This window comes from Zootoca vivipara, chromosome 12, assembly GCF_965207765.1.
Source record: "Zootoca vivipara chromosome 12, rZooViv2.hap1.1, whole genome shotgun sequence".
Taxonomy (NCBI): domain Eukaryota; kingdom Metazoa; phylum Chordata; class Lepidosauria; order Squamata; family Lacertidae; genus Zootoca; species Zootoca vivipara.
This window is the reverse complement of record NC_142595.1, coordinates 42031343-42172832: the sequence shown is the minus strand read 5'-3', so window position 1 is coordinate 42172832 and position 141490 is coordinate 42031343. Positions and strand designations below refer to the sequence as shown.

Here is a 141490-nt window from a genome sequence, read left to right as displayed (position 1 = left end):
CCAATTTTGTAAAAAGAGCCACAGTTTATAAAGTGCTGAACATTGACATATGGACCATTTTTAAACTGAAATATTTATACCTGCAATCCATAGGTCTTAACTAGCCTGTCAAAGCCATTACCTTGACAAAGGAACCAGTTCAGCAAACTTCCCTTTATTTATTCTCCCCTCACTGATGCAGGAGCCCAGAATTGTAATGTGAACCAGGGTTTCATCCAAACTGATCCTCCAAATTCATAACAATATATTCAGTATTATCAAAATCTGTTTAGTATTCACTTCTTCGAGTTGTCAGTTAACATATTTACTTTCAGTGTAATTGCAACCAATATAGAGGCTGTGCATGAAGCTTATAACCATAATTCATAGGTTGTGCCATCTATAATCCAATTTCAGTGAGAGCCAGTGTGGTGGAGTGGTTAAGAACGGTAGACTCGTAATCTGGTGAAACAGGTTCGCATCTCCGCTCCTCCACATGCAGCTGCCGGGTGACCTTGGGGTAGACACACTTCTTTGAAGTCTCTCAGCCTCACTCACCTCACAGAGTGTTTGTTGTGGGGGAGGAAGGGAAAGGAGAATGTTAGCCGCTTTGAGACTCCTTCGGGTAGTGATGAAGCGGGATATCAAATCCAAACTCTTCTTCACAAAGGCTGAATAATCAACAAGGAAATTATCTTTGTACGTTATGTTAAAGTGTTCACATTTTTAAAAAAGGCTAATCTTAACATCCTACCTGGTTAAACCAATTGTGCCATTTTATGGCTCCCTCATTGATGGTCAACGCTTGCTGTGGAGGAGCCAGGGAATCCACCCCTCCAACTTTCACTTTCTGAAAGGATTGGTTGGCGGAAACAATCCAATTGGTAATATCGAATCCAGCTAGTATCTCCCCATTCTGGTCCAAGGAAATCTTGTCCCCAGCGCTGTTGTTAAATGAGATACCCCTCAGAAAATGATGAAGCTAGATTGAAAAGGAAAGAGAAAGTATAGAAAAGGCTTCAATTTAGCAAGAGACAATCATGATGTTCACTTTCATGTCAGTTTTTCTAATATCCACCTTGGAGAAAAGCAGTTTTCTTTTCATTGTTATATATATATATATATATATATATATATATATATATATATATATATAATTTAAGTCAAGCCTTTCTCATTTGGAAGTTCATTTTAAATTAAATTAAGATCTACTACAGCAAATTCACACACAGCCATATGAAGCTTTATTAACAGAAAGTGGGTGCTCTGTTCATTTTGTCATAAAATGACAAAAATATAAAAATGTATAGACTCTATATCTATGCTATGTGATATATTATTCCTTTGATACTCCAACTTCAGAGATAAATGGGGAATCAGCCCCATGCTCATCTAAGAGGTTGGAATGAATAGTTGAAGGAACGGGTTGAAGAAGGAATGATGATAAAGGCAAAGTCTAGAAGTTGCCTATATCATGCGTGGACATAGCTGCCAAGTTATCCCCTTTTTTACAGGGATTTTCCCTTATGCTGAATAGGCTTCCTCGCGAGAAAAGCGAAAACTTGGCAGCTATGTGCGTGGATAGAATTCATTTTCTTTTGCTCCCTTCCAGTATTTCTAGTTTAAGTTCCAACATTTTAAAAGAAGTAATTTAAAACATTTAAAATTAAAAAAAACTAGAAGTAAAATGAAAGATTAAATAATGTCAACACCCATGTGACTGGGCAGGTTTGCCTGAACAAATACAGGTGCCTAAATGTATACAGTGAAGGTGTTTGTCTGATGTCAATAGGCAGGGAATTCTAGTAGGCTGTATTTGAACTAAGAAAAACATGTGGAGAAGTTCCTATTTGTCACTATGTGCATTTCAAGAGATATATAGCAACTATCACATGACCAAAGGGCATTGAATTGAGGAAGTGGTTTGGGGGCACTTGGGGAAGAATTCAGGAGCACCTGCCGTGGTTGCTTAGGAAAAAAGACAGTTAACCTAACAGAAAGATAGAGAAGGCAAACAGAACATGTTTTGAACCTCTTTCAGGAAGGGTGTTCAGCCCAGTACCTGCCACAGTGGTTGTTTGTGGAACTTCATTCCTCCATTGATCATTACTGGTCTGTGTTTGACATGGGATGTAGCCATGGCATGTAAAGCATGGGCCACAGCATAAACAGCATTGTAGATGTTGTAGCTGTGGCTGGTCATTCTCATTTCAAAGAAAGGACCAGGAAGACTCTCCAGCTCCTCTTGCCCAGTGCAAATATCCCCCTTTACGCTGCCAACAACTTGATTTGGAAATACACAGCCAAATGCCTGTTGCCAGAAGTCCAAAATAAAGCCATCACCTTTTGGGCTGGAAGGGTTTTTGCTCTGGACAAATTGACGAAATCCTGGTGGATCATTTGAGTGAGTTGTGAATGAGAGAACCCCATGGAGTATTTCTGTATCCCAAGTCCGTTGATAGACAAAAGAACTGAGCTCCACCTGAGCTGTCATAAGCCACACTTTACCTTTTGGCATATTTGAACTTTGTTCCAGTTCTGATTGGTAAGGAAACCATCTAAAATATGCCAAAGAATTTGATTCTCCATAAAACAAAATCACATTGGCTTTGCTATTATGTATTTTTTCATATATTTTTACCCCCATTTGAAACAAACTGAAAATTTCAGTAATATAAGTAGGTTTGTGACTTCTTTCTATGAAAGCAAAACAGATGCCACTCTGGGAAAAAAGGGGAACCACCGTTTGCACAAATCTTTCTGCATTCTCATCAGAGAAGGTAAGGATCCCAATCCATATCCACCTGAAATGCAGAAGCAAAGACAGGATCCCCTTATACTGGCGGGTTTCTTTGGGCGCCATCTGGTAGAAGAAAAGGCCTGGGGTTTTATCATTCATCACTGAAGCAGGGCCATATATGAGCTAAACATAGTTTTGGTAGGAGGAGAAAGAGACAGAAGCAACAATAACTTTTATAGATATTATATTTTTGTATTACAAGCATCAGTGGGGCAATTTCCAATTGGGCCTTTCAATCCTCGCCAGTTGGGCTGCCCATGCTATTTTTGCTAAGCCAAGTGACAGTCACCTGCCAATCAACTGTTATCATATATCAGGTAATGACTAGGCCAAAAGAGACACCCACAACAATAACTTACGTGCTATCTAGGGTTTATTTCTTAGTTTGGATCTGCCATTAGCATGGCCCACATGATTATTTGAAATGTCCACATTTATTAATCCAAATATATCTAGATGTGTTAAATTCCCACAAGATGACAAAGAGATACGTATCTCACCTGTGGAAACTTATAGATATCCAATATTGTTGCCACATGAAGGGAAGTTAGGGGGTCCAGTCCCCCAATGATGGCTATCAAGTTTTTCTTGATGTCACAGATGTAGTTGGGGACAAATGTTTCCAGAGTGGATATGAGCAACATTGTGGCATGAGAGGTCCATTTGGCATGGAAATAACTGTCATAGATGCAGAAGCCTAAAGTGACATTGGGTAAGAGCTGAGGGTTTTCGTTGATCTCCTTCACTGCAAATTGCAAGGCCAGGATATGCTGGTAGTTCTTAGGTACCACACTAAAAATAGAGTTTTGTTTTCTATCAGGAGGGCATGTAACACTTGGTAAATTTTCCCACTGCTCAGTTCTACATCATCCTCATTAGTATTATTTATTACTGCAATTATTGAAGGTTTTTGTTTTTCCAGGGAGAGGGAGCTCTTGAACATGTATCACTACAATTCATCCTCAGTCTTGCCTACAATGGTAGAAAAGGAATGTAGGGGAAAACTCTACGGGAGGGGATCCCAGATTTTAAAATATCCATGATGTACATTTTTAATGCTGGCTTTATCATCTCTGTAGAAGTCCTGCCCTTATTTCACTCTCTTGGGGCCCTGAAGCAAAAGTGATGCAATTATTTCTACAACAAAATTACATGTCTTCATAGGATACCTGAATGTTTAACTCAGTGTGGAAAGTGGAAACAATTTTTTAAACTAGTGGAGATCCTCCTGACCACATTTCTCCCACATCACATCTCCTTCGACCCAAACAGTAGTTCTGCCTCTAGGACAAGGGTGCAGAACTGTGGCCCTCCAGGTGTTGCTGTCCAACAATGTCCATTATTATTAATGCAACTGATGGAGTCAAACAACCACCGCACGGCCACAGTTTATCCACCCCTCCTCTAAAATTCATTTCTGCAGTGTCCAAAGTGGGAATCAAAATGTAGAAGTGAAATTATACAGGTCTTACTTTAGCTCTTCAAGCAATGTTGGTGGGGGTTTTTCACTGAAGGCTATTGAACTGGAGACGATGATGCTGTGAGAGGCTATGCCACCAAGGATGAGGTCTCCTTCCTGATGATACTGATGAAGTGGAGTGTGTGGATCATGGATGTGGCATTTAACAATGGGAGGTTTGCATATTGCATTAGGAAATAGAATCAGCAGCAAGACCAATAATTCCACCATCTTTGGTACATTTTCCGCTATACACTAATATCCTCCTTGTACTTTTACAGCCTTCGAGACTGAAGTAGTCTGGCCTGATTGACCCTTTACTCTGCTCATATGTCTGAAATCCAGACAGTGAAAACAGATGAAAAAAATAGTGATGACAGGTTTCTGATTCCTAAGTCTAGCTGTGATTGCTGGAGGTAAAGACTTCTCCAACCTCCAACATTCAGATGTTTTGCACCACTAGTCACAGCATTCACAACAGGCTGCAGGTGTTGGGGTTGTGATCCAGAACAGTCAAAGGGCACCAGACTTTGAAAGGCTCTGTTTTAATACCTTTCACAGACTTTCTCATTAGCTTGGATAGTGTACTGTGCAAATCCATGAGGTGGTTTGGTAAATGGGAACATTAATTATAGTTATTTGGATAATTAAAGGGAAGATAGTCACTTGTGTGTTTTTCTGAACAGAAGTTTTCATTTCCTCTTAGCTGCATATGGTTTTGGTTTACAGTAATAAACAAAATGGGGGAAAATACTGAAAATAGAAGCCTTTGGTCTCAAGAGAGGGAGGAAATTGAAGCTCCTCATTTAGACAATGTGACAGTGTCATGGATGGGCGCAAATGTCTAGCCTATACAATATAGAAAAGAGAAACTAGTGCATTCTTCAATACTTCCTTCTAATTAAACGATCCCCATTGTTCAGTTCAGGTCTCAACAAAATAATGTAGTCCAGATGTACCAATATGGAAGGGAGGGAGAGGATACTCAGTTAATAACAAGAAGAATTCGGGGTATGCCCAGGAAGTGTTGGGAGATGCATCATAGCTGTGAAGTTTTCCCTTTTCTCGTGAGGAAGCCTATTCAGCATAAGGGAAATTCCCTTAAAAAGGGGGAAAACTTGACAGCTATGAGATGCATGCACACATAATTTAGCCTTGAACCTCTATAAAGATGTATGAGAGATGTATGAGAGATGTATGTTTGATGTATGCATGTATGAGAGATGGCTCTGTTTTGTGAGTAAACACATGGTGCCCTTAAAATGTGCCTAAACAGTTCTAAACTCAGAAATTCACAACACAGACAATTTCAAAAGCAACCTTTTATTACAGTAGGGTGGTGGGTAATGAGGTTTCAGCCACTATGTTATAATCAATGCAATGTAATGCTTTCATGGGTGTATTTTAATTCTAATATTCTAATTCATTCACACTCCATAATCTCAAGAGATAAGAGTTCATTCAAAGTAGTGAAACATAACCCTATGGTTTGAACCACTCACGGGGAAACCCCATGGGATCACTAGAAGTGGGCCTTTCTTCCTACCCATTGCCACCGCGGATCCAGCCAAATGTCCCTTCCCCCAACTTAAAATGATGTCTTGGGTTTTCCTTGGTTTGAGAGTGATGGCAAAACATTTTTACCCAGATCATCTGTCAAATTTACAGTTTTGAAGAAAGCAAGTGGGAAAAAAGATAGAGCAGGTCCTTCATAAACCTTATAGTACTCAGTGTGTTATCTTTTGTGACTGTTTTTATGTGCAGTTTTTAAAAGATTTCCTGAAACTTGTCCTTAAAAAAAATCTCCACTAGAATGGGGCAGGATATACATTAACAAAGCCACATGCAGAAAAATAAGATGGGATTAGACATGGTAAAGCTGTGGGAAATAGCATCAGGGTAGAATAGTACAGTGCCGAGGCCGAAGAACAACAAACGCAGACTTCACAGTGAGCAGAGGAAAAGGTACAGTAGATCTGGTATTGCTGAATATGGTGGACTCAGTACGTTGAAAGAGTGGAGATTTGCAGGTAAAAATATGCTTAGTTGGCATCTGCACAGCCAACCTGATCTCTGTGTGAAATCTGTGGCCCTGGATTGGGCTGGCGAAGGGAACAACTGCCCTGTCTTGTGTCTATGCTCAGAGCAATTTGGGGGCAAGGCTAATATTTAATTGGTGTTTTAAGAATTCTGATTAACGTTGGAAGCAGGCAGGGAAAGGAGACCCACCACCTCCTTCCCACTTTCCAACTAACAGCAGAGGAGTGTTAGATCCTGTGAGGTGGTTGCCCAAAGAGGATTCTGGGTGCTTCTTTTCAGGGATGCATACAAATCTCTGAACTAAATATTATAGCCAATGATACAGACTTCTGATTTCTTCGGCATTTTCTTCTTGGCTATCCCCCCCCTTTAAACATCTTTATTTAAAGTTCAAAAAGTTCATAATTATATGTGCACTAAACATGGTGAGACATAAAGAAAAGAGAGAAAAAGAAAAAGAGAAAAGAGAAAAATTTGTTCTTATGTTTTAGGTTATATAAGTCTTCAATCCAATCATAGATTACAGAGCCACACTTTTATTTTTCCAATTCATCAGTATCAGTCTTTTTGCTGTGGTAAGGGCATGGAGAGTCCACTCGTATTATTCCATGTACTTGGTATATAATTCAAGAAGATATTTTGCTCTGTAAATGTAAATGTATACAGTTCTGTTGATAGTTTCAGTTACTTTCTGCCAAAAATCTTTCAATATATGATTATCCCTATTGCATCTCCAACAGTTAGATACCTTAGATAGCCCTTTTTAAAACAACCATAATGGGATCCAGTATATTCTAAATATTATTTCTTGTTGTATGAGCCTCAATTTAAGCAGTAAAAACAGTTTCCCACTGTGTGGTCGAAATTGAGATCTCTAATTCCAATCCTCCCTCAATACCTGTATATCAAATTGGTTTGCTAGTAACAAAGATTTATATATGTCAATGGCTGCTTTTTTGTTGTGTAAGAATCAACCAACTGCTTCAATATCTCTGGGGTCTCTGAGGCTGTAAAAGCTGCTTCTTGGTAGATGGTGGGTTGCAAGTGTTTTATCTGGAGATATTTCCTTTGAACATTTGTAGGCAATCTGTATTTGTCTCTTAAGATTGAATATGTAGAAAATTCTTCCTCTTCCTTTATCAGCTGGTCTAATGTTAATATACCCAAATTCAGCTACCTCTTCCATATGAAAAATAAGTCATGTCAGACTAATCTGATCTCATTTTTTGACAGAATTACAAGCCTGGTAGATGAAGGGAACGCTGTGGATGTAGCCTATCTTGATTTCAGCAAGGCCTTTGACAAGGTGCCCCATGATATTCTTGTAAAGAAGCTGGTAAAATGTGAGCTAGACAATGCTACCATTCAGTGGATTTGTAGCTGGATTACTGACCGAACCCAAAGGGTGCTCATCAATGGCTCCTCCTCATCCTGGAGAGTAGTGACTAGTGGGGTGCCACAGGGTTCTGTCTTGGGCCCAGTCTTGTTCAACATCTTTATCAATGACTTGGATGATGGGCTTGAGGGAATCCTGAGCAAGTTTGCAGATGACACCAAGTTGGGAGTGGTGGCTAACACCCCAGAGGACAGGATCACACTTCAGAATGACCTTAACAGATTAGACAACTGGGCCAAAGCAAACAAGATGAATTTTAACAAGGAGAAATGTAAAGTACTACACTTGGGCAAAAAAAATGAAAGGCACAAATACAGGATGGGAGACACCTGGCTTGAGAGCAGTACATGTGAAAAGGATCTAGGAGTTTTGGTTGACCACAAACTTGACATGAGTCAGCAGTGTGATGCAGCAGCTAAAAAAGCCAATGCAATTCTGGGCTGCATCAATAGGAGTATAGCATCTAGATCAAGGGAAGTAATAGTACCACTGTATTCTGCTCTGGTCAGACCTCACCTGGAGTATTGTGTCCAGTTCTGGGCACCACAGTTCAAGAAGGATACTGATGAGCTGGAACGTGTCCAGAAGAGGGCAACCAAAATGGTCAAAGGCCTGGAAACGATGCCTTATGAGGAACGGCTTAGGGAGCTGGGTATGTTTAGCCTGGAGAAGAGAAGGTTAAGGGGTGATATGATAACCATGTTCAAATATATAAAAGGATGTCATATAAAGGAGGGAGAAAGGTTGTTTTCTGCTGCTCCAGAGAAGCGGACACGGAGCAACGGATTCAAACTACAAGAAAGAAAATTCCACCTAAACATTAGGAAGAACTTCCTGACAGTAAGAGCTGTTCAGCAGTGGAATTTGCTGCCAAGGAGTGTGGTGGAGTCTCCTTCTTTGGAGGTCTTTAAGCAGAGGCTTGACAGCCATCTGTCAGGAATGCTTTGATGGTGTTTCCTGCTTGGCAGGGGGTTGGACTGGATGGCCCTTGTGGTCTCTTCCAACTCTATGATTCTATGATTCTATGATTCTATGACCATTTCTTTCCTGATTTTTAAAGACGAGTTTCCCCACAAAGTCATTTTGTTGTGGGAGAAAGGGTAAAATTTATATTTTGGGGACATGTGGTGCCATTTTGTTAGAACTGATGTTATTGTTTCAATAACATATTGAGTATTAATATCCTGCCCATTTTTCTAGAGGTGCTAGAAAGGAATATTCCAAAGCAGCCCAATTTGGACAGTTGTTTTCACTTATGGGTCTCCAGAATTGTGAACCTAACAGTAAATATGCTTGGTGACACATTTCTAAGACTCGGATCCTAAATCCTCCTCATTTTATCTGCATTTGCATTTTTTTGCATAGATATTCTTGGAACAAAGGCATTTTCTAAACAAAGATTAGATTTTGAGAAAGCATTTGCTCGATATGTGAATTGGAATTCCTCTTGAGATATAAACTAGTCCATGTATTAAGTTCAGTTTAAGAAATTTTTCTTCTTATTAAGTGTTCCCTATTGTTCAGCTCAGGTCTCAGCAAAATAATGTAACATTTTGGGGAAAAGATGCAACCCAACAACCCAGCACTGGAGGCTAAGATAGAGAAGATCTCCACAGCCACCATGTATTTCCCCTTTGAGCTCATGTAGGCAGGAACAAAGGATAACCAAACACTGCAAAAGACCAACATGCTGAAAGTGATGAACTTGGCTTCGTTGAAACTGTCCGGTAATTTCCGGGCAAGGAAAGCCACAGTGAAACTGACCAAAGCTAGTAAACCCATGTAGCCCAAGACACAGTAAAAGAAGGTCACCATCCCCTCATTGCACTCCAGTACAATTTCTTCAGCCACCGACTTCATGTCAGCATTAGGCAATGGAGGAGAGATCACCAGCCACACAGTGCAGATGACTGCTTGGATAAGGGAGCAGGAGAAGACAATAAAGTTTGCCAGTCCTTTCCCCACCCACTTCCTCATTCTGGATCCTGGTTTTGTGGCTATGAAAGCCAGAAGCACAGTGATGGTTTTTGCCAGAACACAAGAAACAGCCACTGAGAAGATGATGCCAAAAGCAGTTTGTCGGAGGAGACACGTCAACTTGTCAGGATATCCGATGAACAGTAATGCAGAGAGGAAGCAAAGCAAGAGGGAGATGAGCAGAGCGTAGGTGATGTCCCGGTTGTTGGCTTTCACAATGGGAGTGTCCCTGTGCTTCACAAATATTTCTAGTACCAGTGCTGTAATGAAAGCAAAGGAAATAGCAGAACAGGCTAAGCTGAGGCCTAAAGGTTCTTCAAAGGACAAGAAAGTTGCACGCTTCGGAATACATATAGTCTTATGTTTGTTTGGATACTTTTCATCTTCACATTCATAGCAGTCATTCATGTCTGAGAAAGAAAAACATGGTTCTTAATCCCAAAAATATGACCAATATGTGACTGCTTGTAAATACATAATTAAAATGAATGATTTAAAAAGTTTACAAGGAGTTTTAAAAAATAAAGACTAAAATGATGGAACCAAGTCCTTCTCACCTATCCGATGTAGAATACTGATTGAGGCAAAAGGCAAGAGGGAGGACCACAAAGAAACAGAAGTCACCAGAAATAGAAGTCACTGAAACAGAAGTCACCAGATCCCCACATATAGTGAGATGGTGGGGAGGGGCACCACTCAAAAAGGTGGTGGGAAACTGGACTGTTTATGGCCGCATTTGGTCTTGCAGGAAGATTTTACGACTGTTTATGTCTGCAAATTGGTTCCACAGAAAAAGCATTGGGTGATATGGCTAAAGATAGCTTTATCATGTATAATGAGATAAGAATCTAATGTCTTTATTTAGACCAGGTTTCTCCATTGTTTTAAATTTGGTGATAAATTGCAGTTCAGGAATTTCTCTTTCCAGTCTATTTCTGAAATTCTTTTGTAATAAGACAGCTACTTTATGTAGGGATCTGGTGACTTCTCTTTCAGTGTATCTGAAGAAGTGTGCATGCACACAAAAGCTCATACCAATGACAAACTTAGTTGGTCTCTAAGGTGCTACTGGAAGGAATATTTTGTTGTTGTTCAGATTTTCCTGTCACTGCTCAAGTTGCTCATATTTAAAGGTAAAAGACCCCTGACCATTAGGTCCAGTTGTGCCCGACTTTGGGGTTGCTGCGCTCATCTCGCATTATTGGCCGAGGGAGTCGGCGTATAGCTTCTGGGTCACATGGCCAGCATGACTAAGCCGCTTCTGGCAAACCAGAGCAGCACATGGAAACACCGTTTACCTTCCCGCCAGAGCGGTACCTATTTAACTACTTGCAGTTTGATGTGCTTTCGAACTGCTAGGTTGGCAGGAGCTGGGACCAAGCAACGGGAGCTCACCCCGTCGCGGGGATATGAACCGCCGACCTTCTGATCGGCAAGCCCTAGGCTCTGTGGTGTAACCCACAGCACCACCTGCTCATATTTACTTACTCCTTAATTAAGGAGTAATTGTGTTCTTGAGACTTTGCAAATTTTTACATTTGAAGACTTCATCAACACCTTTCAACTGTTTTCTGGATTTAAGCATTTCATACTTCTCTAAACATTATGGCACAATTCTCTGAAGTTTAAGGGCATCAAAATACATGTTTAAACATGTTACCTGAAAGTAAATGCACATTCAAATATCATTTTAAGAAAAAATATATTATTTGTAAGCCTGGATGGGGGAGATATTATGACATACTCCCAGCTGTTACAGAATCCTCCTGGCTCATCTGAAAATCCATTTTATACTAATCCTGTTCAACCTGGTGGATCATTCTATAGGATTCTTCCTTAATAACAGCATTCAACACCCACAATCACAAATTATCACTCACCCCCACCCCCACCCCACACTTTCACTGTGTCCCTTTTCTGAAAGATTTCTCAATATTTCATGAACTGTCAAAAGGAATCTTGGTGAATGCATGATTCCATGGGTGTACCCAGCATGGGGCAGGGGGGTGCAGCTGCCCCTCCCTAGAGAAGCAAAAAAAAGGGGGGCAGCTCCCACACAGCAAAAAAAAAAAAAAAAAACAACAGCCGGCAGCAGAGAGCAGAGTTGCAGTGTTCATCCTCAGTGTGGACCATTCCCTGGGACAGGTACGGATTGCTGGGTCACCTCTGTTGGTTTTTGCATCGTAAAGGTTCCCTCTAAGTCCCTTTCTAGCCAGCAGCTAAATCACTCTAATCCTAGTTTCTTTGTTTCCCTGATCGCTGTGCAGTCCCGTGTTGGGCTGAACTGCTGCTTAAGGGCTTGGCAGTTTCTAGCCAGCAGCTAAATTACCCTAATCCTACCCTACCCTACCCCCTCTTTGTGCATAGCCTCGGGCCCCTTTTATCAGATTTGTTTTGGCAATTACTCTTTCACCATATGAGAAAGCTGCATATTATTGCGGTACAGGGGGTTGGACTAGATGACCCCCAGGGTCCCATCAAAACTTTGAGGTACTATTCCTGGGTTGACAGGATAATAGTGCTGATAACCCCTATGATGCAGGTTCAATCCCCATTTGGGCAAGCTGCATATTATTGGTTGGCAGGATAGTAGTGCTGATAAAGCCAAATTTTTGCAGACCCAATCCCCATATGGGATAGGTGCATGTTATTGCATTACAGGGGGTGGGACTAGATGACCACCAGGAGCAGATGTAGCTTGGGGGGTCACTTAACACCATAATCTTCAACATTTTCTGAGGGAAAGAGGGGACCCTACCATACTCTCTTCCAGTGAGAGTACTCCTTAATTTTCCTACATCTTTAAAAGATGTGGTTATTGAATTCAGTTTTGTTCCCGGTGAAGAGTTTGTGTAGCACAGGAGTCTGCTTTAACCAGTGCACATGGTGGCAGGACTGTATATGCATTACTATACCACACAACTGCCGGTTTGTTTAGTCCAGGTACATAAAAAGGCCGCACCAAACAAACCTCAACATTTTCTTGAAACCCAAGAAAAATGATATTAGTATAGGACAGGTAATTAGAATAGAAATTTAAAAAAATTCAAGCAAATGATTGTAATAACTACCGTAATAAAACACTGCTATAATTATATATAATAAAATTTTGGTTTCATCCGCCTTTTCCGTGCTGAAATGTCACAACCTGGATGACCATGGCTTGCCCCCCCCCCCCTAGATTTGTTCCTGGGTACGCGCATGCATGATTCCATATGCATGTTCTCAATTAGAGGCAACAAGCTACAAATATAGGCAGTAAATTTCTTACCCTCCTGGTCTGAAATCTTCCCTTCTGGACATGGAATGCAATCGTAGCAGCAAAATGCTTCCCCTTCCTTCACTTTCCTACAAAAACCAGGCCGGCAGCTTTCAGTACATACAGAGATAGGCTGTGTCTAGAATACAAATGAAAGAAAGAGATGTATAAAATAAGTGGACTCAAAGAAAAGCTAAAAGGGGAAGTTAAGCATTTCATCAATTCACTTAATAGCTTGTTTCAATTGCGTTTTGACTCATTTTCTGACATTTCCGAGTGACTCAATCTGCAAACTCAAATAAATTGTTGTTTTTTGCAATTACTGTTGTAGACAGTAAAGTTTTTAATATCTTCTATAGTCAGGGTTCTTTCTGCCACTGTGACATTAAGGGTTGTGGTGGTGTCCCTTACCATAAATTAAGCCTCAAAGTTATACACAAGCTATTCTAAAACATTGAAACATGGCATGCATAATCTGCCTTGTGAGGTCTACAAATGTGAAAAAACTTTAAACCAATTTTGTAAAAAGAGCCACAGTTTATAAAGTGCTGAAAATTGACATATGGACCCTTTTTAAACTGAAATATTTATACCTGCAATCCATAGGTCTTAAATAGCCTGTCAAAGCCATTTCCTTGACAAAGGAACTAGTTCAGCAAACTTCCCTTTACAGTGGTACCTCAGTTTATGAACACAATTGGTTCCGGAAGTCTGTTCATAAACTGAAGTGTTCATAAACTGAAGCAAACTTTCCCATTGAAAGTAATGGAAAGTGGATTAATCCGTTCCAGACGGGTCCGCGGAGTACTCAACCTGAAGCATACTTAACACGAAGCATGGGTGTATTTGGTTCTGGAAGTCTGTTCATAAACTGAAGTGTTAATAAACTGAAGCGAACTTTCCCATTGAAAGTAATGGAAAGTGAATTAATCCGTTCCAGATGTGTCCACGGTGTTCGTAAACCGAAAATTCGTAAACCGAGGTGTTCATAAACCAAGGTTCCACTGTATTTATTCTCCCCTCACTGATGCAGAACCCCAGAATTGTAATGTGAAGTTGGGTTTCATCCAAACTGATCCTCCAAACTCATAACAATATATTCCATAGCATCAAAATCTGTTTAGTATTCACTTCTTCAAGTTGTCAGTTAACATATTTACTTTCAGTGTAACTGCAACCAATATAGAGGCTGTGCATGAAGCTTATAACATTAATTCATAGGTTGTGCCATCTGCAATCCAATTTCAGTGAGAGCCAGTGTGGTGTAGTGGTTAAGAGCGGGAGACTCCTAATCTGGGGAACCGGGTTCGCATCCCCGCTCCTCCATATGCAGCTGCTGGGTGACCTTGGGCTAGACACACTTCTTTGAAGTCTCTCAGCTTCACTCACCTCACAGAGTGTTTGTTGTGGAGGAGGAAGGGAAAGGAGAATGTTAGCCGCTTTGAGACTCCTTCGGGTAGTGATGAAGCAGGATATCAAATCCAAACTCTTCTTCACAAAGGCTGAATAATCAACAAGGAAAATATCTTTGTACGTTATGTTAAAGTGTTCACATTAAAAAAAAGGCTAATCTTAACATCCTACCTGGTTAAACCAATGGTGCCATTTTATGGCTCCTTCATTGATGGTCAACACTTGCTGTGGAGGAGCCAAGGAGTCCACCCCTCCAACTTTCACTCTCTGAAAGGATTGGTTTGAGGAAACGATCCAATTGGTAATATCAAATCCAGCTAGTATCTCCCCATTCTGGTCAAAGGAAATCTTGTCCCCAGCGCTGTTGTTAAATGAGATACCCCTCAGAAAATGATGGAGCTAGATTGAATAGGAAAGAGAAAGTATAGAAAAGGCTTCAATTTAGCAAGAGACAATCATGATGTTCACTTTCACGTCAGTTTTCCTAATATCCACCTTGGAGGAAAGCAGTTTTCTTTTCATTGTTCTATTTATATATATATGTATAAGATTTAAATCAAGCCTTTCTCATTTGGAAGTTCATTTTAAATTAAATTAAGATCTACTGCAGCAAATTCACACACAGCCATATAAAGCTTTATTAACAGAAAGTGGGTGCTATGTTCATTTTGTCATAAAATGAAAAAATATAAAAATGTATAGACTTTATATCTTTGCTATGTGATACATTATTCCTTTGATACTCCAACTTCAGAGATAAATGGGGAATCAGCCCCAAGCTCATCTAAGAGGTTGGAATGAATAGTTGAAGCAACAGGTTGAAGAAGGAATGATGATGAAGGCCAAGTCTATAAGTTGGCTATATCATGCTTGGATAGAATTCATTTTCTTTTGTTCTCTTCCAGTATTTCTACTTTAAGTTCCAACATTTTAAAAGAAGTAATTTAAAACATTTAAAATTAAAAAAACTAGAAGTAGGTAACCTAACGGAAAGATAAAAGGCAAACAGAACATGTTTGAACCTCTTTCAGGAAGCGTGTTCAGCCCATTACCTGCCACAGTGGTTGTTTGTGGAACTTCTTTCCTCCATTGATCATTGTTGGTCTGTGTTTGACATGGGATGTAGACAGGGCATGTAAAGCATGGGCCACAGCATAGACAGCATTGTAGATGTTATAGCTGTGGCTGGTCATTCTCATTTCAAAGTAAGGACCAGGAAGATTCTCCAGCTCCTCTTGCCCAGTGCAAATATCCCCCTTCACCCTGTCAACAACTTTATTTGGAAATACACAGCCAAATGCCTGTTGCCAGAAGTCCAAAATGAAGCCATCTCCTTTTGGATTGGAAGGGTTTGTGCTCTGGACAAATTGACGAAATCCTGGTGGATCATTCGAGTGAGTTGTGAATGAGAGAACCCCATGGAGTATTTCTGTATCCCAGGTCCGTTGATAGACAAAAGAAGTGAGCTCCACCTGGGCTGTCATAATCCACACTTTCCCTTTTGGCGTATTTGAACTTTGTTCCAGTTCTGATACGTAAGGCAACCATCTAAAAAATGCCAGAGCGTATGATTCTCCATAAAACAAGACTACACTGGCCTTGCTATCATTTATTTTGTCATGTATTTTTGCCCCCAGTTTAATCATATTGTTAATTTCAGTGACATAAGTAGGTTTGTGACTTCTTTCTATGAAGGCAAAACAGATGCCACTCTGGGAAAAAAGGGGAACCACTGTTTGCACGAATCTTTCTGCATTCTCATCATAGAAGGTAAGGATCCCAATCCATATCCACCTGAAATGCAGAAGCAAAGACAGGATCCCCTTATACTGGAGGGATTCTTTGGGCATCATCTGATAGAAGAAAAGGCCTGGGGTTTTATCATTCATCATTGGAGCAGGTCCATAAATAAGCTAAACATAGTTGTGGTAGGAGGAGAAAGAGACAGAAGCTTTTATATATTAAATTTGTGTTTTTAGAGCAACATTGGGGCAACTTTGAATTGGGCCTTCCAATCCTCACCATTTGGCCTGTGCATGCTATTTTTGCTAAGCCAAGTGACACTCACCTGCCAATCAGCTGTTATCATATCTCAGGCAATGGCAAGGCCAAACGGGACATCTGAAGGCATGACTTATTTGCTATCAGGACTTTATTTCTTAGCTTGGATTTGCTATTAGCATGTTTATTTGAAATGTGCACATTTATATATCCAAATATATCTAGATGTGTTAAATTCCTACAAGATGACAAAGAGATACATATCTCACCTGTGGAAACTTATAGATATCCAAGATTGTTGCAACATGAAGGGAAGTTTGGGGGTCCAGTCCCCCAATGATGGCCATCAAGTTTTTCTTGATGTCACAGATGTAGTTGGGGACAAAAGGGGATATGAGTAACATTGTGGCATGAGAGGTCCATTTGGCATTGAAATAACTGTCATAGATGCAGAAGCCTAAAGTGACATTGGGTAAGAGCTGCGGGTTTTCATTGATCTCCTTTACTGCAAATTGCAAGGCCAGGATATGCTGGTAGTTCTTAGGTACCACACTAAAAAGAGAGTTTTGTTTTCTATCAGGAGGGCATGTAACACTTGGTAAATTTTCCCACTGCTCAGTTCTACATCATCCTCATTAGTATTATTTATTACTGCAATTATTGAAGGTTTTTGTTTTTCCAGGGAGAGGGAGCTCTTGAACATGTATCACTACAATTGATCCTCAGTCTTCCCTACAATGGTAGAAAAGGAATGTAGGGGAAAACTCTACGGGAGGGGATCCCAGATTTTAAAATATCCATGATGTACATTGTTAATGCTGGCTTTATCATCTCTGTAGAAGTCCTGCCCTTATTTCACTCTCTTGGGGCCCTGAAGCAAAAGTGATGCAATTATTTCTACAACAAAATTACATGTCTTCATAGGATACCTGAATGTTTAACTCAGTGTGGAAAGTGGAAACAATTTCTTTAAACTAGTGGAGATCCTCCTGACCACATTTCTCCCACATCACATCTCCTTCGTCCCAAAAAGTAGTTCTCCCTCTAGGACAAGGGTGCAGAACTGTGGCCCTCCAGGTGTTGCTGTCCAACAATGTCCATTATTATTAATGCAACTGAAGGAGTCAAACAACGACCGCACGGCCACAGTTTATCCACCCCTCCTCTAAAATTCATTTCTGCAGTGTCCAAAGTGGGAATCAAAATGTAGAAGTGAAATTATACAGGTCTTACTTTAGCTCTTCAAGCAATGTTGGTGGGGGTTTTTCACTGAAGGCTATTGAACTGGAGACGATGATGCTGTGAGAGGCTATGCCACCAAGGATGAGGTCTCCTTCCTGATGATACTGATGAAGTGGAGTGTGTGGATCATGGATGTGGCATTTAACAATGGGAGGTTTGCATATTGCATTAGGAAATAGAATCAGCAGCAAGACCAATAATTCCACCATCTTTGGTACATTTTCCGCTATACACTAATATCCTCCTTGTACTTTTACAGCCTTCGAGACTGAAGTAGTCTGGCCTGATTGACCCTTTACTCTGCTCATATGTCTGAAATCCAGACTCTGAAAACAGATGAAAAAAATAGTGATGACAGGTTTCTGATTCCTAAGTCTAGCTGTGATTGCTGGAGGTAATTTTTTTTAAAGACTTCTCCAACCTCCAACATTCAGATGTTTTGCACCACTAGTCACAGCATTCACAACAGACTGCAGGTGTTGGGTTGTGATCCAGAACAGTCGAAGGTCACCATACTTTGAAAGGCTCTGTTATAATACCTTTCACAGACTTTCTCATTAGTACTGTGCAAGTCCATGAGGTGGTTTGGTAAATGGGAACATTAATTATAGTTATTTGGATAATTAAAGGGAAGATAGTCACTTGTGTGTTTTTCTGAACAGAAGTTTTCATTTCCTCTTAGCTGCATATGGTTTTGGTTTACAGTAATAAACAAGATGGGGAAAAATACTGAAAATAGAAGCCTTTGGTCTCAAGAGAGGGAGGAAATGAATCTGTTTGATGATCGCACTGGCCTCTTGAAATTCTGACCTGGAAAGGTATAATACTAATAAATGTTGTAAATGTTACAATATTATATGACCTGAGCCTACGATGGAGGTAGTCACAGCATTAATACCCCTAAAAGGGTCTAGTTTTTTCTCATAGCTGTAGCCTACGGATTCAAACAGACATCAAACATTTCTGTTTTAAAATAAAATAAAAAGAATGCTTACTGCTTTCTAGGTCACATCACTGCAAACTCTCAACCGCTATAAAGATGCCTGTATGAGAGGTGGCTCTGTTTTGTGAGTAAACACATGGTGCCCTTAAAATGTGCCTAAACAGTTCTAAACTCAGAAATTCACAACACAGACAATTTCAAAAGCAACCTTTTATTACAGTAGGGTGGTGGGTAATGAGGTTTCAGCCACTATGTTATAATCAATGCAATGTAATGCTTTCATGGGTGTATTTTAATTCTAATATTCTAATTCATTCACACTCCATAATCTCAAGAGATAAGAGTTCATTCAAAGTAGTGAAACATAACCCTTAGTTACGGAAGCTCCTATGGTTTGAACCACTCACGGGGAAACCCCATGGGATCACTAGAAGTGGGCCTTTCTTCCTACCCATTGCCACCGCGGATCCAGCCAAATGTCCCTTCCCCCAACTTAAAATGATGTCTTGGGTTTTCCTTGGTTTGAGAGTGATGGCAAAACATTTTTACCCAGATCATCTGTCAAATTTACAGTTTTGAAGAAAGCAAGTGGGAAAAAAGATAGAGCAGGTCCTTCATAAACCTTATAGTACTCAGTGTGTTATCTTTTGTGACTGTTTTTATGTGCAGTTTTTAAAAGATTTCCTGAAACTTGTCCTTAAAAAAAATCTCCACTAGAATGGGGCAGGATATACATTAACAAAGCCACATGCAGAAAAATAAGATGGGATTAGACATGGTAAAGCTGTGGGAAATAGCATCAGGGTAGAATAGTACAGTGCCGAGGCCGAAGAACAACAAACGCAGACTTCACAGTGAGCAGAGGAAAAGGTACAGTAGATCTGGTATTGCTGAATATGGTGGACTCAGTACGTTGAAAGAGTGGAGATTTGCAGGTAAAAAGATGCTTAGTTGGCATCTGCACAGCCAACCTGATCTCTGTGTGGAATCTGTGGCCCTGGATTGGGCTGGCGAAGGGAACAACTGCCCTGTCTTGTGTCTATGCTCAGAGCAATTTGGGGGCAAGGCTAATATTTAATTGGTGTTTTAAGAATTCTGATTAACGTTGGAAGCAGGCAGGGAAAGGAGACCCACCACCTCCTTCCCACTTTCCAACTAACAGCAGAGGAGTGTTAGATCCTGTGAGGTGGTTGCCCAAAGAGGATTCTGGGTGCTTCTTTTCAGGGATGCATACAAATCTCTGAACTAAATATTTTGGCCAATGATACAGACTTCTGATTTCTTCGGCATTTTCTTCTTGGCTATCCCCCCCTTTAAACATCTTTATTTAAAGTTCAAAAAGTTCATAATTATATGTGCACTAAGCATGGTGAGCCATAAAGAAAAGAGAGAAAAAGAAAGAGAAAATTTGTTCATATGCTTTAGGTTATATAAGTCTTCAATCCAATCATAGATTATAGAGCCACACTTTTATTTTTCTAATTAATCAGTATCAATCTTTTTGCTGTGGTAAGGGCATGGAGAGTCCACTCGTATTATTCCATGTACTTGGTATATAATTCAAGAAGATATTTTGCTCTGTAAATGTAAATGCATACAGTTCTGTTGATAGTTTCAGTTACTTTCTGCCAAAAATCTTTCAATATATGATTATCCCTATTGCATCTCCAACAGTTAGATCCTTTAAATAGCACCTTTTCAAAACAACCATAATGGGATCCAGTATATTCTAAATATTATTTCTTGTTGTATGAGCCTCAATTTAAGGTCCAGAGACACCCTAGTTATAGCAGATAAAACAGTTTCCCCACTGTGTGGTCGAAATTGAGATCTCTTATTCCTTATTCCAATACTCCCTCAATACCTGTATATCAAATTGGTTTGCTAGTAACAAAGATTTATGTATGTCAATGGCCATTTTTTTGTTGCATAAGAATCAACCAACAGCTTCAATATCTCTGGGGTCTCTGAGGTTGTAAAAGCTGCTTGTTGGTAGATGGCGGGTGGCAAGTGTTTTATCTGGAGATATTTCCATTGAACATTTCTAGGCAACCTTTATTTGTCCCTTAAGATTGAATATGTATAAAATTCATCCTCATCAGCTGGTCTAATGTTAATATACCCAAATTCAGCTACCTCTTCCATATGACCATTTCTTTCCTGATTTTTAAAGACGAGTTTCCTCACAAAGTCATTTTGTTGTGGGAGAAAGGGTAAAATTTATATTTTTGGGACATGTGGTGCCATTTTGTTAGAACTGATGTTATTGTTTCAATAACATATTGAGTATTAGTGTCCTGTCCATTTTTCTAGAGGTGCTAGAAAGGAATATTCCAAAGCAGCCCAATTTGGACAGTTGTTTTCAGTTATGGGTCTCCAGAATTGTGAACCTGACAGTAAATATGCTTGGTGATACATTTCTAAGACTCGGATCCCAAATCCTCCTCATTTTACATGCATTTCCATTTTTTTGCATAGATATTCTTGGAACTGAAGACCCCAAAGACATTATCTAAACAAAGATTTGATTTTGAGAAAGTATTAGCTCGATATGTGAATTGGAATTCCTCTTAAGATATAAACTAGTCTAGGTATTAAGTTGAGTTTCTTCTTATTAAGTGTTCCCTAGTGTTCAGCTCAGACCTCAGCAAAATAATATAACATTTTGGGGAAAAGATGCAACCCAACAACCCAGCACTGGAAGCTAAGATAGAGAAGATCTCCACAGCCACCATGTATTTCCCCTTTGAGCTCAGGTAGGCAGGAACAAAGGATAACCAAACACTGCAAAAGACCAACATGCTGAAAGTGATGAACTTGGCTTCGTTGAAACTGTCCGGTAATTTCCGGGCAAGGAAAGCCACAGTGAAACTGACCAAAGCTAAGAAGCCCATGTAGCCCAAGACACAGTAAAAGAAGGTCACTGTCCCCTCATTGCACTCCAGTACAATTTCTTCAGCCACTGACTTCATGTCAGCATTAGGGAATGGAGGAGAGATCACCAGCCACACAGTGCAGATGACTGCTTGGATAAGGGAGCAGGAGAGGACAATAGAGTTTGCCAGTCCTTTCCCCACCCACTTCCTCATTCTGGATCCTGGTTTTGTGGCCATGAAAGCCAGAACCACAGTGATGGTTTTTGCCAGAACACAAGAAACGGCCACTGAGAAGATGATGCCAAAAGCAGTTTGTCGGAGGAGACACGTCACCTTGTCAGGATATCCAATGAACAGTAATGCAGAAAGGAAGCAAAGCAAGAGGGAGATGAGCAGTGAGTAGGTGAGGTCCCGGTTGTTGGCTTTCACAATGGGAGTGTCCCTGTGCTTCACAAATATTTCTAGTACCAGTGCTGTAATGAAAACAAAGGAAATAGCAGAACAGGCTAAGCTGAGGCCAAGAGGTTCTTCAAAGGACAAGAAAGTTGTATGCTTGGCAATACATATATTCTTATGTATGTTTGGATACTTTTCATCTTCACATTCATAGCAGTCATTCATGTCTGAGAAAGAAAGACATGGTTCTTAATCCCAAAAATATGACGAACATGCCACTATGCTTCCTCTATTGTTTGTTGCTTTCCACATTTTGGACGTGTTTTCAAAAATTAAAGTATGATCTTGTGAATACATTATTAAAATGATTTAAAAAGCGTACAAGGAGTTCAAAACAATTGACATTGAAAATGATGAAACCATGCCCTTATCACCTATCAGATGTTGAATACTGATTGCATCAAATTCGGGGGGGGGGGCACAGATACACTTCCTGATCTACATATGTGAAAGTAACTGGGATTCAGGCAACTGTATCCAAAGTGTCAAACCTGATTTCAAGGACTGCTGTAGAAGATGATTTCACAGATAAGGACAAATACTATGCCAAGATGATGATGTAATGCAATCCTGGCATAAATTAAGACAAGATAAAGTGCACCAGATGCAAAATGCATTGAGGATTAGGGCTGCCACCGTTCGATCTAGCCAAAGCTAACCAGAGAGAAAACAAGCTTTCAAAATAGTGTTTTGATTACACCACCCTTTTCATTAGCTTAATTTAGGTTGGGTTTCCAAGTCATGTGACCAAACTGAATAGAATTCATGTATTGTATCCTAAGTACCCCACCTACCCCCCACGCCAGTCTCAACCTCAGCATATTTCCAGCTGTTACAAAACCTCCTGGCTCATCTGAAAATCTACTTTATACTTTTTTCGTTCTATCAGCACTTTGCGCATGCGCAGAAGAGCCCCTCAGTTGACGATGAACTTGGGGAGCGACCGGCTCCCCGGAATAACTTTCATTATGTCCCTCTTCAGCAAGATTTCTCAATATTTTATGAACTGTCAAAAGAAATCTTGGTGAATGCATTATTTCATATGCATGTTCTTGATTAGAGGAAACAAGCTATAAATATAGGCAGTAAATTTCTTACCCTCCTGGTCTGAAATCTTTCCTTCTGGACATGGGATGCAATCGTAGCAGCAAAATGCTTCCCCCTCCTTCACCTTCCTGCAAAAACCAGGGCGGCAGCTCTCAGTACATACAGAGTCAAGCTGTGTCTAATACACAAATGAAAGAGAGAGATGTATAAAAAAAGTGGACTCAGAGAAAAGCTAAAAGGGGGAATTAAGCTCTTTCTTAAAAGGGATTTGCAACAGAACAACAACAATCGTTTCAGAAATTCACTTAATAGCTTGTTTCAATTCCTTTTAGACTCATTTTCTGGCATTTTCCATTGACTCAATGTGCAAACTCCAATAAATTGTTGTTTTTTGCCATTACTGTTGTGGATAGTAATGTTTTTAATATCCTCTATAGTCAGGGCAATATGAATCCCAAGCCGGAATTAAGATTGCTGGAAGAAATATCAACAACCTCAGATATGCAGATGACACAACCTTGATAGCAGAAAGTGAGGAGGAATTAAAGAACCTTTTAATGAGGGTGAAAGAGGAGAGCGCAAAATATGGTCTGAAGCTCAACATCAAAAAAAAACAAGATCATGGCCACTGGTCCTGTCACCTCCTGGCAAATAGAAGGGGAAGAAATGGATGCAGTGAGAGATTTTACGTTCTTGGGCTCCTTGATCACTGCAGATGGTGACAGCAGTCACGAAATTAAAAGACACCTGCTTCTTGGGAGAAAAGCAATAACAAACCTAGACAGCATCTTAAAAAGCAGAGACATCACATTGCCGACAAAGGTCCGTATAGTTAAAGCTATGGTTTTCCCCGTAGTAATGTATAGAAGTGAGAGCTGGACCATAAAGAAGGCTCATCGCCGAAGAATTGATGCTTTTGAATTATGGTGCTAGAGGAGACTCTTGAGAGTCCCATGGACTGCAAGAAGATCAAACCTATCCATTCTGAAGGAAATCAGCCCTGAGTGCTCACTGGATGGACAGATCGTGAAGCTGAGGCTCCAATACTTTGGCCACCTCATGAGAAGAGAAGACTCCCTGGAAAAGACCCTAATGCTAGGAAAGATGGAGGGCACAAGGAGAAGGGGACGACAGAGGATGAGATGGTTGGACAGTGTTCTCGAAGCTACGAACATGAGTTTGACCAAACTGCGGGAGGCAGTGGAAGACAGGAGTGCCTGGCGTGCTATGGTCCATGGGGTCACAAAGAGTCAGACACGACTAAACGACTAAACAAAAACAACAACAACAATAGTCAGGGCTCGGACTAGGTATGCATACCTCTTTTTGCCAAAGTGACGTTAAGGGTTGTGGTGGTGTCGCTTATTACCAAGAAAGCCTCAGAGTTATACACTTGCTATTGCGTGACCAGGCAGCGACAGCCCCCAGGGATAATGTTGTTGTTTAGTCGTTTAGCCATGTCATTTAGTCAAGGGATCATAAGGAAGGAATAAAGACTCTGACAACGTTATATGGAATTAAAATTAGGCCACAACTTTATTCAACTTCCAAATGTAGGAAGACCTTGACTTAGGCCTTGAGCATGTATTCCTCCCAGCCCCCCAGCCGGGAGAACTGGGGCTCATCAGGGTAAATGGGATATTGGGGTGCTCTGTGAGACATAAGCGTAGCAGGCAGCCAAGCCCATATCCCCATGCGCAGGGTAGTTCTCTTGCGACCTTTCAGTGTATGGGCAGTGACACCCATATATATATAACCCCTTTAAGAGGGGGACCCTGGAATCACCGCCCCCCAATATAGGGGGGAAAAGACGAAAGGATTCCACCCAAGGCCATAACTGCAAAAGTTGTGATGAATTGCTACGGGGAAGACAAAACCTGCCAATGCAGGAAAAATTCTTCCCAGTCCTTCAACAGCAACCAGCCATAGACCAAAGCAGCGCTCACTAAACAGGAAGAAAAAGTTAACCAGCAAACAATAAAACATTAAAATAAGGGAGGATTGGGTGGGTGAAGCTCCTGGGCCAACTGCCTGGATACTGTCGGCTCCACCCCCTTATATATATAGGACTGGCCCCACCTCCCAGCAATGAAACTTGACTACTGAGGCTGGGCGTGAACCTTCAAAAGTCAACACTGAGATGCAGGCCAGTCCCTGTTTGCCAGTAAGTTCCCTGGGAACTGTAGCACCACGCGCGATGCCCCAAAGGACACCCACAATGTAAAGTGTTAGGGCTCATTCTAAAACATTGTAACATGGTATGCATAATCTGCCTTGTGAGGTCTACTTTATACATAATTTTGTAAAAGGAGCCACAGTTTTGAAAGTGCTGAAAATTGACATATGGACCCTTTTAAAACTGAAATATTTATACCTGCAATCCCTAGGTCTTAACTAGCCAGTCAAAGCCATTACCTTGACAAAGGAACTAGTTCAGCAAACTTCCCTTTATTCATTCTCCCCTCACTGATGCAGGAGCCCAGAATTGTAATGTGAACCAGGGTTTCATCCAGAATGATCCTCCAAACTTATAACAATACATTTGATATCATCAAAATCTATTTAGGGTTCACTTCTTCAAGTTGTCAGTTAACATATTCACTTTCAGTGTAACAGGAACCAGAGACTGTACATTTAGCTTGTAACATTTATTCATAGCTTGCTCTACCTTTATTCCAATGTTATAAAGGCTGAGCAATGTACAATGAAATAATCTTTTTTGTTATGTTAAAGTCTTCAGTGTTACAAAGGGCTGATGGTTGCATCCTACCTGGTTAAACCAATGGTGCCATTTTATGGCTCCCTCATTGATGGTCAATGCTTGCTGAGGAGGAGCCAGGGAATCCACCCCTCCAACCTTCACTCTCTGAAAGGATTGGTTGGAGGAAATGATCCAATTGGTAATATCAAATCCAGCTTGTATCTCCCCATTCTGGTCCAAGGAAATCTTGTCCCCAGCGCTGTTGTTAAATGAGATACTCCTCAGAAAATGATGGAGCTAGATTGAAAAGGAAAGAGAAAGTATAGAAAAGGCTTCCATTTAGCAAGAGAGAATCATGATGTTCACTTTCGCGTCAGTTTTCCTAATATCCACCTTGGAGGAAAGCAGTTTTCTTTTCATATATATATATATATATATATATATATATATATATATATATGATTTAAGCCAAGACTTTCCCACAATTGGAAGTTCATTTCAAATACAGATTCTTAAGATCTTCTGCAGGAATTCCATGCACAGCCATAAAAAAACTTTATTAACAAAAAGCGTATGCTCTGTTCATTTTGTTGTCTAAAATATATCACTTTGTTCTCTATAAACTTTATATGCTATGCTATGTGATATATTTTTCCATTTATATGCCAACTTCAGAGGTAAATGGGTATTCAGCCCCATGCTCCTCTAAGAGGTTCATATGAATTGCTGAATTTGTTCTCTTTCAGTATTTCTACTTTAAGTTCAAACAGTTTTAAAATAATAATAATTTAAAATACTTAAAATTAGCAGTAAAATGAAAAGAGATTAAAATATGTCATGATCCATGTGGCTTGCCTAAACAAATATGTTTTAAACTGGTGCATAAATGAATACAATGAAGGGTTCTGTCTGATGTCAATAGGAAGGGAAGTCACGTAGGCTGAATTTGAATTTGAACCTAGGAAAGCATGTGGAGAAAATCCCATTTGGCTCTATTTGCATTTCAAGAGAGATAAAGCAACAATCTCAGGGCCAAAGGGAAGAATAGAGGAAGTGGTTTTATGGGCACCTGAGGAAGATTATAAGAGCATTCCTTCACCCACATTGGTGACCCCTGCTGGTGTTGCATAGGAAAAGTGACTTTTACCAAAGGGATAAAACCAAAGGCTTTTGAACCTCTTTCAGGAAGGGTGCTCAGCCCATTACCTGCCACAGTGGTTGTTTGTGCAACTTCATTCCTCCATTGATCATTACCGGTCTGTGTTTCACTCGGGATATAGACATGGCATGTAAAGCATGGGCCACAGCATAGACAGCATTGTAGATGTTGTAGCTGTGGCTGGTCATAGTCATTTCAAAGAAAGGACCAGGAAGATTCTCCAGCTTCTCTTGCCCAGTGCAAATATCCCCGCTCACACTGCCAACAACTCGATTTGGAAACACACAGTCAAATGCCTGTTGCCAGAAGTCCAAAATAAAGCCATCACCTTTTGGGCTGGAAGGGGTTTTGCTCTGGACAAACTGACGAAATCCTGGTGGATCATTCGAGTGAGTTGTGAATGAGAGAACCCCATGGAGTATTTCTGTATCCCAAGTCCGTTGATAGACAAAAGAAGTGAGTTCCACCTGGGCTGTTATTTGAACTTTGTTCCAGTTCTGATAGGTAAGGCAACCATCTAAAAAATGCCAGACCATATGATTCTCCATAAGCCAACACTACATTGGCTTTGCTATCATTTATCTTGTCATGTATTTTGGCCCCCAATTTAAACATATCGTTAATTTCTGTGATATAAGTAGGTTTGTGACTTCTTTCTATGAAGGCAAAACAGATGCCACTCTGGGAAAATAGGGGAACCACAGTTTGCACAAATCTTTCTGCATTCTCATCATAGAAAGTAAGGATCCCGATCCATATCCACCTGAAATGCAGAAGCAAAGACAGGATCCCCTTATACTGGCGGGTTTCCTTGGGCGCCATCTGGTAGAAGAAAAGGCCTGGGGTTTTATCATTCATCATTGGAGCAGGGCCATAAATAAGCTAAACATAGTTGTGGTTGGAGGAGAAAGAGACAGAAGCAGCAATAACTTTTATATATTATAGTTACAGGTAGGTAGCCGTGTTGGTCTGAGTCGAAGCAAAATAGAAAAAAATTCAGATACACTAGAAACAGAAGTGTCCACTTGAAGAAGTGTGCATGCACACGAAAGCTCATACCAAAACAAAAACTTAGTTGGTCTTTAAGGTGCTACTGAAGGAATTTTTTTCTATTTTATATATTATATTTGTGTATTAAGAGCAACATTGGGGCAACTGTCAGGGGGAGCTAGCCACCACTCCTCCTCGTTTGTCTCAACCCTGACAGCTTTCCAATCCTCACCATTTGGCCTGTGCATGCTATTTTTGCTAAGCCAAGTGACACTCACCTGCCAATCAGCTGTTATCATATCTCAGGCAATGGCAAGGCCAAAAGGGACATCTGAAGGCATAACTTATTTGCTATCAGGACTTTATTTCTTAGCTTGGATTTGCTATTAGCATGGTTATTTGAAATGTGCACATTTATATATCCAGTGCTTTTTTTTAAAAAAAAGTTTATGGGTATGGTACTCTCATTTTGACTCAAGAAAACCACCATTTTATAGTTCAAATCGGGAACAATAAATACAGAAAATGGACAAAAGTACAAACATTCAGAAAATATTTAGGGGTATGTGTACCGCTTTATCCCCCCAGAAAAAAAGAACGGCATATATCCAAATATATCTTGATGAGTTAAGTTACCATAACTTGATATATCTCACCTGTGGAATCTTATATTTATCCAAGATTGTTGCCACATGAAGGGAAGTTTGGGAGTCCAGTCCCCCAATTACGGCAATCAAGTTTTTCTTGATGTCACAGATGTAGTTGGGGACAAATGTTTCCAGAGTGCATATGAGTAACATTGTGGCATGAGAGGTCCATTTGGCATTGAAATAGCTGTCATAGATGCGGAAGCCTAAAGTGACATTGGGTAAGAGCTGAGGGTTTTCGTTGATCTCCTTCACTGCAAATTGCAAGGCCAGGATGTGCTGGTAATTCTTTGGCACCACACTGAAAAGAGAGTTTTGATTTTTATCAGAATGGCATGTAACACTTTGTAAATTTATCACAACTCAGTTCTACACCATCCTCATTAGTATTATTTATTCCTTCATTTATTTAACTATTTTCACAGTGGAGGAAACTCTTGAACAGGTATCACTACAAGTGATCCTCCTCCTTCCCTACAGTGGAAGAAAAAGGATGGAGGTGAAATTCTATGGGAGGGGAATGCAGACTTTAAAATGTCCATGGTCTACCTTTTTACAGCTGGTTTCATAATCTGTGTAGAAATCCTGCCCTAATTTCATTCTCTTGGGGTCCTGAAGCAAAACTGATGCAAAATTACATGTCTTCATATGATACCTGTCAACAAAATTACATGTCTTCATATGATACCTGAATCATAGAATCGTAGAGTTGGAAGAGACCACAAGGGCCATCCAGTCCAACCCCCTGCCAAGCAGGAAACACCATCAAAGCATTCTTGACATATGCCTGTCAAGCCTCTGCTTAAGGATCTCCAAAGAAGGAGACTTCACCACACTCCTTGGTAGCAAATTCCACTGCCGAACAGCTCTTACTGTCAGGAAGTTCTTCCTAATGTTTAGGTGGAATCTTCTTTTGATGTTTGATTTAGTGGGGAAAGTGGTACTACAATGACCATTATTATTGATTGACACTGTTGATGGGAACTGATGGAGTCCAGGGCCACAGATTACCCATGGTTTCCTGAAACTGATGGTTCCAGTGTCCAAAGATGGAATAGAAATGCAGCAGTGCAAATATCCAGTTCTTACTTTAGCCCTTCAAACAAAGTTGGTAGGGGTTTTTCAGTGAAGTGTGTTGAAATGGAGAGGATGATGCTGTGAGAGGCTATGCCACCAAGGATGAGGTCTCCTTCCTGATGACACTGATGAAGTGGAGTGTGTGGATCATGGACATGACACTTAACAATGTGAGGTTTGCATATTGCATGAGGAAGCAGAAACAGCAGCAAGACCAACAATGCCACCATCCTTGGTACAATTTTCCTCTATACTCTTAAAATCCCCCTAGTACTATCACAGCCTTTGAGAGTGAAATAGTCTGATCTAATGTCTGAAATACAGACTGCGAAAACTGGAGAGAAAAAATAGTGGTGATGTTGATGGATGACTGCTGGTTTCTGATTCCTAAGTCCAGCTGTGATTGCTGGTGGTAATAAACTTTTATGACATTGTTCAGAGCTGGCTCCAAGTAATGGGGTTGTGATCCAAAACTGCCCAAGGGCACCAGTCTTCGAAAGGCTCAATTATAGTACCTTTAACAGACTTTCTCATTAGCTTTGATCGTATACTGTGCAAGTCCATGAGGTGGTTAGACAAGGGGGAAAATAATGTAGTCCCAATGTACCAGCATGGAAGGGAGGGAGGGAGATTTCTGGCCATTCTATTATCCATCCGGCCTGTACACATTTTTTATTTCACGACTTTAAAAAGTAGATGCTTCTTCTTCTTCCTTCACCACCAACTGAGAACAGGAGGTTTGTATCAACCTGCGTGCTTCTATCAAGCACAAGAGTTTTGAAATAAGGAAAACACGGATGCATTTATCTAGGCTCTGACTACAGAGAGGCAAGCAACCTGACGATTCAAACAAGCAACAGCAAAAACGTTTTGAAGCCACCTGGCACTGATCCCCCCACAAAAACTTTCTGATTTTCCCCTCCTTTCTCATTCAATTCTCCAGCTTATTCTTTCTATTTTTATTTTTGTTTGGAGCATATTGCATGGAGCATATTGGAAGTAGAAACAGCAGCAAGACCAACAATACCACCATCGTTTCATTCTCTTGGGACCCTGAAGCAAAACTGATGCAGTTATTTCCACAAATATATTACATGTCTTCCTATGATACCTTACTTTAGCTCTTCAAGCAACGTTGGTGGGGGGTTTTCGCTGAAGGCTATTGAACTGGAGACGATGATGCTGTGAGAGGCTATGCCACCAAGGATGAGGTCTCCTTCCTGATGATACTGATGAAGTGGAGTGTGTGGATCATGGATGTGGCATTTAACAACAGGAGGTTTGCATATTGCATTAGGAAGTAGAATCAGTAGCAAGACCAATAATCCCACCATCCTTGGTACAACTTTTCTCTATACACTAAGATGCCCCTATGACTATTACAGCTTTTGTGACTGAAGTAGTCTGACCTAATTGGCCTTTTAGTCTGCTCATATGTCGGGGGGGGGGGGGGAATAATAATTATGACACTGATGGATCCTTGCTGGTTTCTGATTTCTAAGTCTAGCTGTGATTGCTGGAGGTAATATATTTTTTATCAGGCTCCTCCAACCTGGTATCCTTCAGATGTTTTCAACCACAATTCACAGCATTCAAAGCTGGCTGCAGGAGATGGGGTTTTGATCCAAAACAGTCCAAGGCCACCAGACTTTGAAAGCCTCAATTATTGTACCCTTCACATACTTTCTCATTAACTTCAATAGTGTACTGTGCAAGTCCATGAGGTGGTTTGACCAGTGGGAACATTAATTACAGTTCTTTTGATAATTAAAGGGAAGATAGTCATTTGTGTGTTTTTCTGAACAGAAGTTTTCATTTTCCCTTTGCTGCATGACATTTTGGCTTGCAATAATGAACAAAAAGAAAACAATGCTGGAAATACAACCCTTTGGTCTCAAGAGAGGGTGGAAAGGAACATATCCGATATTAGCCATGACCCCTTAAAATTCTGACTTGGAAAGAAGAAACCTCCAGAGTGGGGGAGCCTTCCACTACTTACCTTGCATTCAAAGTTCACATGAAAGAGAAATAATTGCAGTAGTTGGTCTCTTTGTCTTGCCAACAGATGGGAGAAAAGCACCAACTTTTTGCTGGGAAAACAAAAATGAGGCATTGGTGTCTATCAACACGGAAAGACATTTCTAATTTGTGGGCAGTGCTCAATATAACCTTTGTTATTATAGCATCTCACTTTCCTTATCTCATTTTGTCACATCTTTCCATGCCAAAATTTAAACAGTTGTGCCAGAAATATGTCATTGTTTTTCCCCTTCCCTTTCTTTGTGCTTTACAAATGGGAATACAATTTAATGGCTGACATGCTTATTCTTGTCCACCACCCCAGTCTCTAAGTGGTGTGGGATTCCTGAATCTTCATGTGCTTACCCAGCCTTTGTGTTTCCTTTTGGAATGAGGCACAACAGAAACTGGCATTTTTAGGATATGTGGTTTATTTACACATATATATGACCTGAGCCTACGATGGAGGAGTTTACAGCATTAACACCCCAAAAGGGTCTAATTTTTCTCTTAGCTTTAGGCTTTGGTTGAAACCAACACCACACGTTGCTCTGTGAGTCTTTCTCCAGCTTTCTGCTTTATTTCCATGTCACATCACTGCAAACTTCCAACTCTAAACCTAGACTTCGTCCTTCAAACCAATTGAGGGAGGGGCCGTAACCATTTCCTCTCTCACATAGACCCCCTTTCTTTTGTTCTCCTTTTTTAAATGCTTTTATTAACTTATTATACGAACGCCAACACAGACATCACTCAGAAAACAAGCATACAGGAAGACATAAGTACACATATAGAACAAATTACACAGACATCCCTATTTCAATTCTTATTCATTTCTATTTGACTTCCTTCCCCCTCAATGCGGGTCCAGGTGTATACTTAATAAACTGTTTCTTTCTCAATTCCTCTTCTCTATTGCCATTCTTTTTTGTTGGGATTGTTTCATTTTTCCAATTTTTGGCAATTAGAATTCTTGCTGCTACTATCACATTAAAAATTTTTCTCTTATTTTCCTTTGCAATATCTGGCTCTAATATTCCCAGTAAAAAGGCTTCTGGTTTTTTAAAAAGTTGATTTGAATATTTTCTTCAGCTCTCCATAAACCATATCCCCCAAACTCTTAATTTTATCTCAAGTCCACCACATATGCAGCAGTGTGCCCTCTACTTGTTTGCACCTCCAACACTTTTTTTTCTCTATGCATTTTAGATAGTTTGTAAGGAGTCATATACCATCTGTGGGACATCTTGAGAAAATTTTCTTTTATCACTTCACATGCCATGAATCCCAAATTCTCTTTCCACAATATTTCCTTTGTTCCCCTAATGGCCCATCTCCCAGGCAATCACCTCTACACAGGAAGGTACCCTAGTTTATAGTTTACATATTATATTTTAATACTTGCTGGGTCCAGGGGATGGAAGGATCTTACATGCAGCCTACGTTCCCTTGTCCCAGTCCAAATTCATAAAAGTATATAAAATGATACAATATTAAAAGCTAAAATACACAACAGCAAAAACAAGAAATAGCAAAATATAAGCTGGTTACAGGTAGGTAGCCGTGTTGGTCTGGGTCGAAGTAAAATAAAAAAATTCCTTCAGTAGCACCTTAAAGACCAACTAAGTTTTTATTTTGGTATGAGCTTTCGTGTGCATGCACACTTCTGTTCATATCCAATGAATGATTGTATAGCATTAGAAGGAGTAATATTTGAAGGTAGCAGATCCCCGTATAGGAATTTTATTTCATTAGATGTACTATAATATGACCTCAATGCTCTCCAAGTGGGATTTTACTTCTATTCATAATGGTGTAAATGTGGAGTTCATTGGTGTCTCCTGACCTTCTGAATCAAACAGTGATATGTGTGCTAGACTCCTCTTTCCCTATCTACAACTCACTTGAGGTGTCTCATTCTATTAGGCTCCCCAGATCTTTCTGTTTTTCATTGATAATCTCATGCTCAGTTTCTTGTCTTGCTGTTCCAACTTGATCAGCAAATTTGGTCTTATACAATGACACCCCACCCCTGAATTCCTCATTTAGTCAATGTGACTGTGATGGATGAACAGAAATTCCCAGCCTATACACTGAAGAAAAGAAATACTCTTGTGCATTTTTCAAGACCTCCTTCTAATTAACAGACCCCTATCATTCAGTACAGGTCACAGCAAAATAATGTAGTCCAGATGTACCAATATGGAAGGGGGGAGGAGAGTTCTGGCTATGCTATTATGCAGATGCCCAGGAAGTGTTGGGAGATGCATGCACACATAATTTACCCATGAACCTCTAAAAACATGCACATATGAGAGGTGGATCTGTTTTGAGACTCAAACACATGGTGCCCTGAAAATGTGCCTAAACAGTTCAAAACCGAGAGATTCACAACACAGACAATTTCAAAAGCAAACTTTTATTACAGATGGGTATGAGGAAATGAGAATTCAGGCACTACGTTATAATCAATGCAATGTAATACTTTCTTTGGTGCATTTTTATTTTAATATTCTAATTCATTCATACTCCTTAATATGAAGAGATAAAAGTTCCTTCAATGTGGAAAAGAAAGTGGTGAAACATAACCCCTAGTTACGGAATCTTTTGGATAAAATATATATAATAAGTATAATATTGGAGAAAACTGGGTATTGAAACTTGCTTAACCTAAATCATATATCCCAGTTTCCAGTGGCCCTTTAAAGTACGCTTCACGCAGAATATACACAGTCAGAAGTCGACCTGGCTAAGAAAACACCACCAAGAGCGTAGGGAATTATCTCCCTCATATGAAACCGCTTACTAGCTGTACGCTTGTAAAAGCATACAGAAGAAAATACAAACGGTTGGGTTTCTTTAACTGAAAAACAAACTGACTCAAAAAAGACTTTAAACTAAAGATAAATGCTTTCTCTCTTAGCAACTTTATCTACCCACATTCCAAACCTCCCACAAACTCCCACAAAACTCCCATTAAACTACCCAAGAATTAACAGCAAACTAGCATTATAACTAAGCAACTCTCATACTAAGATTCAACTAAGGAATCTCTTAAACTGAGAGGCTCTCTTAGTAAGATTCAACTGGGAATCTCTTAAACTGAGAACAACTGAGAGAGTGATCTACTAAGAGATGAATCAAACTGAAAGATCTAACTAAGAGATACAGAAGGCTTTCTGGCAGAGCCTTATATACAAGGAGCAGAGCCCACGCCTGTGAGCAATTAACAGAAACACCGGCACCTGTTTCTCTTAAACAGACAGTATTTACATTAGACCGGCTCTAAAGTAACTTGACTATTCAAAAAATCCAACAAAATCCCCCAGGTTGTGAACCATTCCTGGGGAACCCCACATGATCACTAGGAGTGGGCCCTTCTTGGAAGACAAGAGATCCCTACTTTCTCAACAAATTTCAACACAAGTGGAACAAGCAATATTACAAATGCAACTGGGTAAGACACCAGGACCGGACGGACTTACTGCTACATATTATAGAACAATGAAGGACTGGTTAGTTCAACCCTTAAAGGATTTATGCAATGAAATTTTGAAAGGAGGAGAGGCCCCTGAGTCTTGGAAAGAGGCCTATATTACGCTGATACCTAAGCCAGACACGGATAGAACACAAGTTAAGAACTACCGCCCAATCTCCTTGTTGAATGTGGACTACAAAATATTTGCTAATACTCTGGCCTCTAGATTGAAAAAGGTTCTTAAAGACTTTATCCATCACGACCAAGCCGGCTTTCTACCGGGAAGAAACATGAAGGACAATATCAGGAATGTGGTGGACATTTTGGAGATGTTGGAGCAGAAGATAAATAAAAAAGCCATATTAATGTTTATTGATGCAGAGAAGGCCTTTGATAATATTTCTTGGTTGTTTTTGAAAATGAATTTAGAAAAAATGGAGATGGGCCAAAGTTTTCTGAATGGAGTAAATGCGATCTATTCCGAGCAAAAAGCTAAGATTATTGTAAATAATATGGTTTCAGAAGAAATTAGAATTGAAAAAGGTACAAGACAAGGGTGTCCCCTCTCCCCCCTACTTTTTATATCAGTCCTGGAAGTCTTACTCGACATGATCAGGAAAGATGAGGAAATAAAAAGTGTGACTGTAGGGAAGAAACAATATAAACTTAAAGCCTTTGCAGATGACCTTGTGTTGACTTTACAAGATCCAGAGTCCAGTGTTCCACGGGCTCTGGAAACAATTTATGAATTCGGAAGGGTAGCAGGTTTTAAATTGAATAAGTCAAAAACCAAAGTGCTAGATAAAAATTTGGATAGTAAGGAAAGAGAAAAATTACAAGAAGCTACTGGTTTATCTTTTGTTAAGAAAGTGAAATACCTTGGTGTTAATATGACGTCAAAGAATTTGAATCTGTTTAAGGACAATTATGTTAAATTGTGGAATGAAGTTAAGAATGATTTAGAAACCTGGACGAATTTGAAACTGTCTTTGTTGGGTCATATAGCAACTGTTAAGATGAATGTATTGCCAAAGATGTTATTTCTGTTTCAATCACTGCCAATAATTGATAAGATGGAAAGTTTTAAAGAATGGCAAAAGGTGATATCAAAATTTATATGGCAGGGGGAAAAGCCAATAATTAAATATAAGGTACCGGTAATTACTGATGATAAACAAAGAGGAGGCTTTTCCCTGTCTGATTTTAGAATTTACTATGAAGCAGCTGCCTTTTGCTGGATGAAAGATTGGTTTTTGTTGGAGAATACGGATATATTGGATCTAGAAGGTTATGATAATGTTTATGGTTGGCATGCATATCTATGGTATGATAAAGTAAACTCTCACAGAGGCTTCAAAAGCCATATAATTAGAAAATCATTGTATAATGTCTGGTCCAGGTACAAAGATTTGTTAGAAAGAAAAACACCTAAATGGATTTCACCGTTGGAGGCCAAGGTTCGTAAAAGACTAAATATGGAAACCAGTTGGCCAAAATATAGAGATTTGTTGATTGAAGAAGGAGACCAATTTAAGTTAAAGACATATGAGGGGTTGAAATGTAAACTAGATGATTGGCTCCAATACCATCAGATAAATGAAGCTTTTAAAATGGATAGATTACTTGGTTTTCAAACAGAGAGGTCAAAGTTGGAAACAGAATTGTTAGAACCTAAGATGAAAATACTTTCCAGAATGTACAAACTGCTGCTTGAGTGGCATACGAAAGATGAACAAACAAAAAATGTTATGATTTTGTGGGCAAAGGATGTTGGACATAATATTATGATTGAGGAATGGGAAAAATTATGGCAAGAGAACATTAAGTTTACTGCGTGTAGTTTATTAAGAGAAAATATAATGAAAATGATGTATAGGTGGTATCTTACACCAGTAAAACTAGCAAAGATTTACCATAACCATGATAATAAATGTTGGAGATGTAAGAAAGAAGAAGGTTCCTTTTACCACATGTGGTGGACGTGTCCACTAGTAAGTGACTTCTGGAACAAGATTGATAACGAACTCAAGAAAGTGTTGAAAAACACATTTGTTAAGAAACCAGAAGCATTTCTAGTGGGCATTGTCGGAAAAGAGATTCCTAAGAAAAATGTCCCCTTTTTAATGTATGCTACAACTGCGGCAAGACTTCTGATTGCTAAGAACTGGAAATCACAAGTATTACCAACGATTGATGACTGGCAGATGAAGATGATGGAGTTTATGGAACTGGCTGAGATGACAGGAAGAATCCGCAACCGGGGAGAGGAAGCGATGGAAGAAGAATGGAAAGATTTTAAGTTGTATTTTAAAAAATATGCTAAAGTGACATATTAAGATCAGAAATTAAGTTGTAAATAAACTGTGGAATTTATGAATATGTTAGGTGAAAGGAAAAAAATAGGATTATACAAGGTGATCAAAATGGTATAGAATTTGCTAAGTATAAACGAGCTAAAGAACCACAGGGGAAGGGAACCCGAGGAGGTCCCAATATACAATGTGAATAGACAAAACAATATGTATTCTTATATGTACTTGTTTTTTCTTTCTCTTTTCTTTTCCTTTCCCCCCTCTTTTTTCTTTGTTTTGTATTATTGTTGTATTTTTGAAAACTCTAATAAAAATATTATAAAAAAAGGAGTGGTCCCTTCTTCCTGCCCATTGCAACCAAGGATCCATCCGAATGCCCCTTCTCAGTGCTATATTTCTAGAAGAAACGTTTCCAGAACTCAGCATGAACGCCTGCTTTGGTCTCTTCTAATGGCAATGGCGCCCACCTGAGTGGTGCCAGAACTGAGTTCCAGTGAGTTCTGGCTGAAAAAAAGCTTGGCCTCTTATGTCACTTATGTTGGTATTCTGTCAATTTACCAGCAAAGCACGCATATCAGCAACCAACCCACGAGGCCTTCATGAGTGCCTGCCAGAAGAAGTCATTGCCGGTTGCAATTATGTGTACAGGTGGCAACCATATTGTGTGTTCCACTACAATGGGGCAGGATGTACATTAACACAGCCACATGCAGAAAAATAAGATGGGATTAGACAGTGTAAAATTGTTCATCTCTACTGCCGAATAGTTGTGCGAAAGAGCCTAAGGGCAGAATAATACACTGCCATGACCTAATGATAACAAATGCAGAGTTCATAGTCAGCAGAAGAAAAGTTCAATTAGGTCTGGAATTGCTGAATATGGGGGCATCAGAGTGTTGAAAGAGGGCAAGTAGTGGAGATTTGCAGGAAATAGAAATGTGAAGTGGGGATCTCACATCCTACCTGATCTGGGGGTGAAATCTAGGGTCCTGGATTGGGCTGCCTGAGGGTACAACTGCGCTGCCCTGTATTCATCCTCGGGGCAATTGGGGGCAGGACTAATATTTAATTGGTATTTTAAATATTCTGATTAAAGTTGGGAGCGGACAGGGAAAGAATGAACACCATCTCCTTCCCACTTTTTGACTGAGAGCAGAGGAGGGTTAAATCCTGTGAGGTGGTAGCCTGAAGAGGATTGTGGGTGCTTCTTTCCAGAGATACATACAAATCCCTGAACTAAATATTATAGCCAATGAAACAAAACTTTGATTTCTTCAGTATTTTCTTCTTATTAGGTGCTCCCTATTGTTCAGCTCAGGCCTTAGCAAAATAGTGTAACATTTTGGGGAAAAGATGCAACCCAGCAACCCAGCACTGGAGGCTAAGATAGAGAAGATCTCCACAGCCACCATGTATTTCCCCTTTGAGCTCATGTAGGCAGGAACAAAGGATAACCAAACACTGCAAAAGACCAACATGCTGAAAGTGATGAACTTGGCTTCGTTGAAACTGTCCGGTAATTTCCGGGCAAGGAAAGCCACAGTGAAACTGACCAAAGCTAGGAAGCCCATGTAGCCCAAGACACAGTAAAAGAAGGTCACTGTCCCCTCATTGCACTCCAGTACAATTTCTTCAGCCACTGACTTCATGTCAGCATAAGGGAATGGAGGAGAGATCACCAGCCACACAGTGCAGATGACTGCCTGGATAAGGGAGCAGGAGAGGACAATAGAGTTTGCCAGTCCTTTCCCCACCCACTTCCTCATTCTGGATCCTGGTTTTGTGGCTATGAAAGCCAGAACCACAGTGATGGTTTTTGCCAGAACACAAGAAACGGCCACTGAGAAGATAATGCCAAAAACAGTTTGTCGGAGGAGACATGTCACCTTGTCAGGATATCCGATGAACAGTAATGCAGAAAGGAAGCAAAGCAAGAGGGAGATGAGCAGAGCGTAGGTGAGGTCCCGGTTGTTGGCTTTCACAACGGGAGTGTCTCTGTGCTTAACAAATATTTCTAGTACCAGTGCTGTAATAAAAGCAAAGAAAAGAGCCGAACAAGCTAAGCTGAGGCCCAGAGGTTCTTCAAAGGACAAGAAAGTTGCACTCTTGGGAATACATATATTCCTATGTTTGTTTGGATACTTTTCATCTTCACATTCATAGCAGTCATTCATGTCTGAGAAAGAAAAACCTAATTCTTAATCCCAAAAATATGACCAATATGCCACTACTTCTAAATACATAATTAAAATGATTTTAAAAGCGTACAAGGAGTTCCAAACAATAGAGATTACAAATGATGGAACCGTGCCCTTCTCACCTATCGGATGTTGAATACTGATTGAGGCAAAATGCCAGAGGGAGGGCCATAGAGCACTTCCTGATTTCCGGCCTGACGTCAACTGAAATTTTCCTGACACTGTTCTAGTTGTTCACACTTACTTACTCCCTAATTAAGGAGTATTAGTGTAAATTAGCCTTTGTAGTTTTTGACGTTAGATGCCCTAATCAGAACCTTTCAACTGTTTTCTGGATTTTGATATGTCATACTTATCCAAAGTCTGTCAGAGGGAAAACAAGCTTTTAAAATACTGTTGTAGTTACACCACCCTCTTCATTGGCTTAATTTAGGCTGGGTTTCCATATCATGTGTCCAAGCTGAAGATCCTTCATGCATCGTATTATTAGTAATGCCCCCCCCCCGGCTCACACACTCAGCTCAGCCTGGATTAAGGAGATGTGGTGGCATATTTCCAGCTGTTACAGAAACCTCCTGGCTCATCTGAAAATCCACTTTACACTAATCGCCTTCAACCTCGTGGATCTTGGTATAGGAGTTTTTCTTATTAACAGCAATGAACATTCACAATAATAAATTATCACACAAACACATACACTTTCATTAGGTCCCTCTTCAGCTAGATTCCTCAATATTTTTATAAGCTGTAAAAAGGAACCTTGGTGAATGCATGATTCTCGATTAGAGGCAACTAACTATAAACATATACAGTAAATCTCTTACCATCCTTGTCTGAAATCTTCCCTTCCGGACAAGGGATGCAATCGTAGCAGCAAAATGCTTCCCCCTCCTTCACTTTTATGCAAAAACCAGGGTGGCAGCTCTCAGTACATAAAGATTTAGGCTGTGTCTATTACACAAATGAAAAAGAAATGTATAAAATAAGTGGACTCAAATAAAAGCTAAAAGGGGAAGTTAAGCTCTTCCTTAAAATGGATTTGCAGAACAACAACATTCATTTCAGCAATTCACTTAATAGGTTGTTTCAATTCCATCTGGACTCATTTTCTGACAATTCCCATTGACTCAATGTGCAAACTCTAATAAGTTGTTGTTTTTTGCAGTTACTGTTGTGGATAGTAATGTTTTTAATATCCTCTATAGTCAAGGCTCCGATTAGGTATGCATACCTCTTTCTGCTACAGTGACATTAAGGGCTTGTGGTGGTGTCATTTAATGCAAATTAAGCCTCAGAGTTATACACCTGTTATTCTAAAACCCTGAAACAACATTCTTGCCTTGGGCCTCTTAGCAAAGCCACATTAGAGAGCCACTGTCCTTTATCCTGTAGGTGGTGGCAGCTAACTCTCCACTGAGCTATTCAATTGTGGGCTTAATATCTGAATCGAAGGTGGAGCATTCAGATGCCCTGGGGAATTATACTTAGTAACTGCCGGGCGTACCAAGGTACAGAGAGGGCTAAGGACTTACTTGTTGATGACATTATACAGAATATTTTAAACACCAAAGACCTTAATATCTAATATGTTTGTCTAGGCCAGGCATCCCCAAACTTCAGCCCTCCAGATGTTTTAGACTACAATTCCCACCATCCCTGACCACTGGTCCTCTTAGCTAGGGATCATGGGAGTTGTAGACCAAAACATCTGGAGGGCCGCAGTTTGGGGATGCCTGGTCTAGGCTAACAGATTGAGGTTGAACCCTGACAAGACAGAAGTACTGTTCGTGGGGGACAGGAGGCGGGCAGGTGTGGAGGGTTCCCTGGTCCTGAATGGGGTAACTGCCCCTGAAGGACCAGGTGTGCAGCTTGGGAGTCATTTTGGACTCACAGCTGTCCATGAAGGCGCAGGTCAATTCTGTGTCCAGGGCAGCTGTCTATCAGCTCCATCTGGTACGCAGGCTGAGACCCTACCTGCCTGCAGACTGTCTAGCCAGAGTGGTGCATGCTCTAGTTATCTCCCACTTGGACTACTGCAATGCGCTCTACGTGGGGCTACCTTTGAAGTTGACTCGGAAACTACAACTAATCCAGAATGCGGCAGCTAGACTGGTGACTGGGAGCGGCCGCCGAGACCACTTAACACCGGTCTTGAAAGATCTACATTGGCTCCCAGTATGTTTCCGAGCACAATTCAACGTGTTGGTGCTGACCTTTAAAGCCCTAAATGGCCTCGGTCCAATATACCTGAAGGAGCGTCTCCACTTCCATCATTCTGCCCAGACACTGAGGTCCAGCACCGAGCGCCTTCTGGCGGTTCCCTCGGTGGGAGAAGCCAAGTTGCAGGGAACTAGGCAGAGGGCCTTCTCGGTGGTGGCGCCTGCCCTGTGGAATGCCCTCCCAACAGATGTCAAAGAGGAAAACAACTACCAGACTTTTAGAAGACATCTGAAGGCAGCCCTGTTCAGGGAGGCTTTTTAATGTTTAATAGATTATTGTGTTTTATTTTTCTGTTTGAAGCCGCCCAGAGTGGCTGGGGAAACCCAGCCAGATGGGCGGGGTATAAATAAATAAATAAATTATTATTATTATTATTATTATTAGGAATATAACTACCAGAGGTTATATAGATTAGGCTCTTTTTACGGGGCTTATGTAAAAGTTGATGTCACTTCATGTTTCTTCCTTATCAAATAATTGTCATAAATTTGGAATATAGGCACAGATGTGTGGCAGCCCACATATTTCAGATACTATCTTGGTTTGCCCTTTGGGTGCAGTTTGACTTTATATTGTCATACACCACACCAGACTCTGAGCAGTGAGAAAATCTGGGGTGGTTTATCCAGGGGTTTGATTTCCTTTAATGAAGGTCAGTGGAGACCACAGAGTCTTTAGCATATATAGCTTAATTTAAACACATATACAACTTGAGCACAGGTGAGAGGGGCTCACAGTACTGACACCCCCAAAATCTTGCATTCCATTTTGGTTTCCTACAGAACTTCAAAGTCCAGCATAGAGGAAGCATGTATCTGTGTCTTCAGCTTCTGGTCTTCTTCCACCTCAAACACACTTACACCTCTGCAGCAGCTAGGAGTGGGAGGTGGGAGAAAGGCCCAACCATTTTTTCCATTGAACACAACATCATTTTTGGTTATGCTAAATCGAAGTACTTAACTGGCCAGTCAAAGCCATTACCTTTACAAAGGAACCAGTTCAGCAAGCTACCCTTTATGCGCTCTCCCCTCACTGATGTAGGATACAAGGATTGGAAGGGGGACCAGGGTTGAATCCAGACTGAACAGCCAAACTCATAACAATATATTCAATATCATCAAAATCTATTTAGAATTCACATCTTCAAATTGTCAATTCATATATTCATTTTCAATGTAACAGGAACTAGTACAGAGGCTGTACATGAAGCTTATAACACTAATTCACAATTTGTGCTATCTTTAATTCAATTTTATGAAGGCTAAACAATGTACAATGAAATTATCTTTGTATGTTATGTTAAAGTCTTCAGCGTTACAAAGGGCTGATGGTTGCATTGTACCTGGTTAAACCAAATGTGCCATTTTATGGCTCCCTCATTGATGGTCAATGCTTGCTGTGGAGGAGCCAGGGAATCCACCCTGCCTACCTTCACTCTCTGAAAGGATTGGTTGGAGGAAACGATCCAATTGGTAATATCAAATCCAGCTAGTATCTCCCTATTCTGGTCCAAGGAAACCTTATCCCCAGCGCTGTTGTTAAATGAGATACCCCTCAGAAAATGATGGAGCTAGATCGAAAAGGAAAGAGAAAGTATAGAAAAGGCTTCAATTCAGCAAGGGACAATCAGGATAATCATATTCATGGCAGGTTTCCAAATATCCACCTTGGAGGAAAGCATACACACACACACACACACACACACACACACTGCATATATATTATTAAAGCCAAGCCTTTCTCACATTTTGAAGTTACATTTTGAAATGTACATTTGTAATGGAAAAATAACAGATTTTAAAGATCTACAGCAGCAAATGCACACACAGACATAAAAACTTTATTAACAGAAAGTGGGTGCTCTGTTCATTTCGTTGTCTAAAATATATCACTTTGCTCTCTATAGACTTTATATGCTATGCTATGTGATATATTATTCCTTTGATACTCCAACTTCAGAGATAAATGGGGAATCAGCCCCATGGTCATCTAAGAGGTTGGTACAGTGGTGCCACGTAAGACGAATTTAATTTGTTCCGCGAGTCACTTTGTTTTGCGAAAAATTCGTCTTGCGAATCGCGGTTTCCCATAGGAATGCATTGAAATTTCTTTTTTTGCCCATAGGAACGCATTAATTAAATTTCAATGCATTCCTATGGGAAACAGTGATTCGCAAGACAAAATTATTCACATTCAAATGATGAAATATAAAAAGAAAAAGAAAGAAAAAAAGAAAAGAAAAGATATTCCAATCATATCCTATGTAATTTACATATATCCGTCTTATTTTCCACACAAATTTTACTTCTGTATTCACTTCCTTTAAGTTTCAACTTGGTTTCAAGAGCATTGCTGCACCCTCATTGCTGCCCCTGCTGTGGTTGCATAGGAAAAGTGACAGTTACCAAAGGGAAAGTGACAGTTACCAAAGGGATAGATCGAAACGGCAAACAGAACATGTTTTGAACCTCTTTCAGGAAGGGTGTTCAGCCCATTGCCTGCCACAGTGGTTGATTCTGAAACTTCATTCCTCCACTGATCATTACTGGTCTCTGTTTGACTCGGGATGTAAACATGGCATGTAAAGCATGGGCCACAGCATAAACAGCATTGTAGATGTTATAGCTGTGGCTGGTCATTCTCATTTCAAAGTAAGGACCAGGCAGATTTTCCAGCTTCTCTTGCCCAGTGCAAATATCTCCCCTCACACTGCCAACAACTCGATTTGGAAACACACAGCCAAATGCCTGTTGCCAGAAGTCCAAAATAAACCCATCTCCTTTTGGACTGGAAGGGGTTTTGCTCTGGACAAATTGACAAAATCCTGGTGGATCATTCGAGTGAGTTGTGAATGAGAGAACCCCATGGAGTATTTCTGTATCCCAGGTCCGTTGATAGACAAAAGAAGTGAGCTCCACCTGGGCTGTCATAATCCACACTTTACCTTTTGGCTTATTTGAACTTTGTTCCAGTTCTGATAGGTAAGGCAACCATCTAAAATATTCCAGAGTGTATGATTCTCCATAAAACAAGACTACATTAGCTTTGCTATCAATTACTTTGTCATGTATTTTTGCTAATTGATTAAACAAATTGTTAATTTCAGTGACATAAGTAAGTTTGTCACTTCTTTCTATGAAGGCAAAACAGATGCCACTCTGGGAAAATAGGGGAACCACAAATCTTTCTGCATTCTCATCAGAGAAAGTAAGGATCCCAATCCATATCCACCTGAAATGCAGAAGCAAAGACAGGATCCCCTTATACTGGCGGGTTTCCTTGGGTGCCATCTGGTAGAAGAAAAGGCCTGGGGTTTTTATTATTCATCATTGGAGCAGGGCCATATATGAGCTAACCATAGTTGTGGTAGGAGGGGAAAGAGACAGAAGCAACAAAACTTTTAAATATTAGATTTGTGTATTATGAACAACTTTGGGGCAATTTGCAATTGGGCTTTCCAATCCTTGCCATTTGGGCTGCCCATTCTATTTTTGCTAAGCCAAGTGACACTCACCTGCCAATCAGCTGTTATCATATATCAGGTAATGACTAGGCCAAGAGAGACATCCACAGCAATAATTTATCTATCAAGACTTTATTTTTCAGCTTGGATCTTCCAATAATTACCATGGCCCACCGGATTATTTGAAATGTGCACATTTATTTATCCAAATCCGGATGTGTTAAGTTCCCATTACTGGACACACACACACACACACACACACCCCTCACCTGTGGAACCTTATATATATCCAAGATTGTTGCCACATGAAGGGAAGTTTGGGGGTCCAGTCCCCCAATGATGGCTATCAAGCCTTTCTTGATGTCACAGATGTAGTTGGGGACAAATGTTTTCAGAGTGGATATGAGTAACATTGTGGCATGAGAGGTCCATTTGGCATTGAAATAGCTGTCATAGATGCGGAAGCCTAAAGTGACATTGGGTAAGAGCTGAGGGTTTTCGTTGATCTCCTTCACTGCAAATTGCAAGGGTAGGATGTGCTGGTAATTCTTTGGCACCACACTAAAAAGAGTTACAAAGGCATGTAACTCTTTGCAAAGTTATCACAACTCAGTTCTACATCATCCTCATTAGCAGTGCTTTTTTTTGGGGGGGGGGACACACACACAGGGGTACACATACCCCCACAACATTTTGTGAATCTAAGTTTGGTCTCATTTAGGGGCAGTATTTCAATATGAGTAGCAATGAGGGTACCCCTAAACATGTTTTACGGAAAAAAGCATTGCTCATTAGTATTATTTCTTACTGTAATTATTTGAATTATCTTGAACAGCTATCACTACAAGTGATCCTCCTTCTTGCCTACAATGGTAGAAAAGGAATATAGAGGGAAATTCTATGTTAAGGGAACAGAGACTTTAAAATATCCTTGATATAAAATTTTAATGCCTCTAATTATTATTGATGGAAATTGATGGCTGCAACTGATGGAGTCGAACAACCATTGCAGGACCACAGTTTAGCCATCCCTTCTCTAAAACTGATTGCTCCATTGTCCAAAGAAGGAATCAAAATGAAAAAGAGAAATTATCCAGTTCTTACTTTAGCTCTTCAAGCAACGTTGGTGGCGGTTTTTCGCTGAAGGCTATTGAACTGGAGACGATGATGCTGTGAGAGGCTAAGCCACCAAGGATGAGGTCTCCTTTCTGATGATACTGATGAAGTGGAGTGTGTGGATCATGGATGTGACATTTAACAATGGGAGTTTTGCATATTGCACGAGGAAGTAGAATCAGAAGCAAAAGCAACAATGCTGCCATCCTTGGCCCCTTTCCCCCCATGTCCCCAGTACTATTACAGCTTATGAGACTGAAGTAGTCTGACCTAGTTGGCCTTTTAGTCTGCTCATATATCTGAAATCCAGACTGTGAAAACGAGGGGGGGGGGGATAGTGATGACACTGATGGATGCTTGATTCCCAAGTCTAGCTGTGATTGCTAGAGGTGATATATTTTTATCAGGCTCCTCCAACCTTGTATCCCTCTGATGTTTTGGACTACAATTCACAGCATTCAAAGCTGACTGCACTTGATGGGTTTGTGATCCAATACAGTCCAAGGGCACCAGGCTTTGAAAGGCTCAATTATAGTACCTTTCACAGACTTTCTCATTAGCTTGGATAATGTACTGTGCAAGTCCATGAGGTGGTTAGACAAGGGGGAACTTTAATTACAGTTCTTTTGATAATTAAAGGGAAGATAGTCAATTGTGCAATTGTGTTTTCATATCCTCTTAGCTGCATACGATTTTGGCTTACAATAATAAACAAGGAGGAAAAAATACTGGAAAAACAGCCCTTTGGTCTCAAGAGAGGGAGGAAATGAACATGTTTGACCACAGCACTGGCCTCTGGAAATTCTGACCTGGAAAGAAGAAACCTACAGAGAGGGGGAGCGTTGGACTACTTACATTGCATTCAAAGTTCACATGAAAGAACAACAATTGCATGAGTTGGTCTCCATGTCTTGCCAACGGATGGGAGAAAAGCACCAAATTTTATGCTGGAGAAACTAAAATGAGGCATTTGTAATGTCTCCGCCAACAGGGAAAGACATTTGTAATTCGTCTGCAGTGCTCAATATTATCTCTTGTTATTCCTGCATCTTACTTTCCTTGCCAAAATTTTAACATTTGTGCCAGAAATACATTTTTATTTTTCCCTTTCCCTTTCTTTGTGCTTTACAAATGGGAATATAATTTAAGGGCAGACAAACTTATTCTTGCACTCCACCCAAATCTCTAAGTGGTGTGAGATTCCCGGGGCTTCAGGCTCTCAGCCACGCTTTGTCTTTTCTTTTCTTTTTTTGAATGAGGCACAGCACAAACTGTGGCTTTTAAAGATATATGGTTTATTTGCACATATATACGACCTGAGCCTATGATGGAGGGGGTCATAGCATTAACACCCCTAAAGGTGGATTTAAACAGACATCAAACACTGCTGTTTTAAGACAAAGTAAAATAAAGCTTATTGCAATCTCTCCACTCAAAATCAGGCTTATAACCCAGGAGTTATAAGGATCTCATGTGCAGCCTACTTCTCCCCATCCCAGCCTAAATTCATAATAATATATAAAATACTAAAATACACAACAATAGCAGAATATGAGCTGTTCATGTATGATGGATAATTTTATACAATTAGAAGCAGTAATATTTGAAGGTAGCAAATCCCTGTATAGGAATTTTATTTCATTAGATGTATTATAATGTGACCCCAGCGCTCTCCAAGAGCGATCCTACTTCCATGCATGAAGGTGTTATTGTGGAGTTCATTCAAGTATCCTGACCTTGAACTTCAAACAGTGATAGTTGTGCTGGACTCCTCTAACCCTATCTCCAACTCACTTTAGGTGTCTCTTTCTAATTGGCTCCCCAGATCTTCCTCTGTTTTTCATTGATAATCCCTCCTCAGTTCCTTTTCTTGCTGTTCCAACATGATCAGCAAATTTGATCAGCGGGTGTGGTCTCATACAATGACACCCCCCCCCCCCAGATTCCTCATTTAGACAATGTGACGGTTGGACACAGATTCCCATCCTATACAATATAGAAAATAGATAATATGGTGCATTCTTCAAGACTTCCTTCTAATTAACAGATCCCTATCATTCAGTTCAGGTCTCAACAAAATAATGTAACATTTGGGAGAAAAGATGCAACCCAACAACCCAGCACTGGAGGCTAAGATAGAGAAGATCTCCACAGAGACCATGTATTTTCCCTTTGTGCTCAAGTAGGTTGGGACAAAGGAAAGCCAAACACTACAAAAGAGCAACATGCTGAATGTGATAAACTTGGTTTCGTTAAAACTATCAGGCAATCTTCTGGCGAGGAAAGCCACAGTGAAACTCACAAGAGCTAGAAAGCCCATGTAACCCAAAACACAGTAAAACATCATGACAGATCCTTCATTGCACTCCAGTACAATTTCTTCAGCCACTGACTTCATGTCAGCATTAGGGAATGGAGGAGAGATCATCAGCCATAGAGTGCAGATGACTACCTGGATAAGGGAGCAGGAGAGGACAATAGAGTTTGCCAGTCCTTTCCCCACCCACTTCCTCATTCTGGATCCTGGTTTTGTGGCCATGAAAGCCAGAACCACAGTGATGGTTTTTGCCAGGACACAAGAAACGGCCACTGAGAAGATGATGCCAAAAGCAGTTTGTCGGAGGAGACACGACACCTTGTCAGGATGTCCAATGAACAGTAATGCAGAAAGGAAGCAAAGCAAAAGGGAGATGAGCAGAGTGTAGGTGAGGTCCCGGTTGTTGGCTTTCACAATGGGAGTGTCCCTGTGCTTCACAAATATTTCCAGCACCAGTGCTGTAATGAAAGCAAAGGAAAAAGCAAAAGAGGCTAAACTGATTCCCAAAGGTTCTTCATAGGACAAGAAAGTTGCACGCTTGGGAATACATATAGTCTTATGTTTGTTTGGATACTTTTCATCTTCACACTCATAACAGTCATTCATGTCTGAGAAAGAAAATATTTTGTATTATTCTCAATGTATTAATCTCATCACCAAACTAACTCTTGTTTCCTTCTTTCAACATATCTTGCTCTCAGTTTCAGGGAACCAGATATAAATCTGTACCATATATTTCTTACCCTCCTCGTCTGAAATCTTCCCTTGTGGACAAGGTGTGCAGTCATAGCAGCAAAATGGCTCTCCTTGTTTCACTTTCTTGCTAGAACCAGGAAGGCAACTATCAGTACATACAGAGTTAGGCTGTGTCTAATTTGAAGTGAAAGAGGAAAAAATATATAATTCTCAGAATAATACAGAATAATAAAGGAAGAACAAAACTCAGTACTTTTAGTAGGTTTTGTGTTTTACTACATAAAAACCCCCTCAGATGACCTGTTTGTTAAGCATTCTTTCTGCTTTGCTTATACGTGATTGTCTTCCCATTATTCATTCAGCCCATTTTCCCATGCACTTCTCCATCCCTTTCCCAACAACTAAAGTTCATTTTGGTATAAGTGGGTTTGTTGTTCTAGGCTGATAGGGACAATCTAATAGTGCAAACCTGAAATTACTGGTATATGCTCGAATCAATATCACAAAATAGGTAAAGGTAAAAAGGTAAAGTACCCCTGGACTGTTAAGTCTATTAAACATTATAAGCTTCCCTAAACTTCCCTAAATTTGTGTTATTATGGTTTGTTGTTGTACCGGTACATGTCTTTTTAGTTTGGTGTTTGTACTGATTTTAAAAAAAACTAAAAAAAACTTTTTTAAAAAAACACCTTTTACAACATTTTACAACAGCGGGAGACGGGTTTAAATACGGGGGTTTCCCGCGAAAAACGGGAGACTTGGCAGCTATGATTATACACATTCAAAATTGGAATCTTAACGAATAGCTGACAGTTACATCCTACCTGGTTAAACCAGTTATGCCATGTTATGGCATTCTCGTTGATAGTGAATGCTTGGTCTGGAGGAGCCTGGGGGTCCATATTCCCAACTTTCACTCTTTTAAAGGATTGGTTTGAAAAAACAACCCAGTTGTTGACATCAAATCCGGCTGCTATTTCCCCATTCTGGTCAAAGGAAACCATGTCCCCAGCACTATTGTTAAACGAGATACCCCTCAGGAAACGGTGGAGCTATATTGAAAAGAAAATGGCAAGAATTTAATAAAGGCTGAAATTCAGGAAGGGATAATGAAGTCTTGCATCTTTCAGGTTGAACTCTTTAAATATCCATTCTGGATGGAAGCAATTTTCTTTCTTCTCACCTTTTGAAGTTTATTTTCAATTGCAGATTTTCAAGAATCATGGCAGTCTGTTTCAGAAATTAACAGACAACTGTAAACCATTGGAAAGTTAATGAAAGTGGTGGCTCTGTGGATTTCATGGTGTCTGTCTGTCTGTCTGTCTGTCTGTCTGTCTGTCTCTCTCTCTCTCTTTCTCTCTCTCTGTGTGTGGTGGGTTTCTGTATCATTCCTTCTATATGCCAAGTTCAGAGGTAAATTTTATTCTGTCTTTTACCAAAACAACATGATCATTTAATGTAAGAGGGAGGCATGAACAGGCTTGGAGGAACCTCAAAGTTTACAGAGGTGCAAAGTAAGACTTTGGGGAAAGAAACCCTGAGGAGGGCACAAGCCCCCAGACATCCCAATGAGGACTGAGAGCATTTAGCAGCCTCAGAATGCTGAGAGACTCTCTTGTTAGGGAGGAGTACAGAGAACACACACACACAAAGAGGACAATGTTATACAGCAGGCATCCCCAAACTTCGGTCCTCCAGATGTTTTGGACTACAATTCCCATCTTCCCTGACCACTGGTCCTCTTAGCTAGGGATCATGGGAGTTGTAGGCCAAAACATCTGGAGGGCCGCAGTTTGGGTATGCCTGTTGCACAGTATCTGCAAGGAATAAAACAAACTTTTCTTAGAATTCCAAGGAGTAGTGATGGAGGCGAAATACAATTTTGTCTGCATTTTAATACTCAATTCAGACTTTTTGAACAAATATGTGAACTGAAATACAATTATGCTTTCAAATCCATACGTCTCTGAATTTTGCAGTGCAGTTCTCAAATCGAACAATGTGTATATAAATGCATATATTAGGGGGAAGTGTCCATAAAATCTATACATCTGTGAAAGGAACTTATATTATATACATATGGTAAACTGCTTGGGGAAATTTGTCAAAGCTGTTTTCAAAAAATGCATAAAGATTTTGCAATATATATATATATATATTTCATTATATCATTATAAGAGTTAATAATTACAATTCTATACATACTTATCTAATACATGGGTATTATTATTATCCAAATACATATATGTTTATTTTTAACCTACTATATTTTGTACAAATATGTTCCAAATATCATTATATTTGTCCATGCCTATGTCTTTAAGTAATCTGTTGTAAATGTAGTCATATCTTCAATCCATTAATTAAAAAGAGCCAGACGTTTATCTTTCCACTGCAGCAGTGTCAGTCTTTTGGCCATAGTAAGGACACAAAGAATGTATTTATGTTGTCTAGTTGTCAAATTCTATATGATGAATATGTAATTCAAAAGAACATTTTCCTCTGAAATTTTTAAACTTTCCTTCACAGTCATATTTATATAACCCACTACTTTCTTCCAAAACTTAGTAAGTATACAACATTGTAAAAACATGTGTTTTAAAGAAGAATTACCCTTACTACATCTCCAACAACATGAAGTCTTAGATAAACATTTTACAAATGTTAGTGAGTCCAATAAATTATAAATATTATTTTCTGTTGTACAGGCAGTTCCCTCTTTGTGTGGGGGAATGTGCTCTGGATCATTGTGTGTGTCAGCAGAGCACACATAAGTCCCAGTCTTCCACTGTTCTTCCCTGCTCCACCCCATTCCTCTTCCTGTTCCACCCTTTTTCAGGTCCAAAAAACCCTGCAAGTCAGGGTTCATGTGCCAAATGAATGCACACAAAATGGTCGCTGCCTGTGTAACTCATACTATAAGGTCCATTGACACCTTTGCTATAGAAGCTTCCTCATCGGTCAGTTGATGCAAAGTCAATATGTATGCTTCCATCCAATTTTTCCTTATCCTCATTTTTTTAAAAGTTAGGTTGCTTCACAAGGTCAATTTAGCAAGGGGAAATAGGTCTATTCTATTTTTTATTAGACATAAACTGTTATTATTTATTTATTTATTTATTTATTTATTATTAGACACAACTGTTTCCAGAAACTCCCAAGCTCTAACATATTTTGATCTTAATATTGTCCATCCAGCCAAAGGTGCTATTGCATTTATACTCTAAAGTTGCCCTGATCAGAAAATGAATACCAATTGTGGGCTTCTGGTATTTATTCAGTTTTCAAGGGTTCCTTCTTCAGTGGTACACAGTGAAGAGGCAAACAGTTAAATGGAGATGTTCGGCTCATTACCTGCCACAAATGTTGATGCTGAAGCTTCAGTCCTCCGCTGGTTACCATTGGTCTATGTTTGACTCGGGATGTAGACATGACATGGAAAGCTTGAGCCACAGCATAGGCAGCATTGTAGATGTTGTAGCTGTGGCTGGTCATGCTCATTTCAAAGAAAGGACCAGGAAGATTCTCCAGCTTCTCTTCTCCAGTGCAGTTATCTCCCTCCACGTTGCCAGCAACGTGATTTCTGAATACACAACCAAATGCGTGCTGCCAGAACTCCACAATAAAGCCATCTCCTCTTGAGTTAGAAGGATTTTTGCTCTCAAGAAATTGCTGAAATCCTGGTGGATCGTTAGAATGAGTTGTGAATGAGAGAACCCCATGGAGTATTTCTGTGTCCCAAGTCCTTTGATAGGGAAATGAAGTGAGCTCCATCTGGGCAGTCATAATCCACACCTTACCCTTTGGTTTACTTGACATTTGCTCTCCTTCTGATAGGTATGGCAACCATCTGAAAAATGTCATAGCATACGATTCCCCATGGACAACAACTGCATTTGCTTTGCTATTCATTATATTATCATGAATTTTTGCCCCCTTGTTAAACAAATCATTATATTCTGAGACAAAACTGATTTTCTGAGTTCTCTCTGTGAAGGCAAAACAGATACCCCACTGGGAGAAAAGTGGAACCACAGTTTGTATAAATCTATCTCCATATTCATCGTTGAAGGTAAGGGTCCCAACCCATGTCCACCTGAAATGCAGAAGGAAGTAGAGAATTCCCTGATACTGGAGGCCTTCCTTGGGGACCATCTGATAGAATGAAAATCCTGGGGTTTTATCATTCCTCAGCGGTGCAGAGCCATATACGAGCTAAAGAGAAATATGGGGATGGAAGAAAGTGGCATATACAATGGCCATTTAAATGGACCAGTTTTAATTACTTAGTGCACTTGAAACATGTTATATCAACAGTCCTTACAACAATGCTATAATGTATATAACTGCTAGGTTTTCATGGAATGGACAGAGGGAACAATGGCATTTTTAAGAACTTCCAATAGAGTCATTGTTTAGGAAAGAACTGCAACCACACTGGACACCATTTGGATCAAAATGCCCCCTCTTTAGAACCTTAACTATAGGAAGATAATGCATATATATCTTGCAGCAGAGGCAAAAGTTATCAGGAGACGAGAAGTTCCCAAAATTCTCTCATATTTTATCCCAATCCCACAACTGTTTAATTTAAGGGGTAGGCGGCAATTTTCTATAGCTCCACCACATTCAAAATGCCTCAAATGAAGAGGCAGGGGATAGTGCCAAGAAGGGAGGGAGGGGATGGCAGCTACCACCAGAAACATTGAAAACCAATGAAAGTTCTTTGTTTTGCTGCTGTGCCTACCATTTCCCCCTCACCCTCCATGTTTACATGTGTTCAGGCAAAAGTATTGTTACACACCTCCCCGATGTTTGAGTGGTGTGAGATTTAAGGGGTCCACGTGCTTACGTGGGATTCGTGTTTCCTTTTTGGAATGAGGTGGACACTGAGATGTCTTTATGATATATGGTTTATATACACATATATACAATCCGAGCCTACGGTGAAGGGGTCTATAGCACTACACTCCAAGAGGGTCTCCTGCTTCTCCCATAGGTGCAGCAGCCTTGGATCGAAAACTGCAAGCAGCCATGCTCTCTGACTACTTACTGCAGAGTGCCTCAGCTTTGTTAGGTCACAACACTACCAATCGCAATACCAAAAAATACCACTGGCCTTTTTATCTTAGGGAGAGGCTTCACCCAATGTAGCTGACAGACACAGAATCACCTGATGGCCCAACTGCCTACCTTTTGTTAGGTTAATGACTCGGCTATTATGGGATGCAGAAGATGGCCTGTGTTATTTCCAACACTTACTGGATTCAGGGAGTTAATAGTTTGCTTGATTTCTAACCCTTTACTGAATTCAGAGATTTAAGGGAGTCTGGACACTACCACTCCAAACTCATAACAGTATGAAGTGAGACGGACCACACATTACTTGTTCATTACTGAATTATTTCTGAGATTGAGATATGTCTTTCTGGTTACTTGGGATGTACACATTTTTTCTCTCGAAACTACATAATCCAACATTGATATGGTAAATTTCCATACAGGACAGAGAGTGAGAAATATCCTACCTGTGGAACTTTATAGATATCCAAGACTGTTGCCACTTGAAGAGAAGTTTGGGAGTCCAGCCCCCCAATGATGGCTAAAAGGTTTTTCTTCATGTCACAGATGTAGTTGGGGACAAATGTCTCCAATGATGATATCAGCAACATTGTAGCATGATAAGTCCATTTGGCATTGAAATAGCTGTCATAGATGTGGAAGCCTAAAGTGACATTGGGTAAGAGCTGAGGGTTTCCGTTGATCTCCTTCACTGCAAATTGCAAGGCCAGGATGTGCTGGTAATTCTTAGGCACTGCACTAGAAAAAGAGTTGCATTTTGTATCAGAAGGATATGTCACACTACCTAAATCTTTCACAACTACCAGTATGTTCTATATCATCCTCTTCATTATAGTATTTATATAAGAATACTAGGCAATCCTTTTGGTCAACACAAAGATTAGATAGGTGAAAAACAGACACATCTTATACTTTCTTGGCAAGGTAGTTATTTAGAGTTGGTTTTACTAAAAGATGCTATATGATTCGAAATCCTTTGGAGGTGCTATTTAACACAGAGAGACATAAATTTATATTCATAAAATTATTATTCCACACTATAGCAGTTTACCAATAAAAATTAAAAGACTCTTAAAAGAGTAATGAAAACACTATTAATTTAACAAAGTTGTAGAAGATAATGAAATCAGAGGGATGGCATGATAGAGGATCCCAAGATAAGGTACAATATGGAGAAATTGGACAGACCTATTTCTCCCTCTCTCGTAATACCACACCTAGGGTCAATCCAATGGAGCTGAAAGGTGGAACATTCAGAGGGGAAAAAAATGTTGTACTACATCAGAGGTCAGCAACCTGCGGCCCATGGGGGCAATTTAAGCGGCCCACGAGCCACCCCTGAACCGAGCCGCCTGCTCGGCGAGTCCCTGCGTGCTGTGCTAAACCAGTGTGGCGTGGGGACTCGTTTCCGTGGCACCAGAAATCGTGTTTGCACATGCCCAGACACCAAAATTGCATGCGCACACGTGATCCGGCCCACAAAGAGATCTCTGTGGGACTTGACTGGCCCAGGCAGGTAAAACCTTGCTGACCCCTGTACTACATCATAAGGCTCACGTTATAACTATGTGTCATGGGATATAGTCATAGCCAAAAACTTACTTAATTTATATTAGACAAACCCATGAAGGATAAGAGCATTTTTGAGTACTAGAGGCAATGGATCTTTGTGATGGACCAGCCCTCCAAATATCTGCTTGGAATTTCCTTAAAAGGAATCTGAGTCCTCTTATGTGCTCTACTTAAAAAGAAAGGGGGGGGGGACCAAGGAGACAACCAATCCAATTAGAGGGATATGGAAAATTATTTGCAGATGACAGCACAACTTTGCAGGTATCGCTACACGTGATCATCCCACTTATTTTCCATGGTATAAAAGGGAGAAAAGAAGGAATCAAAATGCAATATTGAAAATACTAAGTCCTTACTTAAGGTCTTCAAGTAATATTGGTGGGGGTTCCTGGGTGAAGGCTATTGAATTGTAGTTGAGGATGCCATGAGATGCAATAGTCCCAATGATGAGGTTACCTTCCTGGTGATACAGGTGCAATGGAGTGTGTGGATTGTGGACATGGCATTTAGCAATGTGAGTCTTGCATACTACACAAGGAAGTAGCATCAATTTCAAGATCAGTAACACCACCATCATGACCATTATCTCCACACCAAAACCCCCCTATTTCTAACCATAGCAGTATCATTAGAGCCTCTAAGAAAATAACCTGCCAGAACAAATATGCCATTTAGTCTGCCCATATGTGTGAAACCCAGAGTTTTTGTTTTTTGCTTTTTTAAAATAAACACCACCTGATCATACTAGTGAATCCTTGCCGGCTTTTACTCCCTAACACCAGTTGTTATTGCATATTTATACCAGCCTTCTCATAACACTCTCCAGATGTTTTGTACTTTAGTTTCCACCGTCCCTTATTGACGAGTGATGGATGTAGTCCAGAATATTTGGAGGGCACCACATCTGGGTGTTAGGAGTCAGAAACAAACTTAAGTCAGGCAACAAAGAACAGTGTTACAAAAAGCAGCTCAGGCCTAGTGACCACAGCAACTCTTCCCAGTAGGTCTTGCCCCAATGTGGCAGGGACCAATGGTTCCTGCCTTCCCACAACTATCCAAGTCCCCTCTTCTCCAGGGTTTATTTCCAAACAGTTGCGGATTGCATCTGCACACAACCAATCTCTGCTCTGCTCTGATCATTTCTCTCTGTGTTCTAGGAAACTGGGGTGGGCGGGAGGGGAGCTGGTTGCAGCAGGAGGGGGAGACTCCCTGGCTTCTTCAGCAGCTTGCCTCACCACTGCCTCTTGGCTTCCCTCCTCAGCCCCTGAGTCTGGTCTGCTCTTTGTCTCAGCCTCTTCCAGCTCACGAAACCCTGTTACCTCTTTACCTTCTGACACCTCTTCCCCCCAGTCTGCTCCCTCTTCTCCCTCTGACCCCTCATCACCGCCCCACCACCAATTCCCTGGCCCTGAGCCTTCTTCCCTTGGGGGATTTCCAGCTAGTGCCTCCCACTGCTCCTCTGCATGGCAATGGGGAACGCTCATTTATACTATCATTGACAAGACTTTCTCATTAGATTTGGTAGTGTCTAATGCAAGTTCTTAGGGAGTGAGGAGTGTGATAAGTGGAAGTGTTAGTTACTGTCTTTTGGGTAATTACAGGGGAGATAATTATCAGCTGAAATCTGGCAAGTTTCAGTGGAATTGCAAAACTAAGCTAAACTAAATTAAACTTTAACAGAAGTTTCCATTTCCACTTACAGGGGCACCAGGATTTCCCTCTTCACAGGAGGAAGGAGGGAGACAGAGGGACTGGGGGGAGGTGTTCACACCAACCGGATCGGACAGCACGGAGTTTCTAGGTTTTCAGTCACCACTGACACCCGAGCAGCCTCTAGGGAGGGGAGAAGGGGGGCTGGGGGGGAATGGATGTGAAGGGCAAGGGATATCGCGAAGCTGTAGCCTCCCCTCCTGAGTTCCAGCCCAGACATGCTGCTCGGGGTCATTGGAGTATATAAGGATGTCATCCAGGAAGACCAGGCATTTCTTGAAGAGGAGGGACCCCAGGACGTGGTGCATGAAGGCCTGGAAGCATGCTGAGCCCCCTTGCAAACCGAAGGGCATCACCAGATATTCAAAAGAGCCCAGCGGCGTGAACATCGTGGTCTTCCACTCATCGCCTTCCCGGATTCTGATCAAGTTGTACGCCCCCCTCAGGTCGAGCTTGGTGAAGATCTTGCCCCTGCGTGCCGCTGTCAGCAGATCATCCACTCTGGGCATTGGGAAAGCCACCGGTTCCGTCATGGAATTGAGCCGTCTAAAATCCACCACCAGACGGCGCTGTTGCGTGTCCTTCTTGTCCACCCAGAAGACCGGGCTGCCCCCCGCTGCCTTGCTTTCTCTGATGAATCCCCGCTTGAGGTTCTTGTCGATGAACTCCCTCAGATCCTCCAGTTCCTGATCTGACATGGAGTACAGCTTGGCTGGGGGTAGCGTGGCCCCTGGCACCAGGTTGATCTGACAGTCAAAGGACCTGTGTGGGGGTAGGTGGTCGGACTCCGCTTCGCTGAAGACCTCCTGTAGGTCCCAGTACGGTTTGGGTATTGCCTCACCCCCTTTGATGTGCATGGTGGCCACTGTGGCGATGGGAGGCCCCTCCCCTGGTTGGCGCTGCATGCAATGTTCCAGACAAAAGTCCGATCCAAACGTGATGCATCTCTGGTGCCAACTGATGGAGGGGTCATGGCGCGCCAGCCAGCTCATGCCCAAGACGATGGGGGGGTCGGAAATGGTGGTGACGTTGAATGCCAGTGTCTCTGAGTGTCGTCCCACCGCCATTCTCATGGGGGGGTCTGGTGGGTGATGCCCCCCCCCAGCAACTCCCTGCCGTCTATGGTGGAGACGTGCAGGGGGAAATCCAGCTGCAGAAGTTGGATCTGGTGTGCTTCTGCAAAGTTTCTTGAGAAGAAGTTAGCCGAGGCACCACTGTCAATTACGCGAGTACCGTCAGGGGATAGCCATTTGGGAGCGTTAGCGTCACTTCTAGAACCACCCCTGCTCTGGGGGGGGGGGCTGTCGCTGCTCCTCGCTGTGCGGGTGGGCGGGTTGGGGCCGGTTTGTGCTAACTGTGCCTGGCTGCTGCCCCTTGTCTCCTGCAGCCAGGCTGTCTCGTTTCCCTGCTGTGGTGCTGCTTCAGTGGGGGAAGGCACAACCGTTCCCGCCTTTCCTTGCCACTCCCTGCGATGAGGGCAGTCTCTGACGCGATGCTGGGGGGAGTTGCAGAGAAAGCAATTCCCGCCTCTTCCCTCCTTGCGTCTTGGCGCCGCCGGGGTTTGAAAAGCCCGCGCGCGCGCTCCACCGATCTCCATCGGTTCCGGCTCTGAGCTCGGTCTGGGCGTGACTAGGGGTGGGCCCTGGGGTGGGGTTTGGTAATGTGGTCTGTCCTGGGAGCGTGGGAACCAAGGCTTTGCTGCGCGTGTCGTTTGTTTGTCATTCCATCTGGATTCCTGTCTCACCCCCACCACTAGCACCGCTTTGCTTAACTCTTCCATCGTCCGCAGTTTCGGACCTCTCGCTAGTTCATCCTTAACGTCTGAGTGCAACCCCAGGTAGAAGGCTGATTTCACTGGCTCACTGTGCAAATCCCACCCCAGTTTGTGCACTAGCATGGTGAATCTCGCCCAATAGTCTCGAACTGTCGATTTCCCTTGTGTTAAGTTGTGCAGCTGCTCTTTTGTGGCTTCCATCTCCGAATCACTAGCATACATGATTTTTAACGCTTCTAAGAAGAGTTTTGCATTCTTTATGCAATTATTTTTTTGCGCGATGAGCGGTCTGACCCATTCTCTGGCAGCCCCCATCAAATACTCTATGATGAAGGAGACTCTGTGCGCGTCATCTGGGAACTCTGCCGCATGCAGTTCCAGCGCATAATTTATTTCCGTCTCAAAGCCTAGGTACTCTCTCGGGTCGCCGCTAAACTTGGTGACTAGGGTCTGTCCCCTCCTCACTTGGACTAGCTGGGGCTGGGGCACCCCCCCACCTCTTGCAGCCTTTTCCTCATCAAGCTTTTTCTGTAATTCCGCCACCATCACCCTGAGTTGCTTCTCAGTCTCATCTTTCGCTCTCACCTGCTCTGCCAGTTTGTTCAGCTCCTCCCGCGTTGCTTGTGCTTCTTCCTGAGCTGCAAGTAATTGCTGGTGTGCCTGCGTTGCCAGGGTCTGTACGTTCCGCAATTCCTGTGCTGTGGCCTCGGCTTCCAGCCTCCACTGCTCAGCTTCTTGCGCACTCATCGCTGCCGCTCCAAAGTAGCCAGAAAGACTGGGAGGTTGCTGTCACGGTGCCTGGAGAAGGCTACTTCAGAGTAACGACTCTACACAGCTCTGCATTTTATGGTTTTATTGGTGCTGAGTATTTACAGTGCTAATGGCAGTGCTATTTACAAAGATCCATCTGTTTAGCTTGAATCAGAACCTCCCAGTGGCTTTTGGCGCGTTTTGCACCAACATAATAACTTGGGGAGACCCATCCTCTTCCCCCGACGCCTTTTGCGAAGTTCCGGAGTTGGGGGGACTGGCCTGCCCCCCTTCCTTTCCCCTTCCTGTCCCACCTGGGACGATGGCTCTCTTTCCCTGCCAGAGCCTTGGAACCCACTTCCTGTTTCCCCACTTGAGCTGGAGCTTTCCTTCTTTTCAGCCTCGCTCGGGTCTGGGCTGGAACTCAGGAGGGGAGGCTACAGCTTCGTGATATTCCTTGCCCCTCACATCCATTCCCCCCCCAGGCCCCCCTTCTCCCCTCCCTAGAGGCTGCTCGGGTGTCAGTGGTGACTGAAAACCTAGAAACTCCGTGCTGTCCGATCCGGTTGGTGTGAACACCTCCCCCCAGTCCCTCTGTCTCCCTCCTTCCTCCTGTGAAGAGGGAAATCCCAAAAAGTCCGTGGCCTCAGAACTGGTGGGGGTGAAAATCTGCTGCCAGTCCACCTCGTCCTCAGACTGAGTGGACCTCGGAACTGCCCATATCTCCTCCTCCGTGACCTCAAACTCTGCTTCCCATCTCCATGGTGAACTGCTTTCCCCCTCCTGTGTTTCCTCCTCCTCCCATTCCCGTTCCATGTGCCAGGGCTTGGGCCTGTGTGGGAAGAGGGCGTGGAATTCTTCCACTAAGAATTCCTCCTGTATCTGAGTGGCTTGGATCCACTCATTTTGGGATGGCGGGGCGTCCTCCCATGCCATGAGGTACTCCAGGCCCCCCACCCCCCTTCGTGAATCAAGGATGGCCGTTGCTTCATTGAGTGGCTCCCTGCCTCCACCCTCCACCCCTCCCTCGGGGGTCTGTGCGCTGTCTCGGAACCTGCCACTTTCCCTGTACGGAGACAGCAGTGATCTATGAAACACTGGGTGTACCCTCATGTCCTCTGGCAGTGCCAGCCTGAATGCCACCGGGTTTACCTGCTGCGTGACCGTGAAGGGGCCCAACCTTCTGGGTGCCAGCTTTTTGCACCTCCCTCTGGTGGGCAGGCCCTCCGAGGACAACCAAACCTTGTCCCCCACCCTGATGACCTCCCCCGGTCGCCTGTGACGATCTGCTCCCTTCTTGTACGCTTCCTTGGCCCTCTCCAAGTGCTCTCTGAGCTGCTGGTGCACCGTCTCCAGTTCCTCTGCCCAATCCTCTGCCTGTGGGCCCTCCTCCTCCTCCTCCCCCTCCCTCTCCGGGAAAGATCTGAGGTCGCGCCCGTAGTTGGCCTTAAAGGGCGACACCCCTGTGGAGACGTGCACCGCATTGTTGTAGGCAAATTCTGCCAGTGGCAGGCGATCCACCCAGTCCGTTTGCCTCTGGCTGACGTAACATCTCAGGTACTGCTGCAGAATGGCGTTGACCCGCTCCGCCTGTCCATTGGTCTGCGGGTGCCGAGCCGTCGACAAGCTGACCTCCACCTGCAGGAGGTTCATGAGCCGCCGCCAGAACCTGGAAACAAATTGGCGGCCTCTATCCGAAATAACTCTTAAAGGTAATCCATGCAGTCTGAATACGTGGTCAACAAACAGTTTGGCTGTCTCTTCTGCAGAGACCGCCCTGGCACACGGTATAAAATGGCACATTTTGGACATGAGGTCCACCACCACCAACACTGCGGTCTTGCCCCTGGACGACGGCAGGTCGGTGATGAAGTGCATGGACACTACTTCCCACGGCCTGTGCGGTGTGGCTAATGGCTCCAGCAATCCTGCTGGTGGTGCTCTGACCACCTTTGCTCGCTGGCAGGTGTCACAGCCCCTTACATAGTCCCGAACATCCTCCCGCACCCCTGGCCACCAGAAGTGTCTCATGACTAGGTGAGTGGTTTTGTCCCTTCCAAAATGACCCGCCGCCGGGTTGTCGTGCATCTGCTTGAGGACCTTACCTCTGAGCTGGTTGGTGGGCAGGTACAGGGCTCCCCTGTAAAAAAGCAACCCCCTCCTTTCCTCAAAGTCTCTTGCCTGCTCCCTCCCCCCTCGCAGCTCTCTGAAGATGCGGGTGGCGAACTCATCTGCTGCCGTCAGTGCTGTGAGTTCTGCCTCGCTCACCACTGCTGCTCCGCAGGACCATGCTGATGGGGGGAAAATGTGACGGGGTGCTGGTGGCAACTCCTCCTCCATGTACTCTGGCTTGCGGGATAGGGCATCCGCCCTGACGTTCTGCTCCCCCGGTATGTAGTGGATGGAGAAGTTGAAGTGCGAGAAGAACTCTGCCCACCGTATCTGCCGCTGGTTGAGCACCCTGGCTGTTCTCCAGAACTCCAAGTTCTTGTGGTCCGTGCACACCTGAATGGGATGCTTAGCGCCCACCAGGAAGTGTCTCCAATGCTGGAACGGAGCGTGGATCGTGAGAAGTTCCTTATCAAACACCGTGTAGTTGCGCTCTGGCTGGGTCAGCTTTCTGGAGAAGAAGGCACAGGGTCTCCACTCTCTGTTGGCATCCAGTTGCAGCAAAATGGCGCCCAAAGCTCTGTCTGAAGCATCGGTCTCAACGCGTAGGGGCGCATCCTGCACCACGTGGAACAGGTTCTGGTCCGAAGCGAACACCCTCTTGAGGCTTTCGAACGCTGCTTGCGCCTCTGGTGTCCACCTGAACTTCTGCTTGCCTCTCAGGCAGTCAGTGATGGGAGCCGTAACGCGAGAGAAGTTCTTGATGAACTTCCTGTAGAAGTTGGCGAAGCCTAGTAGGCGTTGGGCATCTTTGTTGGGCCTGCACCTTGTCCTTGTCCATCGCTAGCCCCTTGTCTGATAGCTTGTAGCCCAGGAAGTCCACCTCCCTGGTGTGAAACTTGCACTTCTCCAGCTTCATATACAGGTGGTTCTCCTTCAGGCGCTGCAACACCTCCCTGACATCCTTCACATGCTTTGTAAATAGCACTGCCATTAGCACTGTAAATACTCAGCACCAATAAAACCATAAAATGCAGAGCTGTGTAGAGTCGTTACTCTGAAGTAGCCTTCTCCAGGCACCGTGACAATAATAATAATAATAATAATAATAATAATAATAATAATAATTTATACCCCGCCCATCTGGCTGGGCTTGCCCTGCCACTCTGGGCGGCTTCCAACAAACATTAAAATACATCAAATATCACAGATTAAAACTTCCCTAAACAGGGCTGCCTTTAGGTATTTTCTAAATGTCAGGTAGTTGTTTATCTCTCTGACCTCTGATGGGAGGGTGTTCCACAGGGCGGGTGCCACTACTGAGAAGGCCCTCTGCCTGGTTCCCTGTAGGCTTTGCTTCTCGCAGTGAGGGAACTGGCAGAAGGCCCTCGGCACTGGATCTCAGTGTCCGGGCAGAACGATGGGGGTGGAGACGCTCCTTCAGGTATACTGGACCGTAGCCATTTAGGGCTTTAAAGGTCAGCACCAACACGTTGAATTGTGCTTGGAAACGTACTGGGAGCCAATGTAGGTCTCGGCGGCCGCTCCCAGTCACCAGTCTAGCTGCCGCATTCTGGATTAGTTGTGGTTTCCGGGTCACCTTCAAAGGTAGCCCCACATAGAGCGCATTGCAGTAATCCAAGCAGGAGATAACCAGAGCATGCACCACTCTGGCGAGGCAGTCTGCAGGCAGGTAGGGTCTCAGCCTGCGTACCAGATGGAGCTGATAGACAGCTGCCCTGGATACAGAATTAACCTGCACCTCCATGGACAGCTGAGTCCAAAATGACTCCCAGGCTGCGCACCTGGTCCTTCAGGGGCACAGTTACCCCGTTTAGGACCAGGGAGCCCTCCACACCTGCCCGCCTCCTGTCCCCCACAAACAGCACTTCTGTCTTGTCAGGGTTCAACCTCAATCTGTTAGCCTAGACCAGGCATCCTCAAACTGCGGCCCTCCAGATGTTTTGGCCTACAACTCCCATGATCCCTAGCTAAGAGGACCAGTAGTCAGAGATGATGGGAATTGTCTTGTCAGGATTCAGTCTCAATCTGTTAGCCGCCATCCATCCTCCAACCGCCTCCAGGCACTCACATTTACCCATGAAAAATATCAACTTTATTGGGGGAGGTAATGTGGACTGAAATTGGAATTAGGAGGATGTTGTGTGGACAGCGTGAAAAGTATAAAGAAATGGAAGGACTTAAATTCAGGACTTAAATGCATTAAATTCAGTTGTGGACAGGGCCAGGTTCAGGGGGAGTGGTGCACACAAAACTACATATTACATAAAGCAATATATATGAAATTCAGGCTTTTCACATTAGCAGTTTCCCTATGTTCATTTGGGGCTTCATGTTAATGGACTCCCTCAGCCTCAATTGGTATGAACAACAGTAAGAAATTATGGGCATTGTAGTAGGGCAATATCTTGAGGACTATAGGCTTACCAACCCTGCAGTAGAAGCAGACTCATGCAGGGGGGAGGGCAGCCAGGTAAACTTTCCCCAGGCCTCTGTGGCCTAAGCCAGCCAGGGGTCTTGGGAATTACACTGCTATGCTAAGAACAAGACTCCCACCCTGGGGCCTCAGGCAAGCTCTGCATGGGCCTGACTAGGACGATTGAAAGCAGTTAACAATGAAACAATGTAATTTATCAAGATAATATTGAAAACAACATAATAAAATGCCACAGCAACTGAACCAACAAATTAAGCAGATTATTGGTTTAGCCCTTTTCAAAGGCACCCTTAAGACCCCAGAACATGGTGAATAGCAGCTCAAGGTGTACATTTGCAATCAGATTATTCCGAAGAAGCCATCAATCAAGGGTATGTTCCCCCTCCTCTCTCTGAAACACTGGTGTATTATTTACATTTAAAGGGGGCAATCAAATAATACAAAGGTTGTGGAGATTTTGATTGAAGGAAGTAACATTGCTTCAGAGCACTGTGGGAAATTAACATTGGTGAGGTCGTCATCTGTTGCTGACATAGCTTGCCGTGTAAAGATTGCAAGGTCCAGCAACACAGGAGAGGCACAGCAGAGGGGCACTCCCAGGGCCCCAGCAAAAGTTTAGCTATCCTTCAGGCCATTGCCTCCTGGCTGGATGCTCCACCAGCCTGTGACCCAATACCAAACCTGGGACATGGGTGTAGACAGGGGGGGCAGGAGGGGGCAGTTGCCCCCCCTAGAAGCAAAAAATTAATGTATTTTACAGACCATAACCAGCACTTTTCCCCTCCAAAAACTGAAGTGGAAAGGGCTTTGCTTTAGCAAGAGTAGCTAAGTCTCCGCTTCCTGGGGGGGGGGGGGACAGCTGTAACAAAAACACATCAAATAAATAAAGCAAAGTGGCTACCAGTAGTTAAGCAGTTAAGACAATGGAGCAGATATCTCCAGGCAAGTTTCGATAGCTGACCACTTCACCCTATTGTTCTTCAGTGGAAGTTGTTAATGAGTATTCAGGAATAGCATTAAGACTATTGACGATTTAATGAGGGTGCAGAGGATTCAATTTGACTAAGGTGGCTCTGCAAGGCTAAAAGGAAGTGAATAAGAAAGGGGGGGGCTGTAGCTTTGACAGACACAGTGATGTTTATAAAAAGCAGTGGTGTTCCAGTCTGCCCCTCCTCCTGCATCTGTATACTGTAAATCAGGGGTGGCCACCTCCCAAGAGACTCTGATCTACTCACAGAGTTAAAAACTGGGAGTGATCTACCCCCTTTTGGGGGGTTCAGGTCAAAGCTGTTGAGTTTTTTTAAGGAAGGGAAGCCCTGTTTTTGGGGGTTTAGGTCAAACTTGTTGAGCTTCTTTTAGGAGGGAGGGAGGCCCATTTTTGTTTAGGGCTTCAGGTCATAGTTCAACTTTTTTTAGGGAGGAGGAAAATTTTGGGTGAGCTTTTTTTAGGGGTGCCAGTGACCTACCAGTGATCTACCACAGACATCCAGTGATCTACTGGTAGATCACAATCTACCTGTTGGACGTGCCTGCTGTAAATCAAGCAGAGAGAAAGCTGCTTACAAGGCTCCTGTACAGGCGTACTGGTATCTTCCTCTTGCTGCAGAGTTCCAGCATCACAGCGTCACCCAGAGGCACCCACAAATATGAGTTATCCCTCTCTCTATTTCTTCCTTCCTTCCCTCCCTCTTCCATCCTTAATAAAATACTGGGGGGGGGCAGATAAGCCCCACATAGAAAGCACATCAACATGGGGGGATGATTCTTTCAAATATTGTATTTACCAGTAATTGCGGGTGGGGGTGGGAGAGGCACCTAGGCCTCTAGGAGTTGGCTGCTATGTCTAGGAGTAGGACAATTCAAGAAAGCAGAATGATGCATATGCTATGGTAATATATCAATAGAATCATAGAATTGTAGTTGGAAGGGACCACAAGGGTCATCTAGTCCAACCCCCTGCAATGCAGGAATTTTTTCCTAAGGTGGGGCTTGAACCCACGACATGGTTGAAATATTATGCTGATATGCAGCAATGCCTCGGAGCTGTCGTGACTGCAGCCGTGCCTTGCCTCGCCCTCGCCCGCCCTGCCACCCCCTCTCACCTGCCCGACCCTCCCGTCCTCTTGCTGCAGAGTTCCAGCATCACAGCGTCACCCAGAGGCACCCACAAATATGAGTTATCCCTCTCTCTATTTCTTCCTTCCTTCCCTCCCTCTTCCATCCTTAATAAAATACGGGGGGGGGGGGAGAGATAAGCCCCACATAGAAAGCCCATCAACATGGGGGGGTGACTCTTTCAAATACGGTATTTACCAGTAATTGGGGGGGAGGCACCTAGGCCTCTAGGAGTTGGCTGCTATGTCTAGGACAATTAAAGAAAGCAGAATGATGCATATGCTATGGCAATATATCAATAGAATCATAGAATTGTAGTCGGAAGGGACCACAAGGGTCATCTAGTCCAACCCCCTGCAATGCAGGAATTTTTTCCTAAGGTGGGGCTTGAACCCACGACATGGTTGAAATATTATGCTGATATGCAGCAATGCCTTGGAGCCGTCGTGTCTGCGGCCGTGCCTTGCCTCGCCCTCGCCTGCCCTGCCACCCCCTCTCGCCTGCCCAACCCTCCCATCCTCTCCAGCCAAGCAGGGTAGCCACCCCCTCTCGCCAGCCCCAGAAGCACAAGGTGGCCGCTGCCGCCGCCGCCACAATGTCATCGGGCCCGCTGGCCCTGTAGCCCCGCCCACATTCCCACTTCGTGGCCCCTCCCCTCCCGTGCCTTGGCCCCGCCCCTGAACGACTATGGCTTGCCCCCCCCTAGTTTTGATCCTGGCTACTTCCCAGGTCCTGGGAAGGAAGGAGATGGAAGGTCCTGCGAAGCAGGCAGGCTGGATGTGGTAGGTGAAGTTGACAGGGAAATCCAGTTCCATAAGCTTGATGCCATTGTCTTCCCTATATCCCAAGAAGTCAGAGTGGATAATGATTTGCTTCATAAGGTGTGAAGGCTCTCAATATGAGGAAAAACAGGGCAGGATCTGAAACACTGTAGACAGAGATGCTAGCTACTAAAACAAGGCCAAAGTGCTGCCGTGCATTCAGAACTATGGAATAGAATTTCACCTATGTCACGAACCAGGCCAAGGTCTAGTAAACACATGTGGAAGCAATTAGGCACATTTAAAAACAGACACATACGGTCACAGATAATAATGTCAAGGTTGCCAGGAACAGTATCAGCCACAGGTGCCACCTTGCTCCCATGATTGAGGGGACCTGGGGCCATATGACATCAGCACACACCCCATTGGGCAAAGGATTCCTGCTTTTCAGTGCATTGTATTAGATGACCCCCGGGGTCTTTTCAAAATCTACAATTCTATGATTCTCAGACTCCCAACAGAGAAAATGATTTTTTTTTCCTCAGAGCTTCAGATTTTAATCCCCTGTTTACTCTTTACTCCAGAGTGAATTCGATGGCCATGTTTTATGTCTGCCATCCTCAATCACCAAATAATAATCACTGTTGGAAGCCTGCTAACAAAAGATGTATAGACCATCATGTTTCTTGCATGGAAGTCCCCCAGTACTGCATAGCTGCCAAGTTATCCCTTTTTTAAAGGGATTTTCCCTTATGCTGAATAGGCTTCCTCGCGAGAAAAGGGAAAACTTGGCAGCTATGCAGTACTGCGGAGACAACTGTGCCCACTTTCAATGTCACCTCGTGTTGATCTGTCTGGTTAGTTGCCAACACACCTTCTTAACTTTTAAAACAATTTTTAGAAATACTTTGGAGCACACAGACACACTAACAGGATGGATATGTCTGTAATATAGTAGTGTTATAAGCCTTTAAAGAGGTAACCAGATCTTCAAATTCAAATTCCATGAACCTATGGGAAAAAATAAAATGTTATGCCACTTTGTTTTCTTGATTCATGTCAAAGGGATTTCTGAATATTTGATTTCCAAATGTCAATGTGGATTCATGGTTCTAAATCAAATCAGGGACAAACCGATTCTGTCTGAAAGAGGGGTGAATCACCGAATCAGGCTCTAAATTGAATGGTGGGGTGGAGCCTGCACATATCTGGTGAAAATACTTTTTTTTTTCTGATCAATCCAGGTTGAGAATTAAGACCAGATAGAGATTTACTTGTAATAATATATTGACAATAATTGCTCTCAGGACTCAACTATATAGCTGGAAATAAAATGTTTCAAGTGTGTTGTAAAATGCATTATACAAATGTGACATTAATGGTGATGGTGAGCTTTGGCAATACATTTTTCAAATAAATAAATAAATTGGGGGGGGATTTTCATGTATTTTATGTGTGTCTAGATTCCACCTCAGTCTTCTTGACAATACATGCTACAAGAGAATAATGTATGTGTAAATGTATGATTGTTTTGCTCAAAGCAAAGTAAGTCAATTTTACAAATGAATTTTCAACTGTGGAAATTTGGAGTCTAGAAAAAACTATATAAGGCAGCAGCTGAACTTGTTTTTCCAAGTATTCTACTGTACACACAGAGAAAAGCACAAAATACAACAAAGGGCAGGTTTATTTTTTCTTTATTTTTTCTTCCTTATTAGCTGTTCCCTATTGTTCAGCTCAGGCCTCAGAAGGATTATATAACATTTGGGGGCAAAGATGCAAAGCAGCAGCCCACCACCGGAGGCTAAGATGGAGAAGATCTCCACAGCTACCATATATTTTCCTTTGGTGCTCAGGTAGGAAGGAATAAAGGACAGCCAAACACTGCAGAAGACCAACATGCTGAAAGTGATAAACTTGGCTTCATTGAAACTGTCTGGTAGCTTCCTGGCGAGGAAAGCCACAGAAAAACTTACAATTGCCAGGCAGCTCATGTAGATGAGGACACAGTAAAACATTGTCACAGACCCCTCATTACATTCTAGTATGATTTCTTCTGTCACTGAGTGCATGTCCACATCTGGGTATGGGGGAGAGGTTGCCAGCCACACAGTACATATCCCTGCTTGAACTATGGAGCAGGAAAGGAGAATGGAGTGGCCTAGTCCTTTCCCCACCCATTTTCTCATCCTGGATTCTGGTTTTGTAGCCATGAAGGCCAAAACCACCATGAAGGTTTTTGCCAGGACACAAGAAACAGCGGTTGAGAAGATGATGCCAAAAGCTGTTTGTCGGAGGAGGCAGGTCACCTTCTCTGGTCGGCCAATGAAGAGCAATGCACAAAGGAAGCAGAGCAGGAGAGAGATGAGGAGAGCGTAGGTGAGGTTTCGGTTGTTTGCAATGACAATGGGTGTGTCGTGGTGTTTTATAAATGTACCAAGTACCAAAGCTGTGATCAAGGAAAGGGAAAGAGAGAAACAAGCTAAACTGATGCCCAAAGGTTCTTCATATGACAAGAAGCTTATATCCTTGGGTAGACATGCATCCCGGTTCTTGCTTGGATAGTCTTTTTCTGGGCATTTACTACAGTCATTCATATCTGGGCGGGGGGAATAAAGAAATAAGCTCATATCATATCAGTTTGCTGAAATGTTTCCTTTCTGTCTGAAAAGAAAAGAGCTCTCTTTAAATCAAAATACATGATTAGTACTGTCTGGGCCTCTTCAAAGTGGTATTGTTGAATTTAATTGGTTCAGAGCTATGTGGTCCTGTAAGTGCCACAGCCAGGGCCATTGACACCTGAATGTTTATTCACACTAGCCTGGGTGTAGCCTGTGTAATTCAGAAGGAGTGACAAGGCCACCCTTGATGTATTATTTGAACCACATGCCATCCAACTACCCTCCATGCATTGTCATTCTCATTTTATTGGCATATTTTCACTATCTGAAAGACAATGATCACAAAGAGGCAGAATCTGTCTCACACAGTAGATTATCTCTTTTGAAACTTAACTTCAGTCATCCTTACAACACCTTTCAATTATTAGTGCTGAGACTGGATCTATTTCTCCTACCATCCTGGTTTGCAATCTTCCCCTCTGCACATGGGATGCAATCGTAGCAGCAAGGTGGCTGTCCCTCCTTCACTTTCTTGCTTGATCCTGGAAGACATCTCTCAGTACAGACAGAAAGCGGCTGAGTCTAATCCATAAATGGAAGAGCAGAAGGTTAATCAAGTGAATAATGAGTTTGGACATATTGTTCTTGGGCCGTTCTCTATGTTACTAAGCTGACCCAGCATTTCAGCAATATGTAGAATAGACATATATATATATATTAGTAGTAATGTTTGAAGTGATGTGATATTCCCTCTATTGTTCTAGGATGTGCAGGTGTTGTGCTCACATAGCAGTGCCCTATCTCTTCTGCATAGATTGCCCTGCCAATTAATGCACACTCTGAAGTTTGCTATAATTGTTACTTTTGAGTTTGTTGTCAACTAGCTTTTCATCTCTAGAACTGATTTTGGTGCCGATTGCTACGCCTATTCTTCGACCCATCAGATGCTGTCTGGGGAAGAGACAAATAAGGGATTTTTGAGGAATGCAATCTTGGTGAAGTCCAAAACAGCAAAAATTCTGGATAAATCCTTGAATTGGAATGAAACTATCCAAGATCTAGGACACTCATTGGAATGCTGCAACAAAAATCTAAAGACGTTAAGAAAAAATATATACATTTGAATACATATTTTGAGATAACTCTTTTTTGAAGACTGATGCCATCCATTCCTAATGCTCAGTCGCTTGCTCTTTACACTTTTACTCTAAGCACTTTTGCTCTTAGCTTTCTCATTCACTCTCTCAATCTTCACCAGTTCTCCTGCTTGTACCTCTTCCACTTGTGTCTGTCCTCACTTTCTTCGTCTGGTATTACAGTGGTACCTCGGGTTATGAACTTTATTCGTTCCAGAGGTCTCTTCTTAACCTGAAACCATTTTAACCTGAGGTGCACTTTCGCTAATGGGGCTTCCTGCTGCAGTCACGCCTCTGGAGAGTAATTTCCAGCGTGCGAGCCAGTGTGGTGTAGTGGTTAAGAGCGGTAGACTCATAATCTGGGGAACCGGGTTCACGTCTCCGCTCCTCCACATGCAGCTGCTGGGTGACCTTGGGCTAGTCACACTTCTTTGAAGTCTCTCAGCCTCACTCACCTCAGGGAGTGTTTGTTGTGGGGGAGTAAGGGAAAGGAGAATGTTAGCCGCTTTGAGACTCCTTCGGGTAGTGATAAAGCGGGATATCAAATCCAAACTCTTCTCTTCCTCTTCTTCTTTCCATTCTCATCCTGGGGCCAAGTTTGTAACCTGAGGTGTTTGTAACTTGAGGTACAACTGTATTGTACCTCCTTTTCTCAACCACCTCATTTCCCCACCATTTAGCAAGAAAGGCGAAATCCTGGGGCTTATCTATTTATACATCTTCTTACAGTCAGTTAAAAACCAGTATTTTATAACTGTAAAAAATAAATAAATCCTAATTTCGTTTCTTTATTTTAATATAGATTTCTCTTTTTACTTAATATTCAAGTTGCAGTCTCCCCGCGGACAGAAAGAACCCATTTAGTTACTCCAACTTTTCACTTGTGTGCTCTTTCGGATATAAGATTGCTTCAGGATCACAATGATCATTCACAACTTCACTTCATGGTTTCATCTTCTTTCACCAAGCACACCCTCTAGTGCAGCGGATATATATGCTGAGGCCCTGATTGGCTGAAAAAAACCTGTACTCTTGTCTCCAGGCCTTTTCATAGAAAAAAACTGTTATTTGACCTAGATCAACACACCCATATTCAGATGAAGGTTTGTGTGATGCAAAAACCACATTTGGAAAGAAGCAGCTTGTGGTGCTGTCCATTAAAGGTTTGGATTAGAGTAAAACAACCTAGCTTTTATTTTGGTCTGAACTAGGTTCCTTAAAGTACATTTGCACAGTTATCCTTGCAAAACTGTATTTTGTAGTAAAAAGATTCTTCTGTTTTGTAATCTCCTTAATAAAATATTTTCCTTTATAACCTGAGTAGCTTCTTGCAGTAAGCTTTTGGCTCTTAATCTGATACTTGGATGCATTGGTCATATTCTGCACAGTAACTTGCAGTTGATAAGACAGTGAGTAGACATACAGGTGAACGATAATTGCTTCTGCAACATTGAATCTCTTTGGAATTATCTAACAATGTGGTCCTACCTGATTAAACCAACTGTGCCATGTTATGGCATCTTCATCAAGGATGAATGATTGGTCTGGTGGAGCCTGTGGATCTATCCTCCCAACACTCACTCTGTGGAAACTTTGGTTGGGGAATATAATCCAATTGACGATATCTAAGCTAGACACCACCTCCCCATTCTGGTTGATGAAGACCACATCTCCGGCAGTATTGTTAAATGAGATACTTCTCAGAAAGTGATGGACCTAGATTGAAAACAGAAAATGCACTAGTTTGGAAATGGCTGCAGTTCTAATACATGGCTAAAGTATCTTTTTCTTGTGGGCAGGACCTACAGCAAGTGGTGGGTGGTGATTAAGTCAACTGTGAGTGGAGTCAGGTCCAAGGATGGAGAGACCACCAATTTTCTCTCTCCCCAAACTTTCTCACCCTTTCCCCATTTTTTAAAACCGTTCTTTCTCTCCACCGCCCCACACTTCTTTTCCTCCCTTCCTCTTCATCCTAGGAGACAAAACAGTGGTATGCGACCACCTGCTCTGAGGGAGGATTTGGTGTATATGGGATAGAGAAAATGCTGAACATCATTCTTGACCATTACCACTGCTTGTTATCTGTAAATGCAGTGACATCTCAGTTGTCTCCAAACATCTCTCTTAAAAATGCTTTTTCTTCTCTGAGAGGATTGAACCAGCTGACAACATTTCGAAAACCCATACTTTGTGAGGGAATCACAGGTCTCTTCCTGTTGAGCATGTTCAACCTATTACCTGCCAAAACTGTGGATCCTTATTCTTCTCTCCCCCTCTGTACATCATTGCTCTGTGCCTGAGTCTGGATGCGGACATGGCATGTAAAGCATGGGCCAAGGCGTAGACAGCACTGTGGATGCTGTAACTGTGGCCTGTCATGCTCATTTCAAAAAATGTTCCAGGAAGGCTCTCCAGCTTCTCTTCTCCGGTGCAAATATTCCCTTCCACCTTGTATGAAGTGATTTCTGGGAATACACATCCAAAGGCCTGTTGCCAGAAGTCCCTGATAAAACCATCCCCATCTGTGGTGGAAGGTTTTCTGTGCACAACATACTGATGAAATCCTGGTGGGTTTCTGAAGTGAATTTCAAAGGATATAGCACCATTGAATATTCCTGAATCCCAATTCCTTTGAATGACAAATGAACTGAACTCAACCAGAGCTGTTGTTATCCATACTTTACTTTTCACATTGTTTGTCATGTTGTCATGTTCTGATAGGTATGCAAGCCATCTAAAAGTTGCCATGGAATAAGATTTTCCATGGGCTACCATTACATTAGCTTTGCTGCTAAAGATTTTACGGTTTATAATTTCCCCCTGTCGTAGCAAGTCAAACATTTCAGAACTAAAACTAAGATCGGGGATTCTTTGTAGGAGTGCAATGCAGACACCACTTTTGGTAAACATTGGGGAAATGGTTTGCACAAATCTTTCTCCATTTTCATTGTCCGTAGCAATGACTCCAATCCACGTCCACCTGAAATGCAGAAGCAAAGAGAGAATTCCCTTATACTGAAGGGCTTCTGGGGCTGCCATCTGGTAGAAGGGAAGCCCTGGGCTTTTATCATTCATCACTGGAGCAGAGCCGTAAATGAGCTAAAGAGGAAATGGAGGAAGAGAAGAGACAAAGTAGAGCTCTTTCCAAGTATTCATAATCATTATATGGTGAACCCTGTTAGTCAAATATGCCCTTTTGCCAATATTTCGGGGTTTGTGTGCCTCTCTCTCAGGTATTCAAAAGACACACATGCAAATGGGGTGAAAACTGGAATCTTCTCCCATCTCTGGTTTTTAAAACTTTGCTTTGATGACTGCAGAGGGGCATTGTGTCTGTTTTATATTCGTTTTTTTATAAATCTTGTTAATGCTTCAACACTAGAGTAAGATGTTACGTCTATTTTACATTTAAAAAACAAGAAACTTTTTTGTGTCATTGCAAGATTTGGCAGGCTCTTGTACAATGGATAAAACTGAATGGAGGAATATACCATGCCTCAAACAGCAGATTACCTAGACATTATCTGGCTTTTTCAGAATTGCAACTTAGGTCAGATATACATTTCTTATCTGGAACTTCGTCTTTCTTCTTCATGATGCACATGCCCCATCACACAGCAAAGCTGATTCTTCTCAGACATTTATTTCATTTGTGAATCAGCTGCTAACTACTCTTACTGTTCTCCTGCAGAAGTGGATGGTATCTGCCATTTGCCATAAATCCACATTGTGGTGCCGTAAAGAGGAATAGTTATTGTACTGGCTCCTACCTGTTAGTTTTTTAGCTGTAAGCAATTCCCCCACTTCCCCAGCAGCTTATTTGACAGGCCCTCCTCACTAAATCTTCCACTGGCACCTAAATTCGTACTTTATTTTCCAAGGGTCTCAAGGTGGTGTACATGGTTCTCCTTCCAATTTCATCTTCACCCTGAACTGATGCCGAGGACCCTGTCTCTTCATCTATGCAACTAATAGAGGTATAGTACATAAGTGTCTTACCTGCGGAATCTTATAGATATCCAAAAGAGTTGCCACATAAAAGGAGATTTCAGAATCCAGTCCACCAATGACCCCAGTCAGATTATTTTCAACATCACATATATAGTTAGGGACAAATTTCTCCACCATGGATAAAAGCAGCAGTGTGGCAAGATATGTGCTCCTTGCATTGTCATAGCTGTCATATAAGTGGAAGCCCAAGGTGATATTGGGTAAAATGTGAGGGTCTTCGTTGATCTCCTTGACTGCAAATGCCAAGGCCACAATGTGCTGGTAATCCTTAGGCAGCACCCTAGAATGAGAGTTGCAAACAGCCCTTGAGATATTTTAGAATGGTTATCATACCTCCCCTCTGTCTCCTATATTTTATAGCTAAGCATGCCAAACTTCCTCAACCATTCTGCATAAGGCTTGGTTTCCAGACCCTTGATCATCTTTGTCACCCTCCTCTGAACATTTTTCCGCTTGCTAATCTCCTTCTTATATTGCTGTAATCAATACTGGATACAGGTGTGGTCTGAGCAAGGCAGAATAGAGCAGTACTATTACTTCCTTTGATCAGGCCACTATACTTCTGTTGATGCAGCCTAGCATAGCATTAGCTTTTCTTGCTGCGGCATCACATTGTTGCATAGCTGCCAAGTTCTCCCTTTTTTTAAGGGAAATTCTCTTATGCTGAATAGGCTTCCTCGTGAGAAAAGGGAAAACTTGGCAGCTATGCATTGTTGACATATGAAAAGCCACTGGGGGTGGCTAGCCAGTGGATCATTCCACTGCTGTAATAAGTGAGTAGTGTAGTTCTTACACAAGCTCTTCAGGCAGTGCTGGTGGGGGTTCCTCAGTGAATGTTGCTGGAGAGGTGAAGAAGCCACCATGGGAAACAATGCCACCAATGAGGAACTCTCCTGGCTGATAATACGTGTGAAGTGGACGGTGTGGATCTTGGAGCCTGCATTTTGCTATATGAGCCTGACATACTTCGTAAGAAATCAGTTCCAGCAGCCAGAACACTAAAACTACCATCTTTAATATGAGGGCTACTTCTTGTTTTATGCAGAAACCATGATATTTATGGCAATACTAGAATAGGTTTCTCCAAGATAAAAAATTGTCTCATTTAAACAGTGGTTTAATTTCCTGAGAGGACACAATCTGGGAGTATCCAAAAGCAGACTTGCTGATCCCAGACACTATTTAAATAATTCTGGTTAAGTTGTAGTATCCTTTGTGTTATGTTGCCAGTGGCCAAGAAAATACACAGGGATTTTTGAGGAGCAGCAGATTAATTATAGCCCTGTTAATAACTAAGTAGGAGTGTAGTTATTCATCTAGTGCTCGGGATTTCTTGTGGAATTGCCGAAGATAATTGCTGAAGAAAATATTCAGAACTGTTATTTTAATTTCCCTTTCTTTAGATAATAATAGACCAGCGGTGCATGGGTGAAATGAGAACTTAGAAGCTCATAATAGAAGACCTTGTAGTCAATGGAGACTCCAAAATGTAGCATGGTGTAGCCAGCGTCTTGGAAGTTGGCTGAGTGAACCTGGATTCACACCAGCCATGTGACATGAGTTCAATGGCCGCTCATTGCTGTTCTGGGGGATGGCAGTTGTGTCCCCTTGCTCTCAGCCTCCTTCCCCAGTGGCCTGGGAATGCATGTTTGCCCACACGCCTAGGGGTAAATGCCCCTCTAATTCTGAAAAGGTTGGGTTGGTGCCCCCTGCCCTGTATGACTCCTGTTAAAGAGCCTTGTGGAAAATCTCTCTTGATTCTGTCAGCCTCTGTGAGCTAACACCTTAGGGAGAGAGAGGCTTCTTGAAATCTCTCAGACCCCACACTTCATCCACACCCAGATGAGGGTGGTCAGGATTCCCAAAATTGCTGAGCCTGATGTTTCAGCCTTTTGGTAGATTTTAATTCAGTGTCCAACTTCATTCAGCAATGCTAATGTCTCTGGCTTCTTCCGCAAATTTCAGCATTTTTATTTCTTAATTATGTATTCTGCTTCACTTCCACTAGGGCAGGGGTTGGGGATGTGTGCCACTCCAGATATTGATGGATTCCAAAACCTCCAATCCAAGCCAGTATGGAAAATGGTCAGCAATGGATATGGGCCTATGGCCGTAATAAAGTATTTGATTTGATTTGATTTTGGTCAGCAATGATGAGGGCTGTAGTCAAGCAATATCTGGAGGGCTATAGGCTTCCCATCCCTGCTCTAGGGGGATTGAAAGCAGATAACAACAAAAGAAATAATATCTTTTGCTGTGTTTTTATATCTGCTGTAAGGCACCCAAAATGGCTGGGGTTATAAATATTGAAATAATAATAATAATAATAATAATAATAATAATAATAATAATAATAATAATTTCTACCTCCTTCCATTTTTGTCTACACTTGAATACTTGAACCTCCTGCAAGGGGGCCATAATCTTACCGACAATCATTAGCAAGCACAGGTAGCTTGCTGTAGAAGAGTAAAGGTGTCTCCTCAGAAATAAATGTTTTAAGGTTAATGGGGCTTGCTCTGGTTTACCTGCATTCTCCATTCATCATGGTTAGTTCTAATCAATTTTATCTGCTCATCAAACATTTGCTGAAGGATGCCAACAGTCAGTGGAATATCCAACTATATACAGAGGTACCTCGGGTTAAGAACTTAATTCGTTCCGGAGGTCTGTTCTTAACCAGAAACTGTTCTTAACCTGAGACGCCCTTTAGCTAATGGGGCCTCCGGCTTCTGCCGCGCCGCCGGAGCACAATTTCTGTTCTTATCCTGAAGCAAAGTTCTTAACCTGAGGTACTATTTCTGGGTTAGTGGAGTATGTAACCTGAAGCGTATGTAACCTGAGGTACCACTGTACTTGCCACATATATAATAAGTATATGTCTTAAGAATAGAGTGTTCTGATCCATCACATGTGTTGGTGAAATAAAACTTTTCAATTGTGACTCGCCATCTGTCAAATGTGTGGCACAGTCAGGTTTGAACGGTTCTTTCTTGCCATCTTTTCCAAGGACCAGGATCTAATTCATTCACATTTCCTTATCTAGGTCACTGAATTTCTCCAAAGTGACATGAGTCAGACAAAATCATGGAGGGGGGGGGGAAAGGAGAACCTAATTCAATAAGGAATATATAACCTCACAGTACATTGATAAACTATGGAACTCAGTGCTATAGGAAACAATGGCTAAACGACTAAACAACAACATATTTTGATAAGAATAGCTCTGTCAGAACAGAGGTACAAGAGAATAATGCATGTGTAAATGTATGATTGAATTCTTCCATGGAAATAAGTGAATTTTACAAAGGAATTTTCAACTATGGAAATTTGGAGTTAAAAAAAATTATAAAAGGAAGGGTTGAGCATATATTTCAAAATATTCTACTGTACACACAGAGGAAATCATGAAATACATCAAAGGACAGGTTTCTCATTTCTTTAATTTTTCCTCCTCATTAACTGTTCCCTGTTGTTCAGCTCTGGCCTCAGAATGATTATGTAACACTTGGGGGCAAAGATGCAGCCCAGCAACCCAACACCGGAGGCTAAGATGGAGAAGATCTCCACAGCTACCATATATTTTCCCTTGGTGCTCAGATAGGAAGGAATAAAAGACAGCCAAACACTGCAGAAGACCAACATGCTGAAGGTGATGAACTTGGCTTCGTTGAAACTGTCTGGTAACTTCCTGGCGAGAAAAGCCACAGCAAAACTTACAGTTGCCAGGAAGCTCATGTAGACGAGGACACAGTAAAACATTTTCACAGACCCCTCATTACATTCTAGTATAATTACTTCTGTCATTGAGTACATATCCACATCTGGGTATGGGGGAGAGGTTGCCAGCCACACAGTACATATCCCTGCTTGAATCATGGAGCAGGAAATGAGAATGGAATGGCCTAGTCCTTTCCCCACCCAATTCCTTATCCTGGATTCTGGTTTTGTAGCCATAAAGGCCAAAACCACTGTGAAAGTTTTTGCCAGGACACAAGAAACAGCGGTTGAGAAGATGATGCCAAAAGCTGTTTGTCGGAGGAGGCAGGTCACCTTCTCTGGTCGGCCAATGAAGAGCAATGCACAAAGGAAGCAAAGCAGGAGAGAGATGAGGAGAGCGTAGGTGAGGTTTCGGTTGTTTGCAATGACAATGGGTGTGTCGTGGTGTTTTATAAATATACCTAGTACAAGAGCTGTGATCAAGGAAAGGGAAAGAGAGAAACAGGCTAAACAGAAGCCCAAAGGTTCTTCATATGACAAGAAGCTTATATCCTTGGGTAGACATGCATCCCGGTTCTTGCTTGGATAGTCTTTGTCTGGGCATTTCTTACAGTCATTCATATCTGGGGGGGGGGGAATAAAGAAATAAGCTCATATCATATCAGTTTGCTGAAATGTTTCCTTTCTGTCTGATAAGAAAAGAACTCTGTTTAAATCAAAATAAGGGAACCAGGTGGCACAGTGGGTTAAATCACAGAGTCTAGGGCTTGCTGATCAGAAGGTCGGCGCTTCGAATCCCTGCAACGGGTTGAGCTCCCGTTGCTCGGTCCCACCTCCTGCCTACCTAGCAGTTCGAAGGCACATCAAAGTGCAAGTAGATAAATAGGGACCGCTCTAGCGGGAAGGTGAACGGCGTTTCTGTGTGCTGCTCTGGTTCGTCAGAAGCAGCTTTGTCATGCTGGCCACATGTGCCGGAAGCTGTCTGCGGACAAACGCCTGCTCCCTCGGCTTATAGAGCGAAATGAGTGTGCAATCCCAGAGTCGGACACGACTGGACCTGATGGTCAGGGGCCCCTTTACCTTTACCTTAAATCAAAATACATGATTAGTACTGTCTGGGCCCCTGCAAACTGGTAATGTTGAATTTAATTGGTTCAGAGCTATGTGGTCCTGTAAGTGCCACAGCCAGGGCCATTGACACCTGAATGTTTATTCACACTAGCCTGGGTGTAGCCTGTGTAATTCAGAAGGAGTGACAAGGCCACCCTTGATGTATTATTTGAACCACATGCCATCCAACTACCCTCCATGCATTGTCATTCTCATTTTATTGGCATATTTTCACTATCTGAAAGACAATGATCACAAAGAGGCAGAATCTGTCTCACACAGTAGGTTATCTCTTTTGAAACTTAACTTCAGTCATCCTTACAACACCTTTCAATTATTAGTGCTGAGACTGGATCTATTTCTTCTACCATCCTGGTTTGCAATCTTCCCCTCCGCACATGGGATGCAATTGTAGCAGCAAGGTGGCTGTCCCTCCTTCACTTTCTTGCTTGATCCTGGAAGACATCTCTCAGTACAGACAGAAAGCGGCTGAGTCTAATCCATAAATGGAAGACCAGAAGGTTAATCAAGTGAATAATGAGTTTGGACATATTGTTCTTGGGCCGTTCTCTATGTTACTAAGCTGACCCAGCATTTCAGCAATATGTAGAATAGCTATATATATATATAGTAGCAGTAATAATATTTGAAGTGATGTTGTATTCCCTCTATTGTTCTAGGATGTGCAGGTGTTGTGCTTACATAGCAGTGCCCTATCTGTTCTGCATAGATTGCCCTGCCAATTAATGTACACTCTGAAGTTTGTTATCTAACAATGCGGTCCTACCTGATTAAACCAACTGTGCCATGTTATGGCATCTTCATCAAGGATGAATGATTGGTTTGGTGGAGCCTGCGGATCTATACTCCCAACATTCACTCTGTTGAAACTTTGGTTGGAGAATATAATCCAATTGATGATATCTAAGCTAGATTCCACCTTCCCATTCTGGTTGATGAAGACCACATCTCCGGCAGTATTGTTAAATGAGATACTTCTCAGAAAGTGATGGAGCTAGATTGAAAACAGAAAAGGCACTTGTTTGGAAATGGCTGCAGTTCTAATACATGACTAAGGTATCTTTTTCCTGGGGCAGGACCTACAGCAATTCTCTCTCCCTTTCCCCATTTTTTTTACAGCTGTTCTTTCTCTCCACTGCCCCACACTTCTTTTCCTCCCTTCCTGTTCATCCCAGGAGACAAAACAATGGTATGCGACCACCTGCTCTGAGGGAGGATTTGGTGTATATGGGATAGAGAGAATGCTGAATATCTCTATTGGCCATTACCACTGCTTGTTATCTGTAAATGCAGTGACATCTCAGTGGTCTCCAAACATCTCTCTTAAAAATGCTTTTTCTTCTTTGAGAGGATTGAACGAGCTGACAACATTTTGAAAACCCATACTTTGTGAGGGAATCACAGGTCTCTTCCTGTTGAGCATGTTCAACCTATTACCTGCCAAAACTGTGGATCCTGATTCTTCTCTCCCCCTCCGTACACCATTCCTCTATGCCTGAGTCTGGATGTGGACATGGCATGTAAAGCATGGGCCAAAGCGTAGACAGCACTGTGGATGCTGTAACTGTGGCCTGTCATGCTCATTTCAAAAAATGATCCAGGAAGGCTCTCCAGCTTCTCTTCTCTGGTGCAAACATTCCCCTCCACCTTGTATGAAGTGATTTCTGGGAATACACATCCAAAGGCCTGTTGCCAGAATTCCCTGATAAAACCATCCCCATCTGTGGTGGAAGGTTTTCTGTGCACAACATACTGATGAAATCCTGGTGGGTTTTTGAAATGAATTTCAAGGGTTATAGCACCGTTGAATATTCCTGAATCCCAATTCCTTTGATTGACAAATGAAGTGAACTCAACCAGAGCCGTTGTTATCCATACTTTACTTTTCACATTGTTTGTCATGTCGTCATGTTCTGATAGGTATGTAAGCCATCTAAAAGTTGCCATGGAATAAGATTTTCCTTGGGCTACCATTACATTAGCTTTGCTGCTAAAGATTTTATGGTTTATAATTTCCCCCTGTCGTAGCAAGTCAAACATTTCAGAACTAAAACTAAGATCGGGGATTCTTTGTAGGAGTGCAATGCAGACACCACTTTTGGTAAACATTGAGGAAATGGTTTGCACAAATCTTTCTCCGTTTTCATTGTCCGTAGCAATGACTCCAATCCACGTCCACCTGAAATGCAGAAGCAAAGAGAGAATTCCCTTATACTGAAGGGCTTCTGGGGCTGCCATCTGGTAGAAGGGAAGCCCTGGGCTTTTATCATTCATCACTGGAGCAGAGCCGTAAATGAGCTAAAGAGGAAATGGAGGAAGAGAAGAGACAAAGTAGAGCTCTTTCAAAGTATTCATAATCATTATGTGGTGAACCCTGTTAGTCAAATATGCCCTTTTGCCAATATTTCGGGGTTTGTGTGCCTCTCTCTCAGATATTCAAAAGACACACATGCAGATGGGGTGAAAACTGGAATCTTCTCCCATTTATGGTTTTTAAAACTTTGCTTTGATGACTGCAGAGGGGCATTGTGTCTGTTTTATAATATATATATATATATATATATATATATATATATATATATATATATATATTGTTAATGCTTCAACACTAGAGTAGGATGTTACGTCTATTTTACATTTAAAAAACAAGAAACTTTTTTTGTGTCATTGCAAGATTTGGCAGGCTCTTGTACAATGGATAAAACTGAATGGAAGAACATACCATTCCCCAAACAGAAGATTACCTAGACATTATCTGGCTTTGTCAGAATTGCAACTTGGGTCAGATACACATTTCTTCTCTGGAGCTTCGTCTCTCTTCTTCATGACGCACATGCCCCATCACACAGCAAAACTGTGCTTATTCTTCTCAGACATTATTTATGAACATTTATTTCATTTGTGAGTCAGCTGCTAACTACTCTTACTGTTCTCCTGCAGAATTGGATGGCATCTGCCATTTGCCATAAATCCACAGTGTGGTGCCGTAAAGAGGAATAGTTACGGTTCTGGCCCTACCTGTCAGCTTTTACCCTTTAAGAAATTTCCCCCTTTCCACAACAATTCAATTCAGATACCCTCCTCACTGAACAGAAAAAGCTGCACAACCAAAAACAGCTGGTGAGGGAGAAGCCCACTCTCCCATCAGTGGCCTTTGGGATATCAGATTTCTGGATTTGTTTCTAAGACTGGGGGGAGTGATATATTTTTTCTGGTATTGCACCCTTTCCCCCTTATTCAGGCTTGTTTGTTTATATTATAGGGAAGCGGGTGGCGCTGTGGGTTAAACCACAGAGCCTAGGGCTTGCCATCAGAAGGTCAGCGGTTTGAATACCTGCGATGGGGTGAGCTCCCATTCCTCGGTCCCAGCTCCTGCCAACCTAGCAGTTCAAAAGCACGTCAAAGTGCAAGTAGATAAATAGGTACCGCTCCAGCGGGAAGGTAAACGGCATTTCCTTGTGCTGCTCTTGTTCGCCAGAAGCGGCTTTGTCATGCTGGCCACATGACCTGGAAGCTGTACGCCGGCTCCCTTGGCCAATAAGGCGAGATAAGCACTGCAACCCCAGAGTCGGTCACGAGTGGACCTAATGGTCAGAGGTCCCTTTACCTTTACCTTGTTTATATTATAATCATGTACCACCTTTATTTTCCAAGGGTCTCAAGGTGGTGTACATGGTTCTCCTTCCAATTTCATCTTCACCCTGAACTTATGCTGAGGATCCTGCCTCTTCCTCTATGCAAGCTAATAGAAGTATTGTACATAAATGTCTTACCTGCGGAATCTTATAGATATCCAAAAGAGTTGCCACATAAAAGGAGATTTCAGAATCCAGTCCACCAATGACCCCAGTCAGATTATTTTCAACATCACATATATAGTTAGGGGCAAATTTCTCCACCATGGATAAAAGCAGCAGTGTGGCAAGATATGTGCGCCTTGCATTGTTATAGCTGTCATATAAGTGAAAGCCCAAGGTGATATTGGGTAAGATGTGAGGGTCTTCGTTGATCTCCTTAACTGCAAATGTCAATGCCACAATGTGCTGGTAAAACTTAGGCACCACCCTAGAATGAGAGTTGCAAACGGTATCAGCAGGAACTTCAACAGTTATATCCTTTTACACACCAACACAGCAGTTAATCATATTGAGTTCAGTGAGGTTAACTCTAAGTCCGTTCTACTATTGAACAATTATAACCTGAAAGTTCTTCCTAGTGATTTGTTAGAAACTCCTTTCAGGTAGCTGGAATCCACTGGTTCTAGTCCTTCCTCCTGGAGCAGGAGAAACCCAGCTTGCTCCATTGAGACAGCCCTTGAGATATTTTAGAATGGTTATCATACTTCCCCTCTGTCTCCTATATTTTATAGCTATGCATGCCAAACTTCCTCAACCATTCTGCATAAGGCTTGGTTTCCAGACCCTTGATCATCTTTGTCACCCTCCTCTGAACATTTTTCCGCTTGCTAATCTCCTTCTTATATTGCTGCATTCAATACTGGATACAGTATTTCAGGTGTGGTCTGAGCAAGGCAGAATAGAGCAGTAGTATTACTTCCTTTGATCAGGACAGTATACTTCTGTTGATGCAGCCTAGCCTTTCTTGCTGCGGCATCACATTGTTGACATATGAAGAGCCACTGGGTGGCTAGCCAGTGGATCATTCCACTGCTGTAATAAGTGAGTGGTTTAGTTCTTACACAAGTGGTTTAGTTCTTACACAAGCTCATCAGGCAGTGCTGGTGGGGGTTCCTCAGTGAATGTTGCTGGAGAGGTGAAGAAGCCACCAAGGGAAAAAATGCCACCAATGAGAAACTCTCCTGGCTGATAATACGTGTGAAGTGGACGGTGTGGATCTTGGAGCCAGCACTTTGCTATGTGAGCCTGACATACTTTGTAAGAAATCAGTTCCAGCAGCAAGAACAGTAAAGCCACCATCCTTAATCCAAGGGCAACTGCTTGTTTTATGCAGAAAGCATGATTTTTATGGCAATACTAGAATAGATTTCTCTAAGATAAAAATTGTCTCATTTAAATGGTAGATTAATTTCCTGAAAGCACACAATCCGGGAGTATCCAAAAGCAGACTTGCTGATCCCAGACACTATTTAATAATTCTGGTGAAGTTGTTGTATTCATTGTGCTATGTTGCCAGTGGCCAGAGCAAATACACAGGGATTTTTGAGGAGCAGCAGATTAATTATAGCCCTGTTAATAACTAAGTAGGAGTGTAGTTATTCATCTAGTGCTCGGGACTTCCTGTGGAATTGCCGAAGATAATTGCTGAAGAAAATATTCAGAACTGTTTTTTTTAAAATTTCCCTTTCATTAGATAATAATAGACCAGCGGTGCATGGGTGAAATGAGAACTTAGAAGCTCATAATAGAAGACCTTGTAGTCAATGGAGACTCCAAAATGTAGCATGGTGTAGCCAGTGTCCTGGAAGTTGGCTGAGTGATCCTGGATTCACACCAGCCACGTCACATGAGTGTAATGGCCGCTTACTCTGGGTTTAATGGGGCTTACTCTGGTTTACTTGCATTCTCCATTCATCATGGTTAGATCCATAGCTGCCAAGTTATCCCTTTTTAAAAGGGATTTTCCCTTATGATGAATAGGCTTCCTCGCGAGAAAAGGGAAAACTTGGCAGCTATGGTTAGATCTAATCAATTTTATCTGCTCATCAAACATTTGCTGAAGGATGCCAACAGTCAGTGGAATATCCAACTATATACAGTGGTACCTCGGGTTAAGAACTTAATTCGTTCTGGAGGTCTGTTCTTAACCAGAAACTGTTCTTAACCTGAGACACCACTTTAGCTAATGGGGCCTCCGGCTTCTGCTACACTGCCGGAGCACAATTTCTGTTCTCATCCTGAAGCAAAGTTCTTAACCTGAGGTACTATTTCTGGGTTAGTGGAGTATGTAACCTGAAGCGTATGTAACCTGAGGTACCACTGTACTTGCCACATATATAATAATATATGTATTAAGAATAGAGTGTTCTGATCCATCACATGTGTTGGTGAAATAAAACTTTTCAATTGTGACTCCCCATCTGTCAAATGTGTGGCGCAGTGAGGTCTGAATGGTTCTTTCTTGCCATCTTTTCCAAGGACCAGGACATAATTCATTCACATTTCCTTATCTAGGTCACCGAATTTCTCCAAAGTGACATGATTCAGACAAAATTTTGGGGGGAGGGGAACCTAATTCAATGAAGCGTATGTAACCTCACAGTACATTGATAAACTATGGAACTCAGTGCTATAGGAAACAATGGTGGAGACGGTGCATTTGCTCTTGGGTACGGCTTGAAGGTTTACCACAGGCATCTGGTTGGTCAGTGTGAGTACAGGCTGCTGGATGAGATGGGCCATTGACCTGATTCAACAGGGTCATCTTACATTTCTACAATCTTGGGTATGGATAGGTTGATGGTGAAATCTAACTGTTAGCAGTACAGAACAATAATTCATAAATGGGTACTAGAATATTCCATGGCCTGCAATAGTACAGTTTCACGGATCCTATTATGCTGAAAGCTGTGAGACAAGTTTGATCTCTGAGAATTAAGGCCAGATAAAGGTTTACTTGCATATATTTTAACAAAAATTGCGCTGAGTCTTCTTGTCACCACACGCTACAAGAGAATAATGTATGTGTAAAGGTATGATTCTTTTCTTCAAAGCAAATAAAAGTAAGTCTTTTTTTACAAATGAATTTTCAAGTATGGAAATTTGGAGTCCATAGATAATTATATAAGGAAGCAACTGAACATATATTTCCAAATATTCTACTGTACACACAGAGAAAAACCCAAAATATATCAAAGAGCTGGTTTATTATTTCTTTAATTTTTCTTCCTTATTAGCTGTTCCCTGTTATTCAGGTCAGGCCTCAGTACGATAATATAACATTTGGGGGAAAATATGAAACCCAGCAATCCCCCACCGGAGGCTAAGATGGTGAAGATCTCCACAGCTACCATATATTTTCCCTTGGTGCTCAGATAGGAAGGAATAAAGGACAGCCAAACACTGCAGAAGACCAACATGCTGAAGGTGATGAACTTGGCTTCGTTGAAACTGTCTGGTAGCTTCCTGGCGAGAAAAGCCACCGCAAAACTTACAGTTGCCAGGAAGCTCATGTAGACGAGGACACAGTAAAACATGGCCACATTGCCCTCGTTACATTCTAGTATGATTTCTTCTGTCACTGAGTGCATGTCCACATCTGGATATGGGGGAGAGGTTGCCAGCCACACAGTACATATCCCTGCTTGAATCATGGAGCAGGAAAGGAGAATGGAGTGACCTAGTCCCTTCCCCACCCATTTCCTCATCCTGGATTCTGGTTTTGTAGCCATGAAGGCCAAAACCACTGTGAAGGTTTTTGCAAGGACACAAGAAACAGCGGTTGAGAAGATGATACCAAAAGCTGTTTGTCGGAGGAGGCAGGTCACCTTCTCTGGTCGGCCAATGAAGAGCAATGCACAAGGGAAGCAGAGCAGAAGAGAGATGAGGAGAGCATAGGTGAGGTTTCGGTTGTTTGCAATGACAATGGGTGTGTTGTGGTGTTTTATAAATATACCTAGTACAAGAGCTGTGATCAAGGAAAGGGAAAGAGAGAAACAGGCTAAACAGAAGCCCAAAGGTTCTTCATATGACAAGAAGCTTATATCCTTGGGTAGACATGCATCCCGGTTCTTGCTTGGATATTCTTTGTCTGGGCATTTATAACAGTCATTCATATCTGGAAAAAATAAGGATATGGTCTTTAGTTCCTTTCATGCCAGCTTGCTGAAAAGTTTATTTTCTGTCTGAAAAGAAAAGAGCTCAGCTCAAATTAAAACATATGTCCAGTACTGTCTCATGTCATTGAGAGCGATGTGGTCCTATAAGTGACACAGCCAGGGCCATTCCTCCTCATGATATTTGAGTGTATCATCACACTAGCTTGGGTGCAGCTTGTGTAAGTCGGAAGGATGGACAAGCGCCCCTCTGGATATTATTTGTACCACATACCACCTGGCTATTCTCAATGCATTGTTATTCTCACTAATTTAACATATTCCAACTATCTCTCTAAATATTGACCCTGTATACCCCTATTGTTCAGCCTGTTTGAAGTTTTACTGTGGTTGATGTTTTAGTTTGTAGGAAGCTGCTCAGAATTGTTGGGGCAACCCATTCAGATAGGCAGCATATAAATTATTGTTACAACTACTACTACCACCAATATCTGAAGGACAATGACCACCAAGAGGCAGGGACACACACACAATAGCTTATGTCTTCTTTTGAAACTTAACCTCAGCCATCCTTACACCTTTCAATCAAATGGATCCATTTAATCTCATTCTTTCCCTTACCATCCTGGTTTGCAATTTCCCCCTCTGCACATGGGATGCAATCGTAGCAGCAAGGTGGCTGTCCCTCCTTCACTTTCTTGCTTGATCCTGGAAGACATCTCTCAGTACAGACAGAAAGAGGCTGAGTCTATTCCATAAATGGAAGAGCAGAAGAATCATCAAGAGAATAATGAGTTCAGAATGTTTCAGGTTCTAAGGCAGGAGTCAGCAAACTTTTTCAGCAGGCTTTTTCCCTCAGACTTTGTGGGGGGCCGGACTATATTTTGGGGATGGGGAATGAACGAATTCCTATGCCCCACAAATAACCAGAGATGCATTTTAAATAAAAGGATACATTCTACTCATGTAAAAACACCAGGCAGGCCCCGCAAATAACCCAGAGATGCATTTTAAATAAAAGGACACATTCCACTCATGTAAAAACATGCTGATTCCCGGACCGTCCATGGGCCGGATTGAGAATGCGATTGGGCCGCATCTGGCCCCCGGGCCTTAGTTTGGAGACCCCTGTTCTAAGGCTCTTCTCTATGTTTCTAAACTGACATAGAATGCCTATACCAAGAGCAATTGCTACTTTTCTTTTGAGTAGGAGTAATGTTTGAAGTGATGTGATATCTCCTCTACAGTATTTTTATGGGGTGTGCAGGTACACTTTGAAGTTACTCTAGTGTCCCTGTTAAACTTGTTATAACTGTTAATTTTGAGTATGTTGTCCACTAGGTAGACATCTCGAGAATTTATTTTGGTGCTGGTGGCTACACATATTCTTGGACCCATCAGATGCTTTCTGGGGAAGGGTTCAAAATAAGGAATTTTTGAGGAATGTATTCTTTATGAATTCTTATACAAAAATGTAAAATAAAATGACAAAATCTGGACAAATACATGAATTGGAATGAAGGTATCCAAGATATACGACACTCAGCATGTTAAGGGGAAAATATATTTTGGAATACATAATTTAAGGTAACTATTTTTTGAAGACTGATGTATCTATTCCTAATGCTCTGTCTCTTGCTCTTCACATCTTTCCTCTCAGCCTCCCTCCTTCACTTTCTCTATCTTCACCACTTCTTCTGCTTCCACCTCTTCCACTGGCCCACTTAGAACCTAGTGGTCTCCTGCATCTGCTGCTGTCTGTCTTTACTTGTTTCCTCATTTCCGCAACCACTTCATTTCTCCACTTTTCTCACAAGAAAGGCAAAATTTTGGGGCCTATCAATTCATGCATCGTCTTCCACTCAGTTAAGAACCAGTATTTAATATTTATAAAGAAATCCATTTTTTTTTGTTTATTTCACACTAGTTTTCTTTATATACTTATGATTCTGGTTGCAGTCTACCAGAGTCCAACTGTCCTCCTTTGTGCACTGTTTGATATAAGAAATCCACTGGATAGCTAATTGGTCTTTCAGAAATACACCCTCTAGTGCAGGGGAAATGTATGCCAACGCCATAATTGGCTGAAAGAAAACATGCCCTTCTGTACCCAGGCCTCTTCATAGAAAAACTGGTATTTGACTTGGGCCCAGTATTCTGAACCTACATTCAGATGAAGATTGTGTGATGCAAAAACCACATTTGTATGGATGAAGCTTGTGGTGTGGTTTGTGAAGGGTTGGGATTAGGGTGAGACAACCTAGCTTTCACTATTTTGGTTTGCAATCAGATAACCCCAGGTGAGTTTACACTGTTAGACTTGTTTAACTGTATTTTATAGTAAAATGGTTCTTCTGTTTTGTAACCTTCTTAATGAAATATTTGCCTTCATTCCTGACGGGCTGCTTTCAGATGTCTTCTTAAAGCATAGCTGCCAAGTTTTCCCTTTTCTCGCGAGGAAGCCTATTCAGCATAATGGAAAATCCCTGAAAAAAAGGGATAACTTGGCAGCTATGTCTTAAAGTTGTGTAGGTCTTTTATCTCCATGACATCTGTAGGGTGCGTGTTCCACAGGGAACACTGTTCTAGGGATACACATGGTGAATTGGCTTATTTATTCATAAAGTGCTTTATCCAAACCTTTAAGCCTGGGATTCCCAGTGTGGTACCATGGTAATCTCATACAGCTCATTAGTCCAGGCCCTTTCCTCTACCATTTTCAATGATTTTTGTTAAAGTAATTAATTTTGCATTTAAAATGAAGATGGTGAATCCAGTGCCCTTAAGGCACTGGATGTAATTCATGAATTCGGAAGTGTGGCAGGTTTTAAACTGAATAAGACTAAAACCAAAGTGCTAGATAAAAATTTAGACTCTAAGGAAAGAGAAACATTACAAGAACTTACTGTTTTGTCATTTGTTAAGAAAGTGAAATACCTTGGTGTTAACATGACAGCTAAGAACTTGAATCTGTTTAAGGATAACTATGTTAAATTGTGGAATGAAGTTAAGAATGACTTAGAAACCTGGACAAACCTAAAATTGTCTTTGTTGAGCCGTATCGCAACTGTTAAGATGAATGTATTGCCAAAGATGTTGTTTTTGTTTCAGTCTATACCAATAATTGATAAGATTGAATGTTTTAAAGAATGGCAAAAGGCGATTTCAAAATATATATGGCAAGGGAAAAAGCCGAGAATTAAATACAAGATACTTACTGATGATAAACAAAGAGGAGGCTTTTCCCTGCCTGATTTGAAGATTTATTATGAAGCAGCAGCCTTTTGCTGGATGAAAGACTGGTTCATGTTGGAAAATGCTGATGTGTTTGGATCAGGTACAAAGATCTTTTAGAAAGAAAAACACCTAAATGGATTTCACCTTTGGAGGCCAAGGCACGTAAGAGGTTAAATATGGAAACTAGTTGGCCAAAATATAGAGATTTATTCAGGGCCGTCTTAAGCGCCCTGAGAGAAGACAGAGGGAGCAGTCAAGCTAGAGGCATAAGGTACATAGAAGCAGTGGTGGGGCTTACCTGACCCCCCTCAATATTTGATTCAAGTCGGTGATCCTGCTTTGGCCATCCACAAATCAGTAAATTGCAGTTCAAAAGCCAGTATTAGACAGGCAGGTGGATAATAATGGCTTAAGCTATATTGAATTTCTTCTGAATCAGATAACAATGTGGCCCTACCTGGTTAAACCAACTGTGCCATGTTATGGCATCTTCATCAATGGTTAATTTTTGGTCTGGAGGAGCTTGTGGATCTATCCTCCCAACTCTCACTCTTTGTAAACTTTGGTTGGCGAATACGATCCAATTGACAATATCCAAGCTTGATGCTGCCTCTCCATTCTGGTTGATGAAGACCACATCTCCTGCTGTATTGTTAAATGAGATACTTCTCAGAAGGTGATGGAGCTAGATTGAAAACAGAAAAGGCAGGTGTTTAGAAAAGGCTACAGTCTAATACAAGGCTGAGCAACCTTTTTTCCTGTGTGCAGAGAATGCAGCAAATGGTGGGTGGTGATTTAGGCAACTGAGTGGAGTCAGGTCCAAGCATGGAGAGAGCCAACCCATTATCTTTCACAAACATGCCTTTCTCTCAGTCTTTCTTATAGCCCTTCTTCCCCACACTCCCTTTCCCATATTTTTCTTTCTCCCTCTCCATGAAACGCAGTGTTGTGCAGCCACCTGCTCTGAGGACGGATTTGGTGGATATGGGCTTAGAGAGAATGCTGAACCTCTCTATTGACTATGACCACTGCTTCCTATCTGTACATGCAGCGGCATCTCATTGGGCTGCAAAGATTCTCTGCTCCAAATGCTTTCTCCTCAAATACAGGGCAGAATCCACTCAAAATAGGACACAACCATCATTTCCCTTTCTTTATTTGGTATACTGCCATTACATCCTCTAGATTTGCAAGCAGGACTGATATGTGGGGAATAATCTAGCATACAACCATAGCTGTGTGTTCTCCTCTGTCAGCAGAACTATAGATTCAATTCTGGATTCTGCCCAAATGTTTGAACTTTGAGAGGAAAATTAAGATGACAGAATTTTGTGAACGCATGCGTATTCAACAGAGTGTGTGTGTGTGTGTGGGGGTGCCCAGTGCCATATAAAATATCCAAAATACAACCATGATCCTCAAAAGGATGTGCCAGAGCAAAGACTGTAGGGAGAGTTTTCTGGGCTATCAGCAGCCCCCCCTCCTGTTTCTCCAAGCATCCTCTGGTGAGCATAGCTCTGGAAAAGGCATCCCCTTCTTCTCCAGGGTGCTCCAGTGACATATTTATTTACACTATATTACACAAAGAAATCAGAGTGCTCTCTCTCATCCAGCTCCAAGAGAGAAGAGGCAAAAGTGAAAATACATCACATAATGCATACAGATAGGGCTATATCCGGTTCTCACGCTTGCTCTCAGGCAGATCGTGTGATTTGCACTAATCACAAAATGCAGCCTTGGAGGAGTGAAATTGCTGGAAGTGTGGGAAAGGAGGCCACCTGCAGAAGAATTGCAAGAAGGGCCAGAAGCCTAAGGGCTCTGGGGCAGGAGGAGCCAGTGGCAAGAATCGTGCCAAGCCTAGCTCTACCCAGGCACATGCTTTGATCACACCAAGCACATCCCCAACTACCCAGAATGAAGCATCTTCACCCAAGTTTATCCCTTTCATGAAGGTAAGATGTTGGGGGGGGGGGAATGATAGGTCAACTGTGATGTCATGCACTCCCCCCCTCCCCCAATATTGGGTACAACTCTGATTATGGGGAAGCAACAGAGCTGTCTTGAGCATGTACAACCTTTACCTGCCAAAACTGTGGATTCGGATTCTTCCCTCTCCCTCCGTGCACCATTCCTCTGTGCCTGTGCCTGGATGTGGACATGGCATGTAAAGCATGGGCCATGGCGTACACAGCACTGTGGATGCTGTAACTGTGGCCTGTCATGCTCATTTCAAAAAATGATCCAGGAAGGTTCTCCAGCTTCTCTTCTCCTGTGCAAATATTTCCTTCCACCTTGTCTAAAGTGATATCTGGGAATACACATTCAAAGGCCTGTTGCCAGAAGTCCCTGATAAAACCGTCCCCTTCTGTGGTGGAAGGTTTTCTGTGCACAACATAATGATGAAATCTTGGTGGGTTTCTGAAGTGAATTTCAAAGGATATAGCGCCATTGAATATTCCTGTATCCCAGGTCCTTTGAAAGACAAATGAAGTGAACTCAACCTGGGCTGTTGTTATCCATACTTTACTTTTTACATTGTTGGCCGGGTCGTCATGTTTTGATAGGTATGGAAGCCATATAAAATTTGTCATGGAATAAGACTCTCCAGAGGTCACCACTATGTTAGTTTTGCTGCTAAACAATTTATCTTCTATATTGGCTGCCTGTTCTAGCAAGCCATACATTTCAGATATAAAACTGAAATCAGGGATTCTCTCTATGAATGCAAAGCAGACACCCCTTTTCATAAACATTGGGGAAATAGTTTGCACAAATCTTTCTCCATTGTCATTGTCTGTTGCAATGACTCCAATCCACGTCCACCTGAAATGTAGAAGCAAAGAGAGAATTCCCTCATACTGAAGGGCTTCTGGGGCTGCCATCTGGTAGAAGGGAAGCCCTGGGCTTTTATCATTCATCACTGGAGCAGAGCCATAAATGAGCTACAAGGTAAATGGAGGGGGGGGGGGGGAGAAACAAAGTAGAGTTCTTTCTAAGTATTTGTAATCATTATGTGGTGAACCCTGTTAGTCAAATATGCCCTTTGCCAATGTTTCAGGGTTTGTGTGCCTCTCTCTCAAATATACAAAAGACAAACATGCAGATGGGCTGGAAACTGGGATCATCTCCCATTTGTGGTTTTAAATATTTGATTTCATGACTGGAGAGGGACCCTGTGTCTGTTTTATTTATAAATCTGTTGAACACTTTGATGACTAGAGCAGGGCATTGTCATTGTTTCTATTTTACTGTGTAGGGAAGTTTTAAACGTTTGTCGGACTAGTTTATTTTAATATTTTGTTGGAAGCCCCTCTGAGTGGCTGGGGAAAACCCAGCCAGATTGGTGGCTTATAAAAATACAACATCATCATCATCATCATCATCATCATCATTATTATTATTATTATAAAAGAAGTAAACTTTTTTTATGTCATTGCAAAATTTAGCAGGGTCTTGTACAATGGATAAAATGAATGGAGGAACTTAAGTACTGACGGGCAGCGGTATTTATTTCGGCAGAGTTCTTGGTTAAAATAATGAAAGCTTTATTAAAACATTGTTCTGAAACATAGTTTCAGAAACATAGACTCAGTTACAGAAACACAGAGGCAAAGATGTTCATGACTGTCAGGTTACACAAACTGGACAAAGAGACTCAAGCCTAGAATGGCAGTTGACAGTTACACTACAGCAGTTGGGATTTGACAGTTACAGCCTGCCTTGCTGTCCCGGCTCCCATGTGTCTTTGTCACATGAAAAGTACCACGCCCCAAACAGCAGATCACCTAGACATTATCTGGCTATGTCAGAATTGCAAGCAATTTCCCGTTTTCCCCAGCAACTCAATTCGGATACCCTCCTCACTAAGCAGAAATTGCTACATAACTAAAAACAGCTGGTGAGGTAGAAGCCCACTCTTCCATCAGTGGCCTTTGGGATATCAGTGGTCTAGATGTGTGTGTAGGACAGGGGGGAGGGACATTTTTTTTTGCCTCTGGTATTGCACCCTTTCCCCTTAATCAGGTTTGTTTGTTTATATTATCATTATGTACCACCTTTGTTTTCTAAGGCTCTAAAGGTGGTTGCCGTGGTTCTCCTTCCAATTTCATCTTCACCCTGAACTGATGCTGAGGATCCTGCCTCTTCCTCTATGCAAACTAATATGGGTATAATACATAGGTGTCCTACCTGTGGAATCTTATAGATATCCAAAACAGTAGCCACATAAAAGGAGATTTCAGAATCCAGTCCCCCAATGACCCCAGCCAGATAACTTTCAACATCACATATATAGTTGGGAACAAATTTCTCCACCATTGATAAAAGTAGCAGTGTGGCAAGATATGTGCTCCTTGCATAGGAATAGCTGTCATATAAATGAAAGCCCAAGGTGATATTGGGTAAGATGTGAGGGTCTTCGTTGATCTCCTTGACTGCAAATGCCAAGGCCACGATGTGCTGGTAACCCTTCGGCACCACCCTAGAATGAGAGTTGCAAACTATTTCAGTAGGAACAGCAACGGTTATTTCCTTTTACATATCAAATCAGGATGAGTTAATCAGGATGAGTTCAGTGGGATTAACTCTCAGCTCTTGTAAATAGGAAGTTCTTCTTGATGTTTAGTTGAAATCTCCTTTCTTGTAACTTGAATACACCGATTTGTGTCCTACCCTCCAGAGCAAGAGAAGACAAGCTTGTTCCATATTTCTGGTGACAGCCCATGAGATATTTGAAAATAGCTATCATAACTCCCCTCAGTCTGATCATAGCTAAACATGCAAAACTCCCTTAACCGTTCTGCATAAGACTTGGTTTCCATACCATATTTGTTGCCCTCCTCTGCACATGTTCCAGCTTGCCAATTTAGTTCTTGAATTGTGATGATCAGAACTAGACACAGGACTCCAGGTGACCAAGGCAGAATAGAGCAGTACTGTACTATTACCTCCTTTGATCAGGACACTATACTTCCGCTGATGCAGAACCTTTCCACATGTACTACTGGCAAGCCAAGTGTTCCTCATCTTAGATTTGCGCATTTGTCCCTATTGAAATTCAGATTTTTTACTTTTGCCCCAGTTTTCCAAACTTTTAAGATTAATAATATCTAGAGCAGGGGTTGCTAATGTGGGGTAATGGGAGGTTTTCCCTTACACGTCTGAGGTCTTTATCTGAGTCTTACAAAGTCTCTGGTCTCTCCCTGCAATGTCCTCATTTTCATGAGGCAGTGATGGTCACTGGAATTCACTGAATTCTATATTTCATAATAAGTACCTTTCAGTACTGGAACAAACCTTAGCCTGAGATCAAAAAATAATACCATAAGAAGCTTCAGCTTCAGAACAGGTTTTTAAAAATTGATTCTTACTAACACTCTAGTTCAGATAAAGTCTATCAAAATGGGCTGTTCAAAAGGGCTCTCCCAGACACAAAAATATACATCCATTTCAATACATTTATATTCATTTCCATATCCGGAAACTGGAATTTATCTTGTATTGTCTAAATTCACAAGAGATTCCTGAAATTTTTTGCACCATCTTAAGTCCCATTCAAATCTAAAGTGGTTTCCCCCAGCTAAATTAGAAGAAGTTTGCAACTCTAGGTTTGCTCATTCCTCCTCTGTAATAAATGAGTGGCTTAGTTCTTACACAAGCTCTTCAGGCAGCGCTGGTGGGGGTTCCTCAGTGAATGTTGCTGGAGAGGCGATGAAGCCACCATGGGAAACAATGCCACCAATGAGGAATTCTCCTGGCTGATGATACGTGTGAAGTGGACGGTGTGGATCTTGGAGCCTGCATTTCGCTATGTGAGCCTCACATACATTGTAAGAAATCAGTTCCAGCAGCAAGAACACTAAAACCACCATTCTCAATTCAAAGGTAACTGATTGTTCAACGCAGAAACCACTATTTCTCTGGCAATAGTATAATAAACTTCTCCAAGATTAAAACTATCTCATTTGAATGGTACTTTATTTACCTGAGAGGATGTAATCTCGGAGTATCCAAGGTCAGACTTGTGGATCCCAGACACTATTTAAAGTAATCTGGTTAGTTTTAGTATCCTTTGCCTTATTTTGCCAGTGGCCACTGAAAGTCCATAGGGCTTTTTGAGAAGCCACAACTTTAATTATAGCCTTGTTAATAACCAATCTGGAATTGCTTGTGAACCCCTGTGGAATTGCAGAAGAAACTGTGTTTGTCACATATTTAAAATTGCGTTTAATTCCCTTTCAGTAGCTAATAAGGGACCTGTGGTGTATTGGTGGATTTTGAAGTTTGAAGTTCATAATAGAAGACCTTGTAAAAAATGGAGACTCCAAAATGTATTACGGTGTTTTCAACATCTTGGAATTTGGCTGAGTGGACCTGGATCCACACCAACCATGTGGCATGAGTATAATGGCTGCTCACCACTTTTCCAGGGGATGACAGTTTCGTACCCTCACTCTCAGCCTCCTTTCCCTATGGCCTAGGGACACACATTTGCTGGCCTTTGGAGGGGAATTCTCCTTGGCTAGTGGATCTCAAAGGGAAGGGTCTTTCCCACCCAAAAGGCACCATAAATGGGCCACAGAGTGGCACCTCCTGGAGGGCACTACCTTGCTGCTGCCTTGTCTGGCCTGGCAGTGAGGCTTAAAAGGGCAGATGCAGGGACCTCTCACAGCCCTGCTAGGTGAAGAGTGACACCCTCCCACCCTCCCTGATTATTTCCATTCACAGTTCAGGTCAATTAATGATCATGCTTATGAAATGTATTTTCCTTATCACGTCATCATCTAACATTGCTTTTCTCCTTAAGCGTCATTCCGTTTAACCACTTAATTTTTCTTGTACTTGCTGACCTTGCTATGGTTGCTAATGGCGGTGGTATTCAAAGCTGGGGAGGAATTTGCCTGTAGACAAATTGGCTGGCCTTGAGGTTCTGCCTTCCTAATAGCAAAACATCAAAACTTTTGGTGGTCGAGCCATTGGGTGTAATCTTAGTTTTCAAGCGCTGGGTGAAGTAGCGCATCACCAAGTACCGAACCAGCGATGTATTCTGGGTACCCCATTAGCTCTACCTGCACCCAAAATTGGTTTGAGTCCCAGGTGGTTGGTCACCCCAGGTTGGGGGTGATGGAACTGTGCAAAGCCCTCACATTTGTGCCATTTTCTGCCCCCATTACCAAATGACTTGACCTTCCACTGGTGCCTAAAGCTGTGTACAGCCTGGGATCCAGAAACCTGAAAGTCTGTCTAATGTTGTTTTAAACTGTTTCAATAGGGTGAAGGATGGGTGATTAATAAATAAATATCCCTCCTGTAACCAACTGGCAATTGCAGCTACAGGGAACCAGTGGCCATTTCGACAGATCACTCTCCCTCAATACAGAGAGGCAATTGTTTTTGAATAAAGGGAGCATGTGATTATAGCATAACACACACTTTTTTCTAAAATGTAATCTGTGCAGCATCATCAAAGTGGAATTTATGATTTTGGGGGGTTATTTCATATATTAAAAAAGGAGATGATGTGTCCCCTTCCTCCAGCTCCAACTCAGAACAGGAATTGATCCCAATGGGTGCTTCTTCTACCGTGTTTCTCCTAAAATAAGACACGTCTTATATTTATTTTTTCTCTAAAAAACCACATTGCGGCTTATTTTTGGGGGATGTCTTATTTTTTTATTGAGCATGGTACAGCATTGTTAAGTATGGTACAGGGCTTTCTTGCGCCGCCCGCTGAGCCCGCTCCCGGGCCCCCGGGCTTCGTGCAGTGCGGCGCGGCGCGGCTGGGGCTGCTGCCGGCTGCTGCCGGCTACTGCGACTTCGCATGCCGCCCGCTGAGCCCGCTGCCGGGTCCCTGGGCTTCGTGCGGTGCGGCGCGTCACGGCTGGGGCTGCTGCCGGCTCCTGCCGGCTACTGCGACTTCGCGCGCCGCCCGCTGAGCCCGCTGCTGGGTCCCTGGGCTTCGTGCGGTGCGGTGCGGCGCGTCGCGGCTGGGGCTGCTGCCGGCTCCTGCCAGCTACTGTGACTTCGCGCGCCGCCCGCTGAGCCCGCTGCCGGGTCCCTGGGCTTCATGCGGTGCGGTGCGGCGCGGCGCGGCGCGGCTGGGGCTGCTGCCAGCTCCTGCCGGGTCCTGCGGCTTCGTGCGCCGCCCGCTGCCGGGTCCTGGGGCCCGTTCAGTCGGAGCTCGGCGCGTCTCTGTGCTGGGGCTCCCGCTGGGCTGGGGCTCGGCGCGCGCTGCTGTGTTTTCCGGCTCCCGCTGGGTCGGGTAGGTACCGGTACCCCCAACATGTCTTATTTTGGGGGGATGTCTTATATATTTTTGCCTTTAAAAGATCGTGCCATGGCTTATTTTAGAGGCACGTCTTATTTTAGGAGAAACACGGTATAGGAGCACCCTGAAACCAGCTGGATCAAATCCCCCCCCAAAACCATCTGCTATGCAGAGGTTTCTGCAGGAAATAGGGTGGTGAAATAGACTCTGGCAGCCTTACCACCCACCACCCAAACCCTGAAAACTCCAGATCACTCTGTGTATCCCACCCCATAATGGGAGGATCTGTGTTTGTCTTTCCTGAACTTGGCCCAAGCTTTGCATGACCCAATTTGGATTGTCCTTCAGCCAAATTCAAGACACAGCCATGAAAGATAGCTCTCATCTTCCCATACCCAATCGTAGCAGTCATAAGAAGGGCATTGCTCAATGAGACCAAAGGCCCATCTAGCTCAGAATCCTGTTGCATGCCGAGGCCCCCAGAAAATTCCCCCCAATAACTCAGACAGACACATTATTTTTGGTTTGGTTTTGGCATAATTTTGGCCACAACTTTATTTAAATTACAAATTTTAAATTGAGTGTTGGCCTTAGGCTTTGGTTAATCTTCTGCCCCACGGTGGGACAGGACCAGCTCAAACTTTCCTATGGTAGGAAAGTCAAGTAAACACCCTATTGTGAGGAGATAGCTGAGTCCAGGCCATCTCCCCACCAGAGATGTTCCCCAAGGCTCGTGTTCTGTATTGGCCCCAGCACCACACCATTGCGGGGGTGTAAGGACGAGAGCCCCGGAGCCCCAGGATTACTTTAACGGAATACTTCTATAAGAGCATCCCTGAGGGGCATGCACCTCCATGCGATGCCCCTCCCAAAATTTATCAACCAAAGCCTAACCGCCAACCTAACAAGTTGTGACTATTTGCTAAGCAGTAGGCAAAAACCAAATGGCAACAGCCAATCAGCCAGATGGCAAAATTCCTACTGGGCCCCTGAATACAGGCGACCCCCTTAGGCAAAGCAAGGTCACTCTAACCTGCGAAAGGAAAGGAGGTGGGCGGGAGGGAGTTTTAATGCACCAAGCAAGAATGAGGCAATGAGGAAGTACTCTGAGATTTAAACACTCACCCTGTCAAAGCATTGCTACATGCAATTTACCCCAGCAACACTCAGCCCTCCAATCGCCTAGACTCCCTTACTTTAGACCCACCCCCTAACACACACACAAGCTTTTCTGCTAGGCCCTGCCACAACCCTCATTATTCCCTATGGGGTTAACCAGCTTTTTCACAGTGACCAATCTGGTGGCTATGGGAAACCTTCAAATAGAACATGAGCTCAACTGCAGTCTCCCACTCTTGTTCCCCGATCAACTGGTATTTGAGGACATACTGCCTCTGATAGTGGGGGCATCATGAGTAGTAGATGTGGATAGACGTAACTTCCATGAATCTGTTAAATACATCTAAGTCATTGACAATCCCTTGCGTCAGCGAAGTCTATTGTTCAAAATTGTGCACTATAAAGAAGTACTTCCTTTTCAGCTCTATTGGATGAGCCTGGGTTATATAATCAGGAGAAATCTGACTGTTAGCAGTACAGAACAATAAACCATAAATGAATACATGAATATTCCATGGCCTGCAATAGTACAGTTTCATAGATCCTATCATACTGAAAGCTGTGAGACAAATTTTATCATTGAGAATTAAGGCCGGATACAGATTTACTGGCATGTATATTTTGACAAGAAGAGCTCTGAGTCTTCTTGTCAGCACATGCTACAAGAGAATAATGTATGTGTAAAGGTATGATTGAGTTCTTCCAAGGAAATAAGCCACTTTTACAAAGGAAATTTCGTTTATGGAAATTTGGACCCCAGAAAAAATTATATAAACCATCAGCAGAACTTTTATTTCAAAATATTCTACTGTAAACACAGGGGGAAACAAAAAAATACAGCAAATGACAGGTTTCTCATTTCTTTAATTTCTCTTCCTTATTAACTGTTCTCTATTGTTCAGCTCAGGCCTCAGAATGATTATATAACATTTGGGGGCAAAGATGCAGCCCAGCAACCCACCACTGGAGGCTAAGATAGAGAAGATCTCCACAGCTACCATATATTTTCCCTTGGTGCTCAGGTAGGAAGGAATAAAGGACAGCCAAACACTGCAGAAGACCAACATGCTGAAAGTGATGAACTTGGCTTCGTTGAAACTGTCTGGTAACTTTCTGGCGAGGAAAGCCACAGCAAAACTGACAGTTGCCAGGAAGCTCATGTAGATGAGGACACAGTAAAACATTGTCACAGACCCCTCATTACATTCTAGAATGATTTCTTCAATCACAGTGTGCATGTCCACATCTGGGTATGGGGGAGAGGTTGCCAGCCACACAGTACATATCCCTGCTTGAACTATGGAGCAGGAAAGGAGAATGGAGTGACCTAGTCCTTTCCCCACCCATTTCCTCATCCTGGATTCTGGTTTTGTAGCCATGAAGGCCAAAACCACAGTTAAAGTTTTTGCCAGGACACAAGAAACAGCAGTTGAGAAGATGATGCCAAAAGCTGTTTGTCGGAGGAGGCAGGTCACCTTCTCTGGTCGGCCAATGAAGAGCAATGCACAAAGGAAACAGAGCAGGAGAGAGATGAGGAGAGCGTAGGTGAGGTTTCGATTATTTGCAATGACAATGGGTGTGTTGTGGTGCTTCATAAATATACCTAGTACCGGAGCTGTGATCAAGGAAAGGGAAAGAGAGAAACAGGCTAAACTGATGCCCAAAGGTTCTTCATAAGACAAGAAGCTGATATCCTTGGGTAGACATGCATCCCGGTTCTTGCTTGGATAGTCTTTGTCTGGGCATTTATAACAGTCATTCATATCTGGGGAAAATAAGGATATGGTCCTTAGCTCCTTTCATGCGAACTAGCTGAAATGTTTATTTTCTCTCTGAGAAGAAAAGAGCTCAGCTCAAATTAAAACATATGTCCAGTACTCTCTCATTTTGTTGAGAGCAATGTGGTCCTATAAGTGACACAGCCAGGGCCATTCCTCCTCATGATATTTGAATGTATCATCACACTAGCTTTAGTGCAGCTTGCGTAAGTCGGAAGGAGTGACAAGGGCCCCTCTGGATATTATTTGAACCACGTACCACCTGGCTATTCTCAATGCATTGTTATTATAATTTATTAATATATTCTAACAATCTGTCAAATTTTTGACCCTATATACCTTCATTGTTCAGCCTGTACACTGAGATCAAGCTCTGAGAGCCTTTTGGCAGTTCTCCCATTGCGGGAAGTGAAGTTCCAGGCAAACCAGGGCCTTCTTGGTAGAGGGGTCCACAACAATCTGACTTTTAGAAGACACACCAAACCAGCCATATATAAGGAAGTTTCGAATGTTTGATGTTTTCATTTTTTGGAAGGTTCTCAGAATTGTTGGGGCAAGCCAGTCAGATGGGTAGCATATAAATTATTGTTATTACTACTGCTGCCACCACCAATATCTGAAAGGCAATGACCACAAAGAGGCAGAGAGACACACACAATAGCTTATGTCTTCTTTTGAAACTTATCCTCAGCCATCCTTACACCTTTCAATCAAATGGATCCATTTAATCGAATCCTGTTCCTTACCATCCTGGTTTGCAATCTTCCCCTCTGCACATGGAATGCAATCGTAGCAGCAAGGTGGCTGTCCCTCCTTCACTTTCTTGCTTGATCCTGGAAGACATCTCTCAGTACAGACAGAAAGAGGCTGAGTCTATTCCATAAATGGAAGAGTAGAAGAATCATCAAGAGAATAATGAGTTCAGAATGTTTCAGGTTCTAAGGCTCTTCTCTATATTTCTAAACTGACACGGAATGCCTCTACCAAGGGCAATTGCTACTTTTTTAAAAAAATGTTTTTTATTTATTTCAATCTTTAAAACCATACAGAGAAATCATGGATCCTCATTTACAAGTAGTAGGGAAGAAAAGAATAGAGAGAGGAGGGGGAGGGTGTTGGGGCAAACCACAACATATCCTGCTCTATACACAGATTATCTCCTCTAAATAAAAATTACAAAGAGGGGGAAGGAAACAAAGGGAAAAAGAAGAAGAAAGAAAAAGGAAAGGAAAGAGAGAAATACAAAATACAAAATACAAAAGCGAAAAAAGAAATACAAAATACAAAAAAGAAAAAAGAAAAATCTGTACATATAAAATAAAACACAAAATTTAACAACGGTCTTCCAATCATATCCTATGCAATTTGTATTAGTCCATCTTATTATACACAGAAAGTTCACCTCTAATTTTTCTCCTTTTAATTCCCAACAGGTTCAGCACCCATCTGCCTTCATGATCTTATTACTTTACTCGTTAATATATAATCGTCAAAAATCTTCCATTCCTTTTTCATTTTTTGCTTTGTTTGACCTCTAATTCGCCCGGTGACCCTGGCTAGCTGTGAATATTCCTTCATTAAAATTTGCCAGTCTGCTACTTTTCTTTTTAGTAGTAGTTACGTCTGACATGATGTGACAACTCCTCTATTGTTCTGGTATGTGCAGGCACACTTTGAAGTTACTATAGTGTCCCTGTTAATCTTGTTATAATTGTTACTTCTTCTTTTCTTCAATGTTTAAAATCAAATGTTTGATATCATGTATAATTTTTCTATTAAATTTTATCTGCTTTACATTTTAGAATATTAATTTAAGCAACCTTAAAATATTAATGACTTCCACGGGTGTAATAATGGTATGCAGAATTGTTACTTCTTAGTATGTAGTCCTCTAGGTAGACATCTCTAGAATTAATTTGGTGCTGGTGGCTACACCTATTCTTGGGCTCATCATATGCTGTCTGGGTAAGAGTTCCTTATATTTCCAAATAAGGGATTTTTGAGGAATGTGTTCAATATGAGTACTTATAGAAAAATAAAATGAAAATTCTGGTTAAATACATGAATTGGAATGAAGCTATCCAAGAGATTTGAAACACCGGGCATGTTAAGGGGAAAATATACTTTGGAATACATATTTTGAGATACCAGTAACTCTTTTTTGAAGACTGATGCATCTATTCCGAATGATCTATTTCTTGTTCTTCACACCTTTCCTCTCAGCCTCCGTCCTTCACTTTCTCTATCTTCATCACTTCTCCTGCCTCCACCTTTTCCACTGGCCCCCTTAGAAGACCAGTGGTCTCCTACATCTGCTGCTCTCTGTTTTCACTTTCCCAACCACTTCATTTCTCCACTTTTCTCGCAAGAAAGGCAAAAATCTGGGGCTTATAAATTCATACATTGTCTTTTACTCAGTTCAAAACCAGTATTTAATATTTATAAATAAATCCCAATCACTTTTTGTTTATTTCACAAGTTTTCTGAGGATTCTGGTTGCAGTCTTTCAGAAGGGAAAAAAGAACCTATTTAATTAGTCCAACTGACCTCCTGTGTGCACTGTTTAATGTAAGATTGTTTCAAAGTCAACATGATCGTGCAAAAATCCACTGGATAGCTTATTGGTCTTTCAGATATACACCCTCTAGCGCAGGGGAAATGTATGCCAAGGCCGTGATTGGCTGAAAGAAAACATGCCCTCCTGTATCCAGGCCTTTTCATAGACAAACCGTTATTTGACTTGGGCCTAATAACCCACATTCAGATGAAGATTGTATGATGCAAAAACCACATTTGTATGGATGAAGCTTGTGGTGAGGTCTATGAAGGGTTGGGATTACGGTGAGACAACCTAGATTTCACTACTCCTTTACATCTGGAGGGAGCGTGTTCCACAGTGAACACTGTTCTAGGGATATGCATGGTGAATTGGCTTGTTTATTCATAAAGTGCTTTATCCAAACCTTTAAGCCTGGAATTCCCAGTGGTCTATGCCCAGGCCCCCTCCACTACAATTTTCAATGATTTTTTTTTTTTTAATGTAATGAATTTTGCATTTAAATTGAAGCTGGTGCTGAAGTGACTGGAAAGTGGTATCTAGTGGCATCCTTAAATTTCTCCAGAATGTTTCTGGATCCCACATGGGGCCCATAGAGAAAATTGAGGGAGCAGTCAAGCTAGAGGCATAAGGTAGATAGAAGCAGTGGTGAGGCTTTCCTACCCCTCAATATTTTATTCAAGTTGGTGAACCTGCTTTGGCCATCCACTAATCAGTAACTTGCAGTTAAAAAGCCAGTAATTAGACAGACAGGTGGGTACTGTAATTATTTCTTGTTATTATTGATTAAGTTATATTAAATCTCTTCTGAATTAGATAACAATGTGGCAGTACCTGGTTAAACCAACTGTGCCATGTTATGGCATCTTCATCAAGGGTTAATTTTTGGTCTGGAGGAGCTTGTGGATCTATCCTCCCAACTCTCACTCTTTGTAAACTTTGGTTGGCGAATATGATCCAATTGACAATATCCAAGCTAGATGCTGCCTCTCCATTCTGGTTGATGAAGACCACATCTCCTGCAGTATTGTTAAATGAGATACTTCTCAGAAAGTGATGGAGCTAGAAAACAGAAAAGACAGGTGTTTAGAAAAGGCTACAGTCTAATACAAGGCTGAGCAAACTTTTTTCCTGTGTGCAGAGAATGCAGCAAAAGGTGGGTGGTGATTTAGGCAACTGAGTGGAGTCAGGTCCAAGCATGGAGAGAGCCAACCCATTATCTTTCACAAACATGCCTCTCTCACACTCTTTCTTACAGCTCTTCTTCCCCACACTCCCTTTTCCATTGTTCCCTTTCTCCCTCTCCATGAGACGCAGTGTTGTGCAGCAACCTGCTCTGAGGAAAGATTTGGTGGATATGGGCTAGAGAAAATGCTGATCCTCTCTATTGACTATGATCACTGCTTCCTATTTACAAGTTACAGGGAACCAGGCAGAGGGCCTTCTCGGTAGTGGCACCCACCCTGTGGAATGCCCTCCCACCAGAGGTCAAAGAGAACAACAATTACCAGACCTTTTAGAAGGCATCTTAAGACAGCCCTGTTTAGGGAAGCTTTTAATGTTTGATGGAATTCTGTATTTTAATATTTTGTTCGAAGCCGCCCAGAGTGGCTGGGGGAACCCGGCCAGATGGGCGGGGTATAAATAAATTATTATTATTATTATTATTATTATTATTATTATTATTATTATTCCTATTTGTGAATGCAGTGGCATCTCATTGTGCTGCAAAGATTATCTCCTACAAATGCTTTCTCCTCAAATACAGGGCAGTATCCACGGACATAATTTCCCTTTCCTCTGGGGGAGTATACTGTCTTTATGTAGTCCAGATCTGCAAGCAGCAAAATATGTGGGGAATCATCTAGGATAACACCAAATCAATGCCTTCTCCTCTGTCAGGAGAATCATAGATTCATTTCTGGACTCTGCCCAAATGTTTGAACTCTGAGAGGAAAGACTAAGGTGACATGCGTATTCAACAGAGGGGTGGGTGGGTGCCCCGTGCCATATAATATTTCCAAAATCAGACCATTGAAAGGATGTGCTAGAGCGAAGACTGTAGGGAGAGTTTTCTGGGCTATCATCTAGCATAACACCAGATCAGTGCCTTCTCATCTGTCAGCAGAATTATAGGTTCATAGATTCATTTTTGGACTCTGCCGAAATGTTTGAACTCTGAGAGGAAAGACTAAGGTGACAATCTTTTGTGAACCAATGCATAATCCTCAGAGTGGGTGTGGTTGCCTAGTGCCATATAATATTTCCAAAATAAAATTGTGATCCTCGAAAGGATGTGCCAGAGCAAAGACTGTAGGGAGAGTTTTCCGGGCTATCAGCAACCCCCTTCCCCATTTCTCCAAGCATCCTCCGGTGAGCATAGCGCAGGGCGCTCCTGTGAAATATACTTATTTCACTATATTAGACAGACAAGGAATCATAGTGCTCTCTCTCATCCAGCTCCGAGAAAGAACAGGCAAAAGTGAAAGTACATCACATAATACATAGAGATAGGGATATATCCAGTTCTCATGCTTGCTCTCAGACAGACCGTGTGTTATACACTAATCACAAAATGCAGCCTCAGAAGAGTGAAATTTCTGGAAGTGTGGGAAAGAAGACCACCTGCAGAAGAATTACAGGAAAGGCCAGATGCCTAAGGGCTCTGGGGCAGGAGGGACCAGTAGCAAGAATCATGCCAAGCCTAGCTCTACCCAGGCACGTGCTATGATCACACCAAGCACATCCCCAACTACCGAGAATGAAGCATCTTCACCCTAGTTAATCCCTTTCATGAAGGTAAGACATTGGGGTGGGGTAATAGGTCCCATGAGATGTCATGCACTCCCCCTCCCTCAATGTTGGGCACAACTCTGATTATGAGGAAGCAACAGAGCTCTGTTGAGGATGTACAACCTTTACCTGCCAAAACTGTGGATTCGGATTCTTCCCTCTCCCTCCGTACACCATTCCTCTGTGCCTGGATGTGGACATGGCATGTAAAGCATGGGCCATGGTGTACACAGCACTGTGGATGCTGTAACTGTGGCCTGTCATGCTCATTTCAAAAAATGATCCAGGAAGGTTCTCCAGCTTCTCTTCTCCTGTGCAAATATTTCCTTCCACCTTGTCTGAAGTGATAGCTGGGAATACACATTCAAAGGCCTGTTGCCAGAAGTTCCTGATAAAACCGTCCCCTTCTGTGGTGGAAGGTTTTCTGTGCAAAACATACTGATGAAATCCTGGTGGGTTTCTGAAGTGAATTTCAAAGGCTATAGCACCATCGAATATTCCTGAATCCCAGGTCCTTTGAAAGACAAATGAAGCGAACTCAACCTGGGCTGTTATTATCCATACTTTACTTTTTACATTGTTGGTCAAGTCATTATGTTTTGATAGGTATGAAAGCAATCTAAAATTTGTCAAGGAATAAGACTCTCCATATGTCACAACTACATTAGCTTTGCTGCTAAACAATTTATCTTCTATACTGGCCGCCTGTTCTAGCAAGCCATACATTTCAGATATAAAACTGAAATCGGGGAATTTTTCTATGAATGCAAAGCAGACACCACTTTCCATAAACATTGGGGAAATAGTTTGCAGAAATCTTTCTCCATTGTCATTGTCTGTTACAATGACTCCAATCCACGGCCACCTAAAATGTAGAAGCAAAGAGAGAATTCCCTCATACTGAAGGGCTTCTGGGGCTGCCATCTGGTAGAAGGGAAGCCCTGGGCTTTTCTCATTCATCACTGGAGGCGAGCCATAAATGAGCTACAAGGTAAATGGAGGGGGAAAAGAGACAGTAGAGTACTTTCAAAGTATACATAATCATTATGTGGTGAACCCTGTTAGTCAAATATGCCCTTTGCCAATGTTTTGGGGTTTGTGTGCCTCTCTCTCAGATATACAAAAGACAAACATGCAGATGGACTGGTGTGACAATAATCCTGTACTTTTCGTCTTTATTGTACAACCTACCTCTCAGATTATAAAAGGATTTAATGGGGATGTCCTGAGGTAAAGTTCACCTCCCACTATCCCAGTTATTCTCCTTATAAACCCCCTTATAACGCTTGGGGTTTAGAGATAAAATGAGAGTACTCTTCCAGCCCAAAACATGGCACAGTATCTTGTAAAGCTCTGAGGTGGATATGATACTATTCCTAGTGTACACACCAGTAAGGGGTTCTCCTCTCTTGAGCTTTCCCCACTGCGAAGCTTTCCTCCCTCCCGAGGAAACTCTGTGTCACCCTTGAACCAGTCTCCCTCTTCCTCCTCTCGGTGCACTCAAAGGACAACAACCTATCCTTTCTGCCTTAGATAAGGGGTTTTGTCCTTTTAATGAGTATCCCCACCAGATGACAGGTAGGTAGCCGTGTTGGTCTGGATCGAAGTAAAATAAAAAAATTCCTTCAGTAGCACCTTAAAGACCAACTAAGTTTTTATTTTGGTATGAGCTTTCGTGTGCATGCACACTTCTTCAGAATGAGCAATAGATACCTCTGCTGGAAAGTTCACACAGACGATAGCACAGATGGAACGTTAACATTTAATGTCTTAAGATCTTAATGGTTGCATTCAAGGTTCATGTGTACAAGCATGTGGTTTCAATGGAACTGTTCTTCTTAAACATATAATTTCAAACCTCACCAATTCCTCACCTAACACTACTCTATAAACCTATTCTACCATCACCCAAGCTCACACTCTCCTGCTTCATCTCCCTCTCTATCCCAACTGTCAACTGTCACTAACTGCCGTTTTCTCCTCATAGAATGTCCGTAACCCCGCCCCCACAAGCATGTGATGTAACTCAGGGTAGGAGATGCATTAACCCTTATACATCCAGGCTGTGACCAAATATATCATCCTAGGGTTATTTTCGTTACAACTGGAAACTGGGATCATCTCCCATTTGTGGTTTTTAAACATTTGATTTCATGACTGGAGAGGACACCGGGTCTGTTTTGTTTTATTTATAAATCTTGTGAACACTTTGATGACTAGAGCAGGGCAATGTCATTGTGTCTATTTTACTGTATAGGGAAGTTTTTAATGTTTGTCATACTATTGTATTTAAATATTTTGTTGACAGCCACCTAGAGTGGCTGGGGAAAACCCAGCCAGATTGGCAGGGTATAAATAATAAATTATTATTATTATTATTATTATTATTATTAAAAAACATTAAATGATTTTTTTCTTCATTGCAAAATTTGGCAGGGTCTTGTACAATGGATAAAACCACTCACCAAACAGCAGATCACCTAGACATTATCTCGCTATGTCAGAATTTACAGCAATTTCCCATTTTCCCCAGCAACTCAGTTCGGATACCCTCCTCACTAAGCAGAAATTGCTACATAACTAAAAACAGCTGGTGAGAGAGAATCCCACTCTCCCATCAGTTGCCTTTGGGATATCAGTGGTCTAGATTTGTGTATAAGACAAGGGGGAGGGACAAGTATTTTTTTTTCTAGTATTGCACCCTTTCCCCATATTCAGGTTTGTTTGTTTATATTATATGGTAATTATGTACCACCTTTATTTTCTATGGGTCTCAAAGTAGTGTACATGGTTCTCCTTCTAATTTCATCTTCACCCTGAAATGATGCTGAGGATCCTGCCTCTTCCTCTATACTGAAGAAGCCCGTCATATGGGCGAAACAGGCGAAAAACGCTGGCAGCCTGTCTATCATTGACACTTCGTTCGACCTGCTGCCACTTTGCTGACCGCTACATAGCCTCAAAGACCATAAAGACTGGTTTGCCTTTCGGTATTTATTTGTATATGCTATTTGCTTGACGTTTGGTTTTGGCTTCTGTGTCAGCGTTTGTATATGGTTCTCTTATTGTTTTCTTTTTGTACTAATAATACTTGATTGAAACTTGATTGAATCTTGTGCCTTTGCGTGCTGCTTGTATTGTATTGGACTTTTGAAGAAATTGGCAGCATTAGCCCATTATTACAGTTTTTGTCTTCCTCTATGCAAGCTAATAGAAGTGTTACATGAGTAAATGTTTGTCCTACCTGAGGAATCTTATAGATGTCCAAAACAGTAGCCACATAAAAGGAGATTTCAGAATCCAATCCCCCAATGACCCCTGCCAGATAACGTTCAACATCACATATATAGTTGGGAACAAATTTCTCCACCATGGATAAAAGTAGCAGTGTGGCAAGATATGTGCTCCTTGCATGGGTATAGCTGTCATATAAGTGAAAGCCCAAGGTGATATTGGGTAAGATGTGAGGGTCTTCGTTGATCTCCTTGACTGCAAATGCCAAGGCCACGATGTGCTGGTAAAGCTTAGGCACCACCCTAGAATGAGAGTTACAAACTGTTTCAGTAGAAACGCCAACAGTTATTTCCCTTTACATATCAACACAGTAGTTAATCATATTGAGTTCAGTGGGGTTAACTCTCAGTCTGTTCTACTGTTGAACAGCCCTTATAAATAGAAACTTCTTCTTGGTGTTTAGTGGAAATCTCCTTTCTTGTAACTTGAATACCCTGATTTGGAGGAAGAGAAAACAAGCATCCTTCATCCTCCTGGAGACAGCCCTTGAGATATTTGAAAATGGCTATCATAGCTCCCCTCAGTCTCATCAAAGGTAAACATAAAAAACCTCCCTTAACCATTCCTTATAAGACTTGGTTTGCAGAACATATTTGTTGCCCTCTTCTGCACATGGTGCAACTTGCCAATATCCTTCTTAAATTGTGGTGATTAGAACTGGACCCAGGACTCCAGGTTACCAGGGCAGAATAGAGCAGTACAATTGCTTCCTTTGATCAGGACATTATACTTCTGTTGATGCAGATCCCTTGAACCTTTCCACATGTACTACTGGCAAGCCAAGTGTTCCTCATCTTAGATTTGTGCTTTCGTCCCTATTGAAATTCAGGTTTTTACTTTTGCCCCAGTTTTCCAAACTTTTAAGATTAATAGTATCTACAGCAGGGGTTGCTAATGTGGGGCAATGGGAGGTTTTCCCTTACATGTCTGAGGTCTTTTTCTGACTCTTACAAAGTCTCTGGTCTCTCCCTGCAATGTCCTCATTTTCATGATGGTCATTGGAATTCACTGAATTCTATACTTCATAGGAAGTACTTATCAGTGCTATCACAAACGTTAGCCAAAGATAAAAAATAATACCATAAGCACATTCAGTTTCAAAAAAGGTTTTTAAAAATTCATTCTTACTAACACTCTAGTAGTTCAAATAAAGTTTATCAAAATGGGCTGTTCAAAAGGGCTCTCCCAGACACACAAACATGCATACATTGCAAAACAGTGATATTTATTTCCCTATGGGAGTTTATCCCGTATTGTCTTAAATTTAAAGAGATTCCTGTAATTTTTTGCACCAGTATAAGTCCCATTCAAATCTAAAGTAGTTTTCCCCATTTAAAGTAGAAGAAGTTTGCAACTCCAGGTTTGATCATTCCTCTTCTGTAATAAAAGAGTGGCTTAGTTCTTACACAAGCTCTTCAGGCAGCACTGATGGGGGTTCTTCAGTGAATGTTGCTTCAGAGGCGATGAAGCCACCATGGGAAACAATGCCACCAATGAGGAATTCTCCTGGCTGATGATACGTGTGAAGTGGACGATGTGGACCTTGGAGCCTGCATTTTGCTATGTGAGCCTGACATACATTGTAAGAAACCAGTTCCAGCAGCAAGACAACTAAAACCACCATTCTCAGTTCCAAAGCAACTGTTTGTTCTACGCAGAAACCACTATTTCTCTGGCAATAGTATAATAAACTTCTCCAATATAAAAACTGTCTCATTTGAATGGTGCTTTATAAAGCTAAGAGGAAGCAATCTGGGAGTATCCAAGATCAGACTTGTGGATCCGAGACCCTATTTAAATTATTCTGCTTAATTTTAGTATCCTTGGCGTTACTTTTTCCAGTGGCCACTGAAAGTCCACAGGTTTTTTTGAAAAGCCACAGCTTTAATTATAGCCCTGTTAATAACCCAGTTGGAATGTAGTTATTTATTCAATGCTTGTGAACCCCCGTGGAATTGCAGAAGAAAATGTGTTTGTCACATATTCAGAACTGTTGGGTTTAATTCCCTTTCAGTAGATAATAAGGAGACTGTGGTGTATTGGTGAAGTTAGAAGTTCATAATAAAAGACCTTTGTGCCAATTTCTGCCTCCGTTACCAAAATGACATGACCTGCCACTGGTGACTAAAACTCCGTACAGCGTTGGACCCAGAAACCTGAAAGATTGTCTAATGTTGTTTTAAACTGTTTTTAAAGGGTGGGTGAAGGATGGGTGATGAATAAATAAATATCCCTACTGTAACCAACTGAAAATTGCAGGTACAGGGAACCTGTGGCTGTTGAAACAGAAAACACTCCCTGGATATGGAGAGGCAATTATTTTTGAATAAAGGGAGCATGATATTATAGCATAACATACAATTTTTCTAAAAATGCAATCTGTGCACAGTCATCAAAGTTGAATTTTTGTGTTATTTCATACATTAAAAAACGAGTTGATGTGTCCCTTCCGCCACTCCCAACTGAGAACAGGAATTGAATCCTGATGTGTGCTGCTTGCATAGGAGCATAGGTGCCAACTCCCAGATTGAAAAATCCGGGATCGGCAGCAGCACGGCACCGGGGGTCGTGCTGCGGCCATTTTGGAACTGGGCAGAGCAGCACCGGAAGTTGCTTCTACGCATGCTCTGCCCATTTCCAAAATGGCTGCAGCACCGGAAGTCGTGCTGCGGCCATTTTGGAACTGGGCAGAGCACCACCGGAAGTCGCTTCTACGCATGCTCTGCCCATTTCCAAAATGGCCGCAGTGCCATAAATCACTTATGCGCATGTCCAGAGACTCCAGACATGTGCAGAAGGAGCCTCCCCGGGCCGGTAAGAATCCGGGGGATTTACGGGGTTTTTAAAAATCTGGGCTGCCAGTGGGAAACAACTGGAAAAACGGGGGTTTCCCGGGGAATATGGGAGACTTGGCAGCTATGCATAGGAGCACCCTGAAACCAGCAGGATCAAACCCTCCCCTAACCAGCTGCTGAGCAGAGGTTTCTGCAGGGGACATGGCGGTGTATTAGAACCTGGCAGCCTTGCCACCCACCACTCAACCCCTGAAAACTCCGGATCACTCTGCATGGCCCACCCCAAAATGGGACGATCTGTGCATGTCTTAACTCCACTTGGCCCAATATTTGCATGACCCAGTTTGGATTGGCCTTCATCCAAGCCATTGACAATCCCTTGTGACAACAAAGTCTATTGTTCAAAATGTACAATATAAAGAAGTACTTGCTTTTCAGCTCCATTGAATGAGCCTGGGTTATACAATCAAGAGAGGAAAGAAACTTCTTATTCACTTTTTCCACCATGTATTTGCGTGCGTAGGCCTTTTAACCACCACCACCCCAAAATAAATTCAGACAAGAAAGACTCAAATTTTGGTTTGGTTTTTGGCAGAATTTATGCCACAACTTTATTGATTACTAGCTGACCCGGCCACACGTTGCTGTGGTTTTTTGTGTTTTTTTTGGGGGGGGGTATTGATGTCATTTGTGTTTTGAATGGTAATAGTTGCATAACTTGTTTTTGGTTAGTGTTTTGATGTAATATGCTTTTCCGGATTGTTTGAACGTTGTCCTTGGATTTGTTGTTTTAATTATTTTTGTTTTCTTTTGATTTTTTGCTGTGCATGACTCAGGGGCCTTGTTTCCCAGGAAAGGGGGAGGATGTGTCCGTTCCCCCCTGGACTATGTGCTTTTTTCCTCCCCTCCCCCCCCATTGTTGTGTCTCATCCCTGTGATTACTCCCATGCTGTAGCAACCCATGAGGTATCCCGTCCCCCTCCCCCCACCCTGTGGCTCCCCCCACCCTACGTCAACCCATGACCTATTCGGGCCTTTCCCACCCCCACCCCCCACCCAGGGCTCCACTCGGGATAGTATTTAAAGTAGAGTAGAGGCCTAGTTTGTAGGCTGTAGAGCTGAGGCCTAGTCTGTAAAGTGGAGACGAGGCCTAGTCTGTAGGCTGTAAAGTAGAGCTGAGGCCTAGTCTGTAGGCTTTAAAGTAGAGGCGAGGCCTAGTTTGTTGACCTTGGCTTGGGCTAGTATTTAAATGTGAGCCGAGGCCTCCACCCTGTATCTCCATTCCTTGGCCCAGGCTGACTCTGTGGGTTGTCTGGTAATGGCCGCCTTGGTGGTTTCAGTTGCTCGGTTGATGACGTCATTGTTTGGCGTCACCCTTCAAAGCTTTTGCTGGTGACAGCGCACAATCTGCCTTTCTTTTGGATGCTGCTGGAGTCTTCAGAGCTTCTGCTGGTGATGTGTAATTTGGGCGCCACTTTTTGTGTTTAATCATTATTTTAGGTATGAAAGGTGTGTGTTTTTGGAAATATTTTTATGCCAGATCCCTCCCTGGTGGGCAAGGTACGCTTTGTCCTAATTTGATGCAATTCGGTTCAGCGGTTACAGACGAAGGGTGTTACAGCCGCGCATGCAGTGGGAACATATATATATATATATATAGACAATCAAGTGAGTGGTTGCATAGGCTCTGGTTCGACTAGCTCCCTGCACCCTTGCAGGAAGCGCTGACCCTGGGCACCAACCATATGTCAGCCTCGGGTGAACACCTGGGACAGTGGAAAGCAGGAGCCCTGCTAGTCCTCCACACAGATGTCCCCTGGACTCAGGTTCAAGGCACAACCCCTCACAAGGTTGACCAACCAATGAGTCCATGGAATACCCAATGCATAGGGATGGTGAGACCGTTCTGCCACCCCTATCACCTGAACCAGAGCCGATCTGCAACCTTACAAGTTGTGATGATTTGCTACGCGGCAGGCGAAACCCAAATGGCAACAGCCAATCAGCCAAGTGGGGGAAATTCCTGCCATGCCCCTGTCCCAACAACAGATGACACACGACAGCATAGCAAGGTCAAGCGTAAGCCCTAAATATAGGGAGAGGTGGGCAGGTGTTCCGATGCAGAGAACCCAAAAGGGGAAGCTCAGGGACATGGGCATAGGCTTAAATAGAGGTCACTCGACCGGTTTAGCTGGCATCCCACTGGTCAGATTGCACCCAGGATCAAGGGACCTCCAATAGGGTGGGCATCTAAACGTTCCCACCCACAACACAGGGTCTGGTTGCCAGGTTGCACCGCAACACGTGCCCTCTTGTTAGGGAGGACCTGATAAGTGCATCGGAACAGCAAATTAAATAACTGACCATTTGCTATTGCTCTGTGACAGCCAAAATCAGCTGCTGGATGTGGCCGCCTCATGCTTTCTAATGGTGGGGACGTCCCTGAGTAGAAACCTGCCCAGAAAGCCTTGCTGAAAGGCTTGTAATGGCAGCCCTTATCTCCTTGTTCTTCAAAGCATAGAATGAATCCATAGGCGATCAGCAGGCCAATAAAAGACACTAGTGAGAAAAACACACTAGTGAGAAAAACACACGGAGAAAGAAGATTTGTGCCATGCTGGTCTGGAAGCAGATGATCTGATGTTGGGCAAGGAAATCCAAGAGAGATCTTGGTATGGCAAAGGAGGATAGGCAGAGTTCCAGTAAAGCCAAGTGACCCAGCAGAAAGAACATGGGTGAATCCGAAAGACATTGATCCCTGGAAATGGCTGAGAAAATGAGAGTGTTGCTGAAGACAGTAGCAATGTAGAGGAGGAGGAAGAAGACAAAGAAGAAGAGTTGGATTACCCAGGTTTCAGAAAGGCCAAGCAAGACAAACTCAGTCACCATTGTCTGGTCTGCAACCAACATTCCTTTTTTGCATATCACTGTTTATATTGGAGAGGGAGAAAGGAGACAGTAATGAGATGCTTCCATCACAGTCTTTGGTGAAATCAGCAAAAAGTGCATCTTTGTGTTCTCTGCCATTATTATTATTATTATTATTATGAATTGTTTTTTAATTGTTTTTATTTTCTGCCATTATTCTTGACTGGGTCCTGAGACTCCAGTCCAAGTGTATCATACATTGCTCATAGGTACATCTGAAGGTGACTTATACAGAGCCAAGCCAAGCCATTGCTCCAACTAGCTCACTAATTTTTGCAGTGGAGATGGGGAATCGGTGGCCTTTCATTTGTTATTGGACTCCAAATTATTATTTTTTTACCTTTTGCCACTGACCATTCTGCTTGGGTTGATGGGAGCAGACAAAATATCTGAAAGTCTTGTTCCCTGTCCTACACACACACACACACACACACACACACACACACAAACCTACCTCCCTTTCATTGAATGAGACCACCAGTCCTTTTTGCTCAGTGTCATAGAAGCCAATATTTGAGGGGGCCATTTTCCCACAAAATTGATGGAAATTGCCATTCAAATGGTTTGTGAGCACTGCATCATGTGATCAATTATGCAGGGCGGGGCTTACCTGGGCACCCACAATATTTTATTTAAGTTGGCTGTCCTGCTCTATGTTAATCAGATGCTCTGAACCCCCTCCCCATTTCATCAACTTAACTAACATATGCTACCCTTCTGCCCAAACTTTTGTACACCCCCTAACCCGCCCCCACCCCCAACAATTATCTAAATGATCAAAAGTTCCCTATCCTGGATTTAAACACTAGGCTATTATTTTTAGGAAGATAGGAAGCTGCTTTATATAGAACTAGCTGGCCCGGCCATGTGTTGTTGTGGCTCAGTCTGTTAAAAGGACCTTCATAGTCCCCTAACCTTCAGAGTTCCCCCCAATACGTGTGTTGTGTAAAATTCCGCCCCATCCCAACCCTGACTCCCCCACCCAAGCATGTTCTGTGAAATCCACGCACCCCATCCTGACACGTTCATCCTCCCTAAAGGCAGGGCCCTCCTCCAGTCAGTGCCTCCATTCCTCACCCCAGTTGCATGACAGCACGACACCCCTCTCTCTGTTCCCCACATTGTGTGACGTCATCTTCCTTCCATGTGACGGCACCCCTCTATCACTCCCCCTTGTCAGCATGGCCAGGAAGGTCCCTACTTGAGAGTAAGGCCATGGCAGAGACACATACCCAACTGGCATTTTCCCTCTCTCCTGGGAGATCATTCGGGAGCTTCTTGAGTATTATTCAGCCCGAACATCACAGTGACTGGTGATGTGAAGCACCAGCACACTTTAGGAATACACAGAGGTTTGTGCAGTTGCGTGACAGACTCAGCAGCACAGCATTCTGGCTAAGCTAGATTATTTACATATAAACAGACTTGGAGCTCTTCGTTATGGCTCACTTTCTCTAGCATCACAGGCAGTAAAGAGAATGAACGAAGAACAATAGTTCCACTTCAGGAACACTTAAGACAAACATCCTGTCTACGTCACTTCCACTCTGTGGAATGAAAACACATACAGTCATATGATATACAATAAACCTATGACTGCAGATGGGGAATGAATCTCCTAACACCCCTCGCAAGCCCCTCCGGCCTAGCTGGTTCTCCCAGCTGGCCAATGCTGGGCATTGCTGTTGATTTCTGTTAAAGGCCCATATTCAGTTGGTTGCTGTGGTCTTCTGTGATGTCAATGATAGTCTGCAGGCAATGGCAGCAGCTGAGGCCGTGTTGACATCCAACAGATGGCGCTATACCAAAGGAAATTTCTTCAGTTCCTTTGACATCCTCTGGAGGGTGCTGTGTTTTTTATCTAAAATCACCTAAAATCATCTTTTTACCTGTCTCAGGTGTGAAATCTGTCTACACAAACTGCCTTAGCGTCCTCGCATATTTGCATGTGACGTTGTGTCAAAATTTTAACACAACCGGTCCAGCAGTTTCAGTGAAAAGTGGAGACACGCAAACATGTTTAATCAGCCACGTTTCTCACTTAGAAGCCCAGCATTACTAAGGAGATTGCTGGGCCCACTTTCAACGTCTCCTGCTCCTGCTCAGGCTGATCACATGCCAACCCACCTTCTTATGATTTTTAATAAATGGAATAATTTGGTGAGCAAACACACAGACATAAACAGTTGTTTCTGCAATTTGGTGGTGTTATTAGTCTATAGAGGGGTCACCATGTCTTCAAGTTCCAATTCCAGGAACCTATGTGAAGAAAGAAAATGTTATGCCACTTTGGTTTCTCAATTCATGTCAAAGGAATTCCTGAAGATTCAATTTCTAAATCTCAATTTGGATTCAGGGTTCTGAATGAAATCAGGACCAAACTGATTCCCTCTGAAAGAGGAGTGAAGGAATTGAATCACCAAATCAGGCCATTGGCCTGTTTCAAGAGGATCATCTTACATTTCTATGATCTTGAGCAGGCATCCCCAAACTTCAGCCCTCCAGATGTTTTGGACTACAATTCCCATCATCCCTGACCACTGGTCCTCTTAGGTAGGGCTCATGGGAGTTGTAGGCCAAAACATCTGGAGGGCCGCAGTTTGGGGATGCCTGATCTTGAGTATGGATAGGGTTGATGGTGAAATCTGTTAGCAGTACAGAACAACAAACAAGAAATATCCCTTGGGCTGCAATAGATGAAGTTATTTAATCCTACAGTTTCACAGAACCCATTATGCTGAAAGTTGTAAGAAAGATTTTTATCATTGAGAATTAAGGCCAGATACAGATTTGCATATTTTGACAAGAATTGTTGAGTCTTCTCATCAACACATGCTACAAAAAAATAATGTGTGTGTAGAGGTATGCTTGTTTTCTTCAAATGAAATAAGTCCATTTTACAAATGAATTTTCAATTATAGAAATTTGGAGTGTAGAAAGATTTATATAAGACAGCAACTGAAGGACTTCTGGTCTACCGCCATCACTGAGCGGCGAGGAAACCTCGAGCTCCAAGGTTCCTCGCACTGTGAAGGGGGGGGGAGCCGTGAGAATGCCACGGACCCCCAGAAGAAGCCTAGATTGAGCTTTCTGGGGTCATGGGGACTCAGCTGCACCCAGAAATGTATCCTCCGCTCCCCGCTAAGCTCTATTAAGAGCCCCGAGAGCGAGTGAAGTTGAGACGTGGGTGTCTGTGAGTAGATTCGCTACCTTCGCAGCGTGAAGCTCTGAGCCGACAGCCTGTTGAGTGGTGGATTCTTCTAATTTAAAAATAATTGAATACATTGGACACCATGAGCAAAAGAAAAGGGATTTTTAAACCATTAATTTGAAGAAATTGGCCACAGGAGGAGATTTTAAAAATGGAGGTTGATCTCCCCCATTGAGTGAACTGAGACACAGTTATCTTGCCCAAAGCTGGAAAGAACGATAGGAAGCTTTTAATTTCCAAAGATTGGGCAGAATAAGATGTAAGTGTTTAAATGCTATTCAAATAGAAGTAATGTTTAAAATTATGGACATTTTTGGGAATTAGTTTTAGGCTAAGGGGTGGATTGAAGACAGATATTGAGAAATTAATTAAAGGATATGAATATTTGATGATTATAGGTTAAGAATAATTGATGATTATAGGTTTGGAATATTTGAGGGATAATGAAGAGGAAATTGTTTATGAAATAGAGGAAGATGAAAATGTATAAGTGCTAGAAAATGCTTAAGATATAATATGAAAATTGCCGAGGATAGATTAAAAATAGACCCAGTGAGGGGGGAATAGAGGAAGTCTACAATGTTAAGTAATGAGAAATATCGTTGTTACAGTTATTTTTTCCTTTTTTTTGTCTTTTTGTTTCTTCTTCTTTTTTTTTTGGGGGGGGGGAAGCTACTAAAAATGTATTTCCAAATATTCCACTGCACACACAGAGAAAAACCAAAAATACAGCAAAGGACAGGTTTCTTATTTCTTTATTTTTTCTTCCTTATTAGCTGTTCCCTATTGTTCAGCTCAGGCCTCAGAATGATTATGTAACACTTGGGGGAAAATATGCAGCCCAGCAACCCACCACCAGAGGCTAAGATGGAGAAGATCTCCACAGCTACCATATATTTTCCCTTGGTGCTCAGGTAGGAAGGAATAAAGGACAGCCAAACACTGCAGAAGACCAACATGCTGAAAGTGATGAACTTGGCTTTGTTGAAACTGTCTGGCAGCTTCCTGGCGAGGAAAGCCACAGCAAAACTTACAGTTGCCAGGAAGCTCATGTAGATGAGGACACAGTAAAACATGGTCACAGACCCCTCATTACATTCTAGTATAATTTCTTCCATCACAGCGTGCATGTCCACATCTGGGTATGGGGGAGAGGTTGCCAGCCACACAGCACATATCCCTGCTTGAACTATGGAGCAGGAAAGGAGAATGGAGTGACCTAGTCCTTTCCCCACCCATTTCCTCATCCTGGATTCTGGTTTTGTAGCCATGAAGGCCAAAACCACAGTTAAAGTTTTTGCCAGGACACAAGAAACAGCAGTTGAGAAGATGATACCAAAAGCTGTTTGTCGAAGGAGGCAGGTCACCTTCTCTGGTCGCCCAATGAAGAGCAATGCACAAAGGAAGCAGAGCAGGAGAGAGATGAGGAGAGCGTACGTCAGGTTTCGGTTGTTTGCAATGACAATGGGTGTGTCGTGGTGCTTCATAAATATACCTAGTATCAGAGCTGTGATCAAGAAAAGGGAAAGAGAGAAACAGACTAAAGTGATGCCCAAAGGTTCTGCATAAGACAAGAAGCTGATATCCTTGGGTAGACATACATTCCGGTTCTTGCTTGGATATTCTTTGTCTGGGCATTTATAACAGTCATTCATATCTGGAAAAAATAAGGATATGGCCCTTAGCTCCTTTCATGCCAGCTTGCTGAAAGGTTTATTTTCTGTCTCAGAGGAAAAGAGCTCAGCTCAAATAAAATGTATGTCCAGTACTCTCTCATGTCGTTGAGAGCGATGTGGTTCTATAAGTGACACAGCCAGGGCCATTCTTCCTCGTAATATTTGAATATATCATCACACTAGCTTGAGTGCAGCTTGTGTAAGTCAGAATTAGTAACAAGGGCTCCTCTGAATATTATTTGAACCACTTACCACCTGGCTATTGTCAATGCATTGTTCTTATCATTTGATTCACATATTCCAACTATCTCACTAACTATTGACCCTGTGTGCCTCCATTGTTCAGCCTGTACTCTGAGATCAAGCTCTCGGGGCCTTTTGTCAGTTCTCCCACTGCGAGAAGTGAGGTTACCCCCATCGGATGTCAAGGATAAAAACGACAACCTGACTTTTAGAAGACACCTGAAGACAGCTCTATATAGCGAAGCCTTTAATGTTTGAAGTTTGACTGTGGTTGATAGTTTAATTTGTTGGAAGCTGCCCAGCATGGTTGTGGCAACCCAGTCAAATAGACTGAATAAAAAATATTGTTAATACTACTACTACCACCAATATCTGAAGGACAATGACTACCAAGAGGCAAGGACACACACACACAATAGCTTATGTCTACTTTTGAAACTTAACCTCAGCCAGTCTTACACCTTTCAATCAAATGGATCCATTTAATCGAATCCTGTTCCTTACCATCCTGGTTTGCAATCTTCCCCTCTGCACATGGAATGCAATCGTAGCAGCAAGGTGGCTGTCCCTCCTTCACTTTCTTGCTTGATCCTGGAAGACATCTCTCAGTACAGACAGAAAAAGGCTGAGTCTATTCCATAAATGAAAGAGCAGAAGAATCAGCGAGAGAATAATGAGTTGAGAATGTTTCGGGCTCTTAGGCTCTTCTCTATGTTTCTAAACTGATACGGAATGCCTCTACCAAGAGCAATTGCTACGTTTCCTTTTAGTAGTAGTAATGTGTGACATGATGTGATATCTCCTCTATTGTTCTAGGATGTGCAGGCACTACCATTTTCAATGATTTTTGTTAATGTAATGAATTTTGCATTTAAACTGAAGATGCTGCTGAAGTGACTGGAAAGTGGCATCCGGTGGCATCCTTACTTTTCTCCAGAATGTTTCTGGATCCCACATGGGGCACATAGAGAAGATAGAAGGAGCGGACAAGCTAGAGGAATAAGGTACATAGAAGCAGTGGTGGGGCTTACCTGCCAGCCCCCCTCAATATTTAATTCAAATTGGTGATCCTGCTTTGGCCATCCACAAATCAGTAACTTGCAGTTCAAAAGACAGTGATTAGACAGGCAGGTGGATAATTATTGCTTAAGCTATATTGAATCTCTTCTGAATTAGATAACAATGTGGCCCTACCTGGTTAAACCAACCGTGCCATGTTATGGCATCTTCATCAAGGGTTAATTTTTGGTCTGGAGGAGCTTGTGGATCTATCCTCCCAACTCTCACTCTGTGCAAACTTTGGTTTGTGAATATGATCCAATTGACAATATCCAAGCTTGATGCTGCCTCTCCATTCTGGTTGATGAAGATCACATCTCCTGCAGTATTGTTAAATGAGATACTTCTCAGAAAGTGATGGAGCTAGATTGAAAACAGAAAAGACAGGTGTTTAGAAAAGGCTACAGTTTAATGCAGGCTGAGCAACCTTTTGTCCTGGGTGCATAGAATGCAGCAAATGGGTGGAGATTTAGGCAACTGTGAGTGGAGTCAGGTCCAAGCATGGAGAAAGCCAACCCTTTCTCTTTCACAAACATGCCCCTCTCTTAGTTTTTCTTATAGGCCTTCTTCACCACACTTCCCTTTCCATCTTTTCCTTTCTCCCTCTCCATGAGACTCCATGTTGTGCAGCCACCTGCTCTGAGGAAGGATTTGGTGGATATGGCCTTAGAGAGAATGCTGAACCTCTCTATTGACCATGACCACTGCTTTCTATCTGTACATGCAGTGGCATCTCATTGGGCTGCAAAGATTCACTCCTGCAAATGCTTTCTCCTCAAATACAGGGCAATATCCACTCAAAATAGGACACAACCATCATTTCCCTTTCCTCTGGGGGTATACTACCTTTACGTAGTCCAGATCTGCAAGCAGCACAATATGTGGGGAATCATCTAGGGTGACACCAAATCAGTGCTCCAGTGACATGTTTATTTATTTACCTCCTCAACTACCCAGAATAAAGCATCTTCACCCTAGTGCATCCCTTTCATGAAGGTAAGATGTTCGGGGGGGGGGGGGGAGATAGCTCAACTGTGATGTCATGCACTCCCCTCCCCGGATGTTGGCCACAGAGGAAGCATGAGAGCTCTGTTGGGGATGTGCAACCTTTACCTGCCAAACCTGTGGATTCGGATTCTTCCCTCTCCCTCCGTACACCATCCCTCTGTGTCTGAGTCTGGATGTGGACATGGCATGCAAAGCATGGGCCATGGCATACACAGCACTGTGGACGCTGTAACTGTGGCCTGTCATGCTCAGTTCAAAAAGTGATCCAGGAAGGCTCTCCAACTTCTCTTTTCCTTTCAAATATTCCACTCCATCTTGTCTGAAGTGATATATGAGAATACACATTCAAAGGCATGTTTCCAGAAATGCCTGATAAAACCATCCCCTTTTGTGGTGGAAGGGTTTCTGTGCACAACATACTGATGAAATCCTGGTGGGTTTCTGAAGTGAATTTCAAAGGCTATAGCACCATTGAATATTCCTGAATCCCAGTTCCTTTGAAAGAAAAATGATGCAAACTCAATCTGGGCTGTTATTATCCATACTTTACTTTTTACATTTTTGGTCATGTCATCATGTTTTGTTAGGAATGGAAGCCATCTAAAATTTGCCATGGAATAAGACTCTCCAGAGGTCACCACTACATTAGCTTTGCTGCTAACAATTTTATCTTGTATATTGGACGCCTGTTCTAACAAGCCATACATTTCAGATATAAAACTGAAATTGGGGAATCTTTCTATGAATGCAAAGCAGACACCACTTTTTGTAAACATTGGGGAAATAGTTTGCACAAATCTTTCTCCATTATCATTGTCTGTTGCAACGACTCCAATCCATGTCCACCTGAAATGTAGAAGCAAAGAGAGAATTCCCTCATACTGAAGGGCTTCTGGGGCTGCCATCTGGTAGAAGGGAAGCCCAGGGCTTTTATCATTCATCACTGGAGCAGAGCCATAAATGAGCTAAAGTGAGAATGGAGGAAGAGAAGAGAAGAAATAGAGCTCTTTCAAAGTATTCATAATCATTATAGGTGAACCCTAATTAGTCAAATATGTCCTTTGACAATGTTTTGGGGTTTGTGCACCTCTCTCTCAGATATACAAAAGACAAACATGCGGTTGGGCTGAAAACTGGGATCATCTCCCATTTGTGGTTTTTAGACCTTTGATTTGATGACTGGAGAGGGACACTGTGTCTGTTTTATTTATTTATAAATTTTGTGAACACTTTGATGACTAGAGCAGAGCATTGTCATTGCGTCTATTTTACTGTTTACCCATGTTTTTCCTAAAAAAACACACACTATGGCTTATTTTCAGGGGATGTCTTATTTTTTCCTCCTCCTCCTCCTCCTCCTGCCGCAGCTGGCATTGCTGCTACGCCTATCACTTTATCTTATTTTCGGGGTATGGCTTATATGTCTTGAATGTTTAAAACTCCTGCTATGGCTTATTTTATGACTACGTCTTAAAATACGGGAAACAGGGTAGGGAATCTTTTAATGTCTGATGGACTATTGTATTTTAATATTTTATTGGAAGGCACCCAGAGTGGCTGGGGAAAACCCAGCCAGATTGGCGGGGTATAAATAATAAAGTGTTGTTGTTGTTGTTAAAAAACAAACAAATTATTTTTTTATGTCATTGCAAAATTTGGCAGGGTCTTGTACAATGGATAAAGCTGAATCGGGGGACATATGTACCATGCCCCAAACAGCACATCACCTAGACATTATCTGGCTATGTCAGAATCTAAAGCAATTTCCCATTTTCCCCAGCAACTCAATTCGGATACCCTCCTCACTGAGCAGAAATTTCTACATAACTAAAAACAGCTGGTGAGGTAGAAGCCCACTCTTCCATCAGTGGCCTTTGGGATATCAGTGGTCTAGATGTGTGTGTAAGACAGGGGGGAGGGACATTTTTTTTTTGCCTCTGGTATTGCACCCTTTCCCCTTAATCAGGTTTGTTTGTTTATATTATCATTATGTACCACCTTTGTTTTCTAAGGCTCTAAAGGTGGTTGCCGTGGTTCTCCTTCCAATTTCATCTTCACCCTGAACTGATGCTGAGGATCCTGCCTCTTCCTCTATGCAAACTAATATGGGTATAATACATAGGTGTCCTACCTGTGGAATCTTATAGATATCCAAAACAGTAGCCACATAAAAGGAGATTTCAGAATCCAGTCCCCCAATGACCCCAGCCAGATAACTTTCAACATCACATATATAGTTGGGAACAAATTTCTCCACCATTGATAAAAGTAGCAGTGTGGCAAGATATGTGCTCCTTGCATAGGAATAGCTGTCATATAAATGAAAGCCCAAGGTGATATTGGGTAAGATGTGAGGGTCTTCGTTGATCTCCTTGACTGCAAATGCCAAGGCCACGATGTGCTGGTAAAGCTTAGGCATCACCCTAGAATGAGAGTTGCAAACTGTTTCAGTAGAAACGCCAACAGCTATTTCCTAGATAAGATGAATGAAAGAGTCGAAGACAATACAAACTCAATTACAGAGTTGACATTACAAGTAACTGACCTCTCTGAGAAAAATAAAGAATTGACAAAAATAGTACAAGAATCTAAAAATAAGTCACATCACTTGGAAGATACAGCAAAAAAAAATATTCTAAAGAAATAAAGGATTATAAAAAAGAATGGGAAAAGGCCAAAAAAGAAAGAGAGGAATTCAAAATAACATTTAGAATTTAAGACCAATAAAAAAGCAGCACTTTTACTGCTAGATGCAGAAAAGGCATTCGATAACGTCTCCTGGCAGTTTATGAAAAAACAAATTGAAGTAATGGGAATAAGAGGAAGAAAGGGGAAAGCTATAGAAGCGATATATGGCCAGCATACATGGTAATTTGACAGAAAGTTTTCCAATCACAAAAGGGACAACACAAGGTTGCCCCTTGTCACCTTGGTTATTTATATTAGTTTTGGAAATTTTATTGCAAAATCTCAGAAATGAAGATAAAATAAAAGAAATTGTAATTGGAAAAAAAATCTTACAAAGTTAGGACATTTGCCGACGACTTAATAATAACAACTCAAGACCCAAAAGGGAGCATGCCTGTGATGTTAGAAATAATCAACAAATATGGGAACGTGGCAGGTCTAAACTAGCAAAAAACTAAGTTATTAACAAAAAACTTAAACACAGAAGAGAAAAAGGAACTCAACCTGCTGACGGGTTTAGAGATTAAGAACAAGATAAAATATCTAGGGATCTGGATATCAGCAGAGAGTATTAATTTATATGAAGACGATTATGTCAAAGCATGGAAAGACGTTAAGCAAAATATGGAAACCTGGAATAAGCTACACCTCTCTCTATGGGGTAGAATCTCAGTGGTTAAGATGAACATACTCCCCAAAATGACTTTTTTATTCCAAACTATACCGATATTGGGGGGGGGGGGGACTAAATGTTTCCAGGAGTGGAAAAAAACATGGCGAAATTTATATGGAACGGAAAAAGACCAAGGACAAAACACCAACTGTTAATAGACAAAAAAGAGAGAGGAGGCTTTGCGCTCCCCGATCTAGAGTTATATCATACAGCAGCAGGTTTAGTTTGGTTAAAAGATTGGATAACATTAAGGGACACCGACGTGCTAGACCTGGAGGGATACGACAATCGGTATGGGTGGCATACCTATTTAATATATGAGAAGGTAAAGGTCCACAGGTTTTTTTAATCACCTAATAAGGAAATCATTATATAAAATTTGGTTAAAATATAAAGGAATTTGGGAATCTAAAATCCCCCTGTGGACCTCCCCTGCAGAGGCAATAGCAGTCAGGAAAAGAAAGGGGAGTGGGCCACATACCAACTACTACCGGTAAGAGAAGAACATCAGAATGAATTAAATTGAAAAAATATGAAGAAATTAAAGGGTACATGACAGACTGGCTGCAATATTTTCAAACCCATCAAAGATTAATTACCGATAAAAAAAAACCAGGCCTTGCAAAAGAAACGTCCAAATTCGAAAAGGAATTAATACAAAGTACTAAAGGAAGAATTGATGCTTTTGAATTATGGTGCTGGAGGAGACTCTTGAGAGTCCCATGGACTGAAAGAAGATCAAACCTATCCATTCTGAAGGAAATCAGCCCTGAGTGCTCACTGGAAGGACAGATCCTGTAGCTGAGGCTCCAGTACTTTGGCCACCTCATGAGAAGAGAAGACTCCCTGGAAAAGACCCTGATGTTGGGAAAGATGGAGGGCACAAGGAGAAGGGGACGACAGAGGATGAGATGGTTGGACAGTGTTCTTGAAGCTACGAACATGAGTTTGACCAAACTGCGGGAGGCAGTGCAAGACAGGAGTGCCTGGCGTGCTATGGTCCATGGGGTCACGAAGAGTCGGACACGACTAAACGACTAAACAACAACAAAAACTAAAGGAAGACACGTCTTACGGCTTTATGATCTTTTATTAGAGTGGGAGGTAAAAGAGGAACAAGTGAAAGCAGTAATGGTGAGATGGGCACAGGACCTGGGTTATAATATTTACATGGCGCAATGGGAAAAATTATGGTGGGTAGACATAAAATTTATGGCCTGTTATAACCTAAGGGAAAATATTCTAAAGATGACATACAGATGGCACCAAACTCTGGAAATATTAGCTAAAATGTATAAAAATAGAACACTGATATGCTTGAGGTGTAACAGAGAAATTGGATCTTATTGGCACATGTGGTGGAATTGTACAGACACCTGTGTACATTATATTGGAATACTATATATGAAGAACTTTAAAAAATATTTTAATGTACATTTAAAAAAGGCCAGAAATATTTTTATTAAGCATACTGCCAAACAAAATAGGGAAAACCAAAAGAACATTGTTCATGTATGGAAGAACGGTGGCCAGAATATTAATAGCAAGGAATTGGAAGAATACAACAATACCCAATACAGCGGGTTGGCAAGCCCTTATGGTAGAATACCTGCAACTCGCAAAGACAACAGGTAAGATAAGGGGACAAACAAAACAAACAACCTATAAGGAATGGAGAATTTTTAAAGAGTATCTAGAAAATTATGGTATAAAAGGGAATCTCTTGGAGAATTAGACTGACCCTTGAAAGGAGGTAAATAGAAACGTGCAAGGATATACAAAGAAATTATATATGAAAGATGTAACTGTGCAGTACAAGGTAATGACTAGGCAAAACACACGGCCATATAAATGGTATAGATCATGTTAAACTTGCAAATTTCAGTTTGGATATTATGTATTAGTTTCTTTAAATATACGTATGCTTATATGTAAATTATTGTAATTTTGCTTTCTGTGTATTTCTGTTCTATCAATGTATTGATTTTAAAATAATAAAGAGATATTCTAAACAAACAAACAAACCTTAGCCTAAGATCAGAAAATGAAACCTTAAGAACATTCAGCTCAGAACAGGTTTTTAAAAATTCATTGTTACTAAAACTCTAGTTCAGATAAAGTCTATCAAAATGGGCTGTTCAAAAGGGCTCTCCCAGACACACAAACATGCATACATATCAAAATTTTATGTTCATTTCTCTACCCAGACGTGGGAATTTCTCCTGTATTCTCTTAATTTGCAAGAGATTCCTTCCATTTTTTTGCACCAGCGTGAGTCTCATTCAAATCTAAAGTGGTTTTCCCCAGGAAAATGAGTAGAGGTTTGCAGTTTCAGTCATTCTGAGGCTGCAACTCTAGGTTTGATCATTCCTCTGCTGTAATAAATGAGTGGCTTAGTTCTTACACAAGCTCGTCAGGCAGCGCTGGTGGGGGTTCCTCAGTGAATGTTGCTGAAGAGGAGAGGAAGGCACCGTGGGAGACGATGCCACCAATGATGAACTCTCCTGGCTGATGATACATGTGAAGTGGACGGTGTGGACCTTGGAGCCTGCATTTTGCTATGTGAGCCTCACATACATTGTAAGAAACCAGTTCCAGGAGCAAGACCACTAAGACCACCATTCTCAATACAAAAGCAACTGTTTGTTCTACACGGAATCCATCATTTCTCCGGCAATATTATAATTAACTTCTCTAAGATAAGATCTGTCTCATTTGAATGGTACTTTATTTACCTGAGAGGATGCAATCTGGGAGTATATAAGATCAGACTTGTGGATCCCAGACCCTATTTAAATTATTCTTGTTAATTTTAGTATCCTTTGTGTTCCTTTTGCCAGTGCCACTGAAGGTCCACAGGGGTTTCTGAGGGGCAGCAGATTTAATTATAGCCCTGTTAATAACCAAGCTGGAATTTAGTTATTTATTCAATGCTTGGGGACCCCTGTGGAATTGCTGAAGAATATGTGTTTGTCACATATTCAAAACTTTTGTGTCTAATTCCCTTTCAGTGGATAATAAGGAGCCAATGGTGTATTGGTGAAGTTTGAAGTTCATAACAGAAGACCTTGTAAACAATGGAGACGCCAAAATGTATTTTGGTGTTTTCTGCAGGAACGTTTATAATATACTTTAGTTTAGTTGCAGAGTCAAACGTTTCCTTACTGAGGTCTGCACAGCAGCAAAACGGCTTGCTGACTTGTTAGAGTCTTTCTTAGTTGCAAATCCCTTTTATCCGTCTTAAAAAAAAATACACATGAATCTGTGTTATAATAAAGCAAACTAGTTTACTGTCAGATTCATACTTAGGTTAAAAAATAAACTATATGTTATGTATTAGTGAGTCTTAACAACTCCTTCATAGCATCTATCAGCAGCAGCTTAACTGTTCAACGGTCCAAACAAACTGACACAGAGATGACAGTTGGTTCTTCTTGGAAGGTTGGAGTTGACTGACACATCCCACATTTTCAGCATCTTGAAATCTGACTGAGTGGACCTGGATTCACATCAGTCATATGGCATGAGTACAGTGGTACCTCGGTTTGGTTCCAAGGAGGCATTCGCTTGCCGAGGCGTTCGCTTACCGAAGGCACGCTTCTGCCCATGTGTGAAGCGCCGATAGAGCACTTCTGTGCACATGTGCGCTGCGCAGATCGCTTCTGCATATCCGAGCGCTGTGGAACCTGGATGTAAACACTTCCGGGTCTGCGGCGTTCGTAAATGGAGGCGTTCATAAACGGAGGTAGGCGTAAACTGAGGTTCCACTGTACAATGGTTGCTCACCACTTTACCAGGGGGTGACGGTTGTGTTCCCTCACTCTCAGCCTCCTTCCCCGATGGCCTAAGCACACATATTTGCTGGCCTTTGGAAGGGAATTCTCCTTGGCCGGTGGATCTCAAAGGGGAGGGGTCTTTCCAACCCAAAAGGCACCATAAATGGGCAACTCAGTGCTGCCTCCTGGAGGGCAGTTCCTTGCTGGCTGCAGCCATAGGCTGCTGCCTTGTCTGGCCTGACAGTGAGGCTTAAAAGGGCAGTTGCAGGGACCTCTCACAGCGCTGCTGGGTGAAGAGTGACACCCTCCCACCCTCCCTTATTATTTCCATTCACAATAATTCAGGTCAATTAATGATCATGCCTGTAAAATGTATTTTCCTTATCACGTCATGATCTAACATTGCTTTTCTCCTTTAGCGTCATTCTGTTTAATCACTTCGTTTTTCTTGTAGTTGCTGAACTTGCTATGGTTGCCAACAGTTGTGGTATTAGAAGCCGGGAAGGAATATGCCTGTAGACAAATTGGCTGCCCTTGAGGTTTTGCCTTCCTAATAGCAAAACATCAAAACTTTGGGTGGTAAAGCCATTTGGTGGAATCTTAGTCTTCAAGTATTGGGTGAAGTAGGGCATAGCTGCCAAGTTTTCCCTTTTATCACAAGGAGGCCTATTCAGCATAAGGGAATTTCCCTTAAAAAAAGGGAGAACTTGGCAGCTATGAATTTGGATTATCCTTCAGCCAAATTCAAGACACAGCCATGAAAGATACCGTGTTCCTCCAAAAAATAAGCCATACCCCGAAAATAAGCCATACCCCGAAAATAAGTCACACCCCAAAAATAAGCCACACCCTGAAAATAAGCCACACCCTGAAAATAAGCTATAGTGATAGGCACTTTAACCTTGTACCATACTTAATTAAAAAAATAAATAAGACATCCCCTGAAAATAAGCCACTGTGTTTTTTTTAAGGAAAAATAAATATAAGACGGTGTCTTATTTTTGGAGAAACATGGTAGCTCTCACCTTCCCTTACCCAATCGTAGCAGTCATAAGAAGGCACTGCTCAATGAGACCAAAGGCCCATCTAGCTCAGAATCCTGTTTTCACAGTGGCCAGTCTGAAGTCTACGGAAAACCTGCAAACAGAACATGAGCTCAACTGCAGTCTCCCACTCTTGTTCCCCGATCAACTGGTATTTGAGGACATACTGCCTCTGATAGTGGGGGCATCCTGAGTAGTAGATGTGGATAGACGTAACTTCCATGAATCTGTTAAATACATCTAAGTCATTGACAATCCCTTGGGTCAGCAAAGACTATTGTTCAAAAGTGTGCACTATAAAAAAGTACTTCCTTTTCAGCTCTATTGGATGAGCCTGGGTTATATACAGTGGTGCCTCGCTAGACGAATTTAATTCGTTCCACGGGTCTATTCTTATAACGAAAAATTTGTCTAGCGAATCCCATAGGAATGCATTGAATTTTTTTGAATTTTTTTTTTGCCCATAGGAATGCATTAATTGAATTTCAATGCATTCCTATGGGAAACCGTGATTCGCTAGATGAATTTTTCATAAAACGAATTCGTCTAGCGAGGCAACCTCCACTAGAAAAATCCTTTCTTTAAGCGAAAATTTTGTCTTACGGGGCGTTTGTTAAGCAAGGCACCACTGTAATCAGGATCTGTAATCAGGATAAATCTGACTGTTAGCAGTACAGAACAATAAACCATGAATGAATACTCGAATATTCCATGGCCTGCAATAGTACAGTTTCATAGATCCTATCATACTGAAAGCTGTGAGACAAATTTTATCATTGAGAATTAAGGCCGGATACAGATTTACTGGCATGTATATTTTGACAAGAATAGCTCTCAGTCTTCTTGTCAGTACATGCTACAAGAGAATAATGTATGTGTAAAGGTATGACCGAGTTCTTCCAAGGAAATAAGCCACTTTTACAAAGGAATTTTCAACCATGGAAATTTGGACTCTAGAAAAAAGTATATAAGGCATCAGCTGAACTTATATTTCAAAATATTCTACTGTAAACATAGGGGAAGAACCCAAAATACAGCAAATGACAGGTTTCTCATTTCTTTAATTTCACTTCCTTATTAGCTGTTCTCTATTGTTCAGCTCAGGCCTCAAAATGATTATATAACATTTTGGGGAAAAGATGCAGCCCAGCAACCCAACACTGGAGGCTAAGATGGAGAAGATCTCCACAGCTACCATATATTTTCCTTTGGTGCTCAGATAGGAAGGAATAAAGGAGAGCCAAACACTGCAGAAGACCAACATGCTGAAGGTGATGAACTTGGCTTCATTGAAACTGTCTGGTAGCTTCCTGGCGAGAAAAGCCACAGCAAAACTTACAGTTGCCAGGCAGCTCATGTAGATGAGGACACAATAAAACATGGCCACACTCCCCTCATTACATTCTAGTATGATTTCTTCCGTCATTGAGTGCATGTCCACATCTGGGTATGGGGGAAAGGTTGCCAGCCACACAGTGCATATCCCTGCTTGAACTATGGAGCAGGAAAGGAGAATGGAGTGGCCTAGTCTTTTCCCCACCCATTTCCTCATCCTGGACTCTGGTTTTGTAGCCATGAAGGCCAAAACCACAGTGAAGGTTTTTGCCAGAACACAAGAAACAGCATTTGAGAAGATGATGCCAAAAGCTGTTTGTCGGAGGAGGCAGGTCACCTTCTCTGGTCGGCCAATAAAGAGCAATGCACAAAGGAAGCAGAGCAGGAGAGAGATGAGGAGAGTGTAGGTGAGGTTTCGGTTGTTTGCAATAACAATGGGTGTGTTGTGGTGCTTCATAAATATACCAAGTACCAGGGCTGTGATCAAGGAAAGGGAAAGAGAGAAACAGGATAAACTGATTCCCAAAGGTTCTTCATAAGACAAGAAGCTGATATCCTTGGGTAGACATGAATCCCGGTTCTTGCTTGGATAGTCTTTTTCTGGGCATTTATTACAGTCATTCATATCTTGGGGAAAATAAATATATTAGGTCATACATTTCAGCTTGCTTAAACATTTACTTTCTGCCTGAGAAGAAAAGAGCTCCGTTTAAATCAAAATACGTGTTTAGTTATGTCTGATGCTCTGTGATGTAGTATTGTTGCAATCTATGCTATCTATCTCTTAATTGGTTCAGAGCTATGTGGTCCTTTAAGTGCCACAGCCAGGGCCATTGGCATCTGAATGTTTATTCATACTAGCCTGGGTGCAGCCTGTGTAAGTCAGAAGGAGTGGCAAGGCCCTCTCTAGATATGCTCAGGACGCAAGGTAGAAATGTGCAAAGAGAAAGGCATGCTTGGCAAATCTGCATGATGGTCAACTCTTGTCTGGAAACCAATGTCTCCACTGTGGTAGGACATGTCGATCCAGAATTTCCCTCCACAGTCACTTACGGACTTGTTGTTAAAACTGTGTTCATGGAAGACACTCTTACTTGGCTATGAGTGGAAGGAGGAGGAGGAGGAAGGAGGAGGAGGAAGGAGGAGGAGGAAGGAGGAGGAGGAGGAGGAAGGAGGAGGAGGGAGGAGGAGGAGGGAGGAGGAGGAGGGAGGAGGAGGAGGAGGAGGGAGGAGGAGGAGGGAGGAGGAGGAGGGAGGAGGAGGAGGGAGGAGGAGGAGGGAGGAGGAGGGAGGAGGAGGAGGGAGGAGGAGGAGGGAGGAGGAGGAGGGAGGAGGAGGAGGGAGGAGGAGGAAGGGAGGGGGGAGGGAGGGGGGAGGGAGGGGGGAGGGGGGAGGGAGGGGGGAGGGAGGGGGGAGGGGGGAGGGAGGGGGGAGGGAGGAGGGAGGGGGGAGGAGGGAGGAGGGAGGAGGGAGGAGGGAGGAGGGAGGAGGGAGGAGGGAGGAGGGAGGAGGGAGGAGGGAGGAGGGAGGAGGGAGGAGGGAGGAGGGAGGAGGGAGGAGGGAGGAGGGAGGAGGGAGGAGGGAGGAGGGAGGAGGAGGAGGAGGAGGAGGAGGAGGAGGAGGAGGAGGAGGAGGAGGAGGAGGAGGAGGAGAAGGAGAAGGAGGAGGAGGAGGAGGAGGAGGAGGAGAAGGAGAAGGAGGAGGAGGAGGAGGAGGAGAAGGAGAAGGAGAAGGAGGAGGAGAAGGAGGAGGAGGAGGAGGAGGAGGAGGAGGAGGAGGAGGAGGAGGAGGAGGAGGAGGAGGAGGAGGAGGAGAAGGAGGAGGAGAAGGAGAAGGAGAAGGAGAAGGAGAAGGAGAAGGAGAAGGAGAAGGAGAAGGAGAAGGAGAAGGAGAAGGAGAAGGAGAAGGAGAAGGAGAAGGAGAAGGAGAAGGAGAAGGAGAAGGAGAAGGAGAAGGAGAAGGAGAAGGAGAAGGAGAAGGAGAAGGAGAAGGAGAAGGAGAAGGAGAAGGAGAAGGAGAAGGAGAAGGAGAAGGAGGAGTGCTTTGAACCACATACCATCCAACTACTCTCAATGCATTGCAATTCTCATTTGATAACCATTTTTAGACTTTCTGAAAGGCAATGATCACAAACAGACTTAGCCGTCCTTACAAACTTAGCCGTCCTTACAACACCTTTCAATTATTAGTGCTGAGTCTGCATCTATTTAATCTATTAATTTATCCTACCAGCCTGGATTGCAATCTTTCCCTCTGCACATGGGATGCAATCGTAGCAGCAAGGTGGCTGTCCCTCCTTCACTTTCTTGCTTGATCCTGGAAGACATTTCTCAGTACAGACAGAAAGAGGCCGAGTCTATTCCATAAATGAAAGAGCAGAAGGAGCAACAAGAGGACAATGAGTTTGGAAATCTTCATGTTCCTAGGCCCCTCTCTATGTTAATAAGCTGGGTCAGCAATTCAGCAATTTGTAGAATGGCTATATATTTTTAGTAGTAGTAATGTTTGAAGTGATGTCATACTCCCTCTATTGTTCTGGGATGTGTAGGCATGGTGATTACATAGCCGTTCCCCACTTTTTAGCAAGAAAGGCAAAATCTTGGGGCTTATCTATCCTCTGTTCCTCAGTTAAAAACCAGTATTTTATCATTGTTAAGAAATATTTTAAAAATATTTATAAGTACAATAAAATTAAATATTTTTTTATTCCTTGAGTGACCTCTAGCAGTCAGCTTTTGGCTCTTAATCTGGTACTTGGATGCATTGGTCATATTCTACACAGTAACTTGCAGTTTAAAAGACAGTGATGTTCGGGCACCAAGAGGTTGGCGTGCTGAAGGCAGCAGTCGGATGAAGATGGAACCCAGGTCCAACAGTCTGGGTAAGGAACCAGCCAAGGTCGGGTATCAGCACCGGGGGTCAGGAGAAGTCCGCGTCAGTAATCAGCCAAGGTCAGGAATCAGTACCGGGGTCAGGAGAAGCAGTCCAAGTCAGGAACACTGGGATCAGGAACGAGCAAGGCAACCACATGCTCCAGCACAGCAGTTGCAGGTGCTGACGAAGGGAGCAGCCAGCCTTCCTTAAGTAGCCGGCTCTTCACCACACCTCTGTCTCTAATTGTTCCCTATGTTTCTCAGCTCTACACTCTACAGCTGAGAAGGGAGGAGGGGAGGGGCCCCACAGCTCCTCTCCTCACAAGGGCCTGATTCTGACTCAACTCCTTCCTCCTCCTGTTCTGGCTTTCCCTCTTCCCTATCTGATGCTTCCTCTTCCGGGGAGTGTCGTCACCAGTCTTCTCCAGGTATGAATTCCTCCCTACCCCCAGATTCCCCTGTGAGGCCATTTCCCCCCCCCCCCCGGGGGGGGGGCTTGCCACCACTCTTCCTCGTCTGGCTCAACCCTGACAAGTGAGTAGACATGCAGGTGAATGATCATTGCTTAGGCAATACTGAACTTCTTTGGAATTATCTAATAATGCGGATCTACCTGATTAAACCAACTGTGCCATGTTATGGCATCTTCATCAAGGATGAATAATTGATCTGGAGGAGTCTGCGGATCTATCCTCCCAATGGTCACTCTGTGCAAACTTTGGTTGGGGAATATAATCCAATTGACAATATCCAAGCTAGATGCTGCCTCTCCGTTCTGGTTGATGAAGACCACATCTCCGGCCGTATTGTTAAATGATATATTTCTCAGAAAGTGATGGAGCTAGATTGAAAACAGAAAAGGCATTTGTTTGGAAAAGACTGCAGTTCTAACACAGGACTGAGGTATCTTTTTCCTGTGGGCTTAGAGCAGGCATCCCCAGACTGCGGCCCTCCAGATGTTTTGGCCTACAACTCCCATGATCCCTAGCTAACAGGACCATTGGTTGGGGAAGATGGGAATTGTAGTCCAAAACATCTGGAGGGCCGAAGTTTGGGGATGCTTGGCTTAGAGCAAGTGGTGGGTGGTGATTAAGACAGCTGTTAGTGGAGTTAGGTCCAAGGATGGAGAGACCACCAATTTTCTCTCTCCCACATCTCTCTCTCCCTCTCCCCTTTTTCACAACCTTTCTTTCAATCCCCACCCCCCACTTTTTTTCCTCTCTCCCTGTTCATCCCAGGAGACACAACAGGAGACCACCTGTTCTGAGGGAGCATTTGGTGTATATGGGATAGAGAGAATGCTGAACATCTCTCTTGACAATTACTGCTGCTTCTTATCTGTTAATGCAGTGGCATCTCAGTGGTATCCAAACTTCTCTCATAGAAGTGCTTTTTCTTTTCTGAGATGAATAAGCAAGCTGACAACATGTTGGAAATCCATACTTTGTAAGGGAATAACAGGTCTCTTCCAGTTGAGGATGTTTTGTCTATTACCTGCCAAAACTCTTGATTCTGATTCTTCCCTCTCCCTCTGTACACCATTCCTCTGTTTCTGCGTCTGGATGTGGACATGGCATGTAAAGCATGGGCCATGGCGTAGACAGCATTGTGGATGCTGTAACTGTGGCCTGTCATGCTCATTTCAAAAAGTGATCCAGGAAGGCTCTCCAGCTTCTCTTCTCCGGTGCAAATATCCCCCTCGACCTTGTCTGAAGTGATATCTGGGAATACACATCCAAAGGCCTGTTGCCAGAAGTCCTTGATAAAACCATCCCCATCTGTGCTGGAAGGGTTTATGTGCAGAACATACTGATGAAATCCCGGTGGGTTTCTGAAGTGAATTTCAAAGGATATAGCACCATTGAATATTCCTGAATCCCAGTTCTTTTGAATGACAAATGAAGTGAACTCAACATGGGCTGTTATTATCCATACTTTACTTTTTATATTGTATGTCATGTCATCATCCTCTGTTAGGTATGCAAGCCATCTAAAAGTAGCCATGGAATAAGATTTTCCTTGGGCTACCATTACATTAGCTTTGCTGCTAAAGATTTTATGGATTATAATTTCCCCCTGTTGTAGCAAGTCAAACATTTCAGAACTAAAACTAAGATCGGGGATTCTTTGTAGGAGTGCAATGCAGACACCACTTTTGGTAAACATTGAGGAAATAGTTTGCACAAATCTTTCTCCGTTGTCACTGTCCATTGCAATGACTCCAATCCATGTCCACTTGAAATGCAGAAGCAAAGAGAGAATTCCCTCATACTGAAGGGCTTCTGGGGCTGCCATCTGGTAGAAGGGAAGCCCTGGGCTTTTCTCATTCATCACTGGAGCAGAGCCATAAATGAGCTAAAGAGGAAATGGAGGAAGAGAAGAGACAAAGTGGAGTTCTTTCAAAGTATTCATATACATTATGTGCTGAACCCTGTTAGTCAAAGATGCCCTTTTACCAATGCTTCAGGGTTTGTGTGCCTCTTTCTCAGTTATACAAAAGACACACATGCAGGTGGGCTGAAAAATGGGATCATCTCCGTTTTCTGGTTTTTAAACCTTTGATTTGATGACTGGAGAGGGCAGGGCCGTCTTAACCATATCTGGCGCCCTGGTGCCAATATCCCTACGGCGCGCCCCGTGAGTGAGGCGGGCAGGAGGGGCGCGTGGGGAACTGAGAGGCGCGGAGGAGGCAGCCCCAGGCTCGATCTCCATGCGCGCCTCTGGAGAGCGGCCTGAATACACTCAAAAACCGAGAGGCACGGAGGATGCAGCCCCAGGCTCCCAATTCCCGCGCAAAGCTCTGGAGGTACGCGGGGAGGGTGAGCCTGCAGCCGCCGTGCTACAACTCTCAGCTGTTCAGGCAACCCCAGGCCAGCGCTCACCATGCACCTCTGGAAAGCGGCCTGAAGCCGCTCAACAGCAGAGGCGTGCGGAGGCAGACACCAGCGTTCGGCACCCTTTCTGCGCCCCTGATGGCCAGGTGCCCTGGCGCCTTGCACCACCCAGCCCTGGGAGAGGGGACTGTATCTGTTTTAGTTTTATATTATTTTTATGAATCTTCTTAAGACTTTGATGACTGGAGAAGGGCATTGTGTCTACTTCATTAAAAACAAACATTCATTTTTTATGTCATTTCAAAATTTGGCAGGCTCTTGTACAATGGATAAAACTGAATGGAAGAACATACCATGCCCCAAACAGCAGATTATCTAGACATTATCTGGCTTTTTCAGAATTGCAACTTAGGTCAGATATACATTTCTTCTCTGGAACTTCGTCTTTCTTCTTCATGATGCACATGCCCCATCACACAGCAAAGCTGTGCTGATTCTTCTCAGACTTTATTTATGAACATTTATTTCATTTGTGAGTCAGCTGCTAAATACTCTTACTGTTTTCCTGTGGAACTGGATTGTATCTGCAATTTGCCATAACTTCTCTGTGTCTTTAATTATGTCAGGTGTGCTAAATAGTTATTGTACTGGCTCCTGCCTGTCAGCTTTTTTAGCTGTAAGCAATTCCCCCACTTCCCCAGCAGGTTATTTGACATGCCCTCCTCACTAAATCTTCCACTGGCACCTAAATTCTTACTGCTTTTATCCTGTAGGCAATTCCCCTTTTCCTCAGCAGCTCAATTCAGATACCCTCCTAACTAAGCAGAAACTGATGCATAAGCAAAAACTGCCGGTGAGAGAGAAGCCCACTCTCCCATCAGTGGCTTTGGTATATAAGTGATCTAAATGTGTGTGTAAGACAGGGGAGAGTTACATATTGTTTTTCAGGTATTGCAACCTTCCCCTTTCTTCAGGTCTGTCTGTCTGTCTGTCTGTTTGCTTATATTACAATTATGTACCACCTTTATTTTCCTAGGGTCTCAATGTGGTGTACATGGTTCTCCTTCCAATTTCATCTTCACCCTGAACTGATGCTGAGGTATTGTACATAGGTGTCATACCTGCGGAATCTTAAAGATATCCAAAACGGTTGCCACATAAAAGGAGATTTCAGAATCCAATCCCCCAATGACCCCTGCCAGATAACGTTCAACATCACATATATAGTTGGGAACAAATTTCTCCACCATCGATAAAAGTAGCAGTGTGGCAAGATATGTGCTCTTTGCATGGGTATAGCTGTCATATAAGTGAAAGCCCAAGGTGATATTGGGTAAGATGTGAGGGTCTTCGTTGATCTCCTTGACTGCAAATGCCAAGGTCACGATGTGCTGGTAAAGCTTAGGCACCACCCTAGAATGAGAGTTGCAAACTGTTTCAGTAGGAATGCCAGCAGTTATTTCCTTTTACATATCAAAGCAGTAGTTAATCATATTGAGTTCAGTGGGGTTAACTCTCAGTCTGTTCTACTGTTGAACAGACCTCATAAATAGAAATGTCTTCTTGGTGTTTAGTGGAAATCTCATTTCTTGTAACTTGAATGCCCTGATTTGGAGCAAGAGAAAACAAGCATGCTTCATCTTCCTGGAGACAGCCCTTGAGATATTTGAAAATGGCTATCCTAGCTCCCCTCAGTCTCATCATAGCTAAACATACCAAACTCCCTCAACTGGTCAGCATAAGACTTGGTTTCCAGACCATCTCTGTTGCCCTCCTCTGCACATGTTTCAGCTTGCCAATATCCTTCTTAAATTGTGGTGATCAGAACTGGACCCAGGACTCCAGGTGACCAGAGCAGAATAGAGCAGAACTTTTACTTCCTTTGATCAGGACACTATACTTCTGTTGATGCAGATCCCTGAACCTTTCCACATGTACTACTGGCAAGCCAAGTGCCCCTCATCTTAGATTTGTGCATTTGTCCCTATTGGAATTCATGTTGTTACTTTTGCCCCACTTTTCCAAACTTTTAAGATTAATACTATCTAGAGCAGGGGTTGCTAATGTGGGGTAATGGGATATCTTCCCTTACATGTCTGAGGTCTTTTTCTGACACTTACAAAGTCTCTGGTCTCTCCCTGCAATGACTTCGTTTTCATGAGTCAGTGATGGTTGTTGGAATTCACTAAATACTATATTTCATAAGTACCTTTCAGTGCTGAAACAAACCTTAGCCTAAAATCGAAAAATGAAGCCACAAGAACATATTATTCTGAGGCTGCAATTCTAGGTTTGATCATTCCTATGCTGTAATAAA

General features: G+C 42.4%; 11 protein-coding genes across 11 annotated transcripts in view; all 11 read right to left on the bottom strand.

The window, feature by feature from the left end:
• The window catches only part of LOC132592976 (vomeronasal type-2 receptor 26-like), a 10670-nt gene extending 6201 nt beyond the window's left edge, over nt 1–4469 (bottom strand). The window contains exons 1-3 of the mRNA XM_088654760.1: nt 4252–4469; nt 3280–3571; nt 734–961 (exon numbers count right to left, since the gene is read on the bottom strand). Of these exons, the coding sequence (XP_088510886.1) occupies nt 734–961; nt 3280–3571; nt 4252–4469 (738 nt within the window). The remainder of the gene's footprint in view (nt 1–733; nt 962–3279; nt 3572–4251) is intronic.
• Nucleotides 4470–9156: 4687 nt separating this feature from the next.
• Nucleotides 9157–16728, bottom strand: LOC148684032 (vomeronasal type-2 receptor 26-like). The gene is made up of 5 exons (XM_088654759.1): nt 16594–16728; nt 15376–16236; nt 14495–14722; nt 12923–13049; nt 9157–10061 (listed from the first exon to the last, which is right to left on the bottom strand). The coding sequence occupies exons 1-5, from the start codon at nt 16726–16728 to the stop codon at nt 9157–9159; spliced, it is 2256 nt and encodes a 751-aa protein (XP_088510885.1).
• A 4375-nt stretch (nt 16729–21103) lies between these two features.
• On the bottom strand, nt 21104–31895 carry LOC132592975 (vomeronasal type-2 receptor 26-like). The gene is made up of 5 exons (XM_088654758.1): nt 31848–31895; nt 30579–30691; nt 28395–28686; nt 22940–23066; nt 21104–22008 (listed from the first exon to the last, which is right to left on the bottom strand). Exons 1-5 carry the CDS (start codon nt 31893–31895, stop codon nt 21104–21106), a joined length of 1485 nt encoding a protein of 494 aa, XP_088510884.1.
• A 6650-nt stretch (nt 31896–38545) lies between these two features.
• LOC118095614 (vomeronasal type-2 receptor 26-like) lies at nt 38546–46474 on the bottom strand. The gene is made up of 5 exons (XM_088654757.1): nt 46257–46474; nt 45422–45713; nt 43032–43259; nt 40294–40420; nt 38546–39447 (listed from the first exon to the last, which is right to left on the bottom strand). Exons 1-5 carry the CDS (start codon nt 46472–46474, stop codon nt 38546–38548), a joined length of 1767 nt encoding a protein of 588 aa, XP_088510883.1.
• A 1817-nt stretch (nt 46475–48291) lies between these two features.
• On the bottom strand, nt 48292–56518 carry LOC118095615 (vomeronasal type-2 receptor 26-like). Its single transcript, XM_088654756.1, has 5 exons — nt 56392–56518; nt 54810–55147; nt 50106–50333; nt 49329–49455; nt 48292–49193 (listed from the first exon to the last, which is right to left on the bottom strand). Exons 1-5 carry the CDS (start codon nt 56516–56518, stop codon nt 48292–48294), a joined length of 1722 nt encoding a protein of 573 aa, XP_088510882.1.
• Nucleotides 56519–69312: 12794 nt separating this feature from the next.
• LOC118095616 (vomeronasal type-2 receptor 26-like) lies at nt 69313–74465 on the bottom strand. The gene is made up of 4 exons (XM_088655252.1): nt 73611–74465; nt 72861–73088; nt 70692–70818; nt 69313–70214 (listed from the first exon to the last, which is right to left on the bottom strand). The coding sequence occupies exons 1-4, from the start codon at nt 74445–74447 to the stop codon at nt 69313–69315; spliced, it is 2094 nt and encodes a 697-aa protein (XP_088511378.1). The 5' UTR covers nt 74448–74465.
• A 4359-nt stretch (nt 74466–78824) lies between these two features.
• Nucleotides 78825–82526, bottom strand: LOC148684031 (vomeronasal type-2 receptor 26-like). The gene is made up of 4 exons (XM_088655655.1): nt 81672–82526; nt 81001–81228; nt 80582–80708; nt 78825–79726 (listed from the first exon to the last, which is right to left on the bottom strand). The coding sequence occupies exons 1-4, from the start codon at nt 82506–82508 to the stop codon at nt 78825–78827; spliced, it is 2094 nt and encodes a 697-aa protein (XP_088511781.1). The 5' UTR covers nt 82509–82526.
• Nucleotides 82527–87087: 4561 nt separating this feature from the next.
• LOC148684030 (vomeronasal type-2 receptor 26-like) lies at nt 87088–94160 on the bottom strand. The gene is made up of 4 exons (XM_088655524.1): nt 93306–94160; nt 91682–91909; nt 88609–88735; nt 87088–87989 (listed from the first exon to the last, which is right to left on the bottom strand). The coding sequence occupies exons 1-4, from the start codon at nt 94140–94142 to the stop codon at nt 87088–87090; spliced, it is 2094 nt and encodes a 697-aa protein (XP_088511650.1). The 5' UTR covers nt 94143–94160.
• Nucleotides 94161–100018: 5858 nt separating this feature from the next.
• Nucleotides 100019–108715, bottom strand: LOC132592973 (vomeronasal type-2 receptor 26-like). Its single transcript, XM_060281283.2, has 4 exons — nt 107867–108715; nt 105779–106006; nt 103134–103260; nt 100019–102374 (listed from the first exon to the last, which is right to left on the bottom strand). Exons 1-4 carry the CDS (start codon nt 108695–108697, stop codon nt 101473–101475), a joined length of 2088 nt encoding a protein of 695 aa, XP_060137266.2. The 5' UTR covers nt 108698–108715; the 3' UTR covers nt 100019–101472.
• A 12005-nt stretch (nt 108716–120720) lies between these two features.
• On the bottom strand, nt 120721–121620 carry LOC118095617 (vomeronasal type-2 receptor 26-like). The gene has a single exon (XM_088655091.1). The coding sequence runs from the start codon at nt 121618–121620 to the stop codon at nt 120721–120723; it is 900 nt and encodes a 299-aa protein (XP_088511217.1).
• An 11577-nt stretch (nt 121621–133197) lies between these two features.
• Nucleotides 133198–138688, bottom strand: LOC132592972 (vomeronasal type-2 receptor 26-like). Its single transcript, XM_060281281.2, has 4 exons — nt 137834–138688; nt 136953–137180; nt 135696–135822; nt 133198–134093 (listed from the first exon to the last, which is right to left on the bottom strand). Exons 1-4 carry the CDS (start codon nt 138668–138670, stop codon nt 133198–133200), a joined length of 2088 nt encoding a protein of 695 aa, XP_060137264.2. The 5' UTR covers nt 138671–138688.
• Between the last annotated feature and the right edge of the window lie 2802 nt (nt 138689–141490).

What these genes read in the sequence shown, in the direction of transcription:
- LOC148684032 (XM_088654759.1), bottom strand. Translation starts at nt 16,728, where the DNA reads ATGTTACTCATATCCCCTTTTGTCCCCAACTACATCTGTGACATCAAG. An exon ending in ACAAACAACCACTGTGGCAG is followed by an intron (nt 14,723 to 15,375) that starts GTAATGGGCTGA and finishes TATTCAATCTAG; the next exon opens with CTCCATCATTTTCTGAGGGG. An exon ending in GGCACCATTGGTTTAACCAG is followed by an intron (nt 13,050 to 14,494) that starts GTAGGATGTTAA and finishes TTTGTATTCTAG; the next exon opens with ACACAGCCTATCTCTGTATG.
- LOC132592975 (XM_088654758.1), bottom strand. Translation starts at nt 31,895, where the DNA reads ATGCCAGTTTCTGTTGTGCCTCATTCCAAAAGGAAACACAAAGGCTGG. An exon ending in ATAAATATAAGATTCCACAG is followed by an intron (nt 23,067 to 28,394) that starts GTGAGATATATC and finishes TTTGTGTATTAG; the next exon opens with ACACAGCTTGACTCTGTATG. An exon ending in AAAGATTTCAGACCAGGAGG is followed by an intron (nt 22,009 to 22,939) that starts GTAAGAAATTTA and finishes TTTCTTTCTCAG; the next exon opens with ACATGAATGACTGCTATGAA.
- LOC118095614 (XM_088654757.1), bottom strand. Translation starts at nt 46,474, where the DNA reads ATGGCAGCATTGTTGCTTTTGCTTCTGATTCTACTTCCTCGTGCAATA. An exon ending in ACGTTGCTTGAAGAGCTAAA is followed by an intron (nt 45,714 to 46,256) that starts GTAAGAACTGGA and finishes AACTCTTTTTAG; the next exon opens with TGTGGTGCCAAAGAATTACC. An exon ending in ATATATATAAGGTTCCACAG is followed by an intron (nt 43,260 to 45,421) that starts GTGAGGGGTGTG and finishes TTTTCGATCTAG; the next exon opens with CTCCATCATTTTCTGAGGGG.
- LOC118095615 (XM_088654756.1), bottom strand. Translation starts at nt 56,518, where the DNA reads ATGGTCATGATGGTGGTGTTACTGATCTTGAAATTGATGCTACTTCCT. An exon ending in GCACCTGTATCACCAGGAAG is followed by an intron (nt 55,148 to 56,391) that starts GTAACCTCATCA and finishes TGAAAGATTTAG; the next exon opens with GTAGTGTGACATATCCTTCT. An exon ending in GGCATAACTGGTTTAACCAG is followed by an intron (nt 49,456 to 50,105) that starts GTAGGATGTAAC and finishes ACTTCAAATTAG; the next exon opens with ACACAGCCTAACTCTGTATG.
- LOC118095616 (XM_088655252.1), bottom strand. Translation starts at nt 74,447, where the DNA reads ATGAATGATAAAAGCCCAGGGCTTCCCTTCTACCAGATGGCAGCCCCA. An exon ending in GGCACAGTTGGTTTAATCAG is followed by an intron (nt 70,819 to 72,860) that starts GTAGGACCACAT and finishes TTTATGGATTAG; the next exon opens with ACTCAGCCGCTTTCTGTCTG. An exon ending in GAAGATTGCAAACCAGGATG is followed by an intron (nt 70,215 to 70,691) that starts GTAGGAGAAATA and finishes CCCCCCGCCCAG; the next exon opens with ATATGAATGACTGTAGTAAA.
- LOC148684031 (XM_088655655.1), bottom strand. Translation starts at nt 82,508, where the DNA reads ATGAATGATAAAAGCCCAGGGCTTCCCTTCTACCAGATGGCAGCCCCA. An exon ending in GGCACAGTTGGTTTAATCAG is followed by an intron (nt 80,709 to 81,000) that starts GTAGGACCGCAT and finishes TTTATGGATTAG; the next exon opens with ACTCAGCCGCTTTCTGTCTG. An exon ending in GAAGATTGCAAACCAGGATG is followed by an intron (nt 79,727 to 80,581) that starts GTAGAAGAAATA and finishes CCCCCCCCCCAG; the next exon opens with ATATGAATGACTGTAAGAAA.
- LOC148684030 (XM_088655524.1), bottom strand. Translation starts at nt 94,142, where the DNA reads ATGAATGATAAAAGCCCAGGGCTTCCCTTCTACCAGATGGCAGCCCCA. An exon ending in CGAATCCACAGTTTTGGCAG is followed by an intron (nt 91,910 to 93,305) that starts GTAAAGGTTGTA and finishes TTTTCAATCTAG; the next exon opens with CTCCATCACCTTCTGAGAAG. An exon ending in GGCACAGTTGGTTTAACCAG is followed by an intron (nt 88,736 to 91,681) that starts GTAGGGCCACAT and finishes TTTATGGAATAG; the next exon opens with ACTCAGCCTCTTTCTGTCTG.
- LOC132592973 (XM_060281283.2), bottom strand. Translation starts at nt 108,697, where the DNA reads ATGAATGAGAAAAGCCCAGGGCTTCCCTTCTACCAGATGGCAGCCCCA. An exon ending in CGAATCCACAGTTTTGGCAG is followed by an intron (nt 106,007 to 107,866) that starts GTAAAGGTTGTA and finishes TCTGTTTTCTAG; the next exon opens with CTCCATCACTTTCTGAGAAG. An exon ending in GGCACAGTTGGTTTAACCAG is followed by an intron (nt 103,261 to 105,778) that starts GTACTGCCACAT and finishes TTTATGGAATAG; the next exon opens with ACTCAGCCTCTTTCTGTCTG.
- LOC118095617 (XM_088655091.1), bottom strand. Translation starts at nt 121,620, where the DNA reads ATGAATGACTGTTATAAATGCCCAGACAAAGAATATCCAAGCAAGAAC.
- LOC132592972 (XM_060281281.2), bottom strand. Translation starts at nt 138,670, where the DNA reads ATGAATGAGAAAAGCCCAGGGCTTCCCTTCTACCAGATGGCAGCCCCA. An exon ending in GGCACAGTTGGTTTAATCAG is followed by an intron (nt 135,823 to 136,952) that starts GTAGATCCGCAT and finishes TTTATGGAATAG; the next exon opens with ACTCGGCCTCTTTCTGTCTG. An exon ending in AAAGATTGCAATCCAGGCTG is followed by an intron (nt 134,094 to 135,695) that starts GTAGGATAAATT and finishes ATTTTCCCCAAG; the next exon opens with ATATGAATGACTGTAATAAA.